The sequence below is a fragment of the Trachemys scripta genome, chromosome 22 (assembly GCF_013100865.1).
Source record: "Trachemys scripta elegans isolate TJP31775 chromosome 22, CAS_Tse_1.0, whole genome shotgun sequence".
NCBI classification, from domain to species: domain Eukaryota; kingdom Metazoa; phylum Chordata; order Testudines; family Emydidae; genus Trachemys; species Trachemys scripta.
This window is the reverse complement of record NC_048319.1, coordinates 7,875,739-7,991,398: the sequence shown is the minus strand read 5'-3', so window position 1 is coordinate 7,991,398 and position 115,660 is coordinate 7,875,739. Positions and strand designations below refer to the sequence as shown.

The 115,660-nt window shown below is 51.0% G+C and overlaps 4 protein-coding genes and 2 non-coding genes across 14 annotated transcripts; 2 read left to right on the top strand and 4 right to left on the bottom strand.

The window, feature by feature from the left end:
• Window positions 1–3,442: 3,442 nt before the first annotated feature.
• TNFAIP8L1 (TNF alpha induced protein 8 like 1) lies at window positions 3,443–17,599 on the top strand. 4 transcript variants are annotated; one of them, XM_034755139.1, is made up of 2 exons: window positions 3,443–3,772; window positions 15,427–17,599. In XM_034755139.1, exons 1-2 carry the CDS (start codon window positions 3,682–3,684, stop codon window positions 15,990–15,992), a joined length of 657 nt encoding a protein of 218 aa, XP_034611030.1. In that variant the 5' UTR covers window positions 3,443–3,681; the 3' UTR covers window positions 15,993–17,599. The 4 variants fall into 4 exon arrangements, with proteins under 4 accessions (XP_034611030.1, XP_034611033.1, XP_034611031.1 ...); XM_034755142.1 differs by lacking the exon at window positions 3,443–3,772 and adding an exon at window positions 4,094–4,379; XM_034755140.1 differs by lacking the exon at window positions 3,443–3,772 and adding an exon at window positions 9,141–9,559.
• A 2,515-nt stretch (window positions 17,600–20,114) lies between these two features.
• Window positions 20,115–27,825, bottom strand: MYDGF (myeloid derived growth factor). Its single transcript, XM_034755143.1, has 6 exons — window positions 27,647–27,825; window positions 25,913–25,963; window positions 24,389–24,450; window positions 22,923–23,004; window positions 21,976–22,048; window positions 20,115–21,021 (listed from the first exon to the last, which is right to left on the bottom strand). Exons 1-6 carry the CDS (start codon window positions 27,794–27,796, stop codon window positions 20,942–20,944), a joined length of 498 nt encoding a protein of 165 aa, XP_034611034.1. The 5' UTR covers window positions 27,797–27,825; the 3' UTR covers window positions 20,115–20,941.
• Window positions 27,826–30,980: 3,155 nt separating this feature from the next.
• LOC117868829 (cathepsin L1-like) lies at window positions 30,981–51,174 on the bottom strand. Of its 4 annotated transcripts, none has more exons than XM_034755135.1 (8): window positions 50,899–51,174; window positions 44,497–44,629; window positions 43,044–43,166; window positions 42,415–42,564; window positions 41,292–41,516; window positions 41,033–41,201; window positions 39,546–39,660; window positions 30,981–31,402 (listed from the first exon to the last, which is right to left on the bottom strand). In XM_034755135.1, exons 2-8 carry the CDS (start codon window positions 44,617–44,619, stop codon window positions 31,303–31,305), a joined length of 1,005 nt encoding a protein of 334 aa, XP_034611026.1. In that variant the 5' UTR covers window positions 44,620–44,629; window positions 50,899–51,174; the 3' UTR covers window positions 30,981–31,302. The 4 variants fall into 4 exon arrangements, with proteins under 4 accessions (XP_034611026.1, XP_034611027.1, XP_034611029.1 ...); XM_034755136.1 differs by lacking the exon at window positions 50,899–51,174 and adding an exon at window positions 45,187–46,204; XM_034755138.1 differs by lacking the exon at window positions 50,899–51,174 and adding an exon at window positions 45,303–46,204.
• A 664-nt stretch (window positions 51,175–51,838) lies between these two features.
• DPP9 (dipeptidyl peptidase 9) lies at window positions 51,839–77,595 on the bottom strand. Of its 3 annotated transcripts, none has more exons than XM_034755116.1 (21): window positions 77,438–77,595; window positions 75,478–75,567; window positions 71,544–71,797; window positions 67,258–67,370; window positions 65,962–66,171; window positions 65,568–65,736; window positions 65,300–65,413; window positions 64,902–65,030; window positions 64,367–64,428; window positions 63,903–64,003; window positions 61,779–61,956; window positions 60,749–60,914; window positions 60,523–60,602; window positions 58,662–58,814; window positions 58,096–58,231; window positions 57,144–57,289; window positions 56,574–56,720; window positions 56,254–56,406; window positions 55,449–55,591; window positions 54,675–54,786; window positions 51,839–53,138 (listed from the first exon to the last, which is right to left on the bottom strand). In XM_034755116.1, the coding sequence occupies exons 2-21, from the start codon at window positions 75,531–75,533 to the stop codon at window positions 53,046–53,048; spliced, it is 2,715 nt and encodes a 904-aa protein (XP_034611007.1). In that variant the 5' UTR covers window positions 75,534–75,567; window positions 77,438–77,595; the 3' UTR covers window positions 51,839–53,045. The 3 variants fall into 3 exon arrangements, with proteins under 3 accessions (XP_034611007.1, XP_034611008.1, XP_034611009.1); XM_034755117.1 differs by having other exon boundaries at window positions 60,523–60,599; XM_034755118.1 differs by having other exon boundaries at window positions 65,962–66,135; window positions 77,438–77,594.
• Window positions 77,596–78,011: 416 nt separating this feature from the next.
• TRNAG-UCC lies at window positions 78,012–78,083 on the top strand. The gene has a single exon. It is a non-coding gene; the product is annotated as a tRNA-Gly (tRNA).
• A 272-nt stretch (window positions 78,084–78,355) lies between these two features.
• Window positions 78,356–78,428, bottom strand: TRNAV-CAC. The gene has a single exon. It is a non-coding gene; the product is annotated as a tRNA-Val (tRNA).
• Window positions 78,429–115,660: the final 37,232 nt, after the last annotated feature.

Sequence of the window (115,660 nt, the reverse complement as noted above, 5' to 3'; positions counted from 1 at the left end):
TGAATCCATAGGCACCTCTGGGCTGTCCTTAATGCTGGCAGATCTCTGGGGCGGGCCATGGGGATTTCTCCCCCTGTCCCCATGCCAGCGGGTTCTAGGAAGGCCCATTTCTCACCTCCTAGGAATCCGAGAGGGGAAAGCCCCATTGCACAGTGCTCCCCGGTGTAGTGTCTGAATACCAGCAGTAATGGTTAGCATCACCCTCCCGTCTGCCCCCCCTCCCCCAGCTGAGCATCACCCTCCCGTCTGCCCCCCCTCCTGGCCAGGGCCTGCCCCCAGCTCCACTTTTCTTTCTCTCTCTCCCCTGGCACAAGACCCTAATGGACATCTCTTGATTCCTGCAGTACCAGCCCGTCCTGATCTCTCCCCCTTGTCGCTCCATGGCAGTGGGCATCTCCCCTCTGTGCCAGTGGGTCCTGGTTGGCACGTGTCTCTCTGCTCTCTCCCTGAATCCATAGGCACCTCTGGGCTGTCCTTAATGCTGGCAGATCTCTGGGGCGGGCCATGGGGATTTCTCCCCCTGTCCCCATGCCAGCGGGTTCTAGGAAGGCCCATTTCTCACCTCCTAGGAATCCGAGAGGGGAAAGCCCCATTGCACAGTGCTCCCCGGTGTAGTGTCTGAATACCAGCAGTAATGGTTAGATGCTCACTCCAAATGCCACAGACTGTATGGGTCAGGGAGGATGTTGTGGGGTGCTGCCTTGTTCCCCTGATTTATGACCCAATCCACTACTATTTCCCTGGCCCGGGGTAACTAAAGGGCCAGGGAAATATTGGGGCCAGGGTTCCACCCACCGCGCTGCACTCTTCTGAGCACCTGGCTGCTTACGTGGGCATCGAAATGGGAGTGGAGCTCTATTGAAGATCTGGTTCCAGGGGAGTAAACTGTGCTGGTGCCAAGCAAGAGAACTGAAGTGCGACTCCAGTCCAAGGGGCGACCAGCCTGTCACTGGGATTTGAGGAGGCAGTGATTGTTCAGAATCCGTTTAACTTATTGCCCCATGCCCTGAATGGCTTGATAGGATCGAAGAACAGAGAACAAAGCTCGTTCCTTGTGGTCTGTTGCCACTCAAGAAGGCGATCTTGGCGTCATTGTGGATAGTGCTCTGAAAACATCCACTCAATGTGCAGCGGCAGTCAAAAAAGCGAACAGAACGTTGGGAGTCATTAAGCAAGGGATAGATAATCAGACAGAAAATATCATATTGCCTGTATATAAATCCATGGTACGCCCACCTCTTAAATACTGCGTGCAGATGTGGTTGCCCCATCTCAAAAAAGATATATTGGAAAAGGTTAAGAAAAGGGCAACAAAAATGATTAGGGGTATGGAACGGCTGCCCTGTGAGGTGAGATTAATAAGACTGGGACTTTTCAGCTTGGAAAAGAGATGACTAAGGGGGGATATGATGGAGGTCTATAAAATCATGACTGGTGTGGAGAAAGTAAATAAGGAAGTATTATTTACTCCTTCTCATAACATAAGAACTAGGGGCCACCAAATGAAATTAATAGGCAGCAGGTTTAAAATAAACAAAAGGAAGTATTTCTTCACACAACGCAGTCAACCTGTGGAACTCCTTGCCACAGGATGTTGTGAAGGTCAAGACTATAACAGGGTTCAAAAAAGAACTAGATGAATTCATAGAGGCTAGGCCCATCAATGGCTATTAGCCAGGATGGACAGGGATGGTGTCCCTAGCCTCTGTTTGCCGGAAGCTAGGAATGGGTGGTAGAGGATGGATCACTGGATGATTACCTGTTCTGTTCATTCCCTCTGGGGCACCTGGCATTGCCCACTGTCGGAAGACAGGATACTGGGCTAGATGGACCTTTGGTCTGACCCAGTCTGGTCATTCTTATGTAAAATCAGTGGTGTTTTCTGCTGGAACAAGTGACAGTGTGGCATGATTTGTCTTCTAAAGCCCCATCCACCAGTTTATAAAAGCAGCTCAGTAGGGGAGGGAGAGGAGCCATTTAATTCCTCTCTAAAAGGATATTGCAGATTTAGAGGGGGCTCAGAGAAGGGCAACATGAATGATCAACGGCCTAGAAAGTCTCTCCTCTGACGAGCGATTGAAAAGATTGAGACTGGTTGGTTGAGAGAGAATTGGACTGGGACTGAGGAGATCTGGGCTCTATTCCCAGCCCTGCCACTGGCCTGCAGGGTGACCTTAGGCATACTACTTCCCCTACTCTGTGCCTCAGTTTCCCCATGTATAAAACGGGGGATAATGATGCCGACCTCCTTTGTAAAGCACTTGGAGATCTACTGCTGTATAAAGCTCTGTAAGAGCTGAGGATTATTATTAGGACCACCTTAGAGAGGAAGCAGATAAGAGGGGGCTGTTATAAGATTCTATAATATAATGAATGGTCTAGAACCGATAGATTAGGAACATCTGTTCTCCCGCTCTTTGTGACACAAGCCTTAGGAGATGCTCACTGAAATTAAAAGGTGGTAAATTCAAAACAGATGGACGGAACTACTTTTTTACACCGTGTATAATTAGACTGGGGAACTCATTACCACAAGAAGTCACTGCGACCAAGAACTTTGCAAGATTCAGAAAGAGACAACAAGTATATGTGAATTATCATCGTTATTGCCAATCATTTTGGAAGGGATACTCCATTTCAGGGTTTAAGCCAGTCTCTAACTATTAGAGATCAGGGTGAGATCAATGGTGAGAGGCAGATTACCCGACAGCTGCTACTGTGGGTTCTTGCACCTCTCACACTGTGAGAGACAGGCTACTGGGTGAGATGGATCTTAGGTCTTATCCTGTCTGTCTATTTCTGTGTTCCTGATCTCCTGAGTAACATCATATACATCTCTAGTGCCTTCCATTCAAGGACCTTAAAGCTCTTTACAAAGAACTAACCCTCTTAGTCCCTCTGAGCATCATCACCCCATTTTACAGATAGGGAAACTGAGGCACAGAGAGGGGAGTGACTTGCCTGAGGTCACCCAGCAGGTCAGTGGCAGAGCTGGGAATAGACCCCAGGGCTCCAGAGTCCCATTCCCTAAAAACCACTAGACCATCAGTTGGCTTAAAAGCGAACTTATAAATGCAGCAACCCCAGAACACAGCCTGTAAATGTTGTTGTTGTTCATTATTTGCAATTCAGTCACACCTAGAGCAGGAACTCAGGACCCACGGCCCTTGGCGCAGTCCTGGCTTGTGCAATCTTATGTCAAAAAACAAGATGGGGAATGAGACCAACAGAACAGCGTGGTCAAGGGGGTAACAGTGAAACCAGCAAGAGTTGCACCCTGAGCTATGCAGGCTGCTTGTCACCTGCCCAGCCAGCCCCATTAGGCCCAATTTGGGGTGCACCTACCACAAGCCTCCCCCCCACCTCATGAGAATCTTTCGTTGCTTCTAAAGTGGCTTAATATTCGCAATGATCCTTTCAAAGGCACAGACCCTGTCAGCTGGGAGCATCCATGTGCCAGTCAGCTGAGACGTCTCCACATGGGGCGTGGGGGGCTTGAAAGCTCCTTCTTCCTAATGAGCCTCCTTAATCACCATCTTCCTGAGCAACGGCGGGAGGAAGTTGCTCCAGAAGAGAGAACTGCTGATCTGAGCTCGACAAGGAAGGGAGGGAGCCGAAAGCAAGAGAGATGCCTCAAAATAACTCGCCCCTCTGTATCCTTGCTCCATTCTGGGACAGAGCATGATCCACCCGGCCCCGCTTCCTGCCCTTCCCAGAGAATTATGCCCAAAGTTGGAAGGATGCTGCTGTGATGGGAGTAAGCGCTCTGAGGGTCAGTGGAAAGGGACCTTAAGGTGGACGGAAGCACCCCTTCCCTCCAAGAATCTCCCCTCCCTGTATTCAGGGAGCTTTCCCAGCCAGCGTAGAACTGGCCTACAGGCTCTATGCTGGTCCTGCTCCCTGGCCCTGATGTAGGGCAGGTTGGGGGCACAGCCAAGTGCCCTGTAACACAGCTAGTCTCTATTCTCAGGGCCTGCAGAGGGCTGTGGGAAGGGGAGTGTAAATCAGAGCAGCCCCAGGGCTTCTCTACTGGGACCAGGCAGGCTCCTCTATGTTTCAGAATACAGGGAGTGCAGTGGTGACATAAAGCTTCCCTATCTCCAGTGCAGGAACGGAGTAACTGAGGCTCAGGCTACAACAGGGCACGTTCTGTCCCTGACCTCAGATGCCCCAGGAACCTCTCTGACTCCCTCTGTTGAGTGGCAACGTCGTGTGATCCGTTCCCAATCCCAGGCATCACTGCCATGATATTCCAGAGCAGGGGAAGGCGCGGTCCTTGAGATCTCTGCATACAGCCTTTTCTGGGGGAAGCTGATTGGAGCCCCAGTGATCAGAGTGCCGGCTCACCAGGCAGTTCCCAGCACTCTGTCACCCAGGCGGTACGTGAATAGCTCAGATCTGTCGCGGGTTCTTATCCATTTGAGCGGTGAGCCCAGAGCCGGATCCAGGGTTCGGGTTCAGGGCCATCTCTGGTTTTTGCTCCGAGTTGGCTATTTACCAGTCGGAGCAGGGTTATTAGCGATTGTGGCCTGTTCCAAAGAAGAAACCCTAAGAACTATTTCAGACGGCTTCTGGTTTCCGCCCTGCTGTGTCTGTTGGCTTCCTGCCACTCCTAATCAGTTCCACGCTTGGGAGCAGCGAGGGGCCGACAGGGGGCTGGCGTGCTAATAGCGGGAGTGGAGTGAGTGCTGAGAAGTGCTGTTTGGGGGATTCTGTGAAATGAGTTGGCGAGTTCTCAGTCCGGTTCTGAACACCCAGGCGTCCAACTTACAGCAGTCACAGCTGCATTAACCGGCCCCTTGCTGATGGGCCTCAGCAAGAGAACATCCTAGCCATCTGAAACCCCGGAGTATGCCCCAAGCCATGCTGGTGGCAGGGGCACCTTCCATTGCCACGGCTGGGTGGCTAATTAAAGGCGCTCAGGGCTCTCTGCCGCAAAGGGTCAGGAACCCTAAGGGCCTTTTACAATAACACATTAGCGCTTCCCTTTACGCTGCATAGCCACCTGTCCCCTAATCAACTCCCCCCTGCCTGGCTGGGGCCTGCACATGGGATGGTTGGGGGCAGAGCAACGGCAGGGGTGAGCCGCAGGAGGCCTGGCCAAGGCAGCCCTGAGTCAAGCCAGTTTCCCGCTGTCCTAGCCCTATGCTCTTGGGGCCTGGACTGAGGCCTCGCCAACTCGTTTCACAGTATCCACTGAACAGTGTTTCTCAGCCCCTCTGGGCCTTGCAGCAGGCCCAGCTTAGGCCAGGCCTGGCTTGCACCAAGAGGGAAAACAGCCCGTGTTCCCGGACTAGAGGAGTCCCACGTCTTCTCCCCTGGTCCTGGCCCCACACTGAACCTTTCACTGTAAGCCCTTTGGGGAAGGGGCCGTCTCTTTGTTCCGGGTTTGAACAACGCCGAGCACCATCAGGGGCCCTGGCCTATGACTCCAGCGCTTCTGCAGCCGGTAATAACAGCACCACGCTGGCCCAGTGTCACTATAAGTGGGATAGGCCACCGCTGTGTGTACACATGGCTGGCTCACCGGATTCCTGCCTCCTTTGTCAGAGAGAGGGGCTTTACACAGTAGCTTCCGTCTCCTTCTCCTCCTCGGACCCGCCCGCTCTGTACACAGTCTGCCTCCCAAGACTTCGGTCGCTTGGCTACTGATCAACTCTTACATTTGGCCACTTCAGGAGAACTGCAAAGGGCCCGGCTTGTTTCTCGAGCAGCTGGTAGATGTTAGCGATGGGGCTGCTGGGGAAGGTGTAGCTAGCAAGGCTGTTGGCGCCCATGGCAACGGGTAACAACAGCGGCTGCAGGAGATGAGGTACCTCTTTAATTATTTATTCCCCCACCTCCAAACGCCACTAAAAGTCAGGCCTGGGAGGGAGAGATAACAGTGCTGCCAAGGGCATCTGGAGTTGGCTGATGTAGGGAGTGTTACCTAATGGTTAGAGCTGGTGACTCCGTGGTCTTGCTCTGTGTGGTTATGTCACTTCACTCTTCTCTTTCCCAATCTTTAATGGTCATATTAACACTTCCCTGGGATGGCTGTGAAGCTTAATTAAATGGCTGTCCGCTAGCCGCTCTGAGAACTGCTGGGTGGTACTGCAGGGCAGAGCCATACGAAAAGAAACGGAAGAGAAGGACAGTTGTTGAAATTCCTTCACCTCTTTACAGAACCCGGCTGGCTTGCCCCAAACGTGGGCAGAAGTTTAAATGTGTGTGTATTGGGGATAGCCCTTGTGCAGCTCTGCCCCCCTTTGGGATGCCCTCTGCACAGGGGATATTCCGCATACTTCAAGGCCAGGATGGCATAAAGGGGCCTCAGTGTAACAAAACCAGACCTAAGCAGGCTGCCTTGCCCCAGTGTAGACAAGATAATGGCACAGTGAAGCACTGCGCACCGGATTGCTCTGCTCCTGTCAGGCACTGGCATGACCCGCTGCTCTCCAGCAGACCCAGGTTAGGCCCTTGGGTGGCGAGGCGTTCCTGCCAGGTTTGCTTTCCACCGCGCTGGCAGGGAAATGGTGGAACAGCTGAGTTCCAGGGCAGCCAGGGAGCATCTTGACCCACACCACATTCATCTCTGGTTTCCCAACGAGCTGGACAGATGCCGCTCCCGCTGTCTAACGCACCCTCTGAGCGGAGAACTTTCGCACCAGAGGAAACTTTTGACAGCAAGTTATAAATCCAGGCAAAACGGGGGAGGGTTGGGGGGGCTTCGACGGGTATGTGAACGTGGCCCTAACAAGCGCCAGGAGGAGGAGGTGCCTGCCTGCTCTCAGCGCCTCTTTCCACATGCTGTAAGCTCTCTCTCCACGCTGACCCATAAATTATTCAAGTGCCTTTGTGCGGCTCTATGAAATATTCATCCCGCCATCAAGGGAGCGGTGGGTGGGTGTTCGGCGGGAGAAGGGGAACGGCTGACAGTTGCTCCGGTAATTGAGACCAGCATCGTCAGGAGTGGAAACAGTGCAGGTGTGCAGCGTCTGGAAGAAATGGGGGGGGGGGGGGGGGGGAAGGGGGGGGGAGGGGGGGGAGGGGCGCTTTCAGAAAAGTGAGGGGCAGAGTGGGAAATAATCAATCATCACCTCTGCTCCCTTCCCAGCTTGTGAAATGGGAGGGGGCCGGACTCAGGCTCCGAAGGGAGCCGTGCTAATAGCAGAGGCCCCTGGGAGGACAACATTGCCGGAGTTGGATGCAGCGCGGCAGATTGGCTCCCTGCACTCACCTGTATGTGTGTTTTGCCTAATCCCTTTCAAATGTCACCAGTCTCCGCTGGGTGCTGGCAGGATGACAGTGTTTTCAGATTCACAAAGCGCCCGTTTTCTGATTCGTCGCAGGGGGTTGCTTTTAAACAATCGGGGCCTGATTCGGCCCTTGCTTCCGCTGGTAGCTGCGGGAGTTATTCCTGATATGCACCACTCTTGGGGGGGAGATCGGGCTTTGTCTCCGTTACATGTACCCACAGAGGAAGGCTTGTGTCAGCATCTCAGGAGCCAGGCGGGACTGGGGGAACCATGAAGCTGTCACCGGATGTGCAGAGGTTACCATGTGCCATGTTTACGGGTGAACTGAAATGTTCGTATGCCATTGCGGTCCTGTGGTGCGCGTCCTCCCCAATGAAAGGGTTAAAACTCAGACCTGGTCTAAGTGGCTGCCACACTGCGGAGGTCAAGGGAGGCTCTTACTCCCGGGCCAGGCCCTGTGTGTTTGATCAGCCAGGGAAAGCGGATTCTGATGCTATGCGGTTTCTAGCTTAGTGTTCCGTTGGCCAGGTCGCGGCTGTCACTTGAGATCTGGGGATGGCATTTGGTGATGCTCTCTCCGCTGCACGCCCGTCAGTTAAGCTCTTATTAAAACTCAGTTTGTTTTTTCCGCCCTGAGAGTTGCCCTTGCTGCAGAGCGGCAAAACTCACTCTGCGTCAGGTGCCAACTTTGCATGTGCAAAGGAACGCGTTTGTAACTGCCCTGTGTTCAGAGCCCCTTTGTGAGAGCTGGGGAGGGGCTCTCCGTGGTTTGGGGCCGAGCGGAACAGGTACAGAAAGGATTCTGTGGGTGAACAGTGTTCACTGGATTTATCTTTGCCCACAGCTGGGTGTATCCGCTGGCTTCCCCCTACTCCCCATGGATAGTTCGAGCTTCTTGTTCTTCCCTTTAAGGCTTTGCATGAAGCCACTTCTGCTTATATCCCCACTGAGGTCTCTGGCTACTCCCTGTTGCTCTGATGATGAATCCGCTTGACCACCCGCTTCTCCCACCCTGGTCTTTGTGCCTACTTCCATGGCCACGCCTGAGACGTGGATTGCTCCAGATGCCTGGCCCTTCCTCATTCCAATCCCTCCTATCGCCAGCCCATCAGCGCTCACGTCTGGCAGTAAAACCCACTGAATCAAAGCCAAAGACATGCTTCAATGCAGGGTCATGTTGGTGGATCAGCATCAGCGAACAGATAACACGGCTCATGCCATCCAGCGAGGCCAGGAAAGCAGTTCACTCTCTGCTGTCGGTAGCAGTGGTGGCATCCTCGACGGGGAGAGAAACTGAATCCTGAATTGGGGCACAGCAGATTAAAACATGCACCCATCTTGCCTTGGAAGATCTATCTGTATATTAAGGTACTTGCCTGGTCCTCATCACCATAGTATTTGAGCACCTCACCATCTTTATTTATCCTCACAACACCCCTGTGAGGTAGGGAATTGCTATTTCCTATTGTGCATATGGAGAAACTGAGGCACGGCAGTGCTTGCAGCATGGGTAAGCATCTTGAGCTAGCTGGATAAAGATAGCAGTGCAGCTGCCCAAGTACAGTCCCACCCAGGACCCTAGGTATTGTCCCACAGAGCCAGGTTGCAATATCCACACAGACCAAGACCATGGAGTCACCGGCTCTAACCTTTAGGTAACACTCCCTACATCAGCCCTAGCCCTGGCCCCTCTGCACCCAGGCCTTTGACCCATCTACATCCTTCCTGTGACCTTTTGGTGAGTCGTGACCCACTGCTTGGGAAGCAACCCTGTCCAAAGTGACTTGGCCACAGACTTTCTGCGTGATCTTGGGCAAGCGGAGAATTGAACTTCAGTCTTCTGCATCCTAGGAGTGCAACCTAGCCACTAGCCATCCTTCCTCATGGTCACGTTGAAGTGTCAAGGCTCCCAACTGCAGGAGAGAACTCTGAGAGAACTTCAGGTGTCTGGAAGAGATGGGAAAGCAGAGACAGCTGCAGTCTTGGACGCTGCATCTTCAGCCCCTTGACCGTCACCCCATCCTTCCTCTCAACAGATGCGGAGCCTTGCTCCATTTCCCACAGTCATGTCACAGAGCGAACTGCACTTTCAGAGGCTGTTGGGGCTTTTTTTAGAGGTGTTTTCAAACTCCAGCAGAGCTGGAAGCGTGAGTGACAGGAAGGAAATCTAACTTGTGCTGGGGCAAAACTGCCTCTTCCTCTGTCGGCTGATAAAGCAGCGCCGCGGTGAACAATGGAACGAGGAGGAGGCTCTGCCTGACGGGCTCGTCTGAGCCGGAAAATGTCTCATTCGAGGGAAATCTCCAGTCACTCGTTAAACGGTAGCGTCTGCCCAATGGGAAGTGAGCCATGTTTCGGGGGGCGGGGGAGCATGTTGAGAGGATAGTAACAGATTAGCAGGAGAGAGGGGTTCGGCACGGAGGGAAGGCATATGAATTCATTCATTCATTCCCCAAGTCCGGGATGATGCTGCCAAGTCCCATTTAGAGCCCCCTGGCATGGAGTGATCCTTAGAACTGGATGAACCAGGAGCAGCACGGCTCTCTGGAGAGCTTAGACTGGCACTGGAGAGACCTGAATTCCTGGCTCTGCAGCCAGCCGGCGGGGTGACCTGAGGCAGATTGCACCCTGAGACGCAAGGGAAATGAGCAACAGAAATGAGAAGAGGTTTGGAAAATGTGACCTGTGAGGAAAGGTTGAAAAACTGGGCCTGTTTGCCAGGGCCACCAAGAGCGGGTTCAGGCCCCGGTGAAAATTTTTTTTGGCCCCCCAGCAAGGGCGGACCAGCTAAACAGGACCGACGAGGGGGGCGGGGAAGCCGGGCCTGGAATTTTTTCAGGCTCCCCAGCAAGGGCGGACCGGCTAAACAGGGCCGACGAGAGGTGGGGGAAGCTGGGCCCCCTTCCGGCCACCGGGCCCCGGTAATTTGTACTGGCTTCCCTCCCCTTCACCCCTTGTCGACCCTGCTGTTCGCTCTAGGGAAGAGAAGGCCGGGGGGGGGACGGACATGGTTAATATGTAAAAGGTTGCTATAGAGAGGACGGTGACCAATTTTCCTCTGTGTCCACCGAGGGTAGGACAAGAGGGTGTCACCTTAGTTTGCAGCAGGAGAGACAGGTTGGATATGAAGGTAAACTTCTAACTCCGAGGGTTGTTAAGCTCTGGAACAGGTGACCTAGAGGGGTGGTGGAAGTGTTTAAGAAGAGCTTGGACTAATAACCCCTGTCAGGGATGGTCTAGGTTTACTTGGTCCTGGCTCAGCGTGGAGGGGCTGGACTAGATGACTTCTCAAGGGCCCTTCCAGCCCTCCATTGTAACGATTCCATTTCTCCCCGTCTAAAGCGCTTTGAGATCTGTGGCTGAACAGAGCTATGTAAGAGCCAGGAATTGTTAAATTAATAATTCGAGGGAGTGTTGTGTGGTGTCTGTTACCATGGTTGCTTACAGGGCTGTATGGGTGTTGCAGGCTCTTTAGAGAAGGTTCCCTTTGCTGGGCATTTCCTTGTTTTTAAAGGATTGTGTGGGTGGAGGTTGTACTTGGTCAACCTCAGCTGACAAAGGTTTGGGGTGTGGGAATTTCTATTTATACGGGTGCCTTTCATGATCCCAAGGCGCTTTGCAAACTGCAGGCACACAGCAGCATTGAAATGCAGCCACCTCTGGGGTGAAGCCACCGGCAGGACGGATAAGATATCAACAGGTTGGAAGGAGCAGAAATTTTGGGCGAGGACAGGGAGGCAAAGCCTTACTCTCCCAGAAAAGACCCTGGGAAGCATAATGTTTTTGCAGAGCAGAGAGGATCACAGTTGGTAAGGTCGCATGCTCTAAAATGTGCCAGATTCATTTTGTCTTCTGTCACTTGTGTTCAGTTCTGCAGCCTGTGCTCTGCAGGAAGTCAAGCTAGATTATCAAAATGGTCCCTTTAAGAGCTCAGCGTCCGTTTGCTGTGAAAGGACAAATGGATAAGTCAGCCCCACGTCTTTTAGGCCAAGGCCTTGAGCTGTGACCAAGGATTTTGGAAGCCCCAGTTTTTTGGGGGTGCTCGGTTTGAGACACCGTAAAGGGGCCTGATTTTTCCAAAGTTCTGTGCACTTCCAGCTCCAGAGAAAGTCAGTGGGAGCTGGGGAGGCCCAGCGTGCCTCAAATTATTCCTCTCCCAAACCGGGGACTGCTCTGGAAAACTTGGGCCGTACGGTTTCTGGGTCTCAGTTCTGCCATCTGTGAAATGGGGATCAGGCCAGCATAAGGCGGCTTCCACCATAGAGAAATAGCTGCCTAGCCAACCTTCTCCCCACTGCCATCTCTCCTAAGGCAGGCGCTCCGAGCTGTCACGTCACTACGCTTGCTCGCCCAACATGGGGCGTCGGTCTTTGGAAAGATCCCTGGATGAAAAGACACTGGCAGACAGCGGAGCTGCCCTACCAGTGCCACGGCCACAGCAAAGCTAACTGCAGCCTCCCACGAGCAGGGGAAGTTAACTTTCTGAAATGCAGGTGCTAAATCATAGCCCCCGTACTGCCGCCCACGCCCCTGATCGAACGGCTCGGTTTCTCTCCCCCTTGCTTTCTCCTCTCTCGCAAGCGGCCTCTCTCGATACCAACTTATCTCTCGTCTGCCTGTCGGGCAGAAAACGAGCCTGTCCTGTTAGGAGGATGCCTGCAGCTTCAGCATTGCAGGCTGTATTTTTTCCATTTCTTTATTAGTAAAGAGAGAGCCCTCAGCTCCCGACTCATGCTGTTAAAATCAATGTTTTCACATAAAAGGAAATACTTGCAAACCTTTGTGTTTCCAAAGGGCTGTAAATAACGCGGCGTGGAACATCTTGCAACAGTACCAGTTTTAACTGCTCTATTACTGCTCACTTTAATTTATACCCTCCTTAAGCCTGGGCCAGCCTTTCCGTGAATGCCCCCTATTTGCAGGGGTTTAGAACTTGCAATGGAAAATTCCCGGTGGGCTGGAGCTCGGTGCGCTGGCTCCCACCGGCACCTTTGTCATCCGACCTGAGGCAGCTCTCCTGCTTAGCTGTATTGCTACCAGTTGAGGAACTGATTCAGAGTCACCAGTTCTATTAGTTGGACTGTTGTGCCAATGTAAACCCTAGGATGACAATGATCTTGTACCAGCAGATCGAGGGACGTGATCATTCCCCTCTATTCGGCAGTGATGAGGCCTCATCTGGAGTACTGGGTCCAGTTTTGGGCCCCACACTACAAGAAGGATGTGGAAAAATTGGAAAGAGTCCAGCGGAGGGCAACAAAAATGTTTAGGGAGCTGGAGCCACATGACTTATGAGGCGAGGCTGAAGGAGCTGGGATTATTTAGTCTGCAAAAGAGAAGAATGGGCGGGGGGGAGGGGGGATTTGATAGCAGCCTTCAGCTACCTGAAAGGGGGTTCCAAAGAGGATGGATCTAGATTGTTCTCAGTGGTGGCAGATGACAGAACAAGGAGCAATGGTCTCAAGTTGCAGTGGGGGAGGTCTAGGTTGGATATTAGGAAACACTATTTCACTAGGAGGGTGGTGAAGCACTGGAATGGGTTATCTATGGAGGTGATGGAATCTCCTTCCTTAGAGGTTTTTAAGGTCAGGCTTGACAAAGCCCTGGCTGGGATGATTTAGTTGGGGATTGGTCCTGCTTTGAGCAGAGGGTTGGACTAGATGGAGTTCCAACCCTGATATTCTATGAATGGTCTAAAGCACCTTCCACTGGATGATCTCAAAGCACTTTATAAACCTGAGCTCACTATCTTCCCCTCATGTCAAGTAGGTAAGTATTTAGTCCCAATTTACAGATGAAGAAACTGAGGCATGTTGAAATGAAGTGACTGGCCCCTGGTCACCCAAGGAATGTACGGCAGAGCTAGGAATGGAATCACGGTCCCCCTAACTCCATATTCAGTGCTTTAACCACTAGACTATGCTCCCTCCTTTAATCACAATCTCTGTTATTGTGCTACAAACAGCAGTATGCCCCATGTAGAGGTCACAGGACTAGGATGCAGGAGACCTGGTTTCAATTCCTACCACGCACCTTGTGCCACTCTGTGCCTCAGTTTCCCCATCTGTAAAATTGGGATAATGATACTGCCCTCCTTTATAAAGGGTTTGGCGATCCACAGTTTAGAGTTAGGATTTATAATCCATAGCACCTGTGTCCTCATTCCCTGCCCCTGTTTGAATGACTCCATTTCCACCGACCAGTAAAGCCATCTTAACCCCAGTTTTGATGTTACTCAAAACATTTGAGAGGTGCGTTTTCAGCAAGGGCTAGTGATTCTGGGGGCCACCTGGAGACCCCTTAAAGGGGCCTGACTTTCAGAGAGCAAGTGCCGAAAGCTTAAAGTACAAATATTAAAGAGCATGATTCCGGAGGGTAAAGGTTTGAAACTGGATTATTTAGGAAAGGGAGACACTGAAAATGCTTCAGAGCAATCGACTTATTAATGGCTTCACCCCAGTGGCCTGGATTACCTTCCCATCCCATATGATCTGTATTATCATAGTGCCTGGGGAGTGCTTCTCATTGACCAGGACTCATTTGTGCTAGGAGCTGTACAAACATATACAGCCTCTTATGTGGTGTGCCTCATATACACGCAATGGCTGAGCCCGCTGAGGCCAAAGCCCCAGAATGACTTCCCTCTCAGCAGAGCTTCCCCGAAGCCAGTGCTGTAATTTTTGTCCATCAGGTCAACGCAGTGAAACACATTTTTATTTATTGTGTTACAACAGCAGCTAGACCCTCCAACCAAGATCAAGGCCCCGTTGTGCTAGGTGCTGTAGTGGCAGTCTCTGTCTCTTACAGAGTCTTAGTCTCTTACAACCTAAACAGACAAGGGGTGGGCAAAAGGAAGGATTGTTACCCATATTTGACCAATGGGGAAACTGAGGCACTGAGCAAGTCAATGACTTGCCCGCGGTCACAGAGCTGGGACTTAAACACAGATCTCTTGAGCCAATGAAAGCGCCAAACCAAATGTGTTCAAATTCAGCGTAAACAGGTCCCACCGTATGCAAACAGTTGCATCACCAACCTGCTTCTCTTTCCCAGCTGTCCTAACATGAGAGCTTGTAGTTATCCTGGTCTGCCGTGTGTTGCTGTTCCAGGCAGGATGAAGCCCAGCACCTGTGTTGCTTCATTCACTTGTTTCAGTCTCTAACACAATCACTGGCTAAGTGGCTCGGTTTGTGTGCTTGAGTCCTAGGCAGGTCTTGTCTGTCTCTAGGTCTTTCTCTTGCCTGAATTGCTGCATTCATCTGTGTGTAGCTTTCAGCTAAGCGGATAACCTTGCTTATGAGCGCCTCACTTCTTTCTTCCTTGGCGGGTTTGCAGGAATCAAATTCCCCTCACGCAGCGCCGGTGGGGCGCGGCAGGAGAATCGGTCCCTGAGTAATGGTGAGCGCAGGTTATCATCCAGCCAGGAAACTGAATGGGTTCCAGAATCCAAACTCTGGCATAGCAGGGAGCCGGAGAAATAGAGTGCTTTGATGTACTTTGACAAACACAAAAGGAAACCAGCAGGAGTGCTGCTCTCTGGCAGGTTGCAGGGACTGAACAAAATTATATCCGCAAACGTGGCTTATAATGCTATCCGCTCTCTGGGTGCGAGCTGTGCTGTGCTAAAGGGCCGCTCACCTGCCACACGACCAACAAATGGCACGTGGGTCTCCCCCTCAAAGAAACGAGCCAGATTTTAAGGCGGGCACGTTAAAATGGGGGCTAAGTCTTATTCTGCGTAGGTAGCAATACAGATCCCAGGTGGGAAGACAGTAATGTCGGTCTAATGGGCCTTTCCAATGTACGCAGTGCATCGACCTTCCTTTGATGTTTAGGGGATTTTATTCCACAGTAATACCTAGCCACTAAATTACACCTGATCTCAGAAAGGGGGAAAGAACCCAGGAGTCTTGGGTCCTAGTCTCCTACTCTGTAAACCACGTGCCCTCCTAAAGCGGAGTACAGACCCCAGGCGTCCTGATGCTCAGTCCCTGCCTGTTCTTCCCACTAGACCCTCCTCCTATCCCAAAGCTGGAATAGAATGCAGGAGGCCAGATTCCCACCTTCCTCTGCTCTTAGCCCAAGATGCTTTTGTGTGTGTGCACACCTGGGCCAGGAGGGGAGAGATCATTACTCCAGGGCAAGGGTTGAATCACATGGTCCTGTTTTGTTTTTTCCTCCCTTCCAGAGAAGATGGACACCTTCAGCACCAAGAACTTGGTTCTGCAAGCTCAGAAAAAGCTGCTGAGCAAGATGGCCTCCAAGACCATGGCGAACATCTTCATTGATGACACCAGCAGCGAGGTTCTGGACGAGCTGTACCGGGTCACCAAGGAATTCACCCACAACCGCAAGGAGGCCCAGAAGATCATCAAGAACCTGATCAAGATCGTCATGAAGTTGGGGGTACTGTACCGCAATCGGCAGTTCAGCGCCGATGAGCTGCGGCTGATGGAGCACTTCCGCAAGAAAGTGCACACCCTGGCTATGACCGCCGTCAGCTTCTACCAGATAGACTTCACCTTTGACCGCAGGGTCATGTCCAGCGTGCTGAACGAGTGCCGCGACCTGCTCCACCAGGCTGTCAACACCCACCTGACGGCCAAGTCCCACTCCAGGATCAATCACGTCTTCAACCACTTTGCGGACTACGAGTTCCTGTCAGCGCTGTATGGACCTTCTGAACCCTACCGCACCCACCTGCAGAGGATCTGCGAAGGGGTCAACAAAATGCTGGATGAGGACAACATATGAACCAGCAAAGACAAGGCCTGAGAGCAAATGTTTGGCTCTTTGCCGGACTCTCCAGGCTGCATTCTGGTAGCCGTGAATTCAACGGCAAGATGTCTGTTGTTCTCAGTGGGGTCAGGCCTTCTCGCTCGCTCTTTCTCCACGTTGCGAAACGTCTTGCTCTTTCCTTTTTTTCTCATGAAGACCAAGGACCCTTCACTTTCTGTCTAAATGAGGTTGCAAGCTGCTGCTTGTCTTAGTAGCCGGAATCTCTTCATCTCACTTTAGCTCCCTAATGAAATTAAAATGAGACAAAGCAGCTTCCGTCTCTACCCTATTGGGGCATAACCACACCGAAGGCGGGGTTGTTTGTATGAGTGAAACTGGAGAAAATGCTCTTTTTTGCACTGGCTTGATATCTCCGCTTTGGAACCCAATCCAGTGTCTATAACCCATCAGAGGCCAAGCCCCACAGCCCATACCCACTGTATGTGAGCTCTCTGTTTAAAGGTCCTTGGTCTCACTGTATATATTTTTATCCACCAAGTGTCCTTAAACCCACAATTCAGAGTCCAAGGTGTCCTGCTGTAGCAAAACCTCTCTCACTTCTAAATCTATTTTCATTCGGGTGAGGGGGAAACCCACTACGTCTTGTGTGTAGCTTTTTTTTTTTTTTTTTTTTTTTCTTGGTTAAGATTAATTCAAGCAGAGAGCATGGAGGAGTGGTTCAGGTGTCCTGCCACTGCCAAGATGTAAGGCTGTCTATCCTGAAGTTCAACCATGCTGGCTGGGTTTAAACACAGTTTCCCTGGCCAGCGTAGAAAAGGATGAGCCATATTCTAAATGCTTTACAAATCCACGCTATGGGCTTGCACTCCTAGGCCAGGGAAAGTGCATTAGCACCTTGCAAGCAAGAATTGGGTTGTGGTGTTTACCTCACTATTGTCTCCTGGGAGGCCAAGATATGGATAGTGGGAGGATCTCACATAGGGATGGACCCTGCTTGGATGGATCACCCCACAAGTAGAGTCCTGCATGGATACAAAATTGGTATCCACATCCACAAATATGGTCTGCTTATATAAAGTGGATATCTACAGATTTGCAGGGCTATACCCACCGGGTCCCAGGCTGGGGATGGACCCTTGAATGGGGGAGAGGCTGCAATGAGGGTGGTCAGGTTTAGACACTGTTGTTGTGGTTTGAAGCTTAACACAGGTCAGGCCTAAACTAGGGGCTGGAGCAAGAAGTTGTCATGCTCCAGGTACCACTTGCCCCTCCTGACTGTTGCCCAATGGGTATTTTGGGCCAGTTACGGAGGCAGCCTCTCCCTTCTGACTGAGAATGGTGGAGCATTATTTTCTGTCCATGTTCCTTTTCCATAGGGGAAAAGAGGAGACTGTATTTTCAAACCAAATAGCAAATGTGCACTTTCCTCCTCCTCTGAAATCCGAACTGAATTTCTCTGTCGTCACCCTCTCCGGCTGATTATATCAATGTAATTGTTTAGATTTGGTCCTCTGGGACTTTCCCTAGTATGTCGTAGGTTGGAAACAACGTCTTAGATTCCAATAAATTAAAAAAAAAAAATGTAGCCCTGGTGAATAAATAAAGTTGTATCTTCCACCTGAGCACAGTACAGGGTTTGGTTACCAATTCTGTAAGTAACCTGGGTGCATTGCTGGCAGACCTCGCTTTGCTTTTGCTTTTTAAGCAGAAGTACTAGCCTAAGACCTCTCCTTTGCCTTTTTGGCACCAGGGTTCTGCCCAGGAAAGCGGAGATGCAGAACTATGATCCAGCACCTAGAGGTGCTGGGGCACCCAGAGATCCTACCCACGTTCATGTGAGTGGAGAGCATTTAACCCCGTGCAGGGCTGGGCCTCTGGGGAGCAGGAGCTCAGATTAGGCACTTCTTGTGTCCCCTCTGACAGCCCCCGCTATTTAGAATGTGTGCGACTCTGAACCACAGCCCTGCTCACTAATCCCAATCTTTTACCTAGCGCCTTTCAAAGTGCTTTCCAAAGGACATCAGTAGCATTGTCTCCATTTTATGGATAGGGAAACCGAGGCACAGAACTGGGAGGTGAATTGTCCAAGGTCACCAACTGAGCTGGGAACAGAACCCAGCTCTCCTGAGTCGCAGGCAAGTGTTCTGTTCGCTAAGCCACACTGTTTCCAGTTCAGGACGATGGTGCTCCAGCCCTTAACCATCCACTTTTGTCCACAGAGCAGGTACAAGGTGGGCAGTGGCTGGACAAGCTTCCCTCTCCCCCCACCTCAACCCTGATCGGGAGGGGCCGTTTCTAGAGGGTGAGAAGGTAGTTGGGTCTTCACCCCCTGCTAACTTGGTGCCAGGAGGGGTCAATTGTGGTCATCACCTATTTAGTGGGAATTAGCCCCGAGACCAGTTTGTTGGGCGTAGGCCATTGCACCACCATCAGTTAGGTGATTCCATAATCCCATTGGCCAGCCATTCGAGCCATCCAGCCACCCTTCTTTTAAATAAAGTTTGATGGCTTTACTCTACTGCCACCATTCAACCAGGGGCCGGCCTTCAAAGGCGAATGAGAACACTTGAGCCGGGGGTGTTCGTTCCCCTTCGGCACACAAACCCAAGTGCTGTGGTCTGCAGCCGCGTTACCAGAGGGCCGGGGCCGTGCCCCGGATAAAGCCGCTCTTTGGCTTCTCACTCTTTTAAGAATGAACTGAAAGGCAGGGTGTGAACGAGAGCGCGGTCTGAACCGGATGCCACCCTCCAGGGCCTGTCTTCAGCTCTCTGATCTCTGCATTGTGCTTGGAAAATGGTCCTTTAAGCAGAGCAACTGTTTCACAAAGGCAGCCTTGCCTTATCTCGGTGACTTCCTTGGGCCTCCTATTCCGAGGGCTGTCTCCAGCGCAGCAGCTCGCTAATGCTAGCCCTGTAGATTTAGAGCAGTGTGGTATCAGAATAAACACCTTTTCTGCTGCTGGTTTGAGGCACTGATACATTTCAGGCTTTTAAAATTGCAAAGCCCCAGCCTCCTGTGTTTAATTTGGCTTATTCTGAACTATCTCAGCTAATTTAATTGTGCAAGGCAGCTGGGGATGCAGGGGAAAGGAGTGGCTACAGGTGCGTGACTAAGAAAGCCCAGCGGCATGGTGTGTACGGCAGCTCTTCGCCTCTGGGGCTCGCAGTTGTAAAAGTTTGCAAGCGGAGGTTTAATCTGTATTACTTTACCATCCTGCGCCTGTCAATCTGTGCTGACGAGAAGCCCAGGCCTGGAACAGCCTGTCGATAGCCAGCTGGCGTCTTGGCAGATGTGCCGAGAGAAACCGAAGCGGAACCGGTCTGATTGATGCGGCAGCAAAGGGCTGGAACGCTGACAGAAAAATGCTTTACTGCTCTATTCTCAGCACCATTTGAGATTATGTGGAACATCTCTGTGGGGAAAAGTTCTCTGGACTCGGCAAGAGTCCTCAATCATGAGTCACTGGTACGACAGTGCATGATGTAGCATACCTCAGAACTCACCAGGAACGTGTCTATATAGCAACTGTACAAGGAGGGTCCCTCAGAGATGGGTCTTGCCTGGAACTTCCCTTTTTCCCTCACTCGACCTCCCCAAAAATCTTCCTCTTTCTGTCTTTATGAGAGCTATGAGTTCTCAGCATCTCCGGAAATCCAGTAGGCTTCTAAAAATCTCAGTACAAGGCACAACAGACTTCCGAAAAACACGTGGACTCTACAGAGTGTAGGTTAACCAGTCCCTAACTACTGTCCAACACACAAGTGACCCAGCAACAGCTACTGGGAGAATGGGACAAACTCATAGATTTAGTGTTGTCTTTGCACCATGGCTGGGGACTACACTAGATGATGAAATGTCTGATACAGCTTCTGGCAGGAGGATGGATTCAATGTTGCAACAGATCCTTTGCATCCTTAACTTCTAGGTTCCTCAAGCATAGGCCATGGGTTATCTCCCTGAAGTGGCCTTTGTCTTATGACATGTCAACCTCCCAACCAAGGAGACCCAGTCTGAGGATTTGCAGGTGTCTGCTGATTGGATGTCAAACTGAAGAGCAAAAGCTATTCCACATTCCGGGCTCCCAATCATAGAGACGGTAAGAAGCTGGAACAGCCAGAGTGACCAGTCTAAGCGAACTTGGAGACAAGATGCTTTGCTTTATTTTATTTTTTTATATACAGATGAAGGGAATTCTGGATTCCTTCACAGTTATTAGACTAAATAAGAAAATCACTTCAGTATATACGAAAATAGTCCCGGAACTGTATTGAATAATGGATGCCTCATTGGATGGATTTCTGTGTGGTATCAGAATAAACCAGGCCTGTGTGGACCCCACAGTTCTGCTTTTCTTATGCCAAGGTGCCAAATTCTGATCTGGGCAATAGGGCAGAGTTTCCTCCTCAGCTCACCAAATGCTGCTCGGCGGTGACTATTTACCAGATAGGACAGTGAATGGGTTTGGCCGGTTCCGTGCCCCCTCCTACTACCCGTTTAATGGGTTCTTCCTGTCACGCTTCTGGGCAGAAACCCTATTCCCTCTCCAGAGACTAGAGAGTTAACTACTTTCCTTTAGCAAACCTTGTTAAAATCCTGCTCCTTATCTTTCCGCATTGCTCTGCTTAGCAAGGAAGATAAGGAGACACAGCTAGAGGAGAGCTTTACCCTATTCAGCTGATCACTGAAGCAGAAAGCAGGCAACAGAATGGCTGGCTACAGATCAAGAATCTCAGAGGAAGTCTCCAGCTGCAAAGGCTTCCAGCATCTCAGGCACCTGGTTACTCTGACACAAGACAGAGGGTATCTGTCTTAACACCGCCGAGTCCAGTTCAGAGCGGACCCCAATATACTTCTATGTGGGAAACAGGAAAGAACACCCTAGACAACCAGCAATTAAGAAAAAGTCCCCTTTATCCGCCACGCTACTCCAGCCGAGAGACAAGCCCCTTCCCTAGGTCCCCGGATCACAACTCGTCATGGGGCGTTTTCGCTACAATCACTAGTTTGGACAGTTCGGAACGGAACTTCCCTTCTTTGTGAGCCACTAGAATGAGAGAAAACACAACAGGGAGTAAATGGACGATGAAGCATCAACTATGAGAACCGCCGGTTCCTTCCAAGAGCTCGAGAGGGCAAATCAAAAACTGAACTGCACCGATCACCTACATGTGGAGTGTATTTGCAGCGTTTCTCAAATGCAGCCACCGTGGCGGGGCAGAGTGGGGGGCAAGCTCTGGTCCCAGGGCTTTGGGCTCCCCCGACCCACCGCCATAGCCCCTGGCCCCCGCTGCCTCAACCCCTCCATCCAGGGCTTAATTTGTCTCCAGGCTTGACAGGGCTGAGTAAGTCTGCTGTGAAAAGCGATACTTGTATGCTTGTTAATATCACTTTTCACAACAGACTTACTAGCTGGCAATAAATAGATTGTAATCCAAATCATTGTAATTACTTGTTTTACCTAAAGCTAATTAAGTGTTTTTAGGAAAAAGTGTGAGCGCGGCCACCAGGAAGGGTTGGTGACCACACTCTGAGGCCACCAAAATATTTGGCCGGAGAACCCCCCACCTTAGAGGCTTATTAATAAAGTCATTGTCCCCCCTGCACATACATAGTGTGGTAACACCTGTGGGATCCAGGAAGGGTTCAGGGCCCCATTTTGTTAGGTGCCGTACAGCCAAGCACGAAAAAGTCAGTTCCTACCCCAACGAGCTCACAATCCACGGTTACCATTAATACACCACCTGTGATTCGGAATCATCCAGGGCACAGGTGCCTTTCTATCCATCCCCTATTAGACTGCCAAGCTCCAGACATGGATCAAAATATACCACAACCATCCACCTGGGTAGTGTATGTAGTTTTTCCATACTTCTGTTGCACATTTGCATCTAGTCTAAATGCCCATTTCCCCAGGATATACAGAGATCTCTCTCTCATGTTGGATAAGTGACCTCATCTCCCTCACGAGTCACCCTCTGCTCTTTAGATAGCTACATACCTGTGGTTTCGGTGATTTCAAATTCCTCCGCCTTTAAGGGGACGTCGCTCTGTCCACCCGTCGCAGCTTGGGACTGAAATGGGAAAGAAGAATTTTTACCCTGTGAGCTAATCCAGAGAGCTTCCATGTTAAACAAAATAATCATCTGGCTCTACTGCCAAAGATCGCTTTGGCTCCTGTAGCTTGTAACAACTGGGGTCAAGGGATTAAATCAGCAAAGGAAATTTAGAGGCCAATCTCTGGGAATTTATCCTAGTTCCTCTTAACTTTATTTCCCTGGGGAGGTGCTGGGAAGGCTCATCATTTGAGACGTTTAGAACTGGATAGGGCAAAGCGTTGCAGAATAGCATGCAGGGGGACAATTCTGCACTGGCCAGGAGTACGGTTTGAGGAATGGACTGGACCATGGGGGTCATAAAGAGGTTCCATGGGGTTATAAGCTCCCTTCCTTTTTTAATGGCTACATAAAACGGAGGAGGAGGGGAAAATTTTGTTTCTGTTGGAACATGGGGTTCCAGTATAGAAGAAGCTGTGAACAACAGAACTAAAAAGTCTTTTCTCTCTCATTTCTGTGGTTCTCTAGAAACCTTTTGTATCTTTTAACGGGTCCAACAGAGGCTTTACACACTGCACAATGAATGACCGGATGGATTGGGCCACAGCTCCCCTCCCCATGCATCCCATAGCAGCATTGCTTCAGAACTGCTGACAAGAGTAGCAACTGGTGTCCATAAAGCCAGCAACCGGTCAAAAACTTTCAGGGGGCAGGTACTGTATGCTGCACAAGGGTCCCTTTTTAGCCACGTTTCTGGCCAGAACCACACTTTAATTCAGTGCACAACAGAGCAATGATTTCATTGCACACATTTTATAGTACAGCTGTCTGATCGTTCTGATGTACAGCCCGTCTCCCATATGCCCATTCAAAGTAAGCAGCTGGGACTTACATAAGCCATGCCATACTCTATCTTTGCTCCTTTCACTTCAGCTTTAAACTGGGTAAAGAAGAGATAAGACTTTCCTTGGGGCCTGAAAAGGAAGAGCAAAATCTTTGACTTTGAAAGAGGGAAAAGGTTATCCAGAAGGCACAGAACAGGAGCGCGCTGCCGGCCCGGCGATTAGAACATCACTGCCACTCAGGGAAATAGGGAACTGAATTTCGTCCCATGGCTTGCCCAGCTAGCAGGGGTGGAAGCATTACAGACATCGCACTCAGCTGAGGGAGGAGGTGACGTGTATCTCTCTTACTGGCCAACAGGGGTGGGAAGAAATGCTCTGAAAGGAAGCAGGTCTCTGCTGGGGGCTGGATGTCCCTGTTGTGAACTGGCCCAGCACAAGAAAGGACAGAGGTGCAGTGAGTACATGCGTAGGAATAGCTCAGTGGTTTGAGCATTGGCCTGCTAAACCCAGGGTTGTGAGTTCAATCCTTGAGGGGGCCACTTAGGGATCTGGGGCAAAATCAGTACTTGGTCTTGCTAATGAAAGGCAGGGGGCTGGACTCGACCTTTCCCTTCCAGCTCTAGGAGATAGGATAGGTAGTGATCACAGGGTGTACTGTTCCTTCAGGAATGTACCAGGGTTGTGAGGGCTGGACTCAATGACCTTTCTGGGTCCCTTCCAGCTCTAGGAGATAGAATATCTCCATACCGCACCTTTCTCCTGTACTTCCACCTAGTGAGGAAAGGCTGGGGGACGGCAGGGTTTACAAACTGCTGCCAGGCTAAGGAGGCTGCCGGAAGCCTGAAGATTCCTTTGGGGGCAAAAGCCCCCTAATAATGTGCACAAGGGTTTAGCCTGAATCCAGCTAGGCTCATCTGTTACCAGGGACTCCAAGTTAGGGAAAGGGGAAATACCACCTAGCATGAAAATGTGCGATGGTTTATCTCCACCCTGAATCCTGGCTGCCAACTAAGTCTGAGGGCTTGTCTACACTTTAACACTTCAGTGTAGGCCCTACCTATGCTGATTGTAGGGGTTCTCCTACTGGGCACTTCTCTGAGAGGTGGTACCTAGGTCGAAAGAATTCTTCCAGCGGCCTAGCGCTGTCTGCACTGGGGGTTAGGTCAGCATAGCTAGGTCACGATGGGATGTCGATTTTTCACCCCCTGAGCGCTGTAGCTGGGTCGACCTGGCTTTTTAGTGGAGACCAGGCCTCAGCGCAGAAGATCCCAGTTGCAGCATGAGGAGGGACAAGCCACCGAACGAAGAAAAGAAAAGAGTTAAAACGGACCCCTACCAGAACCAAACATGTTACCAAATGACCCAAAAGCCTCAGACCTCTGCAGGAGAGTGCAAAGTGGGAAAGAGTCTACCAAACAGAGAGGCTCTCTGGAGAACTGAATACTGAGAGCAGAGGGGATTCAAGGGACCAGGTACAGAGAACAAGGCATAATTTTAAAAGGATTCCACACACCTCCACACTGAACAGGAGAAGAGTTTGTTGTCTTCACTGACTCCAATGCTCATCTGCCATTGCTGTGGAGAGAAAAGGTCTGAACAGTAAATCTCGGTAGCATTTACAGTCATGCCCAAAGCAATGGTGCTAGCTACACACATCACAAGCCTCCCCCGCAACAACTGACACTCCCGGGGAGGGATCTCATGAGAAAGACCAAGACTGGAAACTTAATGTCACATTCTTCACATTGTGGCTTTATTGCATGAGGAGGGAAAGCTTGAGAAGGGCAGAACATGATTCTCAAATGAAGGGCAGTGCTTAATTTGTGCCAGGGCTTGCTTGAGCCCCGGCACCTCTGGGCTTGGCCGTTCAGAGCCCCAACACCTCTGGGCTTGCTGCATCAGTTATGAAAGTAAAAAAATTGACAAATTTTGCGTTGACAAACGGTGTTTTGTTAAAACCGCACATACACAATTAAACACCGTTTGCCACTTAATTACCCGTGGCTCTTTTTAATAGCTTCACTTCTAGCGGGTGGAATACAGGGGAACCCTTTCCTTTAGCTCCGCTTCTTGTCAGTACCAACGAAAGGGTGGAGCAGCAGCGGCCCCCTACCTCACCCTAGAAAAGCCATAACCCCATTCATGCTACAGGGGCTGACCCTTCTCCAGAGGAAACTGCCACAAGAATTTAAAGTCATTTTGTTCTGTTTGTACAGCAATGGGGCCGTGATCCACGTCTGGGCCTCCTACGTACTACTGCAATAGAAGTAATGATAAAGTCTTCAAGCCTCTTTAAGAACAGAAAGCCTGTGGTTGTTTGCACATAGATTTCCCCAGCACCAGTAAGGGGTTGGAAAATACCACGCTCTTCTAGAGAGAGTTTCTGCCCCATGCCCTCAAAAGCAAAACTAACTACAAAGCTATATAAACATTACAGATATCCAGGACTTGCTAAACACAGCCTTATTGTAGCACACAAAGACTTCATCCACAGATGAGGCTGACACAGGTGATTCTTTTGCAGACATGCAGTGTTTCCAACTCTCATGATGTTTGTTTGATCTTTTAAAGCCCCAGCTCCTTGAGTCAGGGGATTACAAAAGACTCTTGGCCTTTTTAAAAAAAGGCCAAATTTCTAGCCCTGGTGGTTGTGGAGAAAAGCTTGAATACACGAATCCTAAAGGCGCAACAATCAGAAGGCAGTGGAAAAGACGCAAGATTTATTAATTTAAGTCAATAATTATTTTTGCAGGGGGGCTGCTCAAGATGTTTAAACACTTTGGGTTGCTGTGATAGAAACAGAGGTCTTTCTGGATATAGAAATTATCTTATAAAGAGGGATGCAATTGTTCCTTATTCTTACACTGCAAGATCTAGGAATCTAAATACACTAATGTTCTCCAGAGCCCCAGAAAAATGGTGAACAAAGTAATTAGCTACAGTCATTCTACAGACAGACCTCTTGAGAGGTTTCTTATTCTACTTCCTTGAAGCCTCTGCACCTGTGTTTCTTAAGTGAAGTGTTCAAATAACTCACCTCATTGGTCCCTCCCTGAGACGCGTATGTGAATGTGCAGGTGTACTCCCCCTTGAAAACAGCAGAGAAAAGTCAGTAGTTTTTCTAAAAAAAGATATGCTATGGTACTAGCTATTAGTTGAGCATAAGCAATTTGCTTGGCATTGTACAGAACATATGCAACTTGGAGAAGCTAGGGGGAATTTAGGTTCTGATTTGCCAAAAGCCCTTAAATTTTCTCTCCAAGCATGAGAAAATGGTGAAGTATTCACACTTCCCCCAGAACGTGGCTATAATATCTTGTTTCCTCTATGCACAGGATCAAGTTTAGTTGGGTTAGTACCCAAGCAGGGGCCTTGCTGCAAGCTGCCTTGAGTCGGGTTGCCAACTTTCTAATCACACAAAACCGAACAAACCTTCCTCGCCGCCCGCTCGCTCCATCCCCCCTCCCTCTGTTGCTCACTCTTCCCCACCCTCACTCACTTTCACCAGGGTGGGGTGGGGGGTTGGAGTATGGGAGGGCTCTGGCTGGGGGTGCAGGCTTTGGGGTGGGGCCAGAGATGAGGGGTTTGGGGTGCAGAAGGGGGCTCCGGGCTGGGGTAGGGGTGCAGGAGGGTGTGAGGGTGTGGGCTCTAGGGTGGAATTGGGGATGAGGGGTTTGGGGTGCAGGAGGGGGTGAAGGTTCCAGCTGGGGGTGGGGACAGGGATGAGGGGTTTGGGGTGCAGGAGGGTGTGGGTTCCCAGCAGCATTTATCGCAGCTCCGGGGAAGCAGCCACCAGGTTCCTGTGGCCTCTAGACACATGGGTGGCCACTCCAGGCAGCTCTGCCTTTGTGCCTGCAGGTGCCATGCCCCCGCTGCTCCCATTGGTCACGGTTCCCAGCCAATGGGAGCTGCGGAGCTGGCCCTGGGGACAAGGGCAGCGTGCAGAGCCTCCCGGGCCACACCAGTACCTAGGGGACGCAGGGACCTGGCAACCGCTTCCGGGAGCGGCGCAGAGCCAGGGCAGGTAGAAAGCCTGCCTTAGCCCCGGGCCTCTGCCGCGCCACCAACCGGACTTTTAACAGAGTCGAAAACCAAACACCTGGCAACCCTTAGCCTTGAGGCTGCACTTGATTGGTGTGGTCCTTCCCCCATACAGCATCCAGTTCAGCTTGGCAACGCTGCTGCAGTGGGAGTCCTGCAGGCTGGGGGCCAGTCTCTGCAGGGCTCGGAGGGGACACTTGGGGGTAGGGGTCATTGGGGGGTGGCAGGGGTCTAGTCACAGACACGCAGGGGTGGGGGGTGCGGAGGGACTCATTGGATGCCTCTGTCCTGAGAACCTGGGGGGCCCACAGGACAGGCCTTTGGCAGGCGATGGGTGTGTACTGGGGGGGACGGGGGGGCTCCCTCTTCCTAATGAAAGGGGGTTACACATGAACACCCCCAAAAAAACACTGGGGAGGGGCCCATGGAGCGACCCCCCTCTACAGCAACTCGGGGGGGGCTCCAGACTGAAGCAAGGGGGAGGGGCTACAGGCCCGATGCCCCGCCCCCCGGCTCAGGACTGCCCCACCCAACCCCCTCAGCCTGCCCCCGCCGGGAGCCACTTGGCCGGAAGCGGCCCGGACCCGGCCACATTGAGACCCACCCCGTTTCCCAGTTCCGCGTCATCCTCCAACCCGCCCTGGCTCTCAGCCAATCAAAGTGGCGGGATGTTTGAGCGACGTGCGGCTCAGCCAATCAGGGAGTCGTGCCATACACCTCCCCCCCTCACCAGGCTCCGGGAGAAGGAATGGACCATCCCGCCGGGCCGCACGTCGAACTCGGCCGTGCTGGGCCCCTCTTCGGCCGTGGCGAACAGGAGGAGAACGGGGACTAGCCCAGCCCAGAGCCGCCAGGCGCCTACTCCACTGGGCGCCGCCATCTTGGAAGAGATGCCTCCCTACGGCGAGCCGGAGAGGTCAATTCAGAACGAGGCCGAGCCGGATCACGTGAGGAGCATCCCCAGGCGGCCATCTTGGATGTGGGCAGAGGTACCAGGCTGGTAGATTAACCCTTTGGGGACATTCCCATTCTACTCCCTAGAGCCCTGAGGGCAGCAAGGAGGTAGACTGGGCCCCCACCTTGCCATGAGCTAGGGTGGTGTGGGGGATAGTGCATGCACGAGGGCGCTGCGCTTCGCTTGCACGAGGGCGCCGGCCCATTGTGTGCACGAGGGCGATTGCACAAGGGTGGTGGTGTTTGCACAATGGAGGCCCAGCTGACTGTTTGCAGAGTGGGGCAGGTGGGTGGCTTTGCACAGGGGCGTGTTGGTGCGGTTCTGCGGCAGCAACGGCTTCTTGGAGCAGCATGTTGGAAGGAGCAGCACCGTGGGGATGCCGTCCACATAGCGGCACCGTGCAGGGCTCGTGGTGCGGCGTGGGGATGACGTTCGCCAGGCATGCGGCAGTGTCGCTGGGGCAGTTTCTCTTAGCAGATGTTTGTGCCACTGTAGAGCTGTGGCACCATTTGCACAGCAGGGACGGCATTTTCCTTCTGCCACGGTAACAGCTGTCTCGACTGGTGCTGCCAGGAGCGGGTTCGCAGAGCAATCGAACAGCGGCATTGGGTGATCAATGGTGACCTTGCTCTAGGAACGCTACCATAGGAATGGCATGTGCAGAGCCGTTGCTATGGTGCCCTCCATGGCAAGGGTCCTGCAGGGTAGTCGAGGACTGAATGCGTGAGATAATATCTTCTGGACAAACAGACGTCCAATGAAAGATGTTACCTCCCGCACCTTGTCTTGCTAATATCCTGGGACCAACACGGCTACAACAACACTGGCTTGAATTTCAGAGCGGTAGCCGTGTTAGTCTGTATCACCAAAAGGAACGAGGAGTCCTTGTGGCACTTTAGAGACTAACAAATGTATTTGGGCATAAGCTTTCGTGGGCTACAGCCCACTTCATCAGATACATGCGGGTTCTCTGTATATCTATCTATCTATCTTCCTACTGTATTTTCCACTGCATGCATCTGATGAAGTGGGTTTTAGCCCACCAAAGCATATGCCCAAATAAATTTGTTAAGTCTCTAAAGTGCCACAAGGACTTTGTTCTTTTTACTGGATTGAATGGCTCCTGTTCACCCCCTACAGGTCAGTATGCTGGCCGCACACCATGGGAGAAGTTTGCACTGCTGCTCACTGCCCCTATTTGATAAGGAGAGGATTTCATTCTCCAGGGCTGTCAAATAGGCCAGCACTAAATTAGCCCCCCCACCCCACCCCCAAACCATCAAATAAAAAATCTCCTCTTCCCTCCATCTCTTTCAGGTCAGTGTCCATTGGGTCTGGGTCATATGCTCATGCAATGACCTTAACCAGCCCAGGCCCCCTGCTAAAAATGAGGGACCGGCTGCTCTTTGACAGAGGGGCTGCGGAGAGCCAGCACTGCCGCCTGTAAGCGCAGAAATCAATCTAACTGTTCCTGTAGCTGGCTGTGAAATGCTTGATTTATACCATAAGTACAGCCTTCGATTTCACAGAGCGAGGGGCAAATAAAGCTGAAGGAGCTGCTAATTCTCTCATAAATCTCGGGAGGCTTAGCATGAAGGACACCAGCTGGGCTGAGTGTTGTATGCTGCAAAGCGAATTGTCAAACCAGGCTTCCAAGGCACAGGGCAGCTTCGGCGCAGCGTCCCGAGAATAGGCCAGAACAGCGACAGCAGTAACAAGGCTCATTGAGCAGAATTCTGGACTCCCCCGCCCTTCACACATGCTGAGGCTGCTCGGTTTGCAGAGCTCTTGGAAGCCTGGCGAAGAGACAGGTGGATGTCTGCCGCTGGCATGGGCAGGTGTTCGCTGCCTGAGGTCCAGGGGTGACCTATGGGTCACTCTTTTGGGCTGGTACATTGACAGATTTGAACAGTCGCAGGCATGAAGCACCAGGGGCCACCCTCCCAGACTCTAGCTTTCAGCGGAGAGCTTTACCTCTCGCCCACAGCCACCTGCTGCCTCGGTAACAAGCAAGGAATACAGCCTAGAAGGGCGGGATTGATGGGAAGGGGATCCAAGCACAGGAGACCTCACTGCAACAATAGATGAAGCTGCTATCCCCTTTCTCCAGCGGGCCTCAAAGGGCTTTACAAACTCCACGGCAGGGCATTTGGGCGGTATTCTCACCCACCTGCTGGGGATGGGGAAACCGAGGCACAGAAATGGGCCCCAAGGTGTGTCAGAGTTGAGAATAGTGCTCTGTTCGCTTGCTTCCCAGTTCTAAGCATTGGGCAGCACTCCCCTTTTGCTTTACTCAAACGTTGTTGGGTAATGGTCATTTTAACAGCCCCGGGGGTTTTTTGTTTTGCAAATACCAAAGAAAATGAAAAACAAGGTGTAAAATAAAACAAAAACTCCCCTGCAGTGGCAGTTACCGCCTGTGAGGTTGAGCTTGGGGACCTAGTGCACGGGGTAGCAGCAGCACTTGGGTTTGGTCCAGCTGCCCCTCTGTCATGATGGTGGGAGATGGCTGGGCCAAATTTGAGTGAGTAGCGTTGCAAGCTGGCGCATAGGGCCAAAGAGTCTGGGGTGGGTTTGCATTGCAAACTCCCCCCACCCTGGCTTCCTACTCCACTGGAACCAGCATCTGACCCTCCTCTGGCTGGAGAAAATGAAACCACACAAAATTCCCCCCAAAAATAAAATGAAAAATGATATAGAGAATTTGATGGGGTTCTAATCACTTTCTTTCTCCCGGGCATCATCATATCCGAATAAAGAGGGCCTGGGGAGCAAATGTAACGGGACCTCTTTATATGGCTTCTTGCCTTGTTGTTCCTGTTTGGTTGTAAATATGTATCTTCAGGACAGTAAGCTCTGTGGTCTTAGATCATGCCTGCACAGAGGCAGTGCTTTAACAATACAGACTCAGGTTACAGGCACTTCTACACCTTCCCATCATCATCTTCGTGGTTTTGTTGGCAGCCAGTTTGGCACGGTCTCCACGGGCTTTTGGGCTTTAGCTTAAAGAGGAAAATGGGATCTAACAGCTAAGGGAACTTGTAAGGTGTATAGAAAGCTCCTTCGGAGAAGCATCTTTAATCATCTTTCAAACCCACAAGGAGACTGGTTTTCACACTGAGAGGAAAACATTCTTTATTTTATGAATACGTTGGACAGAACACTAAGCCTCGTTCAGCGATGCTGCGGCGTGACCAGAACAGGACTTACCCAGGCTTGCAAGAGCAATTTGCTGCACAACTTTTAATCGCTTCTAAACCCATGTAAATCGCAGCTAAGAATCAGCCCAGAAATCACTGCCAGGAGCAAAAAGAATCTCCATGCTGAAGACTATGATCAAGTCATTTAGACTGTGGGAAGAAAAAAAACCCACGAGGTATCTGAGGCCTTCTGCCATGCAGGCCCAGGGCAGGAGGAAAACCCAGCACCGGCTACAAGACGGGATAGCTGGCTTGATTGGCCACACCACAGTGATTGTTGGCTCCTTTCGCCAGCCGGATGTAACCTTTTTCGCCCCATAGCTCAGACCAGCTGCGGGAAGATAAAGTGAAGAGAGCATGAGAGAATCTCTGTGGGAACTGAAGGGCATTTGAACATTATAATGAGAAAGAAAAGTTGTCCCAATATGCTAGACCAGTGGTTTTCAAACTGCAGGCACTGGGTCGCGGGGGCTCTGGTCAGCACCGCTGACCGGGCTGTTAAAAGTCCCATCTGCAGTGCTCCCGGCTAAGGCAGGCTAGTCCCTACCGGTTCTGACACCACGCTGCGCCCCGGAAGCGGCCAGCAGCAGGTCCGGCTCCTAGGTGGGGGGGCAATGGAGCTGCACGTGCTGCCCCCACCCCGAGCACCGGCTCCGCACTCCCATTGACCGAAAAGTCTGCCTTTGCAGCCCCGCTGTGCCGCTGCCCGGGAGCCGCCCGAGGTAAGCCCGTGCCCCAACCCCACGCCCCAATCCCCTGCCCTAAGCTCCACCCTAAACCCAGAGCCCCTTCCTGTACCCCAAGCCCCTCATCCCCGGCCCAACCCCAGAGCCTGCACCCAGAGCCCAGACCCCCTCATGCACCCCAACCCCCAGCCCTGATCCCCGCCCAAAACCAGAGCCCCCTCCTGCACCCCAAACCCCTCATCCCTGGCCCCACCCCAGAGTCTGCACCCGCAGCCCAGAGCCCTGACCCCCCACCCTGCACCCCAACCCCCTGCCCCAGCCCCGAGCCCCGCCCACACCCCAAACCCCTCACCCCCTGCTCCTTTGGGTCACGGGCATCAACAATTTTCTTCAACTGGGTCCCCAGAAAAAGAGTTTCAAAACCACCGTGCTCGAGGCCAGCTTCAAGGATGCTTTGAGCATCTGCCTAACCAGCTGTCCACTGGCTGATCTCAGGTTCTCCAGACCATCCAGTGAAGGCACCAAACGCTTGTTCTCTGCAGCGGGACACTGTGCATTGGCACGTCCCTTCTGCCGTCGATCACAAACGGAATAAATCTGGCAGCCTCAGCTCAGCCATTTCTCCAGAATACCCCTCCGTCAACTAGCAAGTTTGGCCTTCTCATTTCAGGAGCCACCAGGGAAAGGAGCCACGTGGCACTGAGGCAATGTAAGGTGGGGGAGGCTTGCCCAGCGCTCAGTCCACGTACGCCTGGCTCCTGACAGCTGCTTAGCTCTCATTTTAAGACGGCAGAAATCCAAAGACAGGCCCAGAGCGAGACAGATCTCCGGGGTGGGTGGGTGCAAGTTTGCACGAGTGCCCATCCTGAGGCCTTGGGAATGCGTACGGTCGGGGAGCAGGGTGAAGGGTTGTGAGTTCACACGTGGGCACCTGCATGCTGGTGGGCAGGATTGAGTTGGCCCAGTGTGTCCTGCAGGAGGGGTAAGGGGGGGAGTTTACATGTGTGTGTGCACATGCAATCTGAGGGGAGGATGCACATCTTGGGGGCGGGGCGTGTTTTGATCATAGAAAAGACGGTTACTCACCGTTGTAACTGTTGTTCTTCGAGATGTGTTGCTCATATCCATTCCATTAGGTGTGCGCGCGCCGCGTGCACGATCGTCGGAAGATTTTCTACCCTAGCAACACCGGCGGGTCGGCTGTGGAGCCCCCTAGAGTGGCGCCTTCATGGCGCTGAATATATACCCCAGCCGACCCGGCGCCCCCTCAGTTCCTTCTTGCCGGCTACTCCGACAGTGGGGACGGGGGGCGGGTTTGGAATGGATATGAGCAACACATCTCGAAGAACAACAGTTACAACGGTGAGTAACCGTCTTTTCTTCTTCGAGTGCTTGCTCATATCCATTCCATTAGGTGACTCCCAAGCCCAACTTAGGTGGTGGGGTCGGAGTGAGACATTGCTGTGTGCAAAACCGCTGATCCGAAGGCAGCATCATCCCTGGACTGTTGCACTAGTGCATAGTGAGCTGTAAACGTGTGGACTGATGACCAAACCGCCGCTCTACAAATGTCCTGTATCGGAACATGTGCCAGGAAAGCAGTCGAGGAGGCTTGGGCCCTCGTGGAGTGGGCGGTGAGGTGGGGTGCTGAGACACCTGCCAGGTCATAGCAAGTCCGGATGCAAGACGTAATCCAGGAGGATAGGCGTTGTGAGGAGACCGGTGAGCCTTTCATTCGGTCGGCCACTGCAACGAAGAGTTGCGTCGTCTTTCTAAAGTGCTTTGTGCGGTCAATATAGAAGGCCAGGGCCCTGCGTACGTCCAGGGAATGCAAACGTTGATCCTGGCGAGTGGCATGTGGTTTGGGATAAAAGACCGGGAGAAATATGTCCTGGTTGATATGAAATGGAGAAACCACCTTAGGGAGAAAGGCCGGATGTGGACGAAGCTGCACTTTATCCTTATGAAAAACTGTGTAAGGGGGCTCAGATGTAAGCGCCCTGAGTTCAGAAACGCGCCTTGCTGAGGTGATGGCTACGAGGAAGGCTGTCTTCCAGGATAGGTACAGAAGTGAACAGGTGGCCAGTGGCTCGAATGGAGGACCTGTGAGTTTGGAGAGAACCAGATTGAGATCCCACGTCGGGACGGGATGACGCTGTTGTGGGTACGTCCGGTCTAAGCCCTTGAGGAATCTAACAACCATCGGGTTAGAGAATACCGAGGACGCGAGTTCCCCTGGGTGAAAGGCCGATATAGCGGCCAGGTGAACTCTAATTGAAGATATCGCCAACCCCTGTTGTTTTAGGGAGAGGAGATATTCCAAAATGAGAGGAATGGGTGCCTGCAACGGGGACGTGGTTCGTTGTTCGCACCAACAGGAGAACCGCTTCCACTTGGCCAGGTACGTGGTCCGTGTTGAGGGCTTCCTACTGCTCAGCAGAATCTGTTGGACAGAGTGCGAGCATTGCCGCTCTGCCTGGGTGAACCATGGAGCAGCCACGCCGTGAGGTGGAGTGATTGCAGGTCGGGGTGACGCAACCGGCCGTGGTCCTGAGAGATGAGATCCGGACATAATGGAAGCGGGATCGGTGTCTGAATCGAGAGTTCCAACAGTGTGGAGTACCAATGTTGTCTCGGCCACACTGGAGCGATCAGAATTACCTGTGCCTGGTCTCTGCGCAATTTGAGCAGTACCTTGTGGACCAGAGGAAATGGAGGGAATGCATAAAACAGGTGGTCTTTCCAGGGAAGGAGAAATGCATCCGAGAGGGAGCCCGGAGCTCGACCTTGTAGGGAGCAGAACACATGGCACTTCCTGTTGTCTCGAGATGCAAACAGGTCTATCTGGGGAAACCCCCACCTCTGGAAGATGGAATGTATGATGTCCGGACGGATAGACCACTCGTGCGTCTGGAAGGACCTGCTGAGTCGGTCCGCTAGAGTGTTCTGGACTCCAGGGAGGAACGATGCCGTGAGATGGATTGAGTGGGCGATGCAGAAGTCCCACAGGCGAATGGCCTCCTGGCATAGCATTGACGAACGTGCTCCTCCTTGCTTGTTGATGTAAAACATGGCCGTGGTGTTGTCGATGAGAACTAACACACAGCGGCCACGTAGGAGATTGAGGAATGCCTGGCACGCCAGGCGCACCGCCATCAGTTCCCGAACATTGATGTGCAGGGCTAACTGGGGTGCAGTCCACAGGCCCTGGGTATGGTGTTCATTGAGATGGGCGCCCCAACCCAGAGATGACGCGTCTGTGACCAGGTGCAGAGAGGGTTGTGGGGCGTGAAATGGCATCCCCTCGCAGACCACATTGTGATCTAGCCACCAGGTGAGGGAGGCCAGGACCGAGTTCGGGACCGTGACCACCATGTTCAGGCTGTCCCGATGTGGACGGTATATTGATGACACCCAGGTTTGAAGTGGGCGAAGCCGAAGTCTGGCATACCTGGTTACGTACGTGCAGGAAGCCATGTGACCCAGCAGGGTGAGGCACGACCTCACCGTGGTAGTTGGGAAGGCCTTGAGCCCTTGAATGAGGTTCGTGATGGTGCCAAAGCGATTGTCTGGCAGGATGGCTTGTGCACGTCTGGAGTCTAGAAATGCGCCGATGAATTCTATTCTCTGGGTAGGTTCTAGAGTGGATTTGTCCTTGTTGAGTAGGATGCCCAACTCGTTGAATGTGTGCACTATTCTGTGGACGTGAGCTTGAACTTGCTCCTTGGTGCGGCCGCGCACCAGCCAGTCGTCTAGGTACGGGAACACCTGTATCCCTTGCCGACGAAGGTACGCTGCCACGACAGCCATACATTTCGTGAACACTCTTGGGGCCGACGATAGGCCGAAGGGAAGGACTGTAAATTGGTAGTGCACCGTGTTTACCACGAATCGCAGGAAGCGTCTGTGAGGTGGGTAAATTGAGATGTGAAAGTATGCGTCTTTCATGTCGAGGGCGGCGAACCAGTCTCCAGGATCGAGGGAAGGGATAATGGCCCCTAAAGAGACCATGCGGAACTTCAACTTTACTACGAATTTGTTGAGTCCGCGCAAGTCCAAGATGGGCCGCAGACCTCCTTTGGACTTGGGGATCAGGAAGTAACGGGAATAAAATCCCCTGCCCCTTAACTCTATCGGAACCTCCTCTATGGCCCCCATGGCCAGGAGTGTAGAAACCTCCTGTATAAGAAGTTGCTCGTGAGAAGGGTCCCTGAAGAGGGACGGGGAAGGGGGGTGGGAGGGGGGGATAGAAGAAAACCGGATAGTGTATCCCCTTTCCACCGTGCAGAGGACCCAACGGTCCGAAGTTATAAGGGACCAAGCACGGTGGAAGTGGGAGAGACGATCCCGAAAGGAGGGGGCTGGATCCTGGGGGATGACTGGGGCGCCATCCTCGACCGCACCTTCAAAAGTTTTGCCTGGGGCCTGAAGGTGGTCTAGGTGGCCCCTGGTTCTGGCCAGGTTGAGGGCCGGTCCACCTTCTCCTACCACCTCGCCCTCGCCTCCGGGCCGAGTCTTGTCTCTGACGAGGCGGGGGAGGGTAGAAGCGCTGAGGCTGCGGCCTAAATGGTCTGCGCTGAGGGCCCACAACATGCATCCCCAGGGAGCGCATGATTGTTCTCGAGTCCTTGAGGCTCTGCAGGCGAGAGTCCGTCTTGTCCGAGAACAATCCATGTCCCTCAAAGGGCAGATCCTGTAGGGTTTGCTGCAGCTCCGGAGGCAAACCCGAAACTTGAAGCCAGGAGATCCTCCGCATAGCGATACCCGAAGCCAGGGTCCTCGCAGCCGAGTCCGCTATGTCCAAGGAGGCCTGCAAGGAGGTCCGAGCCACCTTCTTACCCTCCTCTACCATGGCTCCAAACTCTTCCCTGGACTCTTGGGGAATCAACTCCTTAAACTTCCCCATAGAGTTCCAGAAGTTAAAATTGTAGCGGCTCAGTAGCGCCTGTTGGTTCGCCGCTCTAAGTTGCAGCCCTCCGGCTGAGTAAACCTTACGGCCAAACAAATCGAGCCGCTTAGCCTCTTTTGATTTAGGCGCTGCAGCCTGCTGGCCGTGGCGCTCTCGTGCGTTCACTGATGCCACCACCAGTGAACACGGTTGGGGGTGGGTATACAAGTACCCGTAGTCCTTAGACGGGACAAAGTATTTCCTTTCCACCCCTCTCGCTGTGGGTGGGATAGAGGCAGGAGTTTGCCATATCGTATCCGCATTCGTTTGAATCGTGCGGATCAGGGGTAACGCCACCCTCGATGGGGCATCCGCTCCGAGGATGTTCACGATAGGGTCCTGCACTTCCACTATCTCCTCCGCCTGCAGGTCCATATTACGGGCCATCCTACGCAGGAGATCCTGGTGAGCCCGAAGATCTATCGGAGGGGGACCTGTACATGAGGTGCCCGCCACTGCCTCATCCGGAGAGGAGGAGGAGGATGCCTCCGGTGGTACTGGATCCAAGGTGGGGTCCTGATCCCCCTGCTCTTGGGCCGGAGCATCACCTGTACTTGGGTCTATGGTGTCAGGTGGCGTGGACACGGAAGCCTCCATTCCCCCTGGCGGAGGCCGAGAGATGGTGGATTCTGGGGCCCTTCTAACCGAGTGACCCGAGCGAGAGGTCGATGGTATTGGAGCCCCTTGCTCCTGGTGGTACGCCCACGGGGTCCAAAACGACCAGTGAGATGGGCCATGAGAGTGGTCCTCTGCCATCTCCTGCCAATGGCCCAAGTTCCGTTCCTCGGCTTGCCCTTGAGGGGGGTATGCCGATCTCGACAGGTCCTCCGAGGAGCGAGACACTGATCTTGACGGCCATGGCGGTGCCGAAAGAGACGAAACGATCCCCGTGGGCTGCGGTGCCGCACGGTACCGGTCCGGAGATGATCTATCTCTGCGCGGTGCCGGCGAACGGTGCCGGGACCGCGATCGGTGCCGATGACCCCGTCGGTGCCGGGAGCCGGATCTGGACCTCGACGAGGACCTGGAGTATGCCCGGTGCCGGGAGCGGCCTCTCGACGTCGAGCGTCGACCGTAGCGGTGCCGAGAACTACGTCTCGACGTTGATCGGTGCCGACGATCATAGCGGTGCCGAGACGTAGAACGGTGCCGCGACGAAGATCTTGGCCGCGAGTACGACCGGTGCCGAGGTGATATTCGGTGCCGGGACTGCGAGCGGCGTGGGGACCTGCTTCTGGACCTGGACCGGTGCCGAGGTTCCAGCCCTTGTGATGGAGGGCGCATCAAGGCAGGTTTCCCCCTTGACTGGACCGGGCGAGTCAACGGTGCCGTCGGTGCCAGTGGTTGAGGCGGTGCCGGCTCCGTGAGAGCTATCAAGTCTCTCGCCGCCACGAAGGTCTCCGGAGTCGACGGGAGTTGTATTACCGCCGGTCTCGGTGGAGACGCTATCTGCACCGGACTCAACGGCCTCGGTGCCGGAGTCGACAGTGCTGGAGGCACCTGTTTCCGGTGCTCCGCCGGCGCACTCGGCTCTACCCCCGGCACTGGGGGAGCCGGCGTCTTCGGCACAGAGGTCCCCGTCTTATGGGCTTTTTTATGCCCCGGGGATAATGACCGGCGTCGAGGTACCTGCTGCGGTGCCGACGAGGTCCGGTGCCAGGGAGGTTTTTCTGACACCACCCGCGCTGTCGGCATTGCCGGTGCTGCTGGGGCACTGCGCACCGAGGCGCTAGGCACCGGGGCCTGGCTCGTAGAGGGAGTGTCCGGGCTAAGTGCCGCCTCCATCAGGAGTTGCCGGAGCCGAAAGTCCCGCTCTTTCTTGGTCCTTGGTCTGAAGGCCTTACAGATCTTGCACTTATCTGTTTGATGGGACTCTCCCAGGCACTTCAGACAGGAGTCGTGCGGGTCGCTCGTGGGCATAGGCTTAGCGCAGGAGGCGCACTGCTTGAAGCCGGGAGCTCTGGGCATGAGCCCGGGCCCGCGGCCGGGGGAGAAAGGGGGAGATGACCCCCTTAGTCCCCTGGACTATAATAACAAATCTAACAACTTTAAAACTATTTAACTATTTTAACTATAAACACTAGAACTATAACTATAACTACAACTGCGAATAACTAAGTAAGCTAGGGAGAGTGGAGGACAGCTATGCCGCGCTCCACAGTTCCAACGACCGTCAGGGGCGGTAAGAAGGAACTGAGGGGGCGCCGGGTCGGCTGGGGTATATATTCAGCGCCATGAAGGCGCCACTCTAGGGGGCTCCACAGCCGACCCGCCGGTGTTGCTAGGGTAGAAAATCTTCCGACGATCATGCACGCGGCGCGCGCACACCTAATGGAATGGATATGAGCAAGCACTCGAAGAAGAATCATAGAATCTCAGGGTTGGAAGGGACCTCAGGAGGTCATCTAGTCCAACCCCCTGCTCAAAGCAGGACCTAATCCCCAACTAAGCCATCCCAGCCAGGGCTTTGTCAAGCCGGGCCTTAAAAACCTCTAAGAAGGAGGCTCCACCACCTCCCTAGGGAACCCATTCCAGTGCTTCACCACCCTCCTAGTGAAATAGTGTTTCCTACTTTCCAACCTAAACCTCCCGCACTGCAACTTGAGACCATTGCTTCTTGTTCTGTCATCTGCCACCACTGAGAACAACCGAGCTCCATCCTCTTTGGAACCCCCTTGATGAGTGTACACATACAGTTGGGGGCTGGGGAGGAAGTGGGCGGGTGCATTTTCACAGAGGGCATGGGTTGGAAGCAGCTTTGGATGCCGCCAGAAGGCGACAGAGGTGAGTGTGCCAAGGGTGTCTCGGGGAGAGTCTCTCGCCTGGCTACCCCCCCTCACCTGTTCTTTAGGAGCCAATAGGGGGCGCTCTTCCCGTTCTCCTGGGATGTGCCGTAGCCCACGGCCAGCATCGCGTGGTTCACTGTTTGGCTGCACTGGCTGTCGGTGAAGACTCCTGGGGAGAGCAAAGCCGGAGTGAGATGAGGGAGGTCCCAGCGGATCAGAAGGAAAAACTCTCCCAGGGCATTGGATTGAAGCCACCCGGAGCTGCCCTGCTTTACAGGCCCAGCTGGGGAAGGAGGTAATCAAGTGCCCTCCAGGAGGTGAGATGAAACTAAGCGACAGACCCAGTAATTCCGGATGGGAGCCCGGACAGCTCAGTGAAAAAGCCCCGAGCCAAAGTGCAGGAATCCCGTGTCCTGTTCTGGTCTGCACAGAAGGACGTTGATAAATTGGAGAGGGCTCAGAGCAGAGCCATCGTGACGATCAAAGAATCTGGGCTTGTCTCCGGCTGTAGCGCTTAGCGAAGATGCTCCCTATGTCAATGGGAGAGTTTCTCCCCTCGGGGTTGGTACTCCACCTCCCTGAGAAGCAGTAGCTCTGTTGACAGGAGAAGGCCTCCTGTCGCGGTAGTGCTGACTAGACCCGGGGGTTAGGTTGGTATAACTACGTCGCTCAGAAAACACGCCCCATAGTGATTGACTCAAGCAAGGACCTCAATTGTATTTAGCTTCAAGTGAAGGCTAAGGGGTGACTTACCAGTCTCTAAGTACCTCCAGGGGGAATAAATATTTGAGAATGGACTCTTTAGTCTAGCAGAGAAAGGCGTAACGTGATCGAATGGCTGGAAGTTGAAGCTAAACAAATTCAGACTGGAAATAAGGGGCAGACTTTTCACAGTGAGGGTAATTAACCATTGGAACTCACGGTGGAGTCTCCCTCCTGGGCAATTTTTAAATCGAGGTTTCCTAAAAGATCTGTTGAAGCAGAGGCGCTGACTCTGTGGGTGCTCTGGGGCTGGAGCACCCACGGGGGAAAAATGGTGGGTGCTAAGCACCCACCGGCAGCCCCCCTATCAGAACCTCCCCCTCCCCGCAGCGCCTCCTGCCTGCCGCAATCCACTGTTTCACAGCGTGCAGGAGGCTGTGGGGGGGAGGAGGGAGGAGCAAGGATGGGGCAGGAAGAAGCAGGGTGGGGTGGGGGTGGGGCCTTGGGGGAGGAGGCGGAGTGAGGGCAGGGCTTGGGGCAGAGCCAGGGTGGGGCAAATACCCCCCCGCACATTGTAAAGTCTGCACCTCTGTGCTCTAGCAATTAATTCAGGCAAGTCCTACGGCCTGCATTATGCAAGACATCAGACTAGATCAGTAGCTTCCAACCTGTGGCCGGTGGACTCCTGGGAGTCTGCCGACAATGCCTCCGATTTCCAAAGGGGTCCGCCCCTCCATTCAAAAGGTATGGGGTCCGCAAATGAGAAAAGGTTGAAAACCACTGGGTTAGATTATCCCAGTGATCCCTTCTGGCCATAGACTCTCTGGGACGTTTGGTACCTGACTTGTAGAAGTGGAAGTGGAAGGTGCTGGCATCCACGGCAATGGAGACCGGGCCGACAGTGGCCACCGCCTGCTCCAGAGCGGTCTCGTTGCCTGGCTGGATCTGCATGAGAGAGGTGCAGTTGGCAGCGTTGTCCTGGGGGTTGTAATGGCAGCTGAATTCGTCCTGCAGAGAAAGGAGATGGAACGGGAGCTCGGGCACTGCTCCCTGGAGAAGCAGCCGCCCGCCCCAGGAGGCCACGCTCGCCTACGTTACCCTCTCCAAGTAGGGGTAGTTGAGCTCCGAGTTGATGCCCTTGTTGTCCCGCACGTACTGGAAGGCCCGAGTGATGAAGCCCCCATGGCACCCGTTGTTCCCCAGCCTCCTCGAACAGTCCATGAGGTTCTGCTCACTCAGTGACACCAGTTTGCCCGTCTTCTTGAAGACCAAGCCCTCCAGGGCTCCCGTGGCACTGAAAGCCCAGCAGGACCCGCAGTGGCCCTGCAGAAAGCAAGGCAGGTAGGTGGGGGACAGGTTCGAGCTCAGACGTTTTCAACCTATTTACCCGTATGCCCATGGAGGACGTCCCATGGGCCGTGTGCTGATTGGGCCGCGGGTTGAGAACCACCGTTCTAGCTCAACCGGGAGCTGCTGGGCTCGGTGCAAGAATCCCAGCGGGAGGTTCCCTGGGCTGTGTAATCGTCAGGGCCTTACAAGCTCTTGCTCACTGGAAAGTGGCAGGAAAGGGGTCCAAGCCCCAACGCGAGGCCGGGGAACTGGAGCAGCAGCAGCAGAGAGCAGCTGGGGTGCTCTGGCTGCCCCTCCGCCCCGTGGCAGGGTTGGGGATTTGCAACGGGGACCCTTGCCTCTGGGGCTTGCTCCCTCTGGCGGTGGCTGTTAGACGGGGGAAGAGATTCCCACCACCGCCTGCTTTTAGCGATCCCGGCTTCCGCCCCAGCGCGGCGGGGCACGTGGCCGAAGTGAACCCAACTCCTGCACGGCAGGGGCTGGATCAGGCTCAAGCGCCAGGCAAAGGCACTTGGGGAGGCAGAGGCAGGGCCCCAGGGGGACAAAGGCCGATTCCATGGGGCTTCATGGGAACCAGGACAGGCCAAGGGCCGACCAATTCCACGCGGGTTAGCCACTGCCACCCCACCTGCCAGGCCGTCCTCTAGGCCCCGGGCTGAGCACATTCCAGAGGGGCAACCAAGGGCCCCTCCATCCATCAGCCAGGAAACCACAGGCAGCGACGCTGTTCGGACAGGCAGCCAGGCCCGCCTGAGGGTTGCCTTGACCCAGGCTCTGGGGGCCAGTGACAGGGAGCTCCGGGGCTGGGAGGTTTCCATGGCTGGCTGAGGGGTTAGGCCCCAAGCAGGGAGCTCTCTGCACCGGCACCCACCTGGTTTTTCACGGGGGTGACGTAACCCTTTGCACGCCAGTCCACCTCCTTGGGAGTCTCCCGAGCAGCCGATTCCTGGAAGAGAGGCACCTTCCCGCCGTGCCGCTCGGCTAGGAAACCGTTCAGAAGCTGGTTAAACTCTTCGTCCGTCTGGAGGGGAAGGAAAATTTTAAATCCGGAGAGCAGGCAACCGAGAACTCCTGGCCAACAGAGGAGCTGCATTCTCAGCCCTGGCCCTGGCCCCCAACCCCTGAGGAGACAGACAGATCAGACAGCTGATGATGTTGAGAGAGGGGGAGACAGCCCCACGGGGAGACTGGGGAGCTCGTAGGAGGAGGCTCTTGCACCAACGGCAGCTAGGAGGCCAATGAAGAGGCAGGTGCTGAAGGAGGGAAGGTTATAAAACAGCGGGGCCCTGACGTGAGTAGGGGCAGCTGTGGGTATGGAGGTGGATGGGGCGAAGGGAGCGGAGTCACGGGTGGGCTGGGAGCTGGGATCTGCCGGGCCCAGCGAGAAGTGGGGAGTCATGTGAGGCAGGGGGAGAAACCAGGGAGGAGGCTTCGGGTTTGGTCCTACGGGTGCCTCGCCCTGCAACCAAGTGCCAGGATCCACGCCGGGGGGCAGATTACCAGGTCCCCGAAGTGGTTCATTTCCAGGCGGTAGCTGTGCTTCCCCAGAGACTCCTCCAGGTTGTGGCGCTCGATCCGCCGCAGGTTCTTCTCCCAGACCGTCCTGCGGAAAGCTTCCGCCTCCTGCCAGGGGACGGAACGACAGCTTGGTTACACTTGGCCATGGCCCCCGCGCCCAGCAGGCAGGCAGTGATGGGAGCCATGGTTGGCCCCAGCCTGGCCTGAGTTCCAATGAGGGGGGCGACGTGTGGGAATCCGGGCACCTGCGAGCTGGCCTGTGAGCTCGGCTTGCCTGGGCAGGCTCTGTGCAGCCGGTGAGCACAGGCCGTGGGGCTGGGGAGGGCGGAGCAGCGAGGGTAAGAGAAAGCAGCAAACCTTTCGCCTCAAACGTTTGAGAACTGGTAGCTTTCCTGCCTGCTCCCAATCCTCCCTGATTCTCCATGCACCACAGCTGCTTGCAGGGGCTGAAGTACGGGGGCAGAGCACATGTCCCCCTCCTCTCCCAGGCCTGGCTACATAGGGCATTCCCTAAGACTACCCCTCCTTCCCAGCTCCATTAACCCCCGAATCTCCCTATTCCCAGCTGGGAGCAGATGTGCCAAAATTCAGCCTAAGAGGCTGGACCCCCCGCGTGGCTGAAACCCCACAGGAGCTGGGGGAGCCCTGAGGCTTCCCAGAGGGTGGAGGAGCAGCCAAACCCCTAAGCCATTGGGGCTCACCCCATCCCCCATCAGACCCCAGCGAGGAAGGAAGCAACAGCCATTCCAAACATTGAATCTATCTCCCCTTGTAAGTATTCTCACCCTTCTTATCAAACTGTCTGTACTGGGCTAGCTTGATTATCACTTCAAAAGTTTTTTTTCTCTTACTTAATTGGCCTCTCAGAGTTGGTAAGACAACTCCCACCTGTTCATGCTCTCTGTATGTGTGTATATATATCTCCTCAATATACGTTCCACTCTATATGCATCCGAAGAAGTGGGCTGTAGCCCACGAAAGCTTATGCTCTAATCAATGTGTTAGTCTCTAAGGTGCCACAAGTCCTCCTGTTCTTTTTGCGGATACAGACTAACACGGCTGCTACTCTGAAAGCTCCCCTACAGGGGCAGCTGACATCCAGGTCCTACAACCTCCCAGCCAAGCCACCACGGCTCTCCGGGAAGTCGAGTCTGGCCGTGCCCCAGCCGCTTCGCACGGCCCGGTGGGTGCTGCTCGCTCTCGGGCAGCTGGGGCTGGAAGCGCTAGATTGCGAGAAGGCCTTGCTCGCTACTTCCCTCTCCCCTACCCCCAAATCCTCGAAGCTCGGGCTCTAGCCACTCGGTTTGGTTCAAATGCAGCCGAGCGAGGAAATCCCGCTCCCAGGGAGTGAAGGAGATGGAGCGAGCCGGGGGACAGCCGACGAGACGGTCACAGTGGCCAAGCCACGAAGAGTCACTGGGGCCGCAGTACTTACTTCGGGATACTCCTTAGCGTGGAAGGTCTTCCATCCTCGCCAGCCTTCCTCCAGGGCAGGGTCCCATGCCCCGGACACACCCAGCAGGACCACAAGGGACCCCACCAGCACTGGCAGCTGCATCTCTCTCAGGCTGGGTGGGTTAAAACGCACCTGTTAGAGTTTAATCCCGGCTGCTCTTGGCATCTCACCGAGCCGGGGCGTGGAGGGGGACAGGAGCCAAGAAGCGCAGCGTGTCCTCAGTTCCCAATTGTAACTCAGTCTACGACGTCCCCTCCCCACCATTGACAGCAACTTGATGGGGAAACCTCCCACCATAGAGCCCTAGGCAATTCATGTCAAAGACCCCGCTCTCCCTGGCAGCTCCAATCCAGCCCAGAGCTGAAATGTGCCATCACCTGAACAGCTGCGGAGGGGCTACTAGGAATCAGTGGGTGGCTCTCAGTCCAGTTTCTAGCTGGTTACCCCTCAAAGATCAGCCATTGCCCGTGATTTCTTCGTTCTCGGTCTCAGCTGGGAGGCCGAGGACGGAGCCCAAGCTCCAGGTCTGGCTTGGGGCTGTCAGCTGGTCCCGCAGCTGGGCCCTTTCCCCCCCCACCAGCTGCAAAGTCACTGGTTGCACACTGCCCACCCTCCTCCTTCCTCCCACTGTATTCAACAGAGGTTCAGAAAATTAAACACAGCAGCCACCTGAAGATCTGGCTTTCCGGCTGCTTCCCGAGCCCTGTGTGTCTGTACAGCGTTGGGTGCCGCCCGCACTGTCAGCTAGCACGCTAGGTTCCCCAGGCCAGGGACTGCATTGGCACCTTGGCTTTCTTCAGGGCCGAGCGCACGGCCGGCTCTCGCCGATCACATCGTAACTCTGCTCCACCTAACGGAGGCGTCAGCCAGCAGCATCTCCGCGTGAGGACAAAACACCCAACCTTTGCCGCTTGGAAATGACTCAGCCTGCAGCTTCCTCCCTGCCAGCAGTGCGGGGCTATTGCAACATGCTGCCGGCGTGTGCCCCGCGCCCCAGGGGGGCGTCACCGTTTTGCAGCCAAGAATTGAGCAAGGTTCAAGGAGGGCTTGGCCTTCTCTGTGCGTAACCAGTGGCTCTAGTTAATGCTCACAGAAGCGGAAGGGAGAGAAACGCTCAGGCGTCAGGGCTCAACCTGCTCTGTATTAGGGATGAGGAGATTGTCAGGGTGGGGCAGATTATCGCACATCGGCCTCCAGCGGAGTTTTTTTGCACCTTCCCTTGAAATGTCTGATGCTGGCCCTGGTCAGAGCTGGGAGACTGGACCGGCTGGCCCATGGGTCTGATCCAGTCTGGCAGTTCTCCCCCAGGCTAACCCCATTTGCGCAGCACCAGGAGAGCCCACTGGTGTCAACGCCTGACCTCAACAGGAAATAGGACTCTCCCAGCCAGGCAGGGCTGCTGCTGCTGAAGCCCAGGGGCGGTGGAAGCAGTTGGGGCAGAGGGTGAGCACACCAGCACTGGAAATGTCCTGGGGGCTCAGCTCCCCTGTCAACTTGGGCACAGCTGGGGGGAGGGGCGCAGAGGCAACAGGGGGACCCGGAGAAGTTGGAGCAGCTGCTGGGGAGCAGGGGCTAAGACCCAGAGGGGCTCGAACAGGCTGGGAGCAGGTAGGAACCTTGGGGACCCTTTTTCCCCACTCATAGGGAGGTTCTGCCCCCCCTCTGCTCTTTCCTAACTGACCCCCTAGACTTTGAGGTCAGAAGGGACCATCATGATTCTCTAGTCTGACCTCTGGCCCATTGCAGGCCACAGAACCTCACCCGCCCACTCCTGAAATAGACCCTCCAACCTCGGTCTGAGTTACTGACGTCCTCAGATCATGGTTTAAAGACTTCAAGTTACAGAGAATCCACCACTGACACTAGTTTAAACCTGCAAGTGACCAGCGCCCCATGCTGCAGAGGAAGGCAAAAAAAGAGAACTGGATAAATTCATGGAGGTTAAGTCCATTAATGACTATTAGCCAGGATGGGTAAGGAATGGTGTCCCTAGCCTCTGTTTGTCAGAGGGTGGGGATGGATGGCAGGAGAGAGATCACTTGATCATTACCTGTTAGGTTCACTCCCTCTGGGGCACCTGGCATTGGCCACGGTCGGTAGACAGGATACTGGGCTAGATGGACCTTTGGTCTGACCCAGTATGGCCGTTCTTATGTAAGGCAAAAAAAAACCCAGGGTCTCTGCCAATCTGACCTGGGGGAAAGTTCCTTCCTGACCCCAAATATGGTGATCAGTTAGACCCTGAGCACATGGGTGAGACCCACCAGCCAAACACCAGGAAAAGAATTCTCTGGAGTAAGTCAGAGCTCTCCCCATCTAGTGTCCCAGCACCAGCCATTGGAGATCTTTGCTGCTAGCCGTCGCAGATCAGCTACATGCCATCATACGCTGCCCCACCATCCCATCCCCTCCATCAACTTTTCTTGAGGTCAGTTAGGGTTTTGCTCCCAGTGCTCCCCTTGGGAGGCTGCTCCAGAACTTCACTCCTCTGATGGTTAGAAACTGTTTAATTTCAAGCCTAAACTTGTTGGTGGCCAGTTTCTATTCATTTGTTCTTGTGTCCACATGGGCGCTTAACTTAAATAACTCCTCCCTCCTCAGTGGTTAGTAGGCCCACTTCTTTCCTTCTATTTATATGGCTATAGAACCTTTCGCTATTGGCTTTAATTCCTTTTGCAAGGTCCAACTTCGCTTGGCTTTTGGCAGTTCTCACTGTATTCCTACACTCTCTGACCTTTCCTTGCTCATCCCTCCCATCTTCCATTCCTTGTAGGCGTTCTCCAATCACCTGTTTGAGATGCTTGCTCATCCAACTTGGTCTGCAACTCTTCCCTACAAATATTTCCCCCTTGCTTGGGACGCAGGCTTCAGACAGTTTCTGCAGCTTTGATTTAAAGTAATTCCGAGCCACCTCCACCTTCACATCCTTGAGTTCTTCAGTCCAGTCTGCTTCCCTAATTCCCTTCGTTTTTTAATTTTTGCCCCTTTGAAATCAAGGCCCCTAGTTGCAGAGTTCTTTTTGTTTATTTTGCCTCCAGCTCTGTTGGTTACAAAGAGGTTGGGGGTTCAGGGTGTGTCCCCTAAGTATTTAGCTCAAGGCTTGGTGCTGCTAACTGGCAAACGGCACAAGGCGAGTGGTACAACTCAATTTGTATTTTTTTTATAATTTCAACAGAGAAATTGATTTAAAAAAAAGCTTAAAATCAAGTTTTCATGGTTGTGCAAAATGAGAGGGGGAAAACGCTTAAAACCATTTTTATCTTCACGGTTACAGGAAATTGGGGGAGGGGGTCAGGCAGTATTTCTTTAACAGTCGGTGCTGACATTCAACAAGTGAAAGCTTCATAAACTGTTAAAACACCCGTTGGCAACATCACCTGTCAAACTCTACAAAAAGTCAAGAGCCTTAAATCAAACTCTGAGAAGTTATCAAGCTACATTGCCTGTCAGTTTCAGTTATCAGCAGTGGGCTTTTTTTGGTCAGTTTGTGCAGGTGTGATGAAATCTACTGACATTTACCGATTTGAGAAAAAAAAAATCTAATTTTCCCAAACCTTCTCATGAGCAAGAGCTTAGAAGAACTGTGCACAAACATCTCCAGGAAGCTGGTTTTCCTATTGGCCAGAAAGCCAGAGTCCAGCCCAGCCCAAAGACCTGGTTGAAAATTACTGCTGGGAGAAAATGTGTCTGCAATATTTTTAAACAGTAGAGCGCTTCCCCTCCCTCCCTGGGCTGTGGCTGCTGCAAACTATCACACATCCTCCCGCAGCGCTGATAAGTAGAGCCGTTTGTGAGCAGCCTGATCGGAGGCAGAAATAGCATGTGTGATGGATAAGGTCAGAGAAACCGGGGGAAGGCGAGAGAAGGCTGTTGTTTTGCATTGAGGTTTAGAGCAAGGCGTGGGTGAACACAGAGCTGTGTGGGATGGATTGAGCCTTCGGTTCTAAGCTCAGGGCCCTACCCGCTAGGACTCATCTCAGGATGACTGTAGGAAGGTTTGTCTAATGCCTAGGGTTAAGGGGAGGTAGATCTGACAGTCTCCTCCCTCCAAGCACTTAAGCACCCAAAGGAGCTGCAAAGCCATCCTGCATACAGCTCCCTACCTGCTCCCTAACTGGGGCCTCTAGACTTTGTTGCAAAATCAGTAAACCCCATTTTACAGAGGGGAAACTGAGGCACGGTGCCTCGCACTGGGAAGCCCGTGACAGCGGATAGAAGACCATCCCCAAAGAGCCCCTTACTCCTGTGTCAGCTTCACCAGAACAAGTTGATTTCCTCTCCCATTTCCTCCCAGAGAGCATACAGGGTTGGGCTGGTCAGGGATTCCCTAGATCTGTCACTTCAGGAAGCTAACACTTGCTGAATTGTTTTGACCCCCTCATTCTAGGTAAGCGTTGCTGTAGGAGGGTGGAAACAGCATGCACTACTCCTTAGCACCTCCTTTGTGGACCAGATTCTCCATTTCCCTGTCCCCTGTGCAATCATTTACCCCAAGGCCCGGCAGGTGTACAATGAATGAAGGGTAGAGTTGATACACACTAAATGTTTTCACCCTGCTGTTGTGGAGCAAGGCCGGTCATTCCATAGTTAAGGCTGCAAGGGGTGGCTGAAGCCAAGTGGTGGCAGTCAAGCAGCTACATAAGTCAGATCGGCCTTAAAGTTAGAGCAGAGGTAGAATTTCTACCAAATGTTAAGTGCATTGGTTGATGGCATCTTGCCTAACAGCCTAGAAATAGTTGAAGGGCTACAGCAAAGGAATCCTCTTTTCCACCTCTAAAATGCGGCTAGCTCTGGGGTGGAAAAGAGGGGCTGTTTAAGGCACTGCGGTGCTACACTCTTAATGGAGAACAAAACGGTGAGTACTAAACATAGCTGATGGCACCATGGCGTGAAGGGGGCTGGCTGAAGGTTAGAAGCTGGTAAAGATGTTGTCAGCAAACTCCCGGCAGGAGAATTTTCTGGTGGATTTTAGCACACTTTATTTTATGGTGTATTTCATTTTTCCAGCTGTGTAACAAGAATCCTCCCCCTACCAGGGCTGCAGGACCCCATCACCACCCACCCCTTGCCCTAGAATTTGTTTGTCTTCTAGCCACCACCTTATAAACCACTGCAGTGTTGTAAATAATGCAGAGCTGCGGGTTCTGCCTCACAGAGCAACACAACACTCCAGAATGTGGCAATACTGTTTCAACACGGCTCAGTGGTGAAAAAGCGATCCGAGGGCTCAAAGCTTCTAGTTCTGAACACACAGGACTTTTATTAACCTAGCACTGGCTAAGGGCTTTCAGACATCCATAGCTTCCTTGACCCTAAACATTAGAGACAAGGTGGGGGCTGTAATCGTTCGAGATCTTTCATTACCTCACGCACCCTGGGTCTTGAATATCCTGGGACCCACACAGTTGCACCACGACTTGACACTAATATAACACTGCAGTGATCAAGGGAAATGCTAGAATGTTTTCCATCAAACATTTTTTTTGAGGGGGGACAAAGTGGCTTTTGATTAAACCGCCCCCCCTCCTGTTATTTGTCAAACCCAAAAACTGGGGGGGGAGGGGAGAAACATTTTAAAAACAATGTTTTGGCCCTTAACACCAGAACATTTTCCACATTGCAGAAAACCTGGGGGGGGGGGGGGGGGAGGAGAAGATGGACAAATTTGTTTTTTCAATTTTTCACAGGGAAAGAATTCCTTTCCCAACCAGCTCTGGTGGTCAGTCCCATTCTTATGGAGTATTATCAACACTCACACCGAATCCCCAAATACCATTCACGTCCAGGTGCAATGCATTTAACATGTCAGCAGCTACTTTTGAGATACAGATGCAGTAAGGTGCATTGAACTGGCTTCAGCAATATAGGAGGTAAGGGGCAGCTGAAAGGAATAAGGTGGAGACTCTCTGCCTAATTTGTCCGCAGTGCCAGATTGGAGTAGGTTGATTTCCCAGCTACTGTCTTTCAAGCTCTCAATCCCCCACACAGAAAAAACAGCCCCTCTTCATGGCATGGAATAGTCTTACCCATTCAAGGGATGAGCTTGGCTGATTGCAGTAGCGGAGAGATTTGTAAACGCTTCAGGAGAAGGACTTTAAAAAAAGATGTTGCAGAAGCATTAAGTCCACTTACTGCACAATACAACTACAATCAACTGCCTTAGGCTCTTGGGTCATTGCTGGTCACCTACCACATAGTCTAAAGAGGAGGAGGGAAAAGAAAGAACACAGCAGGCTGGGAATAAGGGGCTCGAAGGGCTCAGGTCTGTCCTGCAATCCATCCTGCTTTCAGCCGTGAGGAAGCTGTTAGGATTAAGAAAGACAGAAGAGGAACAATCCAGGCAACACACAAAGGCTTTGTTGTTGACTGGCACTTACTTACCTGGATCTCCAAAGGCTGGGAGAAAGCACAAGCAACTCCAGTCTCTCTCTTTCTCACAGCAATGTGGGGCCACCAGTACCTTCACTCGGGGAACTGCAGATGTGTGCAACTTCCTCCATCACATCTCCCTCCCCCAGCCCTGCTGCTCAGTCTTTTACCCCACAGGACTTCCTGAAGCAGCTAGAACAAGATTACAACACCGTCAGGCCAAGATAGATGAGAAGGAAGGAGGGGGAGAGGGAGATTTTGTGAGTAGCCACCAGGTAGGAGGATCTTCAAAGTTCAGTCTTCAAAGATCGAGTAGATGCCCTGGCTGTGAGATAATACTCTGCACCTGAACAGGACCTCTGGCTCCATCTCTCAGGCTTAATTAATGCATTACTCCCTTACACAAAGGGTCAAATTAATGCCGATTTTTTCAAACTTCCCACCCCAATTGTGCCGTGAGATGAGCACAGGCAGGCCTGAGCACCCATGCAGAGGGGCTCTGCCCAGGGGGCCACCTGCCCACATTTCACTGCAGGGTCAGACTCTTAAGATGTCAAATGTGAAGTACCTATGTGGACTGATGGCGAGTTGCAAGCGTGTCCAACTCCCACAGTAATCAGTGGGAGCTGCTGGTTCTTGAAGAGTCAGGCCACTTATTACGGGACCCAAATACGGCCCTGAGGCCAACCTTTTCAAACACATCCTCCCCCAAGGACGCACTCAGCCGGTGGCAGGCTTACAATCCACGAGTCCCAGCTGTCTGCAATTTCAACCACCGGCTCATGGTTTTCCGGAGGAATGTTGTAGGGGCGTACTATGCTCCCAATCCGCAGAAACAAAACCGAGCCTTTTGCGCTCACCCCGCCAGCAGCGTCGGCCACGGCAGACGAGACACTGCTTCCCTCCCCGAGCTTCCCCAGGCAGTCTGAAGACCAGGGAGAGCACTGCTGGGTCTGCTTCCAATATTTTAATGAGTCGCTACATCGTACACTCATAATTATAAAAGAATAAGAATCCATAAAAATATTTTCTTTTCATAATACGCACTTAAAATACTCGAGGGCAAGTTGATGTGGTTCATTAGGGTGGGTTTCTTTTTTTTCTTCGCCCCTGGCAGAACCCTTGGCTTGCGGGGGTGGGTGCGACCCTGAGGTGCAATTGCTCGACCCCCCCCTCCCTGGAACTGCAGTTCCCGTTGAGTAGGAAAATAAAAACCAGAAGAGTGTTCACCAAAGAGATGCGCGAGGGAAACAGTCACTGACCCGCAGAGAACTGAAGCACAGCCAATTTCAGTGCACGTCTGAAAGCTCAGGGCACGGGTGAGGAGAGAAAGGCAGGGTCGGGACACAGCACGAAGAAGGGTAGAGGGGCGGGAAGGAGAGAGAAGGGGGGGAAAGTAGTTGCATAAATATCCATTGTGTGTGGCAAAATCCAGATGCTGCTGCTGCGGTTTCTGTAGGGGCGAGTGCTGACCTGGCTGTCGCCATGCTCTCTGTTGGCACGGTTCTGCCCGCGAGCGGAGAAAGGTGCCCGAGGATGCTGACTGTCGCCAACCCCAGCTGCTTCCCCCAATCTGCTATGCAAAATTAAAGAAAAAAAAAAAAAACGACTAGTGTTGCATGCTTCTACGGAGCTCTTTTCAGATCCCAGGGCTCAGACGCTCGTCACGTACGGGCCAGGAAGCAGCAGCAGTGATCAGACTCCACAGGACGCAGCAGGGGATCACCCTCTCCCTCCTGGCTTAAGGCAGCTTGCCGATTCGCCTCGTCCATCTCCAGCACAGGCACGGAGTTCTTGCAGGTGAGTGGAGGTGCAGTGGAAGGAAGAAGGAAAGAGGCAGACCTCCGCCTCTGGAGACACTCCACTGATTTCCCAGCGTAGAGGGAGTAGCAGCAAAAAAAAGCATTAACACCAGGCCAGAGAGGAGAGCGGCTGAGCAGGGCAGAGCTCCAGCTGGAAAGTGAAGGAAGGTGGCACTGTCCAGAGGAAACTGGAGGGGTGACTTCCACTCTCCCCCTCACTGGAGGCAGCACCCCCGTTTGGGGGTGGGCACTCAGTGATTTGTCCACTGGATGAGGAGGCTTTTGGGCTGGGGGCGGGCAGCGGCAGGAGGCAGAGTTGAGCTGTCAGTGTCCAACAGTTTGCAGAGGCCTGTGCGCTCAGAGGTATTCTTGTAGAAAGTGCAGCAGTGTGATTTCATAATGCTCTCCGGACTCGGGGCACCGAATACTGTGTCTCTCGTTGGGGTAGATCTGCGCAGAAGCAAAAGGGATGGCCGTTAACTAGGAATAAGTCATAGAATCTCAGGGTTGGAAGGGACCTCAGGAGGTCATCTAGTCCAACCCCCTGCTCAAAGCAGGACCAACCCCAACTAAATCATCCCAGCCAGGGCTTTGTCAAGACTGACCTTAGAAACCTCTAAGGAAGGAGACTCCACCACCTCCCTAGGGAACCCATTCCAGTGCTTCACCGCCCTCCTAGTGAAATAGTTTTTCCTAATATCCAACCTAAACCTCCCCCACTGCAACTTGAGACCATTACTCCTTGTTCTGTCATCTGGTACCACTGAGAACAGTCTAGATCCATCCTCTTTGGAACCCCCTTTCAGGAAGTTGAAAGCAGCTATCAAATCCCCCCTCATTCTTCTCTTCTGCAGACTAAACAATCCCAGTTCCTTCAGCTCTCCTCATAAGTCATGTGCTCCAGCCCCCCTAATCATTTTTGTTGCCCTCCACTGGACTTGTTCCAATTTTTCCACATCCTTCTTGTAGTGTGGGGCCCAAAACTGGACACAGTACTCCAGACGAGGCCTCACCAATGTTGAATAGAGGGGAATGCCCCTACTTATACAGCCCAAAATGCCGTTAGCCTTCTTGGCAACAAGAGCACACTGTTGACCCGTATCCAGCTTCTCGTCCACTGTAACCCCTAGGTCCTTTTCTGCAGAACTTCTGCCTAGCCACTCGGTCCCTAGTCTGTAACAGTGCATGGGATTCTTCTGTCCTAAGTGCAGGACTCTGCACTTGTCCTTGCTGAACCTCATCAGATTTCTTTTGGCCCAATCCTCTAATTAATTAGTCTAGGTCCCTCTGTATCCTATCCCTACCCTCCAGCATATCTACCTCTCCCCCCAACTTAGTGTCATCTGCAAAATTGTTGAGAGTGCAGTCCACGCCTTCCTCCAGATCATTAATGAAGATATTGAACAAAACCGGCCCCAGGACCTACCCTTGGGGCACTCCGCTTAATACCGGCTACCAACTAGACATGGAGCCATTCCCTCCTGTTAGCCTGCCGCTCGGTTCAGAAGATGTAGTCCATTTTAGGGGAGCAAATGACGGTTCGGAGAGACAGCGACCCCGGCGCTCCATTACGGTGGCATGCTATCTGCGAGCCAAAGGCCTGAGAAGCCCACTCAGTGGCATCAGCAGAAGTATCTACTGCCAGAGGGCAGAGGCCACCTGGGGAAATGAGATTCCCAGCCATAGAGTGCAGGGGAGGAAGGACAAACACCAGCCAAGAGGGTGAGAGTCCAGATTCCAAACTACGACTCAGTATTGGAACACGCAGTGGATCAAGCAGTGACAGAGTGCCACCTACTGGCCAGGCCTGTGCAGTCAGCTACCAACAAGCCAGTCCCACAGGAAGTCATAGGAGAGAGAACTCAGCTTCTCCAGGTGAAAAAGCATCCATGCTCCACTCATATTTCCCCTTGGGGGTGGAGGAGGGGAGTTTTCCATTGCCTCCAGGCTAAAGAGACCTTCCCACCTCACTCCAGTCCCTCCTACCTGCAGCTGGTAAGGCTTTCCAGCCCGGATTAGCTGGGAGACCAGAAAGTTGGTGTGAAAAAAGTGCACATTTTCATCCAGAAACCCATGGAGGATCAGCAAGCGGTTTGGCCTGGAGATGGGACAGGATGAGAATCAGAGCAAAGCCCTGAGCGGGGAGCTGACAGCCAGCCCCTAGCCCACTTGGCATGGCGCAGTGCCACAGGCTTGGAATCCTGCCTCTTCCCTGTGGTGAGCACGATGCCACCCCGGCTCGCTGCAGAAGGCAGCGATGAGCCGAGCAGAAATAAGGCTAAATGGGGCCTGGAACCACCCAAACAAACCTTCAGGGCCCTCCGGACAGATGTTCTCCAAGCTGAACAGACTCTTCCCCAACTAGACCCTCTAGCTAGACTCCCTGGTCATCATCTTCCTGCATCTTGATCTTCCTTCCAAGTAAGGCAGCTGAGCTCAACCATGCAGGAAGGTGACGTGTCCTGCTCTGGCCAGGACTCTTCTCCCTGGGAGACTTGGACTCACTGGTGCTAACTGGTAGCCAGTGTACCTGACACGCTCTACACTGGCCAGTGCTGGCGGAGCGGAGTTTCAGGAACCAGGGAGGAGAACCCAAGGCACAATCAACAAACCAGGAAGGGTTACTCCTGTAAGCTTTTTAATAACGTCAACACCTGCCCCACACACCAGAAAGCATTACAGATTCTCTACCACTTCTCACAGTGCAGGTGCCCAGAGGGTGGGCTTCCAATTATGAGCATCCAACCCCGCAGTACTCACTCATTGGGGAGTTTTTCTACATGCAGCGCCACCGAGCCGGCCTCATAACCTTGCTGGTTGTTCTCTGGGACATCCATGTACCGCTCGGTGTATCCAGTATCGTACGCCATCCAAACCGTGACAGGGGCACCTGCTATAGCAACCTGCCAAACAGGTAATAGGGGGTGGTGATTCTCCCCTGCCAACCCTGGTCATTTGCACTGGAGTATCCCACAACCAGGGAGTCAGGGACTTAGAGGTCTGGATGGTTGGTGAATTTCTTCCCCCATGTGTTATTTTCCTTCCAATTCAAGAATTAAATTCACTACCACAGTGCTGGCAGTGACAGTCTCACGGGAAGCCATGCTATAGCCAGTCGCTGGGGGATGCAATGTCATTAAACCTTTTTGGGGCAGAAACTGTCTTTGTACAGCACCTGGCACAATAGGGTCCTGACCCAGGACTGGGGCTCTTAGGTGCTATGATCAGACAAATAATCTGTTGGCTCAGCACACTCTAGTGTCTCCTTCTGCATAGTGCCTAAACCCCACCAGCTTGAGTCCCCCATGCCAAGCCTGAAACCCAGAGCGTAAGTGTGATGCACGCTGACCTGCCGGATTCTGGGGAGGAGCTCTGGCGTGCTAGCAGCAGGCTGAGGTGAAGGGACTTTTCACACTTCACTACAGTCTGGGTCCACAAGCCACCAAGGGCAACAAAGAGTAAAGGCCACTGACAGGTTCAGAGCCCTAGTCCTCCCTGCCCAGCATTATTCCTCCCAGACACAGCAGGGACTTCGAGAAGGACCCCCGACCCCAGCCAGACTCACCTTGAATACATGGGGCTTACAGATAAGGCCCATGAGGGAGAGGAAGCCCCCGTAAGACCAGCCATGTATGGCTACCCGACTCAGGTCAATGAACCCGTATTTTTCTGCTACGTAATGTAAACCTTCCACCTGGTCCTCTATCTCCACCTGACCCTAGGAGGAGGCAACAGGAAGGTGTAAGGTCAGTTTGTTTCCTCCCTTGTAACTGAAGAGACACCAAACAAGGCAGTGAGGGAAATACACACAAACACAGTCAGGCTGTTCTAAGAGATGGGAAGAGGGAAGGAAGTGAAAGGAGACACCGTAAAACAGGATATTACCATCTGGTTTTTAAGGGCCCCTTCAAATTTGAGTCCTCGCTGGCAAGAGCCCCTTCCATCAATCACCACCACTGCGTAGCCTAGAGACGCTAGCGTGTTGAGCCTTAGGTACTTAATACCTTTGAAGGAGTTATTCACTAACTGCACCTAGAGCAGGAGAAAGGACAAGTCACATGGAACGTTCCCCCAGTGAAATCTTTAGCCTTTCAGCCACTAGAGGCCACCAACAGTAGCAACTGAGTGTGGCTGGGCTCTGTACTAGCAGAAAGCTAGTCTTGGCCATTCCCAAATTCCATCAGGTTCTGAGCTGGGCAACCAATTTTGCCAGATGGGCAAAAGCCATTAACTAGGGAAGTTATGCAATTCTGGATTAAATGGGAGAAGCCATCTGCAGTTCACCAAAGGGGGTTTACAATACTCCAGGCAAAGCTGTCCAATTCCAATCATGCAGAGTGCTTTTCCCGCCCCGGCAGAGCTGAGCTATGGAGAGCTCTGTCCTGGACCGCACCACCAGGCTCACGGAGGACAGCCAAGGTCAGCAGTTGGTCCTGGCCGTGGCTGGGTCGTTACCTGAGGGCCTCCATAGACGAACAGCACCGTGGGGTGCTTCTTTCCAGGCTGGACGTTATGAGGTTTGTAGACCATCCCGTAGAGCTCTACGTCCGACTGGGTACGGAAGTGAAAGATTTCGGGGGGGATGTAATCTGCAGGACAGCCTGCGGGAAACAGTTCAGACGCTAGCTACCAGGCTAAGGACAACATGCTTTCATCATCCTCCCCAACCCAAACCAGGTGAGTTCAACCTTTGCCCAACGTGCCTCAGACCGGGGGTCCCTCCCCACCTTCCCTTTCAGGTGGAACGGACTGTCCCAGATCTTAGCAAAACCTCCTTTACAAGAGCCCCTCTCCGCCCGCACCTGGGAACTGACCACCCGCAGCGCTGGGACAACCCAATACAAAACTTCACCAAGTTGTACTCCGAGCCCCTCGTTCCATGCACAGCCCAGTGTGACCCTGTAAGGGGAGAGGAGGATGGGGTGGAGGGAGAAAGCCTTCCCAGCAGGGTGCAACAGCTGCTGTGAGCTGAAAATAATTCTTTATGGGCACCAAAAGCAGGCATACAGGAGGAGCCAGCAGCTACACACATTCCTTGGATGAAGCGGTCAGTGGATCCCCACCCATCCCGTCTCTGCAGACCATCACAGGAAAGAACCCCAGGTTCACATGCAGCCGTTAACCTGGCACCCTGTAAGGAGTGTGCCAACTTCTGCAAGGGGTGGGTAGTACCAATGTATAGCATTAGGGCCCCTCTGGCCCCAGCAATGCCCAGTCTGTGTCAAGCCATCCACTGAAGAGATCTCTCCAAGGATTTCACAACTTCACCATGGGAGGGTGGAAATCAGCTAGGTCATTTGCCATCTACCGGTCTTTGCCTCTCCCTTTCCATCACGTTCAGTTACTGGCATCAGTGATGCTCTCCCGGCTAGGTCGCCTAGCACAGAGGGGATTGGGGAAGACTTACTAGCTGCTTCCATCATGCTGGCCCAGAACTTGGGCTGTTTGTGGAGCGGGTCGTCAGCCGAGCCGTTCAGTTTGTAGACGTGCACGCAGGGCGGGGTGCTGACGCTGCTGTAGTGACTGATGAACATGTCAAAGTTCTACAGGCAAGAAACAGTTGATGGGGGTTAAGCGAAGATGGTTATTCCCTCAGGCCACTTCAGTGGGGGTCTGTATCCCTATCAAGGCCTTCAGAACTAGCCAACGCTTATTCCCCCCCCCCGCCCCAAACCCCCCCCATGCCTTCCTCTCTGGGGCATGTTAACATCACACTACTCCTCCAGAGGAGTAAGTCCATCATGAAGCCTTCCAAACGAGCACCAGCAGGGACCTCTACTTCCCATGATGGTATCTATGGAGTCCCATCAGGAGATCATGGTAGGCACCGGATCACTCCCATCAGAGTCCAGCAGAGCAGTCACAAACAGCCACGGCATCTAAGGGAGCCCTCATGGATTACTACCAGCCAGGACTCATACTAGCCAGAAGATAGGGAGCCTACGTGGTATCCTATGGACGGGGCAAACAGACCTGGCTCATAGAGCAGCTGTGAGAGAAGCCCAGTGTGGTGAGCCGTACAATCTCGCCTGGGGACTCGTAATTGACCACATAGAGGTGGTGCTCCAATGGGGTGTCCTTCGTGCCTTGGAAATACACCAGCTTCGTCTCCTCATTCACCCAGATCTGCCAAGAGAACAGAGGGCTCAGTGTCAAAGGAAAAACAGCTGACTTCTCCCTGCCCCCACTGCAACGATCTGTCACCAGGCAAAGTCAGGGACAGTACTTGGTCCTGCTAATGAAGGCAGGGGACTGGACTCAACAACCTTTCAAGGTCCCTTCCAGTTCTATGAGATAGCTGACTTTATATATGGAGATATACCTTAATCAAAACACATCGCAGCGGTACAGGGTGCTTGTGGTATTAATGGTTAGCGCATGAGATCTGTTGAGCTGGTAAGTTCTAGAAGCACTGTGTATGTTCTGTAAGACAGGATAAAGCCCAGTCCTTTGCACCGGAGGAGACAGCCAGCTGTCCAGAGGAAGCCTCACTGTGCCTATGTGCTAAAGAGCAAAGCCAGGAAAAAAGGATGTTCTGGCTCTGTTCATTCTGACTGAAACCCTGTTGGAGCACAGATGCATCTACCCAGCGTTCCAGCATTGCTTCCCTGACCAGCGCGCACCTCCAACATTTCTGTCCAACCACCATGCTATACGTTCATGCTCTACACTCCTTGCGGGGGGCGGAATAGCCACTACCCCATGACAGAGTCCCCAAACTAATTCAACTGCATGTCTCTGTTTAGTCATCGGTCCAGATCAAGCCGTTTCTAAAACGATCTGGCCGGCCAGCCTGGAGGAGGTCACGCTGCGTTAAGAGTTGTAATGCTAGACTAGAATAGGGCTTTTAATTGGAGTTCTAGCAGCGCTTAGCTCCATAGCTAGCCGCCCGCTTTAGAAACTTCACAGGGAACTTAAGGTTTCTGAATCCCGAATGCTATTCTTAGCCCAGCTGGGGTCTGCAGCAGAGTTTGGCCAGCATGGCGCGGAGGGGGGAGAGGGGGCAGAGCAACCAATGCATTGAAATAATTGCTGCCAGTACAATTTCAGCCATCGTGTGCACAGAACAATACCGTGGCCAAAACGAACAGCACATCCCACGTGGCTTCTCTGGGTGAGGGACAGAAGATGAATTCCAGAGCGGGGAAAAGCCGCTGAGACTAGCTGCATGCCCTCAAGAGTGTGAAGTGAGTGAAAATCCAAGTTAATTGGGGCTGAGCAGACAGGCTCGTAATTTCAGTTGAAACCGACTGGGTCGGAGCGATTAGGTTGAGGGTCACCTCAGTCTTAAAGCAGAAAGGAACCGGGCCTTCCATAAGTCAGCAGCAGGCTAATAAAACACCTATCTGGCTATTCTGTAGACACACAGTTCCCTCCTCTCCACCATCACACTAAATTCCCCAGCCTGTTTCTCAAAACACTCGGCAGAGGGATCAGCTAGATGGAAGCAGATAATTCCAAGCACCAGGTAACGTCCCCGATTCCCAAATGCCTTTTGGGGTTAAAATGCCGCAATCCAGCCCCACGATGGGTTTGCACAGAATGTCTTTTTGTGGCTATTAAACCTCACTCGACTCCTTTTTATGGCCTGATCCACGTGGTTTCCCAGAAGGAGCAATAAGAGACCTGATTAAAGGCAATCAGCTTTCTGTGCACTCGGCTACAGTGCTCCTGGGGGAAGCGAAGGCAGCAATAAAAAAGGAAACTAGAAACAAAATGAAGCCTAAACGGTTGTAGCATGTCCCAAGAGCCTGCAGCACAAGGTACATGCTAGGAGTGTGGGCAGTGAGTACAGAAGCAGAGCACTGCAAGAGAAAATAAAGGTAACCGGTACCTTGGATCCATGCCTCGCCAACACCTCCCATTCCCCACTGGTCAGGGCGACCTCCTCTTTGATAGGACATTTGAAGTCTTCTAGAAAAGAGGGAGTGCAAGGATGAGACACAGATCCCCACTGCCAGAGAACAAGAGCTGAGTACATTCAGAAATGCCCTCCTGACGAGGGCGAGGCAGAAAGGAGAGGGAATATTCCTCGCAGTTGGGAGGGGATTTGCACTCACCTTCGCTAAGGACATATGGCTGAGTCCAGTCATAGGTGCTCTGCTTTAGGATGGCGGTGACTCTGTACAAGTGACAGAAACCGGTCTGGCATTCGTTGGCTCGGATGAAGCAGAGCTCTTCTTCCTCACCCTCCAGTTGGGCAAAAGGATAAAAGATATCGTGAACCTAGCAGACAAGAGATGGACAAAAGCACCATGAGCCAGGCAGCCTCTACGCTGGAATAACACAGAAGCACAGCTTAGGGAGCCAACACTAACCCAGGCACTTTCATGGGAAATCAAAATGACAGATGGTGGGGAAAGCCGGATCCTCACTTACCGTCTCACCAAAGGAAAGCCCTGCGTGCTCAAAAAACCAGGCACGTCAGCCTTTCCATCTGGCCCCAGGACACAAGTGAGCCCACGAGGCCTTTCAAATGCCCATGTCCAGCAGACACGCCCTCCACCCCCACTCCCACCCCTCCTGTGTAATTTTTTAAAACCAAGCTGCGTCTGACTGACGGCCCTGGGGACCGAAGTCCTGTTTATCCACAGAACAAGGATAGCCCCGAGAATGCAAACTCTGTCCCCTTGTCCCATGTCCATCAACTACCTAAACCCTGACAGAGGAACCAATTCTAGGGCTGAGGATAGTTCACTCTTCAAGATCCCTTCACTCCTTGACCTCTCTGCCAGAACCTTCACGAAGAAGTCAATTAGCACCACAGCAAATGAGGTCTGCAAGGAGGAGAGCTGTCTACTAAGAGTCAGACTCACTAACTCATTTCACTCTGGCCACTCAACTGCCATGAACTGTCTTTTCCAACCTAGGCTTGAACCAGTAACCCAGAGGTGACCATTTTTTATTATTCCACTACCAGTCCTTTGAACAATCAGAGTTTGACATGGGCCAGAGTAACCATGGACTTTATCAGTCTCCTAGGGCTACCTGCATTGGCAAAGGCCAAGCTGGTTGCACGTCTCACACTCAAGAGGATGGGGGTAAAACCCAGAGGCCCGTTTCTAATTTGGGACAGCCCCGTGCCCTTACATTTATCCACACATCTGTGACTTCTTCATAGATCACGTATGGCTGGACGTTTTCTGGCACGGCTTTGGCAAATTCGATGCGCTGCTCCTCACTTTCTGGTACTGGGATAAAGAGCGCTGGAGGCAGGAGAACTAACTGGAGCCGTTGCTGAGGTCTGTCTAGGAACATGGCCCAGGCGCTGGGAAAGAAAGAAGTTAGCAAAGGTGAAACTGACAGCTTTGCAGAACAGAGATCTTGGATGTCAAGAACACACTAGCTTTTCCTCAGCTGAGAAGGGGATTTAGGCTCCCCCTCATTCCGGCCTTACATATTTATTGGAAAGACTCATATAAATTTGAATCCCAAGGCATCCATGGTATTGTACATGGGTAACATACAGGCAGGTTGTTTGGGAATTTGCTAGAATGGCCATTTACAAAGAAACTCAATGAGCAGAGCTGCATTTTTAGAATTTAATTTTTCAGTGGGCAGCCCCGCTCCTTGGGTAGCAAGGGCCACTTGTATTATCATGAGCCCCCAAAACAAAACGAGAAACTAAAATAACCACTTTGCAGCTTCCTTGCTGCCCGGCTATGCGAGTGGGGAAAGGAACAGACCAAAGATCAGTGCAAACTGAAGGAGTTGCTCCAGTCTCAGCTTCGTCTCTCTCAAGGGAGACCGCTGATTAATCAGGAGCGATGCCCTATTGCAGTCCTCCTGGCTAGAGGAGGCAGATCATCATTGCTTGGTTTGGACACCCCTCGGGCCTGTGTCCACAGCAGAAGGGGTTTATAAAACTGGGAAAGATGAAGGAGCAGGTTCTCCCATGAACGATACCCTGCTGATCATGACCTGATTTCATAAACGCATGAGTACTGCCTACCTCGATGAGCCCTAGTGCATGGCAGTTGTATCATGAAGTAGAACGCTGCCTTGTGGTTCCTATGTAACGCTGAGTAAACCTAGCACTAGGGCACGGTGAATTAATCAAGAACAGGCCCAAAGGAAAGTGCAGCATGCTCCAGTTATTGATCAGCCACAGAAATTACATCTTCTGAAAACAATTTATAAATAGCCAAAACAAGTAGGATCTGGATTGAAGCCTGCCAAAACCTTAGCAAGCTTTTTAAGCAAAATTAAAGAGATTTTAGTAGGAAAGAATTTTTTTTCAGATGCTATTTTGGGGCCCTGTAACAATTTTAAAGAAAAAGAGAGCCACAGCATGTCTGAGAATCATCCAGGTTTGTGTGGGGGAAGGGAAAAAATGAACATGACGTGGTTCTTGTACTTGGAAAAGCAAATCACTGAGCCGGGACCTTCACCTCCAAGGTCTCTGGACTATTTTTCTGCTGTACTTGGAAACAACGATATACTGTCAAAGTAAAGCATGTCGGGAACCACGTAGCTAAATCTTCCAGGCACCCCTTAGAAAATACACACACCCTAATACAAGAGCCCCTTCCCATCTAGCCAAATGAGAAGTTCCCCAATACAGACTCACTCAGTCCTTCAGGGCTGGATGTTATGACCATTAACAACTTCTACAGCTACGCCAGCTGAGAGACTAACCTTCCAGAAGTGTACGCTAGCTCTGCGGAGATAAAGGAGTTGTCCCAATATACAGAATGCACAAAAGACTAGGTGCATTGTGGGAATTTTTCACCTTCCTCTAATGCCTCTGGCATGGTCACAGACAGCGGCAGGACAAATCATTGTTCCATTTAATGATGTGACCCTTTATAAAGTTCTCATTTCCTATCAGGAGTGTTGTGTCCATGTGCCTATGGGTTAACTGTCCTAGTCATGGAATTTTAATTGAATTCCCGGGGTGGGGGGGGTCCACACTTAATACATCACTGTCATTTACACTTGTGGCAGTGTTACGGTTCTGGCTTAAAACCCACAAAAGCTAGAAAACGTGAAGCCCTTCACTCTGTCCTCCACTTGGTCAGTTACTACATGTGCTGTGTAAGGTCATATTATTGCAGGGGCTGAGTCAAGCGCAGCCAAGACTGGCTTTTGTGGGTTTAAAACCAGGCCTTTATGGTGGAAGGTGACAGGCAAATTTCTTCAGTGAGTGGCTGTAATAGCTCAGTAAACTGGTGGGGCGGGTGGGGGGTAGTGTGTGGTAGAAAAACTATGTACTATTTGCCATCTCTGGTCCATCCAGCCCGGGCGATGTACTCCACCGTAGGGAACAACGTGGCAAAAGGCTGCACCAGCTCCTTGTCCTGAGCGCACACGATCTGCAACAAGAGACCAAAAGAGTATTAAAAAACTAGGATGTTTCAACATTGTGGGCTGGTCTACAATGAAAACTTACAGCAGCCTAGCTATGTCTCTGAGGGGTGTGAAAAACTCACACCCCTGAGAAATGCAGCTAAGCCGAACGAACACTGGGTTTAGACAGTGCTAGGTCAACGGAAAAAGAGTTTTGTCGACCTCGCTACCACCCCTCAAGGAGATGGATTACCTATGCTGACGGGAGAACCCTCCTGTTGCAAATATCAGTGGGTATTCACCCACGAAAGCTTATGCTCCAATACGTCTGCTAGTCTATATGGTGCCACAGTGTCTCTGTCGCTCCTGTTGCAGTAGTCACTGCTTACCTTTCCCTGGCTGTCCATTTTAAACTCTGCCAGTTTTAATGAGATCTTGGGATTTTTGCTACCTGCAGAGGAAGAAGCAATGAGAGAGAACACCATTATCAGATGGCAAGCGGTCGGAGCATCCCAGGAGAACAAAAATCTAAGCCTGATGCTATCTGGCTCTGTGTGGATATACACCTGGGGAATGGCATTGCTGGTGTGGAGATAAGAGATTCCATGTGTGGAGAAGTATGCCTGCCCATGTGAATGAATGCAGGGACAAGCATTCCTAGTATGGAGAAGGTGGGATTCCAAGTGTACTCAGCAATATGGCAAAGGGACACCCTCCATCTCGTAACAGCAATCCCTTTACTTAGCTGTCCTTCCTGCAATGAACTTTGTGCTGACAGATTCAGAGACTGTCCTGAATATTTATGGACAGTCTCCTAAATCCTGGTAAGTATCTAGATTAATAATGCAAAGTCGATAGCACAGATGATGCTTCAGCCTGCATGAGGCAGCAGCTGCATTAGTCGCTCCCCTGCGCCTCACTGACCTGTCCTGGGGTACCGATAGGAATCCGTTTTTCTCTCCTCCAGGGCAGGTGAAGGAACATGAATTATCTCCACCTCTGACTCGTCCACTTCCTCATACAAGATCCGCAGCGTTTTCCAACCCTCTGAACCTAGGACAAGACAAGGTAGGTCCATTTGCCATCATGCAGTTTCCCAACTGTATCGACTTGCAAGAACCACCACAGCAGCACATACTGGGCCTACTGGTTTTCCACATCTCCCTTAGGGTCATGCCACACCTACTAACTATTCACACAAATATTTACCAGCACACAGTGCACATCCCATAATGAATGACCTGGAACTCAGCACCTTAAAGGGGCCATTAATTATGTTACCAATGCAGCTTGGCCTCTCCAGGGCTAAGCAGAGCACTGACCTTCTAGGGTGGCTGTGGGGCACCACCAGTACCCTGTGAACCGATCAAACTCCTCCTGGATGACAAATGTGGCTACACCTGCTGATTTGGGGTCATCTAACACGTTGGATAAACCTGCAGATAAAAGAGCAGAGCGGTTGAAATTAATAGAAAGACTGATCCAGAAAGGGAATGAGACTCAGATGAAAAACAGGAGTAAATCCTTCTGGTCAGAATCTTGTTGTAAGAGGTGATTCTCCTCCAGATGTGGAGGAGCAGTTCTGGTTACCTTTATGGCAATAAGTCATCCGTTTCTCCTCTCCTGTCTCGATATTTGCTACCCACAAGTCATTGTTATTGATGAATGAAAAGACGGAGGGGTCGGCAGGGCAGATCTTGGGATCCATTCGAGGTCCCGTGCACTGGGTCTTGATTTCCAGCGGCTTCATTGGAGACACCTGGGGAAATAAGGCATATGATGTGACCCTATTCTGCTTTCAGCTTCAAACAAAGGCACAAACTTCTCGATAGCTCCAGCCCACCCACAAAGGAACCAAGACCAAGAAAACAAGACTTGATGGCAGACCAGAGCCAAGGTCTGACTCAAGAGGTATCCACTATGGGAACACCACGCTGAACTGCGGAATCCCTCAAACCTCCCAAACAGCTGTTAGCAGACCCACCATGAAGCCATTCTGGCCCCCATCTCGACAGTGGAAGAGGCTGTTGCTGGCCTGGAAAAGAAAGAGGCCGCTCTCGCTGTGGAAATCGTAGGAAGTGATTCCAAAGACCCCAAGACGCTTGCGTTCCCTCAGGAGTTCTTCTTCCCTAGAGTACATCCCATGGTGAGGGGTTGCCTGGTTGCGAACGACAGAGAGAGACAATCTGCAGGTCTGAAGGAATGGCAACACTTTATTAATGAGACCAGCTAATCCAGGAGTGGCCAGAATGTAACCCACTAGCCAAATGCAGCCAGCAGTCCTACAGCATGGCCACCACCATTGTTAGTGTGAAAGCGTGGCCCACAAAGGCTACACCCCCATGACCTTCCAATTGCAATGTCCCCATCTAGATCTGAGCCAAAGGCTTGGACCTGTAGTCTATGAATGGCACCTCCACCTTAAAACGGAGGAAGAGCTGCCGCTTGTTTATGCAAATTAGGAGCAGCCAATTCACCTAATGACATTATCCATGTCCTCTCATATACAGCTTCCAAGTCAGACACTGCAAACAACTGCTATTCCAGGACTCTTGAGTTAGTTTCAAGGGGACTGAGAAGAGCCAAGTGTAGTTCCAGGCACTTGAAATCTCTGCTTAGCAGAAGACCTGAGAAGTCAAAAGCCAGTCCCACACCTTCCACCCTCTTGTTGCTGAGGCTGGCGAATTATTAATGGTACCAGAACACCAGGCCCCTGTGAAGGTAGGGAGGGGGAATCCATTTCCCTTCCTAATTCAATCTGGTTTATGTGAGTCTAGCTGGCAATGTATGTTTAGAATGTAGACAGCAGATTGATCCTTATTCCACACATTTGATAAAAGTACAAAGTTATCAAAAATAAACATGGTAATCAATGTGCAAATGGACGGAGGGCAGGCGGGGGAGTCTGGCCAAGACAGCCAGAGCTCTGGTCTATTCTCCCAACAGTTTATGTTACTGGTTTATAACTGGAGGTAGACTGCAGGCAACAGGAGACTTAGGTACAGCGTTAAACCAGTCCTTGCCCTGCCAGCTGTTGTTCCATGCTCTCACTGCCAGCCCCATGCCTGGCACACCAGCCACTCTCCTGTATTACTGGGGAAGGCATCTTCCCACACAGCACTCTACCAATGCCATGCCCACAGCACCAAGCCCTGCTCCTTGTTCCTGGCTTACATGCCACTTCACCGAACTCCAACATACCAGCTACCACTCCGACATCCTACTGTCAGCCTGGGTCCCCACGCACCACCACAGCAAAGAGTATGTTGCAGCCCCTCACCTGAAAGTGATCCAGCATCTGTTTCCATGACAAGAGTAGCAGGGCCTCTTTCCGTACCTTTTTGGGAATCTCTGAGTAAAGAAGGGAATTCTCCCGGCTACCATATGGCATCCCTGTATGGAAGAACAAAACAAAACAAAATCATGGCAATTTCAGAGAAGTCAGCCGGGACTAACCCAGGAAAGGCAGATACACAAGGCCATTTTCTTAAATATTCAGGAAGACTAGATGGCTCAGGAACTTTTTAAGAGGTGCCTTTCTCAACCTGCTCTTACACAGTCCACTTACTGCATAGGGTCCAAACGCTTTAGTTTTATTAACATGCAAATTTTTCAACAGGACTAAGTCCTACTCAAACCCTCTCCCAGCTTTGGCGGCTCCTAGGGTTCCTCTCTACAGTCTGCTCAGCCACCACCCTAGATCCTCACTCTAGAGAGCTGACCCCTGTAGCTGTGTGTGTCCGCGTCAGCAGAACCCTCTTAACATTCCTCAGCACAACGAAGATCTGCTACCCGGAAAGAGCGTTCCAACAAACACAGCCAGCCTGTTACAGCTTTAGGTCCTAGAGACCAGGTTCAAATGGGGCTTTGTTGAATACTGGCCAAAAGGCATTGCTATCTGCTGGCTGTTCAGTGGCCATGGTAAAATGAAGTTATTTGTGCCGGTCCAATTTCCAACCTCAAAAACCTAACACAGCTGGCAACTATGTTGGCAGTTTCAGCAGAGGCACCAGAGACAATGAACGTTTCCTTTCACCTTTACTGGTGGGGATGCTCTAGATCAAGGCTGTAGTACACTGACAGGATGCCATGTGCGGGAAGCTTCCCATGCTACTGTCCCTGTGGCATCTATTCTGTGCAGAAGAGGAAGCCTTCAGTCTCCAAGCCTGTTATTCTGTCACTAAATTCACTTTACAACAATTAACATTTAAATATAGTTATAAGTACTCAGGAAGCAAAGCAACTTATAAGCATACAATCTTCAGAGATGCAGAAACACTGAAATGCTGAGCATGTGGTGTTTAATATAAGCAGCATCTGCCATGATACAACACGAGAATCTATGGGAACAGCCCAGGAAAGATCTAACATGTTCAAACAGAACAGGCTGCAGTCAGGGACACAGACAATACTACAGATGCATTCTCAAGGCCGTGACTACAACCACCTGTGAACCTCCAGATCGATCTATGGATATTCTCGTACTGTACTAATATTATCTATGACGACTCTACTGCCAGTATCTGCAAAAGAATTGTCCCCCAGTTTTCCATATTTTGTATTTTGGTCCTTAAATGAAGTCGAAAAGATGTTCAGTTCTGATATCAAAGTTTTCCAAAGGTCGAATAGAAAATATTTGCTCGCTCCTCCCCACTCCTCAATGGGCATACGCCAATAAGATCCACACGGATGCTTGGAAAGCAATACTTATGCTAACCGTGGGAAAATACTGGTATGCTGCTTTTAAGCATATTGGTGAAACGTCAACAGGCACAGCTCTTAAATCAGAATCAGATTCTTCACAATACCTACCTACTGCAGTACGGATCAAACAGAATGGGCAACTCAACCCCAGCTTAATGAGGCTGTAATAGAGTAGGAAGGTTTTACCCTATATTGTGGGAATGCCTTGAAGTTAAGATATTTTGAAATTGAATTACTAGACACTGCTTTGAAATACACCTCTCCCCCCATATAACGAGACCCGGTATAATACGAATTCGGATAGAACGCGGTAAAGCAGCGCTCCGGGGGAGCGGGGCTGCGCACTCCAGTGGGTCAAAACAAATTAGATATAACGCGGTTTCACCTATAACGTGGTAAGATTTTTTTGGCTCCCGAGGACAGCGTTATATCGAGGTAGAGGTGTAGTCGGCCACATCTAATCTGCTCCTGTGTTCCATATATCTTCTTGGGGAGCAATGAAAATTAAACATCAAACATATGGATATATCATCTAATACTGGGTACTAGAATCATCATCGTCATTCTACTGTGCGACTTCAGCTAGGACGATGAATTAGAAACTCCTGACACGATGGAGAAAAATTACTAACGTTAAATGAGACTCAGAAGCCAACTACAGCAGAATCTCAGTTACAAACACCTCGGGAATGGAGGTTGTTCATAACTCTGAACAAAACGCTGTGGTTGTTCTTTCAAAAGTTTACAACTGAACATTGACTTAATACAACTTTGGAACTTTACTATGCAGAAGAAAACCACTGCTTTTAACCATCTTAATTTAAATGAAACAAGCACAGAAACAGTTTCCTTAACTTGTCCCAAAAAAAATTAAACTTTCCCTTTATTTATTTTTAATAGTTAACGTTTAACACAGTACTGTGCTGTATTTGCTCTTTTTTTAGGTCTTTGCTGCTGCCAGATTGCGTACTTCCAGTTCCAAATGAGATGTGTGGTTGACCGGTCAGTTCGTAACTCTTGTGTTCATAACTCTGAGGTCCTACTGTACTTAAACATCTGGCTACCTTTTGTCACTTACACCAAAGAACCAGCACCAACGGGATCTAACGTGTCTATTCTGGTCTGACACATGGACAAACTTCATTAATGAAGAGCCATTATTGTTGTGACGGAGCAGGGAGCAGGGCAGATTTGACCTGGGAATGTTGCAGGGGGATTGCAGTGAGGAGGGGCGACTTCCCTTGAAGGAAGCTACCTGAGCTGTAACCTGAGCCAGGAACGGGGGTGGGGAGAATTAACACCTTCTGCCCGGGAGACTGAACAAAGGAGAGGAGCAGCGGGAGGAGTTGGGAGTTTAGTTTTCGGTTGGGGCTGGGTGGTGCAACGCAGGGAACCCCAAGCTGGGGTCTAAGCTCCCTGAACCTCCCAGAGGGACCTAATTGAGGGGGTCTGGTCGTACCTACACGCTCTGCTTGAGACTGTGTTCCTGTCCTTAAATAAACCTTCTGCTTTACTGGCTGGCTGAGTCTCGCAGTGAATCTCGGGAAGAGGGGTGCAGGGCCCTAACTCTCCCACAATCCACGACAATTGTCCATACTCTCTCACTAAGGAACCCACATACTTTTCCCTCCCTCTTAACACATCTGTTTAACTTGTTTGCAGGGTGCCTGTTCCACTAATTTCTCTATGAAAATGTACGGAGGACTACAATAAGTAACAGTCACAGGCACGCTAGAGTTACCAGAATGGGTCATACCATTGGTCCATCAAATCCAGTATCCAAGACTTCAAAGGAAAATGGGGCCACTGCAGGGAAACATGGTCAGTTGTGTGGAGTGTCGCACATGGGGGAAGTTCTCTACTGAGCCCTGTAATGATCAGCTTTGCCCTGGAGCATGAAATATTTCCCTTTCACAGCCTGTAAAACTAATTATTACGGACCATAAAATTATCCAGCCCTTATAAAATCCAGCCACTGTATTTAACTGTTACTTATTAGGTACATCATGGTTCTGCCTATAACGATAAACTGGTACAGCACAAAGATCTGCCTTCTCTCAAGTCTCTGGTAAGGAACAGAATATTTCTCTAGGAAACATCATTAATACCCAACCCTTATCTAGTTATTTTTCCTCTTGTCAAAGTATTTACAAGCACCGATTTATCCTCGCAACACCCACAGGGAGGTCAGGCTTTTCCAGTTTATTGGGCAAAATAGCAACAAGACTGACTGATGGGCTGCCTCTATGAAAAAAACTGATATCACCTGGCCAATCAATGAAATGCACTGGGCTTGCAAGGATACAATAACCATAGGGAGAGTTATCAGGTCCCTGGATAGCCAACCTGCTTAAAGAACCAAATTATCCCCATTTTTTTGAGGTAATACTCCATAGTTCGGAGAACTGACAAACCAAGTCCACCTGAGAAATGAAAAGAGGCAGTGGCACACAGAGGTTCCAAGCTGGGGCCCTATTTGGGTCAGCCACTATACGTAAGCAGTCAGCTAGTCCTTGCCCTGAAGAGTGTCCAGTCTAAACAAAGGGTAGGAGAGAGGCAGGCTAATCTCCATTTAACACATGGGGAACTGAGGCATGGAGAGATTAAGTAACTAGCCCAAGACCATACAAGAAGCCTACACCAGAGCCAGGAACTGAACCCAGATCTTCTGAGTCCCAATCCAGTGCTTTAACCACAAGACCAGCCTCTCTTTTCCCCTTCCTCTCTGACACCGGGCTGCCTAGAGATGCATGGAGACATCAGCCAACAAAGCTTACCCTCCTGACAGAGACGGGTTTGGCTCTGCCAAGGGAATATCGAGGTGACCTACTAAGGAAGGTGGCTGGCTGAAGCCGGGCTTACCCAGATAGTAAAGGCGATGAGAATGTGGGCTGGATTCTTCTGTTTTCTGGACAAATTGGAAATCATGGGGCGCCTTGTTCACTATCATGCCTGAATACTTCCTGCTGCTGTGAATGATGTCACGCAGCCCATCCCACGAATGCTTCTCCACCAGGAACTGGGAAGGCGCGTCCTCCATCTCGACCACTTCAGTGTTGTCCGACAGCGCATCCACTGCAGTCATCCTCTCTTCCCCCTCGGAACTGGTCAAGAAACTGAGAAAGAAGGTGGGGGAGATAAATTAATGTGGGGAATCCGATTAGGCACATTCCATCCACTCACAGGGAGCTCTGAGCATTCAGGTAACTTCTAAGGACACATCCTAAAGTTACCTACACATTCATAAAGGTTACCAGTTAAACAAACGGTACCAGATGGAAAGGAATACTCCATCTCCCACGCCCAACTTGGTAAAGGATGCTAACTGAGCCCAAGACTCATTTGCAGGACTTCTTCCAGGAAAAAAGTCAACTGTTAAATCAGTCAGGGCAGGAAAGCATCTGGTGTAGCAAGTGCTTAATCATTTGACCTAAGTGAAACATACTCCAGGCATTTAGATGGGATAGGTCCTAATTGGAAGATACCATCAATGTATGGGTGAGCACAGAGAAACTTCTGACCTGTGGGAATACAGAAGTAAAGTCCCCTTCCTGTCCTGCAGAGATCAGATAAACGTCTCAAATAGGTTTAGCGAAGGCATGACACCTGCCTTACTTGACGTGCTGCTGCAACCAGGAGTGAAGTGGCACAAATGACAAAATAAGATACCAGTGCAATTGAGTTGGCTAATGGAAAGTGGCACAGGAATAATGCAGATCCTGGACTCCTACTGCATAATCAGCAGGAATCCCTCATTGATTTCCCAAGTATCACATTATATAAAACCCACAACCCATCTCCCATAGTCATAAAACCTTCCAGTTCAGCCCCTCCAGCCATTAGGCACTTCTGGGATCTGCACAGTCCAGAAGCAGGATACACTACCCTTGATCAACCTTATTCCAGATGAGGCAAGGGCCCACAAGTCAGAGCAGGGACCTTATTCTCAGTGGAACCAGGGCCCAGGGAGCATAGATCCAGGTAACCCAAGAGCAAGCTGATCTGTAAGGCTCATTTTCTTCTTAAAAAAGTGACATTTCTGCAATGGCACCCTCAAATCACCACAGCACTAGTCCCTTTATTATTTCCTAGTCCTATCTATTAACATGGTATCTGAGCACCTCAATATGTATTTATCCTCACACCACCACATGAAGTAGGCCAATGCTTTTATCAAGTGCTACTTTACAAATAGGAATTGACACTCTTGTGCTGGAGCAGGGAAGGAACCCATGTCCCAGGCTAACACTCTAACCGCTGGACCATCTTTCTTCATGGTCATCTTATGGGGTCAAGGCTCTGTTACTCTGGGACAAAGATTTCAGTTTGCTGGAAAATAAATGAAACCAGAGGGGTCTCATCACCTTGACAGAATCACCATCCTGGATGCTGCATCAATATAACAATGTAGTAAATAAGGTCTATAGGTGTTTAAAAAAGCCCCCTGTTCTAAACAGTCCAGCGTTAACCAAGACTTCCTTTTTAAAGTCACATTTCTTAAATGAGGGAGTGCAGCTTGCCCCTTAAGAGATTTGTCTGCATTCCAACAGGAGAACATCCTACCATGTGCCTGTCAGACTTGAGTATTTAATTTGCATGAAATATACACCAACTCTCTGAAAGCGCAGCCTCAACACCACGCAGGACCTGAACAAGCCCTCTCCCAGTTTGATTCTGGCGGGAGTTGGGGGTGGGTGGTTAATTCATAAACCAGTGTTAGATCGTTTCATCTCAATCCACTTTATCTCACAAATGATTCTGCCAGGAAATCTCTCAGCACTCCTGGGGACTCCCCACTACCTTCCAATAGCCTTTTCAGAATAAAGTTTTCTTCCCTACGTCTTGATCTCATTTGACTATCAATTAGACATTCTGTCCTATAGAATTATGCCTTTCAACGGACAAGCACAATGACAACTCGATTTCCCTCTTAATGAATAAATACCTCTTGTGATGTCAAACACACAAACCTCTTTTCCTTTAACCAAGAGGGAAAAGGAAAGTCTTTACAGTTCCTCCTCCAATCTGTTACTTTCCTGACTTCATTCTGAGAGACTAACCTGAGATTAGGCAAGTAGCAATCCAAACCACACACAGAATCTGCTGCCTGAGACCCAGAAAGTGGTGTGGACTCTGCATAACCAGCAGACCAGATCACAGTACACAAGGCCAGAAAAACTGAACTAAAATACAGCTTGGCTCCGTTAAGTTACAGCTACAGAGTAAAATGGCAGCTTCCAATTCCTGAGTCTCTTAGTGGTGCAGAGAACAAAATACAATGTGGACGCTACAGAAAGGGGACCTCAAAATAAACATCTCCCCACTACTCCTAATATCTATGACCCTGAAGCCAACCAACAAAACAAATCACAGCTTGAAAATTAAACAAAGAAAAGTACTTTCCCATCAGGCCATGGCAGGCAGCACAAGTAAAGCCAAAGTGGCAAAGACAGTGGACAACGGGATGAAAAGCTGGACCAAGCTTTGAGGAACTTTCTCCCAAGACTTTGCAGAGTGTCAACAGTCTTGAGTCTGTCCAGTGTGAATGCAGAACCATGCAGGGGGAATTAAATTCAGTCTAATGTCCTTCCCCTTCAAAGTAACTAATACTGTGATTCAAGGCAAACTGCTGCCTATCAAAAATACATCACAGAGAACATAAGGATATAAAGAGGGATAGAGCAGTGATTTGGGTACACGCCTCTCTTCCCAAATCCCACGGCAGCTTGGATCTTAAAAGTCTGCTCAGCTGGTAAAACAAAATAGCTTTCATGCAAGTGAAGACATTCCACCCTACAGCTAATTCCCACCCAATTGGTGAAGCCTCTTCAAGGTTAGTGACGTGATCATTCAAACAACACTGCTCCTCACAAGAAGGGCTTTCAAGGCCAGATCAGGTTTCAGGGACCTAAGTCCAGGACAGTCCATTCACACCCAGATTTTACATACTTGCAACCACCCACTCCACAGTGACTAACCCCACTGCTCCCCTTCCTGGTTAATTTTGTCTGTAGAACACACTGTGATTGAGGCCTGGTCTACACTTAAAATTTAGGTTGACATAGCTACAGTACTCAGGGGTGAGAAAAATCCACACTCCTGAGCACCAGAGCTACGCCGACCTAACCTCTGGTGTAAATGCAGCTTAGGTCAATGGAAGAATGCGTCTGTTGACCTAGCTACAGTCACTTGGGGAGGTGGTTTTCCCACAGCAATGGAAAAAAACCCTTCCATCGCTGCAGAGTGCATCTACACAATGGGGTTAAACTGGCATAGTTACAGCACCATACATATGCTGCTCAAGACCCTGCAGCATAGACGTGGCCCAAGATCCAAGATGATCTCCGTGGAAGCGGAACAGTCAGCCTTTAATCCTACGTTCAGTATTCCTCAGCCACAACACAAAAGAGTCTGAAGATGTCCGAATATACTGTTTCACAATCCTGCTTAATCTGCCACATCTGACAAGGTTACATGGCTGCAGGTTTTGGGGAGGGGGGAAATTTAAGAAAGTTAGGCCAAAGAGAAACCGCAAAGGTAGGGGAGCGAGGAGCATTAGGGTAGACAAATGCAGACAAAGACCTTTTAAAGCCTGGAACCTAAATTCCAGTAGGAAAGAGGTAATTTTCCTCAAACGTTTGAGGCACTCTCAATACAGTTGGACACAGGATGCCATGGGCAGAATTAACAGGTGGTGGTTTATTGTGTCCATCACTCATTCAGAATGTTGATTGTAGCCCTCTGACCACTTGGTCCCAAAGGCCACAAAGATCCCGATAGAGACCAGGAAAGTTACCTTCTCCAACTTCCTGCAGTCTCGTTTTCCAGACGAACCCTCTTTATCTTCTGCATTAACTACTCAGCGAGCCTTGGGCAAGACAGGAAACTAGATGAGGAGAGAGAAAACAGATCTCATGTAACCGCAGTTCCCCCTGGCATGGGAATGAAATACTGTAAAAGGAGTCCTCCATCAATCATGTTGCTGACACAGCCTGGGGCCTACCGAGCAGCTTCCTGGGGATATCTCTGCTTTGCAGTCCAGTTCCATCTCAATTAACCCTTATGGGATATTAATACCCAGATATTTTAAGAGGTGGATTTCCTAGCTTCTCAGCACCAAAGCTCAGAGTATGCAGTGAACCATGCAGGTAGTCAGCAGCTTTTTCTTCTGCCACATTCCCAGTTAAAATCTTCTGAATGATCTCAATCTTTAATGCCCAGATTGCTGTAAGGCCCTAGAGTAGAGAGAGTACTCAAGTCTGTTGCATATATTTCAGGCACCAGCTCCACCAAGAATATAACCCCCTCTTGTTTACAGAGCTGGCAATTCTCTGTCTCAGCAACACCCTGATGACTGCGACAAAACGTCCAGGGTCATTGGTATTTACAAGATGTTATTGCTCCTTAAGACCGTAAAGAGGAATGGGTCTTTAATGCATAACTCTTCCCTCACCCAAAATCCTAGCCAAGAAAATCCTGAAAGTACAATGGGACCTCCCCCTCATCTCCCATCCCCTTGTAGAGCTTTGGATTGTAAATACGCCCCAGGTCTGCAGCATTAACAGCCTTCACTAGCAGACCCCTGGGCCTGTCCAAACAACCACCACCTCTTATCACCCAACAGTACACTAGGGGAGGCTAGGTACAGAGGCTATTTCACTTGCCCTCTCCATCAGGGAGAGCTCCAGGCCATGATGTTCCCTGACTCCGGAAAACTCAAAGTGGGGCTAGGCAGAAACAGCCAGTATTTTGGGGACAGTTTTAGATGCGCGTATGAACCACATCAGGACTGGAATTGGGTCTGACCCAATGGACACCCTTTTACAATCCCTTAGGGGATCAAACTCTATGCAGAAGAGTCACAGCAGTGCCCACGGCTCCCAACTGAAGATGACCCAAACTAATGGGACCTAAGAAATCAGAAATCTGGCAAAGAGGCTGAGGAGATGGGCAATTATAATCTCGTCAGCAAGACCCTGGACTGCTGCTGCATCTGCAAGCCCCACAAAGATGCTGTCACTCCCAGGCCGAACATGGTTCCCTGTGTTGTCTGGATGCTCTGAGACCTACCTACCCCAAAATAGGGGAATCAATAAGACCTTGCACAGAGAGGAATAGGGCTTGGCATGGAGCAGCTGCCAACAGCGACTGGCATTAACGGCGAGACGGAGAAGCCCTGCCCAAGCTCCTGTCACCGGCCAGGCCAGAGAAGCGGTTATTTCTCTGTAGGAGGGAGCCGGCTGCCAAGGCAATGCCAAGCAAAGAGGGCAGCTGGAATGTGTGTCACTGTAACCTCCGGCCCAGCTGCCAAAAGGGTGAGTCGACGCTTGCCTGCGACAATAAGGAGTGAGCCCATTCCTCACACCCCCCTACTCCACCCGCACCCCCAGGAGGCAGCCAGGGGAGCAGACTCCCCCACCCTCCAAGAGACTGGGGGGGGGGAGAGTGACATCCCCCCACCCCCAGGGCAATAGGGGCGAAGCTCCCCATTCCTCCCAGGAAACCTGGGGAGGGGGAGCCAGTGACACAGCCCCCCGCCCCCCAGGCACTGGGGGGGGGGCTCCCCATCCTCCTGGGCAATGGGGACAGAGGCCCAGCCAGAGACAGCCCCCCCCCCTCCGCGCCATAGCCCCTGCGGGAGGGGGGCAGTGACCCCGCCCCTCATGTGGGGGGCAGTGACCCCGCCCCTCCCTCAGGCTGGGGAGGGGGAGTCAGAGCCCCGGCGGGAAGGGGCGTCTCCCCCCCCCCGTACTCACCCCGGGGCTCGGCGTCCTCCCCCGGCCGGGGCGGCTCCTCAGCGGGGAGGGGCGGGGCGGTGGCGCCTTCACTCCCGCTCCATGTCCCGGACACTCAGACAGCAGCCCCGGAAACGGGGAGGGGAAGGGGGGGCGGCCTGCTCAGGCGCGACCTTTAACCCGGAAGCGGAAGCGCCCCGGTCTCAGGGTGGAGAGGGGAGGTCCGCCAGGAACCAGCCCGCCCCTGGGAGGGGCACCCGGGAGAAGAGCTTGGGAGGAACCACTCTCGAGGATAGGGGAGCTTGGGCGCAGCCATTGTACCGTGGGGAGGGGAAGCCAACATTCCCGAAGAGGGATGGAATCGTTCAGCCGGGGATTTGAGGGTCCATGGAGGGAACTAAACCTAATGGGAGGAGGATAAAAGAGGCTTCTGGGCTTCTCTCTCGCCCAGCCCTCCCTCTTTCCCACACAGCCGTTGGTTTAGTCCTCAGAATACCTTTCGTAGGCACTACCCCCTTCCAAGACATAGGAAATGGTACATGCCTAGAGTTGTGCTATTCTCCTGTAGCGTTCTCAGAGCAGGGTCGTCAGAAGTGCGTTGGTGGTATAGTGGTTAGCATAGCTGCCTTCCAAGCAGTTGACCCGGGTTCGATTCCCGGCCAACGCAGCTGCGTGTGTTTTTTTTTTTTTTTTAATTCATTCAAAAATTTAATTTAAACAATAGTTGTTAATTGCTTACTTGTAAGTAATGATCAACCTTTATTCTAATAAGGCAGTCATGAATGAAGAATGCTTACCACTAGGGGGCCACAGGAATTCTCTGCAGGGTCATGGTATTTAACTTGAAATTAAAAGCAAGATTCTTTTTTATTGATTAATAAACCTTGATGTTCAATAAGCATGAAACTGAGAAAATAGAAATTAAAAAAAAATTGACCATGTTCCCGCCCGGGATCGAACCGGGGACCTTTCGCGTGTGAGGCGAACGTGATAACCGCTACACTACGGAAACCCATGAGTGAAAGCCTTGTCATCAGTCTTGATATCTCTGAAAAAATCTGTGTGTTCTGGGCTATTGCTGAAAAGTCTGAGAAATAATTAATGTTAGAAACCTAGAGGTTATTTGATATTTATTTTACAGTCACACTCAGGGCAAACACAGAAGAACAAGCCAAGCAGCACTTTAAGAATGTAAAGTGCAATGTAAGCCCTAATTAGTCTTCATTTATTAATTACGGGGTGGTTTATTATTAATTAACAACACATAATAATGTGTTTACAGTAAGTTAAAGTTCACAAAACAAGCTGGAAAACTAGAGTGTAATATCAACACTAAATATTATAGATTTGTGACTGATTCCAAAATATTTTGATTATTAATATTAATTATAAATACTGGGAATCTGTGAATATAGTAAGTAAAAATTCGTCAAGCGCTGTGGAGATACAAACAGCAATACATACCTCAACCTTGCAATGAACTCGCATGGATCCGAAATGTTAAGTACTATTAATTCATTACTGATTATTAGAATAAATGTTGATTATTAATAACAACGAAGCAACACTATTAGCTTGGTTGCAAGTCAGCGTTGGTAAAGCACTTTGAACATATTATAAAGTGAAGTCTAAATGCTAAGCATTATTGGAACCAATGTTGCAAAGTACTTAAGCGTGTGCGTAACTCATATTGGAGTACATGCGTACATGCTTTGCTGAAAAGGCCCTTAGCCGAGCAAACACTAATGTTTGTGTTTTAACTTCAGGAGTGTGACTAGCCTAAATCAATTCATTAAGCTATGCCCACACGTAATTGTTTTGCAGGATCAGGGCCTACGGAGGAATTTAGGCATGGGTTCTCGTCTATACTATTCTATTCCATGGGTGCATTTATTGTGTTCAATGGGAGTTATGAGGATACCTTTGAGGATCTGGGCCCAGGGGCCTTCCAATCATGCATTAACCCACGTGACTGACATTGGTCACTTGTTTGCCTACCACAAACACTGAAAAATTATGAGGTAGGCCCCCAAAATAATGAGATTAAAAAAGAAAGAAGAAAGACATTTGGATTTTTTTTATTTGTCTTCTGATTTCAGAACATTTAGGGTGTGCTTGCTTCACGTTTCCAGGTTTTCTTTGCAAGAGCAAGAAACTTCTATTTTTTAAATGAAAATTGAGAGTCTCGTGTTGCTTTCAGGAGCTGAGGGTTTAAAAATAAGCACCACCGAATACTGTGAAATTGCAAGGGTTGGCAACACATCGCTTAAAGTTAAGCACATGGGCAAGTGTTTGGCTGAATGTGGGCCATTGTAATTAACGAGTAGTATAATATATTAATTGTTAGTAATAACGACGAAGAGCAATATGTGCGTGATCCAGTGAAGAGTTCACTCCGCTCCTGTTGACAATAATGGGAAATGAGGGTGCTTGCTGTCTTGCGAGATCCATCCCGTGGTATTGGCATATCATATATTTAAACAGGGGTTTTCAACACCCAGTACTTCTCAATTGCAGAGGAGTTAAAGTGCATGTAATCTACAGATCAAGGGCAGCGTATCTTCCTCATGGCCCTTCGTGACAAGCCCAGCTCAGAATGACAGAGGCCAAGGATTTTGTGTGCCTCCATTTTTGAGCCTCCAGCCTGAGACCCCCGATTTTCAGAACTGCTGAGAACCCACAAACTCCAAAGGAAGCAATCGGGCACTGCATCGTGCTGGGCTCCTCTGAAAATTAGGATAAGTGGCCACTTTGTAAATTTGGCCAGAGTAGGCATCTTCCATGCATATCCTCCACTCCGCTACCAGCCCCAGCCCCTCGCCTTCAGGCCTGGAAGCAGCCCACAGAGCCATTCCAACCCACGCGGCGTAGAGGGCATCCACGGAAGAAGTAACTAACCCGAACTGGTACACTCACAATCTCTTGTGATTCCAGCAGCTTGATTCATTTGTCTGCCAGCCTGGCAGGGAGTCTCAGCTTTGCATTTTCCTTTGATTGATTTGCATTCTGCATGGCTCGGGTGTGCTATCCCTGAGCAACCCACTTGCCTCCAAGTGCAGCTGCCACCAGGTGTCGGCAGAAGAGCAGAAATATAGGACCGGCCTTCTTCCTTCCCCTCCTTGCAGAGCAAGGATCCCGCAGCTCAGGAGAGTTCCAAGCAACTGACAGCAGTATCAAGAGGTCTGTCCTTGGCCTTCTGAGCAAGACTCTGGGAGGGGCCTGTAGGGAAGGCAGTCATGCGGGATCCTGCAGATGTGGAGGGAGCTTGGAGGAGTTCTGGGGGTGGGTGGAAGGAGTGAGGGACCTGCTGCTGGAGAAGGGGGAAGAGAAGGGGAGCGCCGTGTGGGGAGCAACTCAGCCTCCCTTGCAGCCGCATCGAAGCTGGGTGCAGTTCTGCTGGTGTCCCGAGGGGCGGAGTCAGAGGCATGGAGCCAGCCAGCAGGGCGGCGCCGGAGACCTCACTGAGATTCACAGGGCTTGAGCAGCCCACTCAGGCCTGGGCCAACTCCCTTGCCTGCTCCAACACTCTTGGGCAGAAGCCCTGCTCTGCTCCAGTACCCCGTGGGCCAAATATTGCTCTCCGTGGCCACCACGCAGCACTGCCAGGGTAACCCTGAGCAGGACTGGGCACAGTATAATAATAACCCCTACCTCATTTTCAATAGATCTCAAAGGATCCTTTACTTAGGAGGTCAGTGCCACTAACCCCATTTTACAGATGGGGAAACTGAGGCTCAAAGCGGTGCCCAAGGTCACCCAACAGGTTATTTACACAACCAGGGCTCATAGGATGATCAGATAGCAAGTGTGAAAAATCGGGACAGGAGGTGGGGGGTAATAGGTGCCTGTATAAGAAAAAGCTCCAAAAATCGGGACTGTCCCTATAAAATCGGGACATCTGGTCACCCTAAGGGTTCACCATGCAATGTTGCCAGCTCTACTGGGTTTCACGATAATTGGTATTTCTATTATATATGCTGGAATCATGCAACTATATGAGAATCTCAGCTTCCATATATTTTTTTAAACAAAATTATGTTCCTAGCCCTCACGGCTGCAAAGAGAAGCATGAATAATAATAACACCAGATTGCCCTTCGATGGCGCCTTTCATCAGTAGAGCTCAAAGCATCCTCATCATTATCCACATTTTACAGATGGGGAAACTGAGGCAGAGAGGGGAAGTGAATTGCCCAAGGTCACCCCACAGGCCAGTGGTAGAGCCAAGAAAAGAACCCACGTTTCCTGCATCCCAGTCCAGCGTGCGATCCACTTAACCATGAAAATACAACCCTTGTCTAAACTAAAGGCTCAGAAATCTGAAGAGACATTGAAAGACCCCAAACTTTTATGTTATTTTAGTTTTTTAATCTCATGATTTATTTTCAAGCCAAACTCATGCCTGTGGGGGGTGGAGGAGGGGCTGACTCGGGATTTTTAAACATGGATCAATGTTGAAAGGGGTTGGCAATCCTGAGAGTGGAACAAACATGAGTGGAGGCGTTCTCCCAAGCTCCGCCCACAGCCCACGCTCCGCCCACAGCCCAACTCTGCCACTCAACTTGAGGCCACTCAATTCTCCGTAACACAGTCACCTCTCGCCTTTCTTACGTGCTTTGGCTAATGCTGACATTAGACTTCAGTGTTAATACCTCCTTGCAAACAGTAGGGATGGTTCACACCTGTTTCAGAGATCTTGTTTCAGGCAGCTGACAAACTCAGGCAGATGTCACTGCATCCGTTTACATTTTGAAGGTTTTCTTTGCCACCATAAGGGTTGACAAGTTAATTATCGTTATTAATGATTATTATTATTTTAGTTTAATAAATTTAAGCTTGGATTCTGGAGCACAAGTGGAAGCCTCATCCCAGGAAAAGTAATCGCTCACTGAACTGCTGTGAGCCAGCCCAATCAGACCTCTGCACCAAAAAGTACGGCTAGCTCTAAGGACCAGCCTCAGTGCTGGATATAAGTCGATGCAACCCCGTCAAGGTCAGTAAAAGCTGTGCTTCCTTGCACCAGTTTGATCCCTGCTGGGCTATAAGTCCTGATGAAGAGCAAAAAGAAACTGCCACTCATCACAAGAAAAATCCCTCCTGTTGGAAATCAGAGCTTGCACAATATGGTGCATGCAACATACCCCAGCACCGATCTCCTCTAACCACCTCTTCCCCAATCGGGACGTGCACGCAAAGTCCGTATGTGGACACGGTTATGGTAGGCAAGAGGAGGACACCAGCCCAGACTGGAATGTTTGTGTCTGTGTCTCTGTATGTGAGAGCAGCTTTTGCTGGAGAGCAGCCCCGAGATGAAGGAAGCTGTTTGAACACCTACCAGTGTATGTCAAAGTGAACCTGGTTCCAGGGACATCTATTCAGTTAAGTCTTGGTGAGATTAGAGCTGAGGCTGTGTCTATTGCCTTATGCTCCTCAAGGACATGTTTCAATGCCTGCAGAAATTCACAGCCAGCGCAATTTTAGAAAAGAAAACCATATGCTGGAGAGTGACTCATCAGAGAGACTCACATGTGGACTAAATGAATCTATGTATCTACCTAGGCTTTTCTGTCTCACCTGGCACCATGGTACCTGGGCTCCATACACAGTGACATCAGTCCTTGGCCCTGCTCCAGGAAGGCACTTACACACAAGTGACTCTAAACGCATGAGCGGTCCCTTTGACTTCACTGGGAGCTGTAGACTTCAGTGGGGCTAGTCATGTGCTTAAATGTACTTATGCCTCCTGGCTGGATCTGAGGCCGAATGACTAGGTCTGCCAGTGAAGAGACAGAATAAACCAAAGCCTTTTGCCACCATCAGGGCTGCCCTCCCGAACATTGTCCTGAACATCTTTTTCCGAAGAAGGCTCCATTCACTAAGGACCTTTCAGTAAATATGACCTTGTCTGGGAGTTCAGACACCTAGTTTGATCGCTGAGCCAGTGACAAACAGTATTACCAACTCTCCTAAGAACATAAGAACGGCCAGACTGGGTCAGACCAAAGGTCCATCCAGCCCAGTATCCTGTCTACCGACGGTGGCCAATGCCAGGTGCCCCAGAGGGAATGAATAGAACAGGGAATCATCAAGTGATCCATCCCATCGCCCATTCCCAGCTTCTGGCAAACAGAGGCTAGGGACACCATCCCTGCCCATCCTGGCTAATAGCCATTGATGGACCTATCCTCCATGAATGTATCTAGTTCTTTTTTGAACCCTGTTATAGTCTTGGGCTTCCTAACATCCTCTGGTGAAGAGTTCCACAGGGTGACTGTGTTGTGTGAAGAAATACTTCCTTTTATTTGTTTTGCACCTGCTGTCTATTAATTTCATTTGGTAACCCCTAGTTCTTGTGTTATGAGGAGGAGTAAATAACACGTCCTTATTTACTTTCTCCGCACCAGTCATGATTTTATAGGCCTCTATCATATCCCCCAAGTCATCTCTTTCCCAAGCTGAAAAGTCCCAGTATTTTTAATCTCTCCTCATACGGAAGCTGTTCCATACCCCTGATATTTTTGGTTGCCCTTTTCTGAACCTTTTCCAATGCCAATATATCTTTTTTGAGATAGGGCGAACACATCTGCATGTAATATTAAATATGTGGGCATACCAGGGATTCATATAGAGGCAATATGATATTTTCTGTCTTATTATCTATCACTTTCTGAATGATTCCCAGCATTCTGTTCGCTTTTTTGACTGCCGCTGCACATTGAGTGGATGTTTTCAGAGAACTATCCACAATGACGCCAAGATCGCTTTCTTGAGTGGTAACAGTTAATTTAGACCCCATCATTTTATATGTATAGCTGGGATGATGTTTTCCAATGTGCATTACGTTGCATTTATCAACATTGCATTTCATCTGCCATTTTGTTGCCCAGTCACCCAGTTTTGTGAGATCCCTTTGTAGCTCTTCGCGGTCTGCTTTGGACTTAACTGTCTTGAGTCATTTTGCATCATCTGCAAATCATCTCATGATTTCATGATGAGTCTCACAATTTTTGGAGTTTTTCTTAAACTCCTACAGTCATGAGGTTACATAAGGATCTTGGCTTCCATGTTTTAAAAAAAGGAAGTTTCTCGCCCTGGTGGCAGCAGAGAAAAGCTTGCAAATGTGATGCAAATGCCTCCCAAAGGCTCAGATTCCAGATGGCAAATCAAAAGAACCACACAAATCTATATCGGTTTATTTTAAAATCTCATGATTTTAAAGCCAATCTCGTGATTTCTCGAGGACCTGGCTCATGCGTCTGGGGGTTGGCAATATTGCAAACATAGTTTCAGATTGCGATAGGACCTGGGTCTTTATTATTCCATAGCCACACTGAAGCCGTGGGACCTTGTCTGCATTACCATTTTTGTTAATGTCTCCCAGCATTCCAGCAGCACTGGTGGATGAATATCAGCCTGGACAAGACCAGATGGTTTCGAACGACACCACAAAGACTTATTTAACTCCAACAATAAGTGAACACTCTGGAGAAAGGACAGGGCACAGTCTGTGCTGCGCCTCGCACAGACAGCACGGCCCAGGCGATGGCAGGGCACAAGTGGATCGATCCCCGCAGCAGTCGTAAAAGCAGGATCAGGCCCCCCCAAAAAAGGCACGGAGGGACCATAAGGACCAACACCTCATTGCAGTCACTCTTGCCACGTTCAATAAACAGGTTTAATTCTGGTCAATTTCATAATCTAGACGGACCCAATGAGAAAGAGTAAGACAGAGAGGGGTGGTGCTACCCAGTGGGTAGGCCATTGGCCTGGCAATCAGGACACCTAGAATCTATTCCGGTTCTGCTGTGTGACCAATGAGCAGGTGGTTTCCCCTCCTGCCCTTTGTCTGTTTCAATTGCAAACCTCTCGATGTTGTATAAACAACCGTAAAAGAGCAAGCAGGGGCTAATTTAGATGTGAGGGGTAAATGACCCTGTGTATTCCTCCAGTCACTGCACTGGCTGAATTACCCCCTTCTCAATTGGCTTTTTCACTGGTGTAATGAGCAGTGTCATGCTCTGCTTTGTTTCGGTGACAAACCAGAATGGCTCCAAAGGTCCCCGCCCCCCAACAGTCGGCATGATTTGTTACACGAGAGCCGAGAGACATTCAGGGGAGCTCAGAGCCCCATCAAGCAGGGAAGTTGACAACCGGGGCTGAAAGACAAAGCGGCCTTCACAATACCCCCAATTAGCCATTCATTTGGGCTGCCCATGGAACTGGGAGCACATCCCTTGTGCCGGGAGATAAAACAAGAAAGGATTCAATAGCACTGATTCAAATTAGGTCAGGCTGGCTTTTGAGTTGCAGGGGCTGAACAATAGCAGTTACACGACCACGGAGGGGGCAGACAAAGGAAAGAAGACCGACCAGGCAAGTGGCACAGGGGGCGGGTGCAGCAGGGGACATATTGCAATAAAAAATTATTCTAACAAGGAGACAAGGGGCCACATGGACTGCACAAAACGGGCTGGTCAAAAATACACCCTGCTCCTTGATAAGCCAACCCCACTCCTTCCCAGGCTTAGCCAGAGACTCCTGAGTCAATAGAGATGGCAACGCAGAAGGCGTTGGTGGGGGCGGGAAAGACATTCCCTCCTTTGCAGAGCAAATTCTCCCGTGACTCAAGTAGGCCGATCCTCAGAAGTAGTTAGGAAATCAGTGGAAGTTAGGCACCTAAACACCTTTGAGAATCTGGGGCGTAGAGTTTATGGATGCGTAGATCTTGTTCTGGTCCCTCTGCACAGGGATGGATTCCACCCCATCTGAGGATCTCAAATTACCCAGCCAGCTTTTTTTCGTTCCTTGTGCCCAGGGGCGGCTCTAGGTTTTTTGCCGCCCCAAGCACGGCAGTCAGGCGGCCTTTGGCAGCGTGCCTGCGGGCAGTCCGCGGTCACACGGATGATCTGCCGGTCCCGCGGCTTCGGCTACCCGCCGCCAAATTGCCACCAAAACCGTGGGACCGGCGGACCTCCCGCAGGTATGCCGCCGAAGGCCGCCTCACTGCCGCCCTCCCTGTGACCGGCACACCGCCCCCCCGGCTTGCCGCCCCAGGCACATGCTTGTGCCTCACAACCCCGCTGTGAAGCACCGGTCTGTTATCCCCATTGTACAGCAGAGGAGATGGAGGTGCAGAGACATTGGGCAAGATCACACAGCAAGTCAGTGGCAAAGCTGGGTTTAGAACCCAGCTTGGTTTACAGTCCCCAGAATTAACCCCTTGGATACCACTCCTTCCCATGTAGGATGACCTAATAAATCTATTCCCATGTTGTGTGTCTGAGGTTCTGTGAAGTCTTATTCTTAGCTCTGGGCTGATGGATAGACCTTGGAGAGAATCAGCAACCTAGTGAAAATAGCCTCATGGGTCCAGCTCTTGGGCCTTGGAAATTTGGTTCCAGCCCCAGACCCGGCTATCAAATAATTCGTATTATTACAACAGGGGTTACATATGTTTGTGACTGTTTATCCGGCAGTGGAGAACAGGGCCGTTTCTGTGGCAATATCAGGGCAGCCAGAGATATTTACAAGAACCTGATCTTCGAAGGCTGCCTGGCCTGGTGAGTTGTTGTTATGATCTGAAATCTGCAAACTAAACAAGTTCATGTAGGTGAGTCCGCTTACTAGTGGGGAGTTTTAAGAGCAAGGGCTCACTCCTGTGAGTCCTCTCTTAATAAATCTCCCACTGACGTCTCTCATGCCCCAGATTGGAACAACGGGGGCGAAGTTGCATTGCTAGAGGACCAAAGAAACATTAACTAGAGGAAATGTGTGTGCGGAGGCAGGGCATTTTCCACCAAAGGAAAAACAGATCCAGACATTTAACACAGGCAAAGCCTTTCCCATACACACGACCTTCCCACGGCTAGAACAGAAGCCAGGCAATGGAAGTTAGGAGTCTAACTACTTTTGTGGAGCCGGGCCGTACAAGGATAGTTAACCATTGGAACAATTTACGTCGGGATTTGGTGGATTCTGCGTCACTTGAATTCTTTAACCTGAGACTGGACGACTTTCTAAACGCCATACTGGAGTTCAACCAGAAGTTAAACTTGATGCATGAGTCACAGGATGCAACTTTCTTGTGTGATTAGATTATCATAATGGTCCTTTCTGACCTCAGTTCTATGAATCTGTGGCTATTACAGAGTTGCCAGTTTTCACGGGTTTATCGCAAGCCGCGCAATATTTGACGCTTTTCTGAAAGCCCTGATGTCACGTGAATTACACCAAATCTTATTTCTGTCCCTTGGGGTTGTAGAGACAAATGCAAACCCTAAAGATTCCAAAACCAGAAGTCAAATAAAAGGGACCCCATATACACCTCTACCCCGATATAGCGCTGTCCTCGGGAGCCAAAAAATCTTACCACGTTATAGGTGAAACCGCATTATATTGAACTTGCTTTGATCTGCCGGAGTGTGCAGCCCTCCTCTCCTCCCCCTCCCCCCCGGAGTGCTGCTTTATCGGGTTATATCCGAATAGGGTGACCAGATGTCCCGATTTTATAGGGACAGTCCCGATTTTTGGGTCTTTTTCTTATATAGGCTCCTATTACCCCCCATCCACTGTCCCGATTTTTCACATTTGCTGTCTGGTCACCCTATATCCGAATTCGTGTTATGTCGGGTTGCGTTATATCGGGGTAGAGGTGTATGGGTTTTTTTTAAACCCTCATGATTTTTAAACCAACCTCATGATTTTGGGGGGCCTGGCTGCAGACTGTTGACACTCCAGTGGTTGGCAAGGCTGGATTGATAGCCTGGTTTTGAAATATAAGTCCCTGCATCAAGCAAGCCCAGCGGTTCCAAGGCCCCTCATGTAAATAGGACGTGTGTTGAAGGAGGCTGATTTATTCCCTGCCTGTTTGTTTCCTGATGTTTTAGTTTATTTTTCCTTCTTTTATCAGCTGCAGCTGAGACAGGAAGGGGGCGGGAGGAGGGTTTTGTTCCTCTCTCTGTAGATAACAGAAGCTGTGTTTGTGCAGCCATGGTGACAGAATCCAGGGTGCTTTCTGGCTTCCAAGCAGTTTGCTCCCCACCCCTGGCTCCCAAGTGCTGGTGAAAGTGGGGCAGACAGAGATGAGCCTTTGTCTCTCAAGTGCTTCAGCTATTGCTACTAATTAAGCAGAGAGCTCTAGTGCATTGCCCCCCTCAACCTCGCCAGCTTAAGGAGAGTCTAGTTGGGTCTAAAGAGAATCGAGAGGCAGGGCTGAGGGCACGGAGAGCCAGGACTCCTGGGTTCCTCTCCTGGCTCTGTCACTCGCTAATTGCGCTGACAGTGACCTACCTCGGGAGGGAGCTGTTTGAAAAGTGCCCTGATCATGCGCTAGGTGTTACAACTAGTTGAATGTATTATATCCCCGGTATCAGGTTGCTCTTTCCCGTTTCACTTCATTCCTTCTCCTCTCCCTTCTCATTGTCATTCTTCTTCCCCTCTCTCTCCTTCATTTCTCCCTTCCTCCTTTCTTTCTCCTTCCCTCGCTTTAACTCCCCAGGCCTTCCCCTCACTTCTTGGGTTCTAATGGCCTCCCCTTGGCCTTCGTGTCCCACCCGCTCCAGTGTCACCAGGAGGGGCAGAAAAGTGACCAGCTGTTACCATGCAAGGAATGGTGGTTCGTTAAATGGCCTTTCAGCAGGGTGATGCTGGTGCATCCCAGAGGAAGGAGGGAAGGAGCATAGGTAAAGGGAGGGGGAAAGGCTGGCGAGAAGGAGAGCGAGTCAGTAAAGGAGGGAGGAGAGAAGGAAGATGAATGGGGGAGGGAGTGATGGGGAGAGGAGACAGAGAAGTCACCCCAAGGGCCACGGCTCTCCAGATTCCAAGCCCAGAGACTCAGTCTGCGCCTGGTGACTTCTGAAGTCGCTCCTCACCTCACCAGGAAAGGACCCGGTCATCCTGCGAGCCCCCTGATGAAGTCTGTGGCCGTTCCTTACCCGGACACCTAGCAGGAGGAGGTCCGGGGCTCAAGACTGGAGCAGATGGTCTCCCCTGAGCAGCCCCTCTCCGTAGAGCGGAGCAGAATCTTGTTTACTTTACCCCTGGTGACAGCAGGGCAGGGCCGGCGCAACCCATTAGGCAACCTAGGCAGTCGCCTAGGGCGCTACAATTTGGGGGGCGGCGACCGCAGCAGTATTTCGGCGGCGGGACCTTCTACCGCTTCTGTGGGGGGGCGGCATTTCGGGGTTGGACCTTCCGCTGCCTAGGGCAGCAGAAAAGCTGGCAGCGCTCCTGCAGCAGGGTGACACGCAGGGAAACCAAGCTTCCCGGGGGCCGAGCCTCAGAGCTCGGGGGTTACAGGCCCAGCTTTCTACAAGTGGCCAGTGATTTGGGGGATGCCTCAACTTACAGGGGATGGTAACAAGGTGGTCTGCCCCTTTAAGAGCCTGAAAGCAGCCAGCCCAGTTCTGAGGCAAAGCCCTGTTGAGTTTGCAAGGAGCCGAGGGATTACCTGATGAGCACAGGGGCTTGGTATCCAGGATGAAAGAGCTCAGCTGAGGGGGGAGCTGTAAGAACCAGGTCCCTGTGGCCTGTAGGAGGGATGGGGTGGAGCAGCCAGGAACAGAGGGGACTCTCCCAAGGAAGCCCATGGTTCAGCAGCTGGATTTAGGGTGAACTGTTTTATCCTGAAGATGGTTGGTGCCATCGTTCCATGGGGCCCTGAGGAAATGGCTTGAACGGAGGCCAGCAACCTGGAGGGCCGGATTTCAGACTGTACCAGGCACCCACAGCTTCGGGCGACTTCATCTGGAGTTGCAGCGGCTCAGAATCAGGCCCAGGACGTCCGGACAGCCAGAAAGGGAGAATTAGTGGCCGCTTGGGGAAAGGACAGCCTTTGCTCCTAGTAACTTCCGGTGAAATCCCATCTTTGCCAAGTCAATGGCAAAATTCCCGTGGACCTCAGTGGGGCCAGGATCTCACCCCTGGCCCCTTGCAGACCACCTCCCAAATAAAGGCGGTGCAGGCTATGGATATAGGCTCCTTGGGCCAAATCCCCTGCTGGTGTGAATCTGCAAAGCCTCATTGAAGTCAGTAGATCTAGTCTGACTTACACCTAGGCCTATAGTCTCGTAGAGGTTAACCAGCCTTCACTGCCCCATAGTGCTGAGCTGGCAAAAAGGGAATTGGACACCACAGGCCAAACTCATCCCTGGTGCAACTGTCCTGGGGCTGTATTTGGCACTGTATAATCCAGAGTCTGACCATCCTTTGGGAATGCTGCAAAACCTTCTGCTTCGGAACAGCCGTGCCCCCGTAAGAATGACACTCACAACACCGATGCCCCCCCACTAGCCAGTGAGCCCCCCGCACTGCCCCCCCATGATCCAAATCAAGGGAATGGATAAAATCTAAACGAGAAAATGAAAATCTCCTCCCCCAAGCAGGGTTCTGACCCCAAAAAGGGAGACGTGCCAGAGATTGCATGGAGTCTACTAAGGACTAGGCGCCCAAATACTATGGTGCTGGATGGCAGGATAAACCCGACGATAGCTAGATGTACGCATGTGTGCGGTCTCTCTCTTTTTCCTTGCATTTCTCACTCCCTCTTCCTTTGTGCCAGCGGCCTTGCCTCCTCTGTCTTTTCGCCTTTGGCAAGAGATATTTGCAAACATGTTGTACCAGAAGCCGGGAATGGACGACGGGACGGATCACTTGACGAATCCCTGTTCTGTTCACTCCCTCTGAAGCACCTGGAATTGGCCACTGTCGGAAGACAGGATACTGGGCTAGATGGACATTTGGTCTGACCCGGTCTGGCCGCTCTTATGTTCTTATGACTCGTGCAAACAGATCAAACTGCACCTCCCTCCCTTAGCATCCCACTCTGATGGATGCAGCTCACTGGGGGACATGCCACGGACACCAAGTCCCACCCTCTGTGCGTTGCATGAAACAAGTGTCTCTGTTCACAGTCCAGTCGACCGATGCCCCCACTGCAACCTGACTGGCTGCAATAAAGACCCAGTGCCACTGACTGGCACCTGCTGCCCTATCCTCATTGTGAGTCATCTTAAAAGAGAGCCTAAGGGCTGAATGGGCCATGAACGGCCCTTAGCAGTGGGTCCTCCCAGGCCAAGTTGCGTGTTAGCAGGGCGGGTGTGTGTGTGTGGAGGGAAGGGGGGAGCTTTTACCCTGAAGCTGCCTCTTCTGCACCAGTTCACCGGATAGACAGAGAACCACATCCAGCGTCTCTCGGCCGTGCTACATGTACACACAAACAGCAGAGAAACCAGTCTCCCCTCTGCCAAGTGCCGGTGGAGAATTGGTGCTGCACCCCCAGCAAAGCCACCCTGCTTATTCTTTGTTCCAGCCTGTAACATCGACGCGCAGCGGACGAGCCGTGCAGGATGTCACAGGAGATCATGCATCCGTGCGTTAGTGCATGTTTCCTACATGCCCTGGTCCCAGACACCGGGCCTCCGAGCCCCCTTTCTCCTAGGCCCCTAGGTCAGGCAGGCAGTGCTCTAATGGCCCTTGGTAAGCAGAGGGCACGGATCACTCCCTTATCCCCTTCCCTGGGGGTCGCCATCCACTGAGGCTAGGCCGTGGGATGCTGCCGCTACCAGCTCAGCAGTAATCAGCCCCAAGGCAGGAAGTGGAAACTTTCAAGTGGCAGCCACTTAGCTTCATTAGAGGCATCGAGAGAGACAACAAGCCTCAGGTGGGGCAGTGAAAGTAGACGCTATGGGGGGTGAGGGGGGGGCAGCCCTGACACTACTGCTTTCCATGCTGGTCTCTGGGTAAGCTTGGGCTAGCGTGAGGGGGAAGAGAACAGAGGATGCTGGGATGCGGCCAGGGCCGACGAGGGTGGGGGGAGCCAGTACAAATTACAGGGGCTTGGCGGTCTGGAAGGGGGCCCGGGGCCTGGCTTCCCCCCCCCCTCGTCGGCCCTGTTTAGCCGATCCGCCCTTGCTGGGGGGCCCAAAAAATTTTTCGCCCGAACCCGCTCTCGGCGGCCCTGGATGCGGCAAGATGGCTTGACTGACCTCATGGCTTGAGACGGGCATAGCCACGAGGAAATCATACAGCCTGTCCCAGGGGAGTGCTGATAAAACCTCTCTCTCTCTCTCTCTCTCACAAACACACACACACACACACACACACGCATGATGTGTTCCGGAGCGAGAACACGACAGTGTGCCGGGATGAAACAGCGAGGGCCAAATTCCCTCCTGTAGTAATAATCCGTTGATGTCATTGGCGTCACGCTGGCAAAGGAGCTGGCTGCAGGTCCCAGGTGAGAACGTACCCGCGGTTAGAGTTAAATCCAAGCCTTCGGCCGTGCACCCGCCATGACCTGCTTTGTTTAGACACAAAAGAACAGGTTGGAAGCAGGATCAGGCCGGTAATCGCATTTCCTTTCTGCAGCAGGTTCTTTATCAGCCCTGGTCTCCCTGGGCGGCTTGTGCCCAGCTCTGCTCACCAGAGCTCTTAACCTCATCAGCGTGGATTTTATTTTATTCTTTTTACCCCGTTGCAATCTCGTCACATCTTTTCTTTTAAAAGCAGAAATGCAATTTCCCGCTTGGAGCTAAACGGGTCCGTCTGACTAAGGCACCTCTGTGGCCTCCCATCACCATCATTCTGAGCACCTCATTCTCTTTGCATCACGCGCCAGCCCTGCTGCAGAGAATTCGGTTGCAAGTCTCCCAAGCCCCGCTCCCCTCCTCTAACGCACGCTTAGACTTTCTCTTTAAGCCGCCCCGAAGAACGCAACTGGCACGCACCGCTGGATGGGCCACAGATGGCTCCCTCGTGGCATGCGTACAGCTGTGCACATCTGGCAGGCAGGTATTTGCTGGCATATTTGCTTGCTAGCCAGATGCGCCAGCCAGGAGCCGGGTTGAAAGGGGAGGGAGACATCGCTCACAGAGACAGAAATGGAAGTCTCTTGGGATTAATCCTGGAAGGATCCTGCACCCAGTTTCCCCTCCTGTCTATCAGCGTCTCTGCCCTCCTTTCCAGCAGGGAAGGAGATTGCCTTGGCTGGGAGATAGGCACAGGTGGTAACAAGACACTCCAGGCCCCCCTGGCAAACACCTGCAGTGGGTTGTTATCTCTACACAGCTTTCCATTCAGTGGAGGAAGGGGAAGGGACAGCTGGAGTTTTGATGCTGGTGATAATGTTCAGTGGCAGCGCCAGCAAAGGGAGCATTAGCGGTTAGCACAAGGGCCCCAGAGGCAGAGTTGCTAAGCGTTACAATGACACCTGCGTTCTGCTGCTGGCTGTGCTGCCGGCCTGCGGTGGGACCACAGCCCAGTCACTTTGCCCTCTCCATGTCTCCGGAAGAAGGGATCATGATTTTGACCTACAGCCCAATGGTCGTGTGACGCCTCATGAACGAACGGGGGTAAAGTGCTTTGAGGGGAAGCTCGCCTCAACTGCAAAGCAGTATGTAAAGCTTAGGGGGACCCCACGTCCCGTTTTGGCCAGGACAGTCCCTTTTTTAAGCCCTGTCCTGACTTTTTTGTGTGTGGCAAAAGTGGGTGTGCTGACTTGATCAGGTGGCAAGAGCAAATGGGACACGTGCCTGCTTTTGTCAGAAAAGTGGGGAGTGGTGGGGAGGAAAGTGCGGGGAGACGAGCGGTGATGCCAGCTCCACGCAAGGGGGGAGGCAGGGCTCTACCAAGCAGCAACATCTCATGCAGGGGGCAGGCAGGGCAAGCAGTGACCCCAGCCTCACGCGGGGGGCAGGCAGGGCGAGCGGTGACCCCAGCCTCACGTGGGGGGCAGGCAGGGTGAGCGGTGTCCCCAGCCTTGTGCAGGGGGCAGGCAGGGCGAGCGGTGAGCGGCTCAGGCCAGCCCCATGCAGGAGGCAGGCAGGGGGCTTGGGCCGGCCCCGCATGGTGGCCTGTTTTCCCTTTGGCAAATATGATCACCCTAGGTTGTCCTGAAACCCGGCTGCTCTTTAGGGATGGGAGATTCCACGGTGGCATTTGAAGAGGATCGGTGACATCATGGAGGTCAGGCCCAGCTTTGCTGTGTGTCTCTGAGCCTTGAGGCGTGGGAGCCAGTAACCCAGTCTCCAGATCTGGAGAGGAACCGTCCCAAAGTTTGAGGGGGACCAGATCTGGGGTTCTGGCTTAGCCACATCTCCTTATTATCACATGGATTACAGTATCAGCTAGAGGTCCTAACCGATCCCCATTGTGCCAGGCGCTGCACAGAGGCATCATTGTCTGAAACAGCTCCTAATCCAAACAGATAAGGGCAAAGGGCAGGAGGGTAAGTGATTGGCTCAAGGACATACAGCGCATCAGTGGCAGAGTCAAGACTAGCTCTCAGCTCTCCTAATGGCAGGCTAGTGCCCTCCCCTGCTAGACCATGCTGCTGCTCATCTCAAGTCGGTGGCTTTTTGGAGGAGATGGGTGTAACGTTCCTCCTGTTCTTTTCCAGGATGGCTGCTTGCTGCAGGCGAGTTTCCTCACAGGAACCCAGCCCCCTAGAGTGACCCGAAGGCCTCGTTTGCTGGAATTGGAAAGATCAGTGCAGGACACAGCCGGCACGCACACCGCTCTCCAGAGTCTGCCGCGTCCCTGACTCAGGGAGGCAGGCTGGGGATACAGAGACCAAAGGCCTAGGACAATGGCGGCATCGTGCCTACTTGGCATGGCACGGGCAGGAGAATGACAGGCGAGGGAGTCAGGGCTCTCAGCGGAGTCCTTGTCTTTCATGAAGCAGATGCGGCTGCTTTTTCAGGCTGTGTGTGTTTGAAAAGAAGTGGCAGAGCGTATGGATTTGTGGCTCGGAGCTGGGATGAGGGGCCTTTCATTTCCTTCAAGGGCTCTCGAGGAAGGTCTCATTGTACCTGCCTGGAATTAATTCTGCCATCATCTAAACATTCAATTCACTGTCTGCTCAAGTGCTCGCAACCCCCAGAGAAGGAGCATAAGGGAGGAAGGGGGAGGGGAGGTCTCCACCTGGGACAATTTGTGCCTTGGGATTAAAGCGTGGCCAGCCAAGGGCTTGCATCAAACAGCCATGGCCAGCGCCTAATCTAGGTTACCCCGGGTCAGATCCTCAGCAGGTGTAAATCCACATAGCTCCATTGATTCCAGCCGAGCTAGGTTGATTTATACCAGCTGATGATCTGGCCGACTGGCTCCTGGTTTACAACTGTGAAGCCCAAAGCAGAGCAGGCCTCAGGTGAAGGATCTTCTTTGCAGCCAGCGGGGTCTCCTCTCCTGCTTGGGAAGCAGAAAAGCAGCAACGTCAAGGGGGTGAGGTACGTGACCTTTCTCAGACTTGGGGAGAGCAAGGCTTGGAGCTTCTGGGACGTACACACACACACACACTCAGGGGGCTGGCAATTTTTGTGCCAAGCGACGTACCCCCCTTCTCAGGAGCTGCCACCCCGGCAGACTGCAGACGGCCTGGGCTCCCCTCTTTGTTCAAACTGCAGCTGCAGGAGAATTTCTCAGGGGAACCCTGGCAACACACTGTTCTCCACCTGTTGAACTTGTAAACCTCTTCTTAGCAGGGCTCTGCCAATACCAACTGGGATGCCATCCACGTGCTCTTCCCCACGGCTGGGCCTTAGCACGGCCAGGAGAGGTTTGTTCCTCTTCTGATGGGACCTATGCTAACCCCCAGGTCTCCAATACATCTCCCCTAGCTGCTTCCAGTGAGGAGGGGGAGGGGCATGGCCCTGAGCCAGGAAATGGGCCTTCTATTTGTTCTGTGTTTGTACAGGGCCTAGCACAGTGCGGGTCCTGGTCTACGGCCATGGCTAAGCATTACCAGAATACCAATAAGAGTCTGATGACAAGTTGGCATTGGCAGTGTGTCTGTCTGTCTCACTCCTGCTCTTCTAACTCCCACCAAATGTCTTTCATTTTGTCTCCGCACCCTCCAGCAGAGGGGGTCCTGTGCGGCGCGGGGCGCGGGGTGGGAAGAGGGTCGCACCAGGGATGCCGGCACAGGAAAGCATTTCTTTTTCGGCTGAGCCCTCGGCATCTGAGCTTTCATGCAGTCGGAGTCTATTTTCTCAAGAATAAAAACAGTGAATTAATGAGCTGCTTGTGGCTAATGCGTCGGGTTTCTCAGAACTGGGGCTATTAGAGCCCAGTGGCATGTAGGAGTAAATGGCAGCACATGGTGAATAAAGAAGTGATATAATAGGTTTAAGTAGCCCATTTTCCTTTGGAGTGTTACTGATAACAGACCCAAATGCATATGAGACCATTACCTTAATGAATAAGACCCCTCTCTGGCAGCAGACACGCTGCCGCTCAGAACAAGGGCTTTATTTTTCATAATTCTATTCCAAAAACAAAAAAAAAGAAAAGGCGTTGGTATATGAGTGGAGCAAAAGGAGAGGTGGAGGGAGAAAGAGAGTATGGAAAAAAGGGAGGGAATGAGAACTGGGAAGAAAGAGGAGTGAAGAAAGGACCAGAGTTAAATAAGGGGGGCTCTAGGCCAGTGTTTCTCAAACTGGGGTCGCCACTTGTGTAGGGAAAGCCCCTGGCTGGTTTGTTTACATGTCCCATCCACAGGTCCGGCCGATCACGGCTCCCACTGGCCGCGGTTCGCTGCTGCAGGCCAATGGGAGCTGCTGGAAGCGGCGGCCAGCACATCCCTCGGCCCGCGCCGCTTACAGCAGCTCCCATTGGCCCAGAGCGGCGAACCGCGGCCAGTGAGATCCGCGATCGGCCGGACCTGCGGTCAGGACAGGTAAACAAACCGTCCCAGCCCGCCAGGGTCTTTCCCTACACAAGCGGTGACCCCAGTTTGAGAAACACTGCTCTAGGCCATGCCCTGGGCCATTCTGATCACCAGAAGCTGATTCTTGTGGGATTTACACACACACACAAACAACACACCGCAACATCGCACAGAGGATCACGCACATGTGCACACACTGTGGCATCGCACAGTGGATCACACGTGTCTACAGCAACGTTGTACAGGTATCGGCAACAGCGGGCCAGACCCTGATGGCTGCTATATCAGAGTCAGTCTGAGGTAACTCCACTGATTATAATGGAGTTTCTCTGGATTTAGACCAGTGTCACTGAGGTCAGCATCTGGCCCTGTCACCGTGACTCCACCTGCCTCTTGCATGATACGGAAAGAGTCATGTATGCAGGGGCATGTATGTGTTTGCACCAGCTTTTAACGGGCCTGTGCACATGTGTGTCTGCTCTACCTTCCAGGTCTTATCCACGCATGTAGCATGTCCGATAATCCCCTCTGTTAGCACCCAGATCACACCTCACAAAGATAACTAATCCCCCAAGAAAACAGATCATAAGTTATCCCTCATAGAACCCAGGGAATAATTTGCAACAGACCATCTAGCTGATGAATGTAGCCACTGTGACTGTTCATGAAATGTCTGCCATTGGGTTGCGGTTTCCTCAGACGCATTCGTTCTGCAGTGAGGCCTGCCCGAGTTCCGGGACGATTCATCCCAGCTAAACTCTATGGCTTGAATGCTCAGGGGATGCGAATGCCAAAGAAGCAGAAACATGAGCAAAGCAAATGCTGTTAGAAACGCCTAATACATATTTCTGGACACCTGGCTGCCGTATTTGGGGCTGAAGGTTTGTCTGGTGGTTACAGCACTGGCCTAGGGTCTATTTTCAGTTCCTGCTTCTCCCTCAGACTCTTTGTCTGACCTTGTCCTCTTTGTCCCGGGATCTCTTTGCGCCTTGGTTCCCCATGTGAAAATAGGGCCTGTAACTGATTCTTTGCCTATTTAGATTGTAATCTCTTAGGGGCTGGGACTGTCTTTTACAATGCACATGCAGTACCGAGCACAATGGGTCACTGTTCTTGGCTGGGGCCCTAAGGTCCCTCTAAGTTGTGCGGCCGGGCAGCAGCTTATTAAGTGCCGTGCAGGCGCACAGGGCTGCGGTGGGGAGAGATTCCTCTCCCCTAGCTCCAGACCCAACCCAGCCCAGCCTCAAGACGCCCCTCCCCCAGCCCCAACCCAGCCCAGCCTTGAGACACGCCCCTCCCCCAGCCCCAACCCAGCCCAGCCACAGACCTGTCCGGGCCGCGGGAGAGGCGCCTATCCCGCAGCCCCAGCCCTGGAGCTGCTGTGGTGGGGAGAGGCGCCCCTCCCCCCCCCAGCCCAGTGCTGCTGTGGGGAGAGAGAGCTGGGGGAGAGTCCTCACTCCCCACCGTAGCCCTGGGGCAGCCTGCACTCCAAACCCCTTATCCCCAGCCATACCCCAGAGCCCGCACCCCCAGCCGGAGCCCTCCCCCCCCCCCCCCCCCCCCAACCTTCTGCCCCAGCCCTGAGCCCCTCATCCCCGGCCCTACCCCAGAGCCCGCAACCCCAGTTAGAGCCCTTACCTCCCTGCACCTCAACCCTCTCTGCCCCAGCCCTGAGCCCCCTCCCACACTCCAAACCCCTTGGCCCCACTTCTGCCACACATCACCTCCATATTAGTGCACATAACAAAATTCATTCCGCACATGGGTGGGAAAAATTAGAGGGAACATTGGCCCTCCAGGTAATACTGTCATATCAATAGCAATTATTATTCGTCTAGCGCTAATTGCTAATAACAGATGATCCAGGCTGTGGTTTAGACCCGGCCTCGCCTACCAGACAGTGGCCCTCATCACCACCAGATTCATTCACAGTTGGCCAGTTCCTGCACTCAGTTGTACCAGCGAAAACCAAGAGCGTCTCCACACTGACCCCAGCGGCGCTGGGCCCCTCCGGCCCCTTTCTCTGCACAGTTTGCTTTTCAGCTGGGGAAGCGGACTCAGAGAGCAGCACCGTCAGAAAAATCTCTTGGAAACACAGTGACGGAAAGTTTTCTGCGTTTGCTCCCAGGACTCTCAGTGGGAATGAATTTAGCCTTTTCTGCAGCAAAGCCAATACCTTGTCAGTGCTAAATAAAATGCTGGAGGAGCAGTCATGGCTGTGTCAGGCCCAGAGACAGTTCTGCACTACAGACACAATCAACTCCATACGCTCACACACACGTAGGCCACAGGCTGTGTCCAAATTACAGCTCCAGCCATACCAGCAACAACTCTTAGCCCAGCCCTTGCTGCAGATGAAGCTAGGGATTGTTGCTCGCATGGTGGCAGCTGTGAAGTGGTCAAAGTCCTTTGTGCCATACACACCAGTTATTCAACAGACACTTGCTGACCTGCCATTGATTCAATGGGAGAAGAGAGAGGCCGAGGCTGAGCGTGTCTGAAAAATCCTGCCCCTAGTGTAGACAGGATAAGCCACTACATGCTACCATTTGCATTAGTGCTGCTTGATTCAAACCAGCGTGGCCTGTCTACAGTAGGGCTTTGTGCTGGAACCTCTGAACAGCTGGTTTTAATGGGAGCAAGCCCAGTGTTGGCAAAACCTAAGTTAACTGTTTGGGGCTTGATTCACCTCTCACTGATTACACATATTTTACACAACTGGGTCCTGTTGAGTTAATCCTGATTTACACCAGTGAAAATCCTAGCACATCGTTTAGGGTAAACTCTCCAAAATTTTCTCCATGCTTTAAGAGTCTCCGTCACACTAAAAGTCAATGGGGTTTGGGCTCCTAAGTCACTTTCAAAAAATGGACAGGACTCCTAAATCACGTAGCTGCTTTTGAAAGTGTTGTCCCCACTGTTCTGATTTGCCGATCGTGTTTATTTAACTTTCTTTAACTGCCTCAGCAACTGGGAGAGTCTGGCACCGGGGAGTTAAACACAACTTTAACCAAGGACAGGTGTGCTTGGCTGAATGACTGCTTCCTAGTCCTTGTCTTTCTCATGCTTTTAATATCACAAGTTCAAGCACGTCCACACGCAGTTTAATACAGTACCGAGACAAAGCTGTCCAGAAATAGCCTGCCTCACATGCCGCCCGGGCACAGACACACACACACACGGCTGCTTGCTTTTTGCACATCCCTCCCCAAAACTACACTTCTCTCTCTCTCTCACACACACACACCCCTGCACCAACACACCCACAACCCACAATCAGAAGCACAGATGTGTCCGCACAGGCACCAAACACATTATACACACTCCAACATTGATGCACCCAGAACCAAATATGTCCCTGCCCCCGCTCCACACACAGAATCCTGCCGTACACACTCATGCACTCCCCCACACAAATAATGCACAGAGTTGTACCTTTACACTCACATTGCTACTGCTCACTCACACGTGCAATTTCAACCCCCCCATGTATGAACCATTTTGCACACCCCCAAATTATCTCCACCTTACTGCACCTTCATGCCTAATGAAGTTGGGCGTGTGCATGAGTACAAATGTGTATTTTCAAAATTGCATGAATGTGTGTGTGTGTATATATTGCACTCATGCGTTTTCACAAATACACACTTGAACACATGCACCCACATACATACGTCCACTGCATAGAAGCACATTCTTGCACACCGATAAGCCTACAATAACATCTAGGCTGTAAGTTCCTTAAGGCAGGAACCTTTTGGTATTTGTCCATGAAACATTTCACACATTGGCAGCCAAACTGTCAAAAGCAATTAGAGATTTTAAGTGCCCAGATTTTTAGGGTGCCCAGTCTGAGGTGCTTTGGGTGTGCCCCTCACGCATGCGCCTTCATGCAGGCAGACACACACACACACACACACACACACACACACACACACACACACGTTGCCCTTTAAAATGAGAGGCTCGATCCAGTTAGTATTTGTTTGTTTCTTTGCACCACGTGGAGCTCTCAGCCCTGATTCGCCCCTCTGGTGTAACTCAGAAGTAACTCCACTGATTTCCACAGATCTAATCTGGTGTAGAACTGGTCCAAGTGGCAGGAGAACCAGAGCCCTCGGGTCCAGCTATGTCCTCCCACCTGTGGGATACAATGAGCCTTCATTGAAACCAGCAGAAGTTACTTTCTCTTGGATTCTGGCAGGTGCACTGGGGCTGCCCCTAGCCACCCAATTCTAAACCAGGCTCTGGGTCATGGAGGGAAGATCCCCTGGAAGCCCTTTGAAGGCCTGGTCTGGCAAGATGCTGAGCGCCTGTCTCCTTGCTGGGAAAGGGAAGGACTAGCAGGCTATGACAGGAAAGCCTGCAAGGTAACTGGTGAAAGCGCGCAGTGCCTGGTTCTGGGTGTGTCTGTGGCCTAGAACATTTTGTGTTAGATCCTCAGCTGGCATAGATCAGTGTAGTTCTGTTGAAATCAACTGAGCGACGTTGATTTACCGCAGATGAGGATCCGGCCCGTAGTAGGCCGTTTCCATCCGCCCTTGTGCTAGCACAAGTGTATAGAGAGTTTCATGGCACAATGGCCCTGACAGCTGCATCCCTGTCTATTCTCATGCTTACCCCACGGCTAGTACTGGTGGAACTGAGCCAGTGAGAACAACCATGGGGAATTATTGGCGACAACATCTATTGCAGACTTACAAACCCTTCTGGGGCCTCCGTCAGGGGCGAGGGAAGGGAGGAGAGAGAATCCGTTGTTAGATTGTGTAGCGTAGCTGAATAATCTCCGCACAGCTTATGAAAGATTCAGTGCCTTGTATTTACCCGCCTAGTGGGGTTTGCCAGTTCAGGAACTTTATTATTACTGTCGAGAGCCTGTTGGCCTGCTGACACAGTGTGGCGTGCGATAGGCTTGTGAGGCACTGGTGCTGAGAGTGTCAGGGTGACAGGTGAGTGGGTGAGAGCGCCACTGTGCATGAGCTGGGAGAGGTCTCCGTGTGTGTGTGTGTGTGTGTGTGTGTGTGTGTGTGTTGGGAGAAGTCTCCACATGTATCTGTATATGGAGGGGTCTCTGGGTATATGTTTGTGTGTGTGCATACAACGGGGAGGGGCGGCTCTGAGTGTGTGAGTACCAGGGAGAGAATCTGAGCTTATGTGTGTGTGTGTATACTAGAGCTGTCGATTAATCACAGTTAACTCACACAATTAACTCAAAAAAATTAACTGCTATTAAAAAAATGAATCGCGATTAATCGCACTGTTAAACAATAGAATACCAAGTGACATTTATTAAATATTTTGGGATGTTTTTCTCCATTTTCAAATAGATTGATTTCTATTACAACACAGAATACAAAGTGTGCAGTGCTCAGTTTATAGAATTATTTTGATTACAAATATTTGCACTGTAAAATGCTAAACAAAAGAAATAGTATTTTTCAATTCACCTCATACAAGTACTGTAGTGCAATCTCTTTATCGTGAAAGTGTAGCTTACATATGTAGATTTTTTTGTTACATAACTGCACTCAAAACCAGAACAATGTAAAACTTTAGAGACTACAAGTCCACTCAGTCCTACTTCTTGTTCAGCCAATCGCTCAGACAAACAAGTTTGTTTACATTTACAGGAGATAATGCTGCCCTCTTCTTATTTACAATGTCACCTGAAAATGAGAACCAGCGTGCGCATGGCACTTTTCTAGCCAGTGATGCAAGGTATTTACCTGCCAGATATGCTAAACATTCGTATACCCCTTCATGCTTCGGCCACCATTCCAGAGGACATGCTTCTATGCTGATGATTCGTGTTAATTAAATTTGTGACTGAACTCCTTGGGGGAGAACTGTATGTCTCCTGTTCTGTTTTACGCACATTCTGCCATATATTTCATGTTATAGCAGTCTCAATGATGACCCAGCACATGTTCGTTTTAAGAACACTTTCACAGCAGATTTGACAAAACGCAAAGAAGGTACCAATGTGAGATTTCTAATAATAGCCTCAGCGCTCGACCCAAGGTTTAAGAATCTGAAGTGCCGTCCAAAATCTGAGAAGGACGAGGTGTGGAGCATGCTTTCAGATGTCTTAAAAGCGCAACACTCAGATGCGGAAATCACAAAATCCAAACCACCAAAAAAGAAAATCAACCTTCTGCTGGTGGCATCTGACTCCGATAATGAAAATGAGCATGCGTCGGTCCGCACTGCTTTGGATCGTTATCAAGCAGAACCCATCATCAGAATGGACGCGTGTCCTCTAGAATGGTAGTTGAAGCATGAAGGGACATACGAATCTTTAGCGCATCTGGCATGTAAATATCTCGCGTCGCCAGTTACAACAGTGCCATGCGAATGCCTGTTCTCACTTTCAGGTGACATTGTAAACAAGAATCAGGCAGTATTATCTCCTGCAAATTGTAACCAACCTTGTTTGAGTGACTGGCTGAAGTAGGACTGAGTGGACTGGTAGGCTCTAAAGTTTTACATTGTTTTATTTTTGAATGCAGTTATTTTTTGTACATCATTCTACATTTTTAAGTTCAAATTTCATGATAAAGAGATTGCACTGCCGTTCTTGTATTAGGTGAATTGAAAAACACTATTTTGTTTTTTACAGTGCAAATATTTGTAATCAAAAATAAATATAAAGTGAGCTCTGTACACTTTGTATTCTGTGTTGTAATTGAAATCAGTATATTTGAAAATGTAGGAAACCCAAAAATATTTAAATAAATGGTATTCCATTATTGTTTAACAGTGCGATTAATCGTGCAATGAATCACGATTAATTTTTTTAATCGCTTGACAGCCCTAGTATATACATATTCATGTGCATGTGTGTAATGGAGGTCTCAGTGCATGGGAGTGTGTGTGTGTGTGTGTGTGTGTGTGTACGGTGTGGGAGTCTCTGAATATGTGGGCAGAAGGTCTCTCTATGGGAGGGTCTGTGTGGGGGATGGGTGAGTCAAGGGTGTCTTGCAAGAGTGCACGGTTGTGCGGGAGGATGGCTATGATGTGGAAATCTCATTATCTGCATGTGGAGGGGGGAAGGAGGGGGCCTGTGGGTCACCAGGGGATGCATCTGTGTGGGAGCTCTCCGTGCCAGTTTGTGTAGGGGGGAGACTGTGGGGGAGATAGGGAGTCTTTAGCTGTATGTCAGGGAAGGGAATCTCGTGTGTGTGTGTGTGTGTGTGCGCGTACGTGCATTGAGTGAAGTCTCCAGGTGTGTGTCTACAGAGGGGTGTCTCTGCGTATGTGTTTGCATGTGAGCGTACAAGGGGGGGCTCTGAGTGTGTGAGTGCAGGGAGGGGGGTTTCTGAGCATGTGTGTGAGCGAGTATGTGAGGGAGGAGGAGATGGCCTTTGTGAGTGGATGAAGCTTGTGGGGTCTCTGCATGTATCTGTCTCTGTGGGTCTCTCTGTGTGTAGGGTCTGGGGAGATCTGTGAGCACGTGCATGGAAGGGGTGAGTGTGTGTGTGTGAGAGAATTAAAGTGTGTGTGGGAGGGGTGGTATTCCCACACCTTGAATACTGCATGCAGTTCTGCTTGCCCCATCACAAAAAGGATATATTAGAATTGGAAAAAGTCCAGAGAAAGGCAACCAAAATGATGAGGAGGATGGAACTTGCGTATGTGGAGAGGTTAAAAAGAGTGGGATTGTTCAACTTGAAAAAGAAACGTCTAAGGGAGGGATATGATGGAGGCGTACAAAATCATGAATGGTGTGTAGAGCAAGTGAATAGGGAAGTGTTATTTATCCCTTCATATAACACAAGAACCAGGGGTCACCCAATGAAATTAATAGGCAGCAGATTTCAAACAAACATAAAGAAGTGGTACTTCGCACAACACACAGTCAACCTATGGAATTCGTTGCCAGGGGATGTTGTGAAGGCCAAAAGAATAACTGTGTTCAAAAACAAATTAGATACATTCCTGGAGAAAAGGTTCATCAGTGGCTATTAGCCAGGATGGTCAGAGATGCAACCCCATGCCCTGGGTTTCCCTAAACCTCTGGCTGCCAGAAGCCGAGAGGATGACAGGGGATGGTTCACTCCATAAATTGCCCTGTTGTGTTCACTCACTCGGAAGCATCTGGCACCAGCTACTGTCAGAAGACAGGATATTGGGCGAGATGGACCGTTGGTCTGACCCAGTATGCCCATTCGTGTGTGTGTGTGTGTGTGTGTGTACAAAGAGGGTGTGCAGGAGGTCTGTGTATATGTGTAGGGATGTCTGTGTGTGTCTGGGAGCTTCTCTGTGTGTCAGAGTCTCTCTGCATCGGGGACCTGCATGCACAGGGTGTCTGTATTGGGGGTATCTCCGTGTAGAAGGGAATGTCTCCTTTGCTCCCCTCTCTCCCATGCAGCTGGGTTTGCAGGGCCCTCTGAACTGCTGCTCTCCCTTACTTGTTGAGGAGCTTCTGCAGGAGAAGGAGCGGTTCCCTTGGAAACCTCTGGATGCCCAGCAACAAGTCGCTGGCAGCTGCCATGTGACCAGGTGCATTAATCAGACATGTTGTATGAATCAGGTCAGCTGGGGCCAAAGTCCAACTTGCTCTCTCTCCCCATCTCCCCCTCCCCGGCCCCCCAGCTTTGGTTGCTAATTACCTGAACCTCCAGGGCTGTTCTGAGCAGAGAGTGGAAAACAACTTGAAATAATTCAGTAAAACGGCGACCTTTCCTGTTGTGTCTTCCCCGGTCCACGCCAGACTTTCCCTTCAGAAACCAAATCTGTCCCATCCTCACCCCCACCCTCATGGAGACAGACCCTGAATGCAAATGAGCCAAGGAGACTTCACCCAGAGCAAACATTGGGTGAGAAGCAAGAAAGGCCAGAGGAAATTAATCTAAGCCACTGATGCTATGAGTTTCCAGGTCTCTGTTTGCAACAAGTCCTGCCTGTTACAAAACATAGGTCAACATTTTTCAAAAGTGGCCTCTGATTTGTCATCCTCAGGTTTCGGTTACCTGGCTTGAGACACCTGGGTCCTGATTGCCAGAGATATCGAGCACCCATGACTCAGCCCCTTTGAAAATCAGGGCCCTGCTGTCTCAGTTTTGGCACCCAGAATCACTGGCCAAAATCATTAGTTAAATTGCTTGCTGAGGACCCACGACTAGAACCCTGAGCCAACAGCTCAGGTTTCTGCCAAATGAGCCAGCGAGGCCGCACCTGCTACGCTACCACATCCCTTGTGCTTTCTGTGGGCCCAGCCACTCATGTGCTATCGCCGTCAGTCACAGACCCAGAGCTGGTGGGTTTATTCCTAGTGCTTCCTAATGGTCCATTTCTTCACACCACCCCCAGCAGGGTCCTTCTCCAGTTGAGTCAATAGCAGAACACTGCATGCCAGAAGCTAGAGGGGAATCAGAGCGGAACTCTTAGCGACAGCTCAGAATTAGAGTGTGACGCCCAATACCACGCTGGGATAGGCCTCGGAGCACGTCAGGAGGTGCTGGTGAGTAGGAGTACAATAAGAGAACCAAAGGGAAGGATCAAAAGGGCCAGCTAGGCTAGCAAGAGCCATGGGCTCTGGACCAAATCCTGAGATTCTTACTCCATATTAGACTCAGGCTGGGATTTGCAGAGCCGCCCTAAGGGAGCAGACTTATGCTCCTAAATCATCTAGGTGCTTTTGGAAATTTTGCCTGGAGCTCCTAACTCCTGTAGGTGCCTTTGAAAATCCCGGCTTCAGCAGCTTCCCCTGAAATGCATGGTAGTTTTGCCTGGGTAAAGACTGGTCACGGCCCTCGGGAGTCGGCTCCCTCTGAACGAGAATCACTCCCAGACACACACGGCGACAAGGCTGTGACATCTTCTTCACCCAGCACGCCAGTCTCCACTCTCCGTGCTATGACTAATGCATAGCCAGGGACCAGGTACGGCTCAGCCTCCGTGTCTTCTTTCAGAAAATCAGTGTCTGTGCCTCATAGGGCATCCACTGCATCATGTCTGAGCAAGGGTACATGCTTCACAAAGCCATCTGTTATTTCAGGGAACCACAAAAACCACATTCTCAGGTGTAAAACCAGCCCGAGGCTTTGGCCCTTAGTCCTCGACTGCATTGAAGGCCAGAACAGAGAAGCAGGAGACAGAGTGGCTGGCTTTATTCTAATCAGTATTAATAGCATTCATTGCTACTCAGAAATGAGCTCATTGTATTAGACCCAGATCAGAAGAGCACAATTTTTACTCCACGAGTTTCATTCAGCCCATTATTAGCAAGGGGGCCATTTGCAAAATTCAGATCTGGATTCAGATTTCAAATGCCTCCAAAAGTTTGGGGTTGACCAAACCTGGGGTTTGGCTTAGGACCGTCTTGATTAATTACCATTTATTTTTTACTATTAATTATTATTCTTAATACAGAGTGATATGGACAGGCACCAGGTAGGCAAACCCAGAGAGGTGTGCGTGCCACATGTTGGAAGGATTTTGTCTGGAGGGATGAGTTGTCCTGCAGTTAGACTGTAGGGAACAGCTGTCTTGCCTTTTTGCATTAGATTTCTAAGAGAACCAAATGGATTAGATACCCTCAGCTTGGATTTCGCAAGCCTGCCCGGTGGCTCTGGGAGGAGACAGAGGGATGGATATGTTTATAAGCACAGACAGTGTTATGGCTACAGATTAGCGTGTTAGAATGAGAGTTGGCTACAGCGATGAATGGGGGGAGAGGACATAGACCCGGTGCTGGAGGGAGAAAGGGCACATGTCTGGGAAGCGTGGTGGCCCAGTGGAAGAGACCGGGATTATCTATCCATCTACTGGCTATGGCTTGATCTTGCCTGGTGAGCACGTTGGTCCAATCCAGCAAAACACTTAAGCGCTTGCTTTAATTGAAACACTTGCATGTGCATCTTTACACACACACACACACACACACACACACACACACACACACACACACACCAGTTTCCGGGAGAGGAGATTGCTCCTGGTCACAGTCAATGGCAAGTGTGTCCAGCCTCAGTCTCCCTGAGAGACAGACAGACCTGTTGCTATCTGCAATCACTCCAATCTCCCCGCCCCTCACCCTGGGAGGAGACTATTATGCTGAAGCGGAGGCTACTATCTATGATGTAATCTGTGCATTTGCAATAAAAAGCAAGATCTCATTGGCCAGAATAAAGAGCCCCCGACCCGGGCACTCCTCCCAGCCGCCTCCCCAACGGGCTATAAAAGCCCACAGCCAGATGCAGGGCAGCTTTCCTGCACCCTGCACCCGCAAAGGTGACCTCAGGGACAGGTGAGTTTTCCCACGGGGTTCGAACGCCCTCCTGGGAGAGCCCGGGGCAGGGGTGGGAGCTGCGGGGCGAGTTGTCTGCAGGGCCAGGCTAGGGAAGGCGTGAGGACTTTCTGTAGAGAAGGGGGGGAACCCCAGCCACCTGTAGAGTGCAGATCTACCGCTGACTCCTTCCCCCCGCCCCCAGTGAGGGGGGGAGAAGAGATAACTCCACTAACATTAGACAATTGGGAGGGAGGAAGGGAGAAAGAAAAAGAGGAAGGGAAGAAGGAAGAAAGAAAGAGGGAGGAAGGATGGAAGAAAGAGGAAGGAAGGAAGGGAAGAAGGAAGAAAGAAAGAGGGAGGAAGGATGGAAGAAAGAGGAAGGAAGGAAGAAGGAAGAAAGAAAGAGGGAGGAAGGATGGAAGGAAGGAAGAAGGAAGAAAGAAAGAGGGAGGAAGGAAGGAAGGAAGAAGGAAGAAAGAAAGAGGGAGGAAGGAAGAGTAAGGAAGGAAAGAGGAAGGAAGGAAGAAGGAAGGGAATCTGCTGGGTTTGCTGTGGGGCAGAGGCACTGGCTAAATCATGTTTCCTTTTGCTTGGGGGAAAAGGCGCAGCTGGGACTTACCTTTCCCGGGGGGCGAGGAGGGGGGGGGGGGGGGTTGCTCTCCTTCTCTAGCCTTTGGGGGCGGGCAGCGTCCTGGGAGCCCCGAGAAGGCGCTGGGAGCGGATCAGCACCCTGGACAGATCCCAGGGGGCTGGACAGCTCCTCGCAGCGCCTGTGGGGCGAAGGCCGGTCCGGGGGCGGTGGGGCGGATTTGCTCGCTCCCAGTGGGACGGAGGAAAGTTTCCCGGCGAGCCCAGGAGGGAGCTGGAGCGAGCGTCGGGCGGAGAGTGTCCGAGGGGAGGGCGCTGGGCTGCGGGGAGCTCCGGTCTGGGGCAGCCGCTTTTCAGACCAGCCGTGGGGAGGCAGAGCAGAGCTTTGCCAGGCAGGCTAACGAGGGTGTGGGGCTGACACGGATTGGTCTGGATGGGCCCCTTCCCCTAGGGGACAATAGAGAGGGGCTGTGGACTAACCCCTGGGGCTGGAGGGGTAGCTCCGGGGCGGGGTGGGTATTAATAAGGGGAAATGATTAATTAGCAGTAATACTTCATACAGCACCTCCCAGTGCAAGTGATACCAAAGTGTGCTTCTTTCTGTCTTTTTTCATTTCCTGCATGTGTTTGCCCCCCTTTCTGGGCTCAGAAATGCAGCTGCCCTAAACCTTTCGAGGTCCAGCCACAGTCTTTAAAAAAAAATGGGGGAAGCGGTGAGAAAATGATCGAGCTGAAACTAGAAGGGACGCTGGAGAAGCAGAAGGTAATTAGCCGATTTGGGATTTGGCTGGGACTCAAGGTGCAAGGAGCGATTGGAAACGTTGGCTGTCTTTTGCTGACTATGCCGCACCAGCCAAGGTAAGAAGGGTTCACAGTGACTGGGTCTTAGTGTGATCTGGACTGGGGCAGGAAATATGAAAGCTGGTTATGAAGCTGAAAGAGACGCATTACTTCCTATGAGCTTCACCTAACACATCCAAATTCCCAGAGCTGAAAACTTTATACTGAGTTAGTTGAAAGAATTCTTTTTTAAAAGATAGCTTACATGGTGTCTCGGGTGTTTTGATGTCGATTTCCATTTGTGAAGTTGCTTTTAAAGTTGATCTGTGTTTGCCATCCATTGGGGATGTATATTTCAGGAATCTGTTACTCCTGAACTGGTGTGGAGAATGAATTCCTCACTGGCCCCAATCTAAAACCTATATTCAGTAGCCCATCCCTGTTCAGCTAAGTGCTTAAGCATGGGCTTAAGTCCCATGGTCTTCAGTGCTTAAGCATTTTGTTGATTAGGGATGGATTTAAGCACACGCTTAAATACGTTGCTGAACGGAGGCCCAACCATCAGAATAACCCAAAGCTCACCATGTCACTATGTTGTATCATGACAACTAGACTCCCCGAGTGTATTTTTTTTAATATTGTTTCGTAACGGGGGACAGGGCATCTTTACTGAGAAACCAACTCACTAGCCTCTATTTCAGGGACATTTCCATCTCTGAATGACATACCTGAAAACAACAATATCATCTGGAAAAGAAAATGAATGGCACTTCAGTTATGGCCTTGCAGCCTTTCTGGAAGTGCAGCTATCTGTGTACTTTGAACAAACGAGTGCAGCGATTTCTTTCTCTAGACCATGAATAGGGAAATGTCTCCCTGCTAAAGTCCTTTAGCATCTCATCAGTGCTATTCACCATCAGTTCCACCTTCCCGTAGTGCCTGGATTCTCTGAGTGTTCTGCCTTTGATGTGGCACAGAATTGGGGTTCATTTATCCTAATGAACCATTTAATCTATCACATCTCTTCCTCCAGCAGAAGCCTAGCTGCATAACAGGGGTAAGAAATCTGTTCACTAATCAGCCCCCAGCCAACCACAAGCATGAGTGAGTGCACGCGCACACACACACACACACACACACACACACACAGAGTCAAGAAGAAGGAAGTTAGAAAATTATATTGCATCAAATACCCTTCTCTGCATTTGGGGGATTGCTTTCTTATCCTCTGCGTAAGTGTCTAAGCAAATCTGAGATTGAATATGAAAACTATCAGGAGAGATGCTAGAACACCCCGCTGCTCAACTGTATATTTTATTGTATGCAGTGCATTGTTAAACCAAAGTGGACTTACAATTCATTTGGAACGTTTTTCCTTCAGCTGTTTCTTTACTAGCAATTTTCTTTAGTTCTCAAACCAAATGCGTCTCACAGAAGGATTCAGTCCTGCCTCTCTTCTGAATAAGCTCAGGCAGAGAGCTCTCTGAAGAGCAGGGGATCCAGGGTGAGATCTGAACTTGAATGTGTCCTGATTTCTTCCCCTAAAATATTTAGCAAAAGGTGTAAGCTGAAAATCAAGCCCAGCTGTGATATTACAATATAGCCTTCAGGGGAGAGAATTCATGTAAGATTCATTAGGAGAAGAATCATTCTATGCCTTTATGCTATTTAATTTTGTTACAGACAAAATCTACACACACCAGAGAGACAGCTTGTTCCAATCTCTGGGCTCTGTGTGCATTGCACAAATATTTGTCTGTGAGTCGCTTCTTTCCCACTGCAATCATGGCATCTGGAGGGGTTTCAGGCTGTGTGTAGCCAGGTAACTGGTAGGTGGTTGGGAATCTCAGCAGGAAAGAGGGAGTAGATTGTAGACACCAGGTCAGCAACCGTTTCAGTGTCATGGATAAACGAGTCTACAGGCCTCTCCCCTTTACGCAGGCTTGTTCAACCCCGGTCACCTGAACTTGACATGCAGACCTGGACACCAGCCTTGCTACAGACACCTGCATTCACATGCAAGAGATCAACAGGGCCCTGTTTTAAATCCAGGTGCCTCTCCAATACCTGCATTCACATGCACTAGACACACGTGGTGGACCACAGCATGCGCGTGCTGCACTGCGACACCCCAATTCTCCCCATTCTCAGCAAAGCACTTAACCACACACTTCACTTTAAGCATGCGAGTAAGTCCACCCCTGTTCCGCAAAGCATTTCAACAGGACTTAAGCACGTGCTTAAGTGCTTTGCTGAATTGGGACCAGCATTAGATCCTTAGAGGCTGGAGGAATAATACTGAATAAAGAAAGAGCCCTCTCTTGCTTTCCTAGTCACTGAAGTCAATTGGAGTTTGCTCTGAGTTCGGACAGTAAAATCAGGCCTTTCCAGAGAACTCCATTGCTAAGGAAGCAAAAAAAAAAAAAAAAATCGTGTTGAATTACACTGGAATCTTGCTAAAAGGCACAGAACAGATTAAAAGGCAAGTGGCGAGAATGTCCTGGGAGTTAGCTTTACCTTCCCCTGAAATGATTTTCTACTTGTTTTGATCATCTAGTAGTGAAATCGCCAGGTGAAGCATTATTTAAGTCCTGTCAAAACTGAATGAACTTGGGGCCAAATTTACAAAGGTCTTCAGGGCCAAAAGATGCAGATAGGCACATAGTGGGATTCCCCAAAGTGCCTACGTGGGTTAGGTGCCAACCTCCCATTAAAGTCAATGGGAGTTAGGCACCTAATTCATTCAGACACTTTTGTAAATTATTCTAGGTGCCTATTGCCTCTTTAGCTGCTGAAATTCCTTTGTAAATCTGACCCTTGGTAATTTTGGGTGCCACACAGATTCTTTCTTTTGATGTATAATTTGGGCTAATCTATGCACATAGACAAAAGGAGTAAAAGAAAAAAATAATAACTCAAGAACAGAGAATACATTATTAAGTATTCACTTTAATGACTGAGATTTTCAAAGCTGCGGAGGAGATCTGGAGACTCGGTTGCCATTAAAATTAATGGGAATCCGCAACCAGGCAGCTCTGGAAATCGTAGCCAGAGTGCCTAAAAACCTAAGAAGGATGGAGACTTTATGATGCTTGATGCTGGACAAACACAAAAGAAAAGACTGCAAGGAAAAATAGATGAATCTCAGCCCTGCAGCCATGGGTGTGATCCTGCAGCCTTTAGGCACAGGGGCAATCCTTACTCACACAAGCAGTCTCACTCAGCTAGCAAAGACTTAAGCATGTGAGTAATTTTGCTCCTGTTAGACAAGCCGCGCTATCCACACACCTGAGTCTTTGCAGGATCGGGCCCTGACTTCACTGGCAGAGAAAGGTGTCCTGTGAGTCTTGATCATAGGATCAGGCTCCATCCCCACTCAGGGAAAAGCCTGTGTAAAACGAATAGGGACCATTAATGTTCTCACCAGTTGATATATCGTTGTGCGTGACCGCATGGGATATTCATAATTAAAAGGTATAATGAAAAGGGGATTTTCCCCTTTAATGACTTTTAAATTCAGGAGGGCCAAAATAATGCTGCTGACCAAGAATTTGTAGAGTGGATTGTTTAATTAATGAGCTTTTGGGTTTTTTGCTTTCTGAAAAAATGGAATGTATGTTCTGCTACCTAAATGCTGCCCTGATGTCCACTCCGTGGCCTCCATGTCGTCACTGCGGGTAGCCTGGCTGTGGGAGACTGCGGGCTCTTTGGAGACTCTTTGTTCTGTGTTTGTACAGCATCTGGAACGATGGGGTCCTGGCCCATCACTGGGGCTCTTAGCTGCTACGGCAAAACAAATAATAAATAATAACAATTAATGGCACTGCCTGGCTCTCCGAGAGTGAAACTCATCCCTGCTCAGAAAGCCAGCACTAACCCCATGCACCACTTGAGTCCCACTTAACCCCTGATTAGCGGGACTTGAGTACAGCAAAGAGGCAAATTTTGCCATAAATAACTTTCAGTCCTTTCTTTCTCTCTTTTTTGTTTTTGAATGGACCCTGGAGGTTTCACACATGAGGCCTAAATCCTATTCCCCACACTGCATTAGGGCCCTGATTCAGAAGAGCAGTTAAGCATGTGCATAACTTTAAGTCTGTACTCAGTGACTTCAGTGGGAGCTAAGTGAGTATTTAAAGTTAAATACGTGGCTGGGTGCTTTCCTGAATCGGGACCACAGGCTGGATTTGTCCCATAATGCTTTGCAGAAGCCTCTCTCTCTTATCAAGCATTTCTCCAGGCAGTACGGTGCGGCCAATTCAGATAAGAAATATAAAGCATGATTTTCAAAAGTGACTAGTGATTTTGGGTCCCCAGCATGACACCTTAAAGGGCCTTGATTTTCAGAAAGTGCTCAGCACCCACCCCTCTGAAAATCAGGGGTGGCACCCACAAATCTACGGCGCCCCAAATTACTAACCTCTTTTGAAAAGCTTGAGGCATGGTTTACAGCTCACCTACAAGAACCCAGCACAAATCAACATTGCATGGATTGCGGCTTTCCCAGCCAGAAGCAGCATGCAGCATCCGCTCTCCCCTGCTACCCAGAGGTGACAATGCACCCTGCCATTAAACTAGAGAGCTCCCCTTAAAAGAGAGGAGAAAATTGCACAGTCCTTGGGGAGGACAATTCCAAAGCTTTTCAGTTACACACTCAAAATTAGGAATGTGCTGTGGTCTGTAATTCTAGCTAATAGAATATTCCGTCCCTCTGTGTTGCCAGCGAAAGGTAGGCTGAGAATCAGTGACACAAAGCAATGTAAACCCGGGGACCAAGCTTTATTTAAGCGCCCCCTGTTCAGTTATAATCCTGATCCTGGGAAGTAAAAATCCCAGCTAGGGGCCCTGTTCTGCATTTGCACACAGATCTCCCACTGAATTCAAGGAAATCAATGGGAAGTTTTCCCGAAGACTACTGGGTTCAGACCAGAAAGACACCCTGAATTCAGGGAGCCCTGTTGTAATCCTGAACATTGGGTTCTATTCGGACAGGCACCTGCACAGAGAGCAGAAATGGCCCCCACCCCGAAGGGATTATGATATAAAGACATAAGGAAGGAAGTGGGGGGGGGGATACACCATACTAACCTGGGAAGAATTGGCCCAGCTTTGTTAGTTACATGGATTGCAGTTTTTGTTTTATTTCACTGGGGGGTAGGAAGTAGAAAGAGAAAAGAAGAAAAGGGGGACCTGCGGCTTGCCAGTTTCCGAGCCATGATCATCAGGCTGGGTTGGGAAGGTATCCCAGCAGAGATGCACCATGAGAAGGGATTTGAAGGAGCGTAAGGTCGTGGCACTTTAGATTTTATCTGCGTTTGTCGCCGGTATAAACGATGGCCCAAATGCAGGGCAGCAGAGAACCCAAGATAGAAAGCAGAACTGCTTGCTAGAGCTTTCCAACGCTGCTTTTAATCTTAATCCTGATTGTGGATCATATCCCTGTGCCTCCGTTCACTACTGTCAAATGGGCAGAGCTAAATTTATCCGCTTCCCAGACCCTGGGGGACTGGGAGACTCCATTAGCTGGCACTTGTAAAGCTCTTGAAATCCTGGGGTGAATGGGACCAGAGGAGTTCAAACTGTAATTATCTTGTCACGTCTGGTTTGAAAGGAAGATTATCTATCTATCTATCTATCCCCATCCACCCCCTCTATCTATCTATCTATCCCCATCCACCCCCTCTATCTATCTATCTATCTATCTATCTATCTATCTATCTATCTATCTATCTATCTATCTATCTATCTATCCCCATACACATCTATCCCCATACAGATCGATCTATCTATCCCCATACACCCCCTCTATCTATCTATCTATCTATCTATCTATCTATCTATCTATCTATCTATCTATCTATCCCCATACACCCCCTCTATCTATCTATCTATCTATCTATCTATCTATCTATCTATCTATCTATCTATCTATCCCCATACACCCCCTCTATCTATCTATCTATCTATCTATCTATCTATCT

What these genes read in the sequence shown, in the direction of transcription:
- TNFAIP8L1 (XM_034755139.1), top strand. Translation starts at nt 3,682, where the DNA reads ATGATCCACCCGGCCCCGCTTCCTGCCCTTCCCAGAGAATTATGCCCA. An exon ending in TGGGAGTAAGCGCTCTGAGG is followed by an intron (nt 3,773 to 15,426) that starts GTCAGTGGAAAG and finishes CCTCCCTTCCAG; the next exon opens with AGAAGATGGACACCTTCAGC.
- DPP9 (XM_034755116.1), bottom strand. Translation starts at nt 75,533, where the DNA reads ATGCAGAAGATAAAGAGGGTTCGTCTGGAAAACGAGACTGCAGGAAGT. An exon ending in CAGCATGATGGAAGCAGCTA is followed by an intron (nt 57,290 to 58,095) that starts GTAAGTCTTCCC and finishes TGTTTCCCGCAG; the next exon opens with GCTGTCCTGCAGATTACATC. An exon ending in TCGTCTATGGAGGCCCTCAG is followed by an intron (nt 56,721 to 57,143) that starts GTAACGACCCAG and finishes CTCCTGCTCTAG; the next exon opens with GTGCAGTTAGTGAATAACTC.
- LOC117868829 (XM_034755135.1), bottom strand. Translation starts at nt 44,619, where the DNA reads ATGCAGCTGCCAGTGCTGGTGGGGTCCCTTGTGGTCCTGCTGGGTGTG. An exon ending in CTTCCACTTCTACAAGTCAG is followed by an intron (nt 39,661 to 41,032) that starts GTACCAAACGTC and finishes TGCTCTCCCCAG; the next exon opens with GAGTCTTCACCGACAGCCAG. An exon ending in TATTGGCTCCTAAAGAACAG is followed by an intron (nt 31,403 to 39,545) that starts GTGAGGGGGGGT and finishes ATCTTCCCGCAG; the next exon opens with CTGGTCTGAGCTATGGGGCG.
- MYDGF (XM_034755143.1), bottom strand. Translation starts at nt 27,796, where the DNA reads ATGGCGGCGCCCAGTGGAGTAGGCGCCTGGCGGCTCTGGGCTGGGCTA. An exon ending in CTCAGGGAGGGACCAATGAG is followed by an intron (nt 24,451 to 25,912) that starts GTGAGTTATTTG and finishes TTCTCTCCACAG; the next exon opens with CAATGGCAGATGAGCATTGG. An exon ending in TGAAATCACCGAAACCACAG is followed by an intron (nt 21,022 to 21,975) that starts GTATGTAGCTAT and finishes CTCTCATTCTAG; the next exon opens with TGGCTCACAAAGAAGGGAAG.